Consider the following 144,179-nt stretch of genomic DNA (forward strand, 5'->3'; position numbering starts at 1 on the left):
GGTTTGTGAGGCACAACCTTCCCTTCACAAAACCGTGCTGACTGTCCCTAATCAATTTATTCTTTTCTAGATGATTATAAATCATATCCCTTATAACCTTTTCCAACACTTTACCAACAACTAAGGTAAGGCTCACTGGTCTATAATTACCAGGGCTGTCACTACTCCCCTTCTTGAACAGGGGAACCACATTTGCTATCCTCCAGTCATCTGGCACTATTCCTGTAGACAATGACGAGTTAAAGATCAATGCCAAAGGCTCGGCAATCTCCTTCCTGGCTTCCCAGAGGATCCTAGGATAAATCCCATCCGGCCCAGGGGACTTATCTATCTTCACCTTCTGAAGGATTACTAATACCTCTCCCGTGTGAACCTTAATCCCACCTAGTCTAGTAGCCTGTATCTCAGTATTCTCCTCGACAATATTGTCGTTTTCTAGAGTGAATACTGTTGGAAAATATTCATTTAGCGCTTCCCCTATCTCATCTGACTCCACACACAACTTACCACTACTATCCTTGATTGGCCCTAATCTTACTTTCGTCATTCTTTTATTCCTTAAATACCTATAGAAAGCCTTAGGGCTTACCCTGATCCTATCCGCCAACAACTTCTCATGTCTCCTCCTGGCTCTTCTGAGCTCTCTCTTTAGGTCTTTCCTGGCTACCTCGTAGCCCTCAAGTGCCCTAACTGAGCCTTCACATCTCATCCTAACATAAGCCGCCTTCTTCCTCTTGACCAGAGATTCCACCTCCTTCGTAAACCACGGCTCCCGCACTCTACAGCTTCCTCCCTGCCTGACAGCTACATATTTATCTAGGACACACAGAAGCTTTTCCTTGAATAAGCTCCACATTTCTAATGTGCCCATCCCCTGCAGTTTCCTTCCCCATCTTATGCTCCCTAAATCTTGCCTAATCTCATTGTAATTGCCTTTTCCCCAGCTATAACTCTTGCCCAGTGGTATACACCTATCCCTTTCCATCACTAAAGTAAACATAACAGAATTGTGATCGCTATCACCAAAGTGCTCACCTACTTCCAATTCTAACACCTGGCCAGGCTCATTACCCAGTACCAAATCTAATGTGGCTTCGCACCTTGTTGGCCTATCTACATTCTCCAGCATCTGCAGTTCCCATTATTTCTGATACCATTCAGGAGTCTCATTTTTGACCACAGAACCACCTATCTACTCCCCTTACAATTAAGTCCCCTATGATATAGCCCTTCCACTCTTTTTCCTGCATTTCTGTACAGCTGAGCCAGGTGCGGTGCCATGAACCTGGCTACTGCTGCCTTCCCCTGGTGAGCAATCTCCCCCAACAGCATCCAAAATGGTATGTCTGTTTTGGAGGGAGATGACCGCAGGGGACACCTGCACTGCCTTCCTGCTCTTTCTCTGCCTTTTGGTCACCCATTTCCTATCTCCCTCAGCAATCCTAATCTGTGATGTGACCAATTTGCTGAACGTGCTATCCGTGACTTTCTCAGCATCGCAGATGCTCCAAAGTGAGTCCATCCGCAGCTCCAGAGCCGTCATGCGGTCTAACAAGAGCTGCAGCTGGACACACTTCCTGCACGTGTAGGAGTCAGGAACATCAGCCGTGTCCCTGAGCTCCCACATCGAGCAAGAGGAGCATAACACGGGTCTCTGATGAAGGGTCTAGGCCCGAACCATCAGCTTTTGTGCTCCTGAGATGCTGCTTGGCCTGCTGTGTTCATCCAGCTCCACACTTTGTTATCTTGGATTCTCTAGCATTTGCAGTTCCCATTATCTCTGGGATCTCCTGCCATTTTTACGCAAGCTTAGTTTAATCCTACTATAATATCAAATACTAGATTAATAAAATGAAAAAAAAAGTTTATACCAACTCACTACTTACCAGCATGCAATAAAAACAGAAAAAGGAAAACACAGGCAGTGATGGTGAAGCGGGGGGGTGAAGCAGTGACGGTGAGGGGCGACAGTGCGGCAGTGACGGTGAAAGTGGGGTCAGTGAGGCAGTGATGGTGAAAGTGGGGCAGGTGAGGCAGTGACAGTGAAAGGAGAGATGGTGAGGCAGTGGCCGTGGTGGGGACGGGGGGGAGGTGAGGCAGTGAGAGTGCGATAATGGGGAGTTGAGACAGTGACAGTGAGTGTGGGGGACAGTGGAACAGTGATGGTGAGACGGGGGGACGGTGGGACAGTGATGGTGACAGCAGGGCTGGTGAGGCAGTGACAGTGAGAGGGGGGAGGTGAGACAGTGACGGTGAGGGTGGAGGTGAGACAGTGACAGTGAGGGTGGAGGTAAGACAGTGACGGTGAGGGTGGAGGTGAGACAGTGTTGGTGAGGGGGGGGACAGTGTGACAGTGACGGTGAGGGGGCCGGTGAGGCGACAATGATCCCCTGGACGTCCCAGCAATTGGAGTGGAGCCTGCGCCTTTGGAACTCTGGGAAATGTATCTTTCTATTTCCGTTGCTGACCTATTGGCTCTTAAAATCTTTTAATTCTGGTTTTTGACACCGTCATTGTCTCACCTCCCCCCCTCACCATCACTGCCTCACTGTCCCGCCCCCACCGTCACTGCCTCTCCGAACCCCTCTCACCGTCCGTCACTGCCTCACCGACACCCCCCTCACCGGCACTGCCTCACTGTCCCCCCCTCACCGTCACTGCCTCACCGCCTCACCCCCCGCCACCGTCACTGCCTCACCGACCCACTCTCACCGTCACTGCCTCACTGACCCACTCTCACCATCACTGCCTCACCGTCCACCCCTCACCATCACTGCCTCACTGTCACCCCCTCGCCAACACTGCCTCACTGACCCACTCTCACCGTCCCCCCCGCTCACCGTCACTGCCTCACCGAGCCAGTCTCACCATCACTGTCTCATCAACCCACTCTCATCGTCACTGCCTCACTGGCCCCGCTCTCACCGTCACTGCCTCACCGACCCACTCTCACCGTCACTGCCTTACTGGCCCCGCTCTCACCATCACTGCCTCACTGTCCACCCCCACAGCATCACTGCCTCAGCGTCCACCCCTCACCAACACTGCCTCACCGACCGCATCTCACCGTCACTGCCTCACCGACCCCCTCTCACCATCACTGCCTCAACGTCCCCCCCTCACCAATACTGCCTCACCGACCCACTCTCACCAACACTGCCTCACCATCCCCCCTCTCACCATCACTGCCTCACTGACCCACTCTCACCATCACTGCCTCACCATATCCCCTCTCACCGTCACTGCCTCACCGTCCCCACTCTCACTGTCACTGCCTCACAGACCCACTCTCACCATCACTGCCTCACCATATCCCCTCTCACCATCACTGCCTCACTGACCCACTCTCAACATCACTGCCTCACCATATCCCCTCTCACCATCACTGCCTCACCGTCCCCACTCTCACCGTCACTGCCTCACTGACCCACTCTCACCGTCACTGCCTCACCGTCCCCCCTCTCACCGTCACTGCCTCACTGACCCACTCTCACCATCACTGCCTCACCAACCCACTCTCACCATCACTGCCTCACCGACCCCCCCTCACCAACACTGCCTCACTGACCCCCTCGCACCGTCACTGTCTCACCGACCACCTCTCACCATCACTGCCTCACCATCCCCACCTCACCAACACTGCAACACCATCCCCACCTCACCAACACTGCCTCACTGACCCCCTCTCACCATCACTGCCTCACCGACCCCCTCACACCAGCACTGCCTCACCGTCCCCCCCTCACCAACACTGCCTCACCGACCCACTCTCACCATCACTGTCTCACCATCCCTCCCTCACCAACACTGCCTCACTGACCCACTCTCACCAACACTGCCTCAACATCCAACCCTCACCATCACTGCCTCACCGTCCTCACCTCACCATCACTGCCTCACCGTCCCCAACCTCACCAACAGTGCTTCACCGTACCCCCTTCTCACCGTCACGGCCTCACTGGCCCCGCTCTCACCATCACTGCCTCACCATATCCCCTCTCACCATCACTGCCTCACCATCCCCCCCCTCACCAACACTGCCTCACTGTCCACCCCCTCACCATCACTGCCTCACCGTCCCCCCACTCACCAACACTGCCTCGCCATCCCCCCCTCACCGTCACTGTCTCACTGACCCACTCTCACCATCACTGCCTCACCGTCCCCCCTCTCACCATCACTGCCTCACTGACCCACTCTCACCATCACTGCCTCACCGTCCACCCCTCACCAACACTGCTTCGCCATCCCCCCTCACCGTCACTGTCTCACTGACCCACTCTCACCGTCGCTGCCTCACTGTCCCCCCCTCAACAACACTGCCTCACTGACCCACTCGTACCAACACTGCCTCACCGACCCCCTCTCACCAACACTGCATCACCGACCCACTCTCACCATCACTGCCTCATCGTCCCCCTCTCATCGTCACTGCCTCACCGACCCACTCTCACCGTCACTGCCTCACCGACCCCCTCTCACCATCACTGCCTCACCGACCCACTCTCACCATCACTGCCTCACCAACCCACTCTCACCATCACTGCCTCACCATCCGACCCTCACCATATTTAATTGGGGAAGAGGAAACTATGATGCGATTAGACATGAGTTAGGAAGCATGGACTGGGAGCAGTTGTTCCATGGTAAGGGAACTATAGACATGTGGAGTCGGTTTAAGGAACAGTTGTTGGGAGTGATGAGTAAATATGTCCCTCTGAGACAGGCAAGAAGGGGTAAGATTAAGGAACCTTGGATGACGAGAGCGGTGGAGCTTCTAGTGAAAAGGAAGAAGGTAGCTTACATAAGGTGGAGGAAGCTAGGGTCAAGTTCAGCTAGAGAGGATTACATGCAGGCAAGGAAGGAGCTCAAAAATGGTCTGAGGAGAGCCAGGAGGGGGCACGAGAAAGGCTTGGCAGAAGGAATCCGGGAAAACACAAAGGCATTTTACACTTACGTGAGGAATAAGAGAATGGTCAAAGAAAGAGTAGGGCCGATCAGGGATAGCATAGGGAACTTGTGTGTGGAGCCTGAGGAGGTAGGGGAAGCCCTAAATGAGTTTTTTGCTTCTGTCTTTACGAAAGAAACGAACTTTGTAGTGAATGAAACCTTTGAAGAGCAGGTGTGCATGCTGGAATGGATAGAGATAGACGAAGCTGATGTGCTGAAAATTTTGTCAAACATTAAGATTGACAAGTCGCCAGGCCCGGATCAGATTTGTCCTCGGCTGCTTTGGGAAGCGAGAAATGCAATTGATTCGCCACTTGCGAAGATCTTTGCATCCTCGCTCTCCACTGGAGTCGTACCTGAGGACTGGAGAGAGGCAAATGTAATTCCTCTCTTCAAGAAAGGAAATAGGGAAATCCCCGGCAATTATAGACCGGTAAGTCTCACGTCTGTCGTCTGCAAGGTGTTAGAAAGGATTCTGAGGGATAAGATTTATGACCATCTGGAAGAGCATGGCTTGATCAAATACAGTCAACACGGCTTTGTGAGGGGTAGGTCATGCCTTACAAACCTTATCGAGTTTTTTGAGGATGTGACTAGAAAGGTTGATGAGGGTCGAGCTGTGGATGTGGTGTATATGGACTTCAGTAAGGCATTTGATAAGGTTCCCCATGGTAGGCTCATTCAGAAGGTCAGGAGGAATGGGATACAGTGGAACTTAGCTGCTTGGATACAGAATTGGCTGGCCAACAGAAGACAGCGAGTGGTAGTAGAAGGAAAATATTCTGCCTGGAAGTCAGTGGTGAGTGGAGTTCCACAGGGCTCTGTCCTTGGGCCTCTACTGTTTGTAATTTTTATTAATGACTTGGACGAGGGGATTGAAGGATGGGTCAGCAAGTTTGCAGACGACACAAAGGTCGGAGGTGTCGTTGACAGTGTAGAGGGCTGTTGTAGGCTGCAGCGGGACATTGACAGGATGCAGAGATGGGCTGAGAGGTGGCAGATGGAGTTCAACCTGGATAAATGCGAGGTGATGCATTTTGGAAGGTCGAATTTGAAAGCTGAGTACAGGATTAAGGATAGGATTCTTGGCAGCGTGGAGGAACAGAGGGATCTTGGTGTGCAGATACATAGATCCCTTCAAATGGCCACCCAAGTGGACAGGGTTGTTAAGAAAGCATATGGTGTTTTGGCTTTCATTAACAGAGGGATTGAGTTTAAGAGTCGTGAGATCTTGTTGCAGCTCTATAAAACTTTGGTTAGACCGCACTTGGAATACTGCGTCCAGTTCTGGGCGCCCTATTATAGGAAAGATGTGGATGCTTTGGAGAGGGTTCAGAGGAGGTTTACCAGGATGCTGCCTGGACTGGAGGGCTTATCTTATGAAGAGAGGTTGACTGAGCTCGGTCTCTTTTCATTGGAGAAAAGGAGGAGGAGAGGGGACCTAATTGAGGTATACAAGATAATGAGAGGCATAGATAGAGTTGATAGCCAGAGACAATTTCCCAGGGCAGAAATGGCTAGCACGAGGGGTCATAGTTTTAAGCTGGTTGGTGGAAAGTATCGAGGGGATGTCAGAGGCAGGTTCTTTACGCAGAGAGTTGTGAGAGCATGGAATGCGTTGCCAGCAGCAGTTGTGGAAGCAAGGTCATTGGGGTCATTTAAGAGACTGCTGGACATGTATATGGTCACAGAAATTTGAGGGTGCATACATGAGGATCAATGGTCGGCACAACATTGTGGGCTGAAGGGCCTGTTCTGTGCTGTACTGTTCTCTGTTCTTTGTTCTATGTTCTATGTTCTATCACTGCCTCACCGTCCTCCACTCACCATCACTGCCTCACCGTCCCACCTCACCAACAGTGCCTCACCGTACCCCCTTCTCACCGTCACGGCCTCACTGGCCCCGCTCTCACCATCACTGCCTCGCCATACCCCCTCTCACCATCACTGCCTCACCGTCCCCTGCGTCACCAACACTGCCACACTGACCCATTCTCACCATCACTGCCTCACTGTCCACCCCCTCACCATCACTGCCTCACCATCCCCCCACTCACCAACACTGCCTCGCCATACCCCCTCACCGTCACTGTCTCACTGACCCATTCTCACCATCACTGCCTCACTGTCCACCCCCTCACCATCACTGCCTCACCATCCCCCCACTCACCAACACTGCCTCGCCATACCCCCTCACCGTCACTGTCTCACCGACCCACTCTCACCAACACCGCCTCACCGACCCACTCCCAACACTGCCTCACCGACCCACTCTCACCATCACTGCCTCACTGACCAACTGTCACCATCACTGCCTCACCATCCACCCCTCACCAACACTGCCTCGCCACCCCCCTCACCGTCACTGCCTCACCGACCCACTCTCACTGTCACTGCCTCACCATACCCCCCACCACCGACCCACTCTCACCATCACTGCCTCACCGACCCCCTCTCACCATCACTGCCTCGCTGTCCCCCCTCACCAACACTGCCTCACCGACCCACTCGCACCGTCACTGCTTCACCGACACCCCCCCCTCACCAACACTGCCTCACTGACGCCCTCACACCGTCACTGCCTCACGGACCCCCTCACACCGTCACTGCCTCACTGACCCCCTCGCACCATCACTGCCTCACCGGCCCACTCCCACCAACACTGCATCACCGTCCCCCCCTCACCAACACTGCCGCACCAACCCACTCTCACCAACACTGCGTCACCGACCCACTCTCACCGTCACTGCCTCACTGACCCACTCTCACCGTCACTGCCTCACTGACCCACTCTCACCGTCACTGCCTCACCGTCCCCCCTCTCACCGTCACTGCCTCACCGTCCCCCCTCTCACCGTCACTGCCTCACCGACCCACTCGCACCGTCACTGCCTCACCGACCCACTCTCACCGTCACTGCCTCACCGACCCCGTCTCACCGTCACTGCCTCACTGACCCCCTCTCACCGTCACTGCCTCACCGTCCCCCCTCTCACCGTCACTGCCTCACCGACCCCCTCTCACCGTCACTGCTTCACTGACCCCCTCTCACCATCACTGCCTCACCGTCCCCCCCTCACCAACACTGCCTCACCGACCTACTCTCACCAACACTGCCTCACCGTCCACCCCTGACCATCACTGCCTCACCGACCACCCTCACCATGACTGCCTCACCGTCCCCCCTCACCAACCGTGCCTCACCGTACCCCCTTCCCACCGTCACTGCCTCACCATCCCCCCCTCACCATGACTGCCTCACCTTCCCCCCTCACCAACCGTGCCTCACCGTACTCCCTTCCCACCGTCACTGCCTCACCATCCCCCCGTCACCATGACTGCCTCACCGTCCCCCCCCTCACCAACAGTGCCTCACCGTACCCACTTCTCACCGTCACTGCCTCACCGACACCCCCCTCACCAACACTGCCTCACCGAACACCCCTCACCCTCACTGCCTCACCGAGCCATTCTCACCGTCACTGCCTCACCGAACACCCCTCACCCTCACTGCCTCACCGACCCATTCTCACCGTCACTGCCTCACCGTCCTCCCCTCACTGTGGGCCCCAGTGAATAGTAATTTTGTGCACTTTTCACTGTACTTATAAATTCCTATAATTAGCACATGTGACAAATAAATAAATGTACATCAGAGGTTTCTTGGCAAAATAGAATGCATTGTAATTACAGGAACAATGGCAGCTTGTGTACAAATACAGTTTAGAGATAGAAAGCAAAGATTTGTGGTTTTCAGGCTAAAGCGACATACGGAGATGGATTTCTCAGGAGTCAGTAATTGGATCACTCTCTTTTAATGCCTATTAATGACCTAAAATCTGACACCAGGCCTGATTTCAAAGTTTTCTGATGTCACAAAACTCAATAAGTGCCACAAACTAAAATCTACAACTTTGAAAGGGATGCAGCAACAGAAAGAGTAGGGTCTCAACATAAAATCTCTGAAGGAAGGAGGAAAAGTTGGAGCGTGCTGCCTGAAAGGACAGTGGAAACAGATCCAATTGAACTCTCAAAGAAGAAATAGAAAAGAAAATTTGAAAAGGACGATTTACATAACTGTGAGGTAAAGAATAGCAGAGTCTGGCTAACTGGAGAGGTTTTTACAAACCAAGCAGAGATATTTTAGGTTCCTGAGTAGATTTGTAGTTCCTTTTTGCGGATGCTGTGACTGGTTTGCTCACCGAGCTGGTTTGTTAGTTTGCAGATGTTTCACTACCCCTGCTGGGTAACATCAGCGCAACCTCTGATAAAGCGCTGCTGTGTTCTCCCGCTTGTTGTTTAAACTCTGGGGTCTTTGGAGTCAGTTGCCTCATTTCCAGCTTTACTTTGCAGTGGCGTGTATATAACACAAAAATCTACGTCAATTCTATGCTAACTGCTAACAAGAACCAAAGACCGCTTACACACAATGGACAGAACAAATGTAATATACAAGATTCCATGCAAGGACTGTGACAAACATTTCATTAGACAGACAGGAAAAAAGCTGGCTATGAGGATACATGAACACCAACTAACAACAAAAAGACATGACCAATATCCACTCATCTCCAAACACACAGACAGGGAGAACCACCAGAAACAAGCACAGGAATTTCTTGTGGCCTGGTCAGGCCATCAATAAACACATAAAGTTAGACATAATATTTACATCACTGCAAAGAAAATCTGGAAATGATGTAATCAACTCCAACAGACCCCAGAGTTTAACTAACAGGCAGGCAAATACAACAACACTTCTTCTGAGGCTGCACTGATAACGTTACCCAGTCTGTGAACTAATGAACCAAACAAAGCAGGTACAGGCATCTTGCATCAAATGGTCCCTTTCTGAGCTGCATCATGCTTTGATTCTGAATGTTTGAAACAAGATCCATTTGAGACACAAAACATGAAACATTAAAGTTAACTGGAAAAGGGGTATTTCTTTATTTCCATCCAAGTATAACAGTACAGTTTCATGCTCAACAACACATGAACAGGACATTAAGGTGTAATGTCATTGGTTATTGCCAGAGACACAGAGCACAGAACATTACAACACATAAAAAGGGCACAGAAACGTGACCTATCAAACTTAGCCACATTACAGTCCCCACTGATGAAATATTAAAACATTAAGAACATTCTAGAAATACACAGCAGATCAATCAGCATCGAAAAGACAGGCTACTGTTTCAGCTTAGACTGTAGTTTTTAGTTATTCTCTATGTTCTAACAAACCGTCTATCTCCACCATTTTCTGCATTTATCTCAGATTTACTGCATTTACAACTTTTCTCGTTCTTACTTGAATCCTAGTTTCGCTGTGAACAGGAGGTTGACTTACTTCGTTGCTAAGAAACTTGGAACACACAAAATATTGTTTACTTCAAGAACTTTTGAAATGTTAGCTCTGTTGCTTAGTTACATCTCAAACTAAAATACAACAGTCTACATAATGAATTACTTACGGAAGTAAAATTCACACATCTTCCCTCTAATACAATATTAGACAGTAGTAGACAAATATAAAATGTGCAACATATGATGATAAAATAAAGATCATTTATCTATTGCTGGAATTTCAAAGATATTTGCTCATTATGATCTATACATTAATAAATTCAACAGTATGTATCTAGAAACTTCTTTATATATATAATAAATATACTTACTTTTTTTCTTAATACATATCTTACAGAACCACCATGCAGTCATGCTTTTACAAGATTATGTAGATATATTACAACCAGTTTGATAGTTATGAGTGTTCAATGGTTCTCAGCTTATGATCTTCACCCAGATTGGTGTGATCTGGAACTTGCTGTTTCACTCAAGGATAGCACTTTGGATAAAATAAGGAGGTTCTCCCTTTCCTCTCTGCTATTTACCATTAAGAAAGGGTGATCATTTCTGCTTGAGTGTAGTTAACTGTGTGGACATCTTTACAATTCTCTGTATCAAAAATAAAACAGCACAAAATACAACAAAAATATAGCAGAGAGAAATTCCCAGCTAATATTAGCATTGCGCATCGCTGAACATGACAAGAGATTATAATAAATTTGAAGTGAAACTGTGTGAGTGACTGTGTAATTGAAAGCAAGTGTTTGAGGATATTTGAGACTGAATGGGAAATTGTGTGTGAGAAAGCAGATGTGAGTGAGAGTATTTGTTAGTGAGAGTCTGTGAGTCAAAATGAGAGTGAGTGAATATGTGAAAATGTCTCAGAGTAACTGAATGTGTGTATCCACGTGAGAGTGTGTATGTGAGTAAATATGTACAAAAATAAATTTGAGTGTTAGAGTGCGTGTCAGACTGTGTGGAACTCTGTGTATGTGAGTGGACTAGTGAGTGTGCATGAGAATGTGTGTACAAGTGTGTGTCTACATGAGTATGAGTGAGTATGATTGCTGTCTGATGAGTGTTTGTGAGAGTATGTGAGTGAGTATGACAGATTGAGTGTCTGTGAGATACTTAATGAAACCAATGGGAGTCTCAACAGAGGTAATGTTTCTATTCTAATAAGGGTCACTGGGCATAAAATGTTAAGAACAAAGAACAAAGAAAATTATAGCACAGGAACAGGCCCTCCACCTTCCAAGCCTGCGCCGATTCAGATCTTCTATCTAAACCTGTTGCCTATTTTCCAAGGGTCTGTAACCCTCTGCTATCTGCCCATTCATGTATCTGTCCAGATACATCTTAAATGACGCTATTGTGCCCGCCTCTACCACCTCTGCTGGCAATGCGTTCCAGGCACCAGTGTAAAGAACTTTCCACACATATCTCCCCTGAATATTCCTCCTCTCACCTTGAAATCGTGACCCCAATAATTGAGTCCCCCACTCTGGGAAAAATCTTCTTGCTATCCACCCTGTATTTACCTCTCATGATTTTGTAGACCTCAGTCAGGTCCCCCCTCAATCTCCGTCTTTCAAATGTAAATAATCCTAATGTACTCAACTTCTCCTCATAGCTAGTGCCCTCCATGCCAGGCAACATCATTGTGAATCTCCTCTGTACCCTTTGCAAATCATCCACATCCTTTTGGTAATGTGGCGACCATAACTGTGTGCAGTACTCCAAATGTGGTCAAACCAAAGTCCTATATAACTGCAATATGACCTGCCAAATCTCGAACTCAATACCCCATCTGATGAATGAAAGCATGCCATACGCCTTCTTGACCACTCTATCTACCTGTATTGCCTCCTTCAGGGTACAATGGACCTGAACATCCAGATATCTCTGTGCATCAATTTTCCACAGGGCTTTTCCATTTACTGTATAGTTTGCTCTTGAATCAAATCTTCCAAAATGCATTACCTCGCATTTGCCTGGATTGAACTCCATCTGACATTTCTCCGCACAACTCTCCAATCTATCTATATTCTGCTGCATTCTTCAATAGTCCCCTTCACTATCTGTTACTCCACCAACCTTAGTGTCATTTGCAAACTTGCTAATCAGACCATCTACACCTTCCTTCAGATCATTTATGTACATCGCAAACAACAGTGGTCCCAACACGGATCCCTGTGGAACACCACTGGTCACAGTTCTCCAATTTGAGAAACTTCCTTCTACTACTACCCTCTGTCTCCTGTTGCCCAGCCAGTTCTCTATCCATCTAGCTAGTAAACCCTGGACTCCATGCAACTTCATTTTCTCCATCATCCTACATGATGGGGAACCTTATCAAACACCTTTCTGAAGGCCATGGATATAACATCTACAGCCCTTCCCTCATCTACCAACTTTGTCACTTCTTCAAAGAATTCTATCAAGTTGATCAGACATGACCTTCCCTGCACAAAACCATGCTGCCTATCACTAATAAGCCCATTTTCTTCCAAATGTAAATAGATCCTATCCCTCAGTATCTTCTCCAGCAGCTTCTCTACCACTGACTTCAGGCTCACCAGTCTATAAATATCTGAATTATCCCTGCTACCCTTCTTAAACAAGGGGACAGCATTAGCAATTCTCCAGTCCTCCGGGACCTCGTCCTTGCTCAAGGATGCTGCAAAGATATTTGTTAAGGCCCCAGCTATTTCCTCTCTCACTTCCTTGTACATAGAACATAGAACATAGAACAATACAGTGCAGAACAGGCCCTTCGGCCCTCAATGTTGCGCCGACCTGTGAACTAATCTAAGCCCCTCCCCCTACACTATCCCATCATTATCCATATGCTTATGCAAGGACTGTTTAAATGCCCCTAATGTTGCTGAGTTAACTACATTGGCAGGCAGAGCGTTCCACGCCCTTACCACTCTCTCAGTAAAGAACCTGCCTCTGACATCTGTCTTAAATCTATCACCCCTCAATTTGTAGCTATGCTCCCTTGTACAAGCTGAAGTCATCATCCTCGGAAAAAGGCTCTCACTGTCCACCCTATCTAATCCTCTGATCATCTTGTATGTCTCTATTAAATCCCCTCTTAGCCTCCTTCTCTCCAATGAGAACAGACCCAAGGCCCTCAGCCTTTCTTCATAGGGCCTGCACTCCAGACCAGGCAACATCCTGGTAAATCTGCTCTGCATCTTTTCCAATGCTTCCACATCCTTCCTGTAATGGGGTGACCAGAACTGCACGCAATATTCCAAATGAGGCCGCACTAGCATTTTGTACGATTGCATCATGACATCGCGGCTTCAGAACTCAATCCCTCTACCAATAAAACCTAACACACCGTAAGCCTTCTTACAGCACTATCAACCTGGGTGGCAACTTTCAGGGATCTATGTACATGGACACCAAGATCCCTCTGCACACCCACACTACCAAGAATCTTTCCATTGACCCGGTATTCTGCCTTCCTATTATTCGTTCCAAAGTGAATCACCTCACATTTATCCGTATTAAACTTCATTTGCCACCTCTCAGCCCGATTCTGCAGTTTATCCAAGTCTGCCTGCGACCTGCAACATTCTTCCACACTGTCCACCACCCCACCGACTTTAGTGCCATCTGCAAACTTACTAACCCATCCACCTATGCCTGCATCCAAGTCATTTATAAAAATGACAAACAGCATTGGTCCCAAAACAGATCTTTGAGGCACACCACTAGTAACCGGACTCCAGGCTGAATTTTTTCCATCAACCACCACTTGTGGCCTTCTTACAGAAAGCTGGTTTCTAATCCAAACTGCTAAATCTCCCTCAATCCCGTGCCTCTGTATTTTCTCCAATAGCCTACCATGTGGAACCTTATCAAAGGCTTTACTGAAGTCCATGTACACCACGTCAACTGCCCGACACTCATCCACATGCTTGGTCACCTTCTCAAAAAACTCAATGAGGTTAGTGAGACATGACCTGCCCTTGATGAATCCATGCTGACTATCTCCAATCAAATTGTTGCTTGCTAGATGATTATAAATTTTATCTCTTATAATCCTTTCCAAATTTTTTCCTACAACAGCCGTAAGGCTCACAGATCTATAATTACCCGGGTCATCCTTATTGCCCTTCTTGAACAAGGGGACAACATTTGCAATCCTCCAGTCCTCTAGTACTAAACCTGTAGACAATGATGACTCAAAGATCAAGGCCAAAGGCTCCGCCACCTCCTCCCTAGCTTCCTAGACAATCCTCAGAAAAATCCCATCTGCCCCAGGGGATTTATCTACCTTCACACCTTCTAGAATTGATATCACCTCCTTCTTACTAACCTTAATCCTTTCAATTCCAGTAGCCAGTAACTCAGTCATCTCTCTACAATATTCTCCTGTTCCTGAGTGAAAACAGATGAGAAATAATCATTTAGCACCTCTCCAATCTCCACAGGGTCCACACACAACTTCCCACTTCTGTCTTTGACTGGCCCTATTCCTACCCTAGTCACCCTCTTATTCCTCACATACCTATAGAAAGCTTTAGGGTTCTCCTTTATTTACCTGCCAATGTCTGCTCATATCCCCTCCTTGCTCTTCTTAACTCTCTCTTTAAATCCTTCCTTGCTAATCAGTAACTCTCCATCGCCTCATCTGAACCATCTTGTCTCATCATCACATAATCCTCCCTCTTCCGCTTAACAAGAGATGCAATTTCTTTAGTAAACCACAGTTCCCTTACCTTATCGCTTCCTCCCTGCCTGACAGGGACATACCTGGATGTGAGTTTGCTCGCTGAGCTGGAAGGGGACATACCTACCTAGGACACGCAATATCTGTTCCGTAAACCAGCTCCACATTTCGATTGTTCCCATCCCCTGCATTTTGCTAACCTATTCTCTGCCTCCTAAGTCTTGCCTAATCACATTATAATTGCCCTTCCCCCATCTATAACTCTTGCCCTGTGGCATGTTCCAATCCCTTCCATTGCTAAAGTAAACATAACCGAGTTATGGTCACTCTCTCCAAAGTGGTCACCTACCACTGAATCAAACACCTGGCCTGGTTCATTACCAAGTACCAGATCCAGTGTGGCCTCCCCTCTTGTCAGCCCTTTGACATACCGAGTCAGCAAACCCTCCTGCACACATCGGACAAAAACTGATCCATCTGACGTACTAGAGTTATCGCATTTCCAGTCAATGTTAGGGAAGTTAAAGTCTCCCATAATGACCACCCTGTTCTTTTCACTCCTGCCCAGAATAGTTTTGTCGATCCTCTCCTCCACATCCCTGGAACTTTTCAGGGGCCTATAAAAAAACTCTCAGCAGTGTTACCTCTCCTCTCCTGTTTCTGACTTCAGCCCATACCACCTCAGTAGATGAGTCCTCATCAAAAGTTCTTTCAGTCACCGTTATACTGTCCTTGGCTAACAAAGCCACACCTCCCCCTCTTTTATCACCTTTCCTAACCTTAATAAAAGATATTAACCCTGGAACCTGCTTCCCTCAGTAAACTGGGAGAGTTCCCATCTGGACCTGGGAACTTGTCCACCCTAATGCCTTTTAGAATACCTAACACTTGCCCCTCCTTATGCTGACTTGACCTAGAGTAATCAAACATCTATCCCTAACCTCAACATCCGTCATGTCCCTCTCCTCAGTGAACACCGACGCAAAATACTCATTAAGAATCTCACTCATTTTCTCTGACTCCTCACATAACTTCCCCCTGCTCTCTCTGCACAGTTGTTGCTGGACTTGCTGAGTTTCTCCAGCAATTTCTGATTTTTGTCTCTGATTTCTAGGATCTGCAGTCCTCTTTTTTGATGGAAGTGTTGCCCGTTTGCTGCAGAACTGCTGGAGGTCTGCTGGGAGTCCCATGTTGCCTCTGTCAAAGGGGCTTATTACATTAAATGCCAATCTAGCACTCAGCTTGCCAGCAGCCAGACTTCTAGTACAGGAAATTCCCAGTCCCCCACTCCACCAGAAAACCCTGGCTAATCAAAATCCTGAGGCTAAGTATGGTTCAGCAGCACCAGTGAGTGTGGCGGCTGTTACTGGTAATGTACCTACCTGAAGCCCAGGGGAACTGAGGGCCATGGAGCACAGGTGAGTAGTGGCAAGAGAGATTTGGGTCCTTTGATTGGGACTCAGTGCCTTTTAGTTAGGCAACGGCTCAGAATCCTTGAAGCAAGCTCAACAGGGTTTGTATTTATGGTTCCTATACAGTGAGCTCCCTGACAACCAGTGGTGAATACTGGCTGCTTGTTGGAAACAAGAACAGAAATTACTGGAGAAACTCAGCAGGTCTGGCAGCATCTGTGGAGAGAAAGAAGAGTTAACATTTCATGTCTAACGACCCTTCTTCAGAACAATTCAGAACAGAAATGTTATCTCTGCTAAGACTCCCATCAGCACCACTCAGAGAGTGGTGGGCCTGTGGAATTCATTGCCACAGAGATGTGGAGTGACAGGACGTTAAATGTCTTCAAGGCAGAGGTTGATAATTTCTTGATCTCGCAAGGAGTTAAGGGCTATGGGGAGAGTGCGGGTAAGTGGAGTTGAAATGCCCATCAGCCATGATTAAATGGCAGAGTGGGCTTGATGGGCCAGATGGCCTTACTTCCACTCCTTTGTCTTATGGTCTTTGTTAAACACCTCACACTCACACAAACACTAAGTCTGTCTTAGTCACTCACATGCTGTCAAAGACACACACATATTAACACTCACACACAACCATGTGCTCATTCATGCTTGTGGTCAATAATTGCCCATGTTAAGGCTTCAATTGGGAGTGGACTGCAAACGCTGCCCATAGGCCTCCTAACCATAAAATTAATCAAGCCAAAAGTGTGAAGAATCTAACTAAGTACCCATTACCCCACCATCTAACTAACCTCCAAGAAAGGCATTAAATTCCACTGAGAGTGGGACCCACATTTTACACGTGTAGGCGAAGAGAACAATGAGCTGCCACGCTTTCCTCTGGCTGTTAACTCACCTGCTGTCTGTAAGAAACAGACTGTCCCTTTCTTGTTTTTGTCCCTCATACTGGAGCCTCTGAACACCTGGCTCTCATTGGCTGTCAACGGTTGGTTCAGTGTAGCACCTTCCTCATCAGATAGGGCCATATTTGCTTCACCATTTTGTTTTGAATCTTGGAACAGAGAGAATTTCTGCTCAGTATCTCATAAACGTCACTGCAACATCATTTTATCTTTGCCCCAGACAAAAAAAAAGTTCAGAGAGAAAAGGTAATGAAATGAGGAGACAAGAGACAGCCAGGACATACAAGCATTGCCACACGTGTATCATGATACATGCATTATGAAGTCAGAAAATGAACAAGGGCCAATTCAACAGGTTTCAGACAGTGCTTCATTACAATGTTTTCAGCTTAGAATCCTAGTGGCATAGAATTCCCCAGCACACCAGGAGACTGCTGTGATCACTACCTTTGTTCCATTATTTGAAAGCATTCTCCAATTATTTCCACTCTCTCTTTCCCATTGTCTTGAAATTTTTTCCCTTCTCAATATTTATCCAACTTGCCTTGAAATGTTATTCTGGAATCTGCTTCTGCTGTCTTTTCAGGCAGCTGTTTGCAGAGCATAGCACTGCCCTAATACTATAAATATTTTCCTCATGTTTGTTACGCCTTTTGTTAATCACTTTAAAACTGTATCCCACTAGTTAATAACTCTACAGCCTGGATAACAATTTCTTCTTATTTATTCCCATACAACTCTTTGCAATCATCACACCTCTTTCAAATCTCTCCATAACTTTGTTTGCTGTAATGAGAACAATCCAACTTCTGTAAATTCCCTACATAAATTGAAATTCTTCAGCCCGCAAACCATTCTGACAACTTTTTTTCTGTTGGTTCCATTGAATTTATTTCTTATTTTCCTACTTTCACCGTTTCCAATTTTTCTGTTAATCCACTCTGTTCCTTCTCTTTATTGCTTCTTTCTGTCTCTAGCTCTCCTGATATCCTGCTCTGGTGTTCTCTGTTTCCTTCTGCATGCTTTCCTTTTACTTCTTGTTCTTTTTTATCAATGAGAAGCATCAGTTTCAGATATTGTCCTTGCTATGCTGTTATCAGCTTTTATTTCCAGCATTCTGCAACATTAGATCAATAGAGTGATGTCAAAAGACTCCAGCAATTTGTGGGCCAGCAGGAAGCTGTGCACACAGTATTGAATCCTCACAACACCTCAACTGGAGAGAGTAAAGCTCCCAATGGAAGGACACAGTGATAGGCACCACAGAGATGGTGCTCACACACAAGCTCTGAAATACAACAGGATTAAACTCCTACCTGAGTTCTTTCTCTCTCGTATCTCTTCAGCAGCAATTTGATTGCTGTCACTCTGTGTGCTGTTGCATGAAGAGTTCAGGTCTGAACTGTAAAGGCCCGTAGTCTTGGCATGTGTTCCACAGGGGAAGTGCTTCCTGCGTTTCTTGGGGAGTTTTTGCTTGGCCATTGCCAGGGAGTAATACATTCCAAAGTTATTGACGATGACTGGCACTGGCATCGCAATGGTAAGCACACCAGCCAGGGCACATAATGCTCCCACCAGCATACCCGACCATGTCTGGGGGTACATGTCACCATAGCCAAGAGTAGTCATGGTGACTACAGCCCACCAGAAGCCAATGGGGATATTTTTGAAGTGAGTGGAATTCACAGTGTTAGAGTTTTCACCAAGTCTCTCTGCATAGTAGATCATTGTGGCGAAGATGAGGATTCCCAAGGCGAGAAAGATGATGAGCAAGAGGAACTCATTGGTGCTGGCTCTCAAGGTGTGTCCCAACACCCTCAATCCCACAAAATGCCGGGTAAGCTTGAAGATCCGTAGAATCCGTACAAACCTGACGACTCGGAGGAAGCCCAGAACATCCCTTGCTGCCTTCGAGGTCAACCCACGAAGTGCTAGCTCCAGATAGAAGGGCAGGATGGCCACAAAATCAATGAGGTTCAGCATATTCTTAACAAACAGCAGCTTATTGGGGCAGAAGGAAATGCGGACCATAAACTCCAAAGTGAACCACACGACACATACTCCTTCTACATACATGAGGGCAGGCTCTGTCTCTATCTCATACACATTCACTGTCTGAGTGCTGTTCCCCACAACTGTATGCTCTGTCAAGTTAATGATCTTGTTGAAAGCCTCATGTGTCTCGAGGCAAAAGGCGGTGATTGACAAGAGGATGAAAAAGAGGGACACAAAAGCGACAAACTGCAAGAGAAAAAGAATGTAGTTCATAGATCAGTGTTAGAATTAGAGCTTCACAACTACAAAAAATGAATAGAAAACAATAGAAATGCAGGAGGGAGTTACAGGCTGCCAACTAGGGGACTTCAATGTAAAGAACAGAACCCTGTGATGGGGGAAGGTCTCTAAGGGCTCTGGGAGCTGTGGGGTTTAATAACTTCAAGTCTTTCCTCAAACCCCTATCTTGTAATTGTTTGATGCTGAACATATAAGTTACAAAAACAAATTGCATTAGAACCCATTTGAACATTGATCAGCCAATAAAGCTCGTTCAGGTTCATATCAGGGGTTTTCTCCCCTTCTGGGAGTAAAGGGGTAAATAGCAATGATTGAGCAGTTCAGTCCACTCACGTCATTGCTTTTCTCAATTGCTCTTGTAATTTAGCAATTAGAAACCTTCTTGAGGACAAAGATTGTTTAGCTGAGATTTTTCAATCTGCAGTTGTTTAAAATCTCTGGGTATTGGCTAGAAACTCACCATATAAATACAATGGTGACAAGAGCAGGTAAGAAGGCTAAGAATACCATTGTGAGTGACCCACTTCCTGATTCCCCAAAACCTATTCCATTATCTACAAGGAGTGTGATGGAATACTCCCACTTGCCTGGATGAATGCAGTTCCAGTAACACTCAATAAGGTTGACACCATCCAGGAGAAAGCAGCCCCCTTGAATGGCACCACATCCACAAGCATCCACTCCCTCTACCACCAATGCTCAGTAGCAGCAGTGAGTACGAACTACAAGATGCACTGCAGAAATTCACCAATGGTCCTTAGATAGCTCCTTCCAAACCCACAACGATTTCAATCTGGAAGGACAAAGGCAGCGGATACATGGGAACATCACCGCCTTAGAGTTCATCTCTGAGAACTCTCCACCCTGATTTGGAAATATTTCACTGTTCTTTCATTTTTGCTGAGTCAAAATCCTGAAATTCCCTCCCTGAGGGTATTTTGTGTCCACCTACAGCAAATGGACTGCAATGGTTCAAGAAGGCAGCTCACTGCCACCTTCTCAAGGGCAGCGAGGGACGGGCAGTAAATGCTATTCTATTCAATGATACCCACATCCAACAACAAAATAAAAAAAATTATTCTGGTTACAGGAGAATAAGAACGTCTCCAGAATCCAAGCATCATGCACCATTGACGAGCAGTGAATACCAAATGGGGCTGTACTGTGGTGGCAATGCCACTTGGTCAGTCATCCAGACGCTTTTACAGACATGGGCTCATGGAATTTAATGCATACACAGTGGAGCTTCATTTCAAGCAATAATCTGAATGAAATATTAGCCTAATGGTGACAGTATAACCATTATTATTTACCATAAAAACCCATTGCATTCATTTGCGTCCTACAGGGAAGGCAATCTCCTATCCTTATCCAGCCTGGCTTATATGATTAATTGTGAAATGATCAAGGAAGTCACTCAATTGTATCTAACTGCTACAAAATCTAAAAAACACAAATAAAACCAGATGGACCATTTGTTAACCATAGCTGGATGCTTGCCTTGCTGGGTTTTTGTGCAATAATGGAATACAATTTTGTAGTAAATTAGATTAGGCTTTTTTATATTTAAGTCACTGTCTGCCTATCATCATATATTTTAATGTAGCTTGTCAATCTACAGGCAATTTTCTTCTCATATCTTCATGGGTTCCTTTGTTTCTGATTGATGACCCTAGTTTCTGACTGAACTACATCATTTTCAAGCTTAAAGTAAAATACTATCATTTGATCATTCTTTCCTAAATTATTGATTAACTCTTTCTCATTATAGACCAGTGAGCCTTACCTCAATTGTTGGTAAAGTGTTGAAAAAGGTTATAAGGGATAGGATTTATAATCATCTAGAAAAGAACAAATTGATTAGGGATAGTCAGCACAGTTTTGTGAAGGGAAGGTTGTGCCTCACAAACCTTATTGTGTTCTTTGAGAAGGTGACCAAACAGGTAGATGAGAGTAAACCGTTTGATGTGGTGTATATGGATTTCAGCAAGGCGTTCGATAAGGTTCCCCACAACAGGCTATTGTGCAAAATGCGGAGGAATGGAATTGTGGGAGATATAGCAGTTTGGATCGGAAATTGGCTTGCTGAAAGAAGACAGAGGGTGGTAGTTGATGGGAAATGTTCATCCTGGAGACCAGTTACTAGTGGTGTACCACAAGGGTCGGTGTTGGGTCCAGTGCTGTTTGTCATTTTTATAAATGACCTGGATGAGGGCATAGAAGGATGGGTTAGTAAATTTGCAGACAACACTAAGGTCGGTGGAGTTGTGGATAGTGACGAAGAATGGTGTAGGTTGCAGAGAGACATAGATAAGCTGCAGAGCTGGGCTGAGAGGTGGCAAATGGAGTTTAATGCAGACAAGTGTGAGGTGATGCATTTTGGTAGGACTAACCAGAAGGCAAAGTACAGAGCTAATGGTAAGATTCTTAGTAGTGTAGATGAGCAGAGAGATCTCAGTGTCCATGTACACAGATCCTTGAAAGTTGCCACCCAGGTTGACAGGGTTGTTAAGAAGGCATACAGTGTTTTAGCTTTTATTAATAGAGGGATCGAGTTCCGGAACCAAGAGGTTGTGGTGAAGCTGTACAAAACTCTGGTGTGGCCGCACTTGGTGTATTGCGTACAGTTCTGGTCACCGCATTATAAGAAGGATGTGGAAGCTTTGGAAAGGGTGCAGAGGAGATTTACTAGGATGTTGCTGGTATGGAGGGAAGGTCTTATGAGGAAAGGCTGAGGGACTTGAGGCTGTTTTCATTAGAGAGAAGAAGGTTGAGAGGTGACTTAATTGAGACATATAAAATAATCAGAGGGTTAGATAGGGTGGATAAGGAGAGCCTTTTTCCTAGGATGGTGATGGCGAGCACGAGGGGGCATAGCTTTAAATTGAGGGGAGAAAGATATAGGGCAGATGTCAGAGGTAGTTTCTTTACTCAGAGAGTAGTAAGGGAATGGAACGCTTTGCCTGCAACGGTAGTAGATTCGCCAACTTTAGGTACATTTAAGTCATTATTGGACAAGCCTATGGACGTACATGGAATAGTGTAGGTTAGATGGGCTTCAGATCGGTATGACAGGTCGGCACAACATTGAGGGCCGAAGGGCCTGTACTGTGCTGTAATGTTTTTTGTTCTATGTTCTATTGCAGAACTCAGTCTATAAGCATCTATTCCTTACTTGATTCCTCAATATACTGATCCGGGAAACCATCACATTCATTTGAGGAATTAGTATTTCACAAAATCGGACAAATTGGGTTTACCCAGTTTCTATTGAAATCCCCTATGTTTACTGCATTATCCTCACTATGTATACCTCTAACTTCCTGATTTATACTGTCATTTATTTTATATCTACTATTTGGTGGCCTATAGTCAACTCCCATCAATGTTCCCAACCCTTTCCCTTTCTTACTTCCATCCATACTGATTCTACATCTTGAACCTCAGAACTGAAGTGATCTCATACTACATTCCTTTGCAAGGAATTTATTACTCAGTGATTGTTCTGTTTTTCTGGAACTGAGTCAGTTGTGTACTCTATTGTTCACAGATCTAAAGCTTTTGTCTTTCTTTTGCAGCTTTCTTCTCCCTTAGCCCTCCGCAGCTGTCCTTCCCATTCCCACCCTGAATCACTCCCTGTCCCTGCCCACAACCTGCAGTTCTAATCCTGTCCTCTACAGTCTTCTTCTCTCCTGGCCTGTTCAGCTTTCCTGTCTTGATGATTTTTCTTCCCCATCAAATGTACGGCCTCTCCTTCTCCACCCATTACCATTTTAGCATTTTTGTTTTAAACCACCTTGCAGGCCTTCCAGATTTTCTGATGGAATTTAACAAAATGTCTTGTTGAAGGTGACAGTAAAAAATAAGAGGCCATGCTGTAGAAGGCAATATCTTATTATGGAGAGATGATTGGTTAGTTCACAGTAAACAGAGAGTTGCCTTAAATGTGTCTTTTTCAGGTTTGCAAGGTGCAACAAGTTGATTATCTTATAACTACTGTGATATAAGGTGCATGATTAATACATATTTTAAGTTATTTTATTTTATTTTATTTTAGAGTTTAGATTTTGAACTAGCGGCATTTGAGGACAAAAACAGAAGTTGCTGGAAAAGCTCATCAGGTCTGGCAGCATCTGTGAGGAAGAAAATCAGAGTCAGTGTTTAAGGTCCGGTGACCCTTCCTTAGAACTGATGGTAGCTAGGAATATATTGGTTTATATTTTTTCTTTGTTTTCCATTTTCCTTCGGGAAAAACACCCACGTGACCAAGGAACTAGGAGCAAGCAGACCCCCATGGAGACAATGCTTATGTGAACAAAAAGGTAAAAGAAGAGGGTAGGGATCAAATAAAAATAGAATTGGGGGTGTCAAATAAAACACTCCACACCCTGCAGTGCCCACCTCTTCCAAAAGATATCAAGAGTATTGGTGGACACAGCATGCTCCTTCTCTAGGGACACCCGGGCAGGAATGTAGCCATGGAGGAGGAGCAGGTAGTCAGCTATAAGTGACTCACTTTGTGGCCCACTGGCTGGACCTGTTAATGATAAACTTGGCCAGGCCCAGGAGCAGACACACCAGGAGATTCCCCAACCTGCTCGACTCCCCCCTCCGCACTAGGTTCCCAAAGATCAGGAGGGTGGGGCTGAAGTGTAGCCAAAAACACAAAAGAAAGCTCTGAAGATAACTGAAAAGGGAGTGTAAACATCCAGACCCAGTATCTACATGGTCCACAGACTCCACAGTGCTGCAAAACAAACAATCGGGCTGGGAGTCGGCCAACCACGTCAATCTGTAGTTACACAGGGCTGCTGCGTGCAACAACACCATACAACGCCCCTCCATATCTCCAAGGGAAAGAGGGAGGAATCCTGCATAGAGGGCCCTCCACCAACTTGTAAATGGGCATGCCCAGGCATGTCCAGTGGTGAATGAACGGAAGAGGTGGATGGTATGCAGCAGCAGTCAAGATAGAGTCTGCGATTTCACATCTTTAAAATTCCGGCGGCAGCTCAGGTTGGGGGACACAGGCTCCTGGGAGAGGTATGGGATCCTGGGGCCGATGTGAAATTCCATCCAGGTAGGGGTACGCACAGATGGGATCCCACTGCATGACTGAACATCCTCCAGCTGATGCACAATGTCAGGTCAGAGCACTGCCATTTTCAGGTGTTGGATGGCAGTGACCATGACCCAGATGTCTATTGCCACCCCGTGTGCCAATTCCTGAAGCAGCATCCAACCCAGGCCCCACCAACCAGCACGTCCTAGATCCTGGTCACCCCATAGCCACAGCCCTCCCCTCCCCCCAGCCACTCGAAACTGCAATTCTGGAGGTGCTGGTACTTCAGCAATGGCTCTCTGATGATAACGTCAGTTTATATGCAGAAGATAGGGAGGGGGGGTGAGGTAGGGAGTAAACAATATGATAAAGGATAGAGCCCAAAGAGAGAGTGGAACAGTTGAATAGACAAAGGAGTTGATAACGATCTGGCTAGGAGGGTGAATAGCTGTTAGCAGTTAGTGACTAAGAACAGGGGGGTGTGTAGTGGCAGGCTATGTGGTACAAGGCCTGGTGTGTAGGATAGGGGACTGGGACATGGGAGGGTTTAGGCCCTAAAATTATTGAACTCAGTATTGAGTCCAGACAGCTGCAGGGTCCCCAGGCAGATAATTAGGTGTCGTTCCTCCAGCTTGCGATGGGCTTCACTGGAAAATTGCAGCAAGCCAGAGACAGAGATATTGGCCAAGAATGAAACGTCTAGGCCCGAAACGTCAGCTTTTGTGCTCCTAAGATGCTGCTTGGCCTGCTGTGTTCATCCAGCTCCACACCTTGTTATCCCTGGCACACTAAAGTGGCAGGAAACGGGTAGTTCAGGTCTTTTTGCGAGCAGAACGTAGATGTTCTACAAAGTGGTCACCCAGTCTATGCTTCGTTTCCCCAATGTAGAGGAGACCACACTGTGAGCAGCGAATGCAGTGGACTAGATTGTGGGGAAGTGTTGCTTCACCTGGAAGGTATGTTTAGGCCCTTGGATACTGGGGAGAGAGGAGGTAAATGGGCAGGTGTTATACCTGGGCCAGTTGCAGGGGAAGGTGCCGTAGGACTATGGGAGTGTGTTGGGGATGAAGGAAGAATGGAGCAGGCTGCCTCCTCTTTACCACAGACCTACAATCCCTTTACGCAATCCCGTTCCCACAGCCATACCACATTCCTCAGTGACTGCCTTTGGCTCAGACTCACCCCACACGGATTCCAACTGAAGTTTAATCCCATCAAACCCGCAGACAAGGGCAGCGCAGTGGTAGTATGGTGCACTGACCTCTACATTGCCGAGGCCAGACGCCAACTCTCCGACACCACCTCCTACCGCCCCCTCGATCATGACCCCACACCCAAGCACCAAACCATCATCTCCAACACCATTCACGACCTCATCACCTCAGAGGACCTCCCACCCACAGCCTCCAACCTCATTGTTCCCCAACCCCGCACGGCCCGTTTCTATCTCCTTCCCAAAATCCAAAAACCTGCCTGCCCTGGTCAACCCATCGTCTCAGCCTGCTCCTGCCCCACCGAACTCATCTCCACCTATCTGGACTCCATTTTCTCCCCTTTGGTCCAGGAACTCCCCACCTACGTCCGTGACACCACCCACGCCCTCCACCTCCTCCAGGACTTCCAATTCCCTGGCCCCCAACACCTCATATTCACCATGGACGTCCAGTCCCTATACACCTGCATTCCGCATGCAGATGGCCTCAAGGCCCTCCGCTTCTTCCTGTCCCGCAGGCCCGAACAGTCCCCCTCCACCGACACTCTCATTCACCCAGCTGAACTCGTCCTCACCCTCAACAACTTCTCTTTTGACACCTCCCACTTCCTACAGACTAAGGGGGTGGCCATGGGCGCCCGCAAGGGCCCCAGCTATGCCTGCCTCTTTGTAGGTTACGTGGAGCAGTCCCTCTTCCGCACCTACACAGGCCCCAAACCCCACCTCTTCCTCCGGTACATTGCTGAATGTATCGGCGCCGCCTCTTGCTCCCCAGATGAGCTCGAACAGTTCATCCACTTCACCAACACCTTCCACCCCAACCTTCAGTTCACCTGGGCCATCTCCAGCACATCCCTCACCTTCCTGGACCTCTCAGTCTCCATCTCAGGCAACCAGCTTGTAACTGATGTCCATTTCAAGCCCACCGACTCACACAGCTACCTAGAATACACCTCCTCCCACCCACCCTCCTGCAAAAATTCCATCCCCTATTCCCAATTCCTCCGCCTCCGCCGCATCTGCTCCCACGATAAGACATTCCACTCCCGCACATCCCAGATGTCCAAGTTCTTTAAGGACCGCAACTTTCCCCCCACAGTGATCGAGCACGCCCTTGACCGCGTCTCCCGTATTTCCCGCAACACATCCCTCACACCCCGCCCCCGCCACAATCGCCCAAAAGAGGATCCCCCTCATTCTCACAGACCACCCTACCAACCTCCGGATACAACGCATCATCCTCCGACACTTCCGCCATTTACAATCCGACCCCACCACCCAAGACATTTTTCCATCCCCACCCTTGTCTGCTTTCCGGAGAGACCACTCGCTCCGTGACTCCTTTGTTGGCTCCACACTGCCCTCCAACCCCACCACACCCGGCACCTTCCCCTGCAACCGCAGGAAATGCTACACTTGCCCCCACACCTCCTCCCTCACCCCTATCCCAGGCCCCAAGATGACATTCCACATTAAGCAGAGGTTCACCTGCACATCTGCCAATGTGGTATACTGCATCCATTGTACCCGGTGTGGCTTCCTCTACATTGGGGAAACCAAGCGGAGGCTTGGAGACCGCTTTGCAGAACACCTCCGCTCAGTTCGCAACAAACAACTGCACCTCCCAGTCGCAAACCATTTCCACTCCCCCTCCCATTCTCTAGATGACATGTCCATCATGGGCCTCCTGTACTGCCACAATGATGCCACCCGAAGGTTGCAGGAACAGCAACTCATATTCCGCCTGGGAACCCTGCAGCCTAATGGTATCAATGTGGACTTCACCAGTTTCAAAATCTCCCCTTCCCCTACTGCATCCCCAAACCAGCCCAGTTCGTCCCCTCCCCCCACTGCACCACACAATCAGCCCAGCTCTTCCCCTCCACCCACTGCATCCCAAAACCAGTCCAACCTGTCTCTGCCTCCCTAACCTGTTCTTCCTCTCACCCATTCCTTCCTCCCACCCCAAGCCGCACCCCCAGCTACCTACTAACCTCATCCCACCTCCTTGACCTTTCCGTCTTCCCTGGACTGACCTATCCCCTCCCTACCTCCCCACCTATACTCTCTCCACCTATCTTCTTTACTCCCCATCTTCGGTCCGCCTCCCCCTCTCTCCCTATTTATTCCAGTTCCCTCTCCCCATCCCCCTCTCTGATGAAGGGTCCAGGCCCGAAACGTCAGCTTTTGTGCTCCTGAGATGCTGCTTGGCCTGCTGTGTTCATCCAGCCTCACATTTTATTATCTTGGAATTCTCCAGCATCTGCAGTTCCCATTATCTCTGAAGTTTAATCCCTCATGTTTTGAATCTTCCCAGGATCACAGACACCTCTGCGACATTCAACATTCAACAGCTGCTCTCACCACATCCTGAGATCCACGCTCTGTGCCATGCAGTGTCACATGCACATTTTCGACCTTTCTCTCCAACAGCACTGCAACACATTGGCTCAGGGCTGCGCCACTTCTCAGTTCCACTTCATCCTCTGGCTGATTCGTCATGCTAACAAGCAACATTTTCTTTTCCTTTCAGGAACCAAGGCCTGGTGCAATAACTCAGAGATACCCATGACCTTCTGGAACCTTCCTCCCCTCCCCTTTGCCCTGACTCCATCCTCTCCCCCAACCTAACCTCCTGTCAGGTATTCACCATCCCCCCTAATCTTCTTCTCTCTGATGCTAAACATTCTATACTTAGCAAATTTCTCAGTTTCATCCCTCTGCATCCCCACCTTAACGAATTTCAAGCAGACATGGCATCAAACTCTACTCCCATTGTCTTCACCTCCATGCCCATTTCTTTGTACAAGAGTCCTCTCCCTGTCCTACAGAGCCTATTGCCCAGTTCTAACACCTCCCTCTGCCCGGACCCCTCTCTCTGGTCTTTTACCTGCACTCCATCTGTTCATTGAGTACTGTCAATGTGATATTGTTCACCTCAAATTCTCTGCCTACCCCCCACCTCACCAAATCTAACCTATCTCCCTCCGAACTAACCACACTCTGGACGCTCAGATCTAACCCTGACATCATTATTAAGCCTGCCGATAATGGTGGTGCTGTTGTAGCCTGGCATACTGACCTCTACATTGCAGAGGCTGAGCGCCAGCTCTCAGCCACCGCCTCCTATCTTCCCCTGGACCATGACCTCAACGACACATCTAGCCATTATATCTACTACGGTAATTGATCTCATTTCGTCTGGTGATCTCATCTGCAACCCCACACCCCACTGCATCTAAGCTTAAAGTCCCCCACCCATGTACAGGTCACTTTCACCTCCTTTTAAATTTCCACAAACAAGGCGGTCCAGGCAGACCCATTATTTCAGAGATAATGGGAACTGCAGATGCTGGAGAATTCCAAGATAATAAAATGAGAGGCTGGATGAACACAGCAGGCCAAGCAGCATCTCAGGAGCACAAAAGCTGACGTTTCGGGCCTAGACCCTTCATCAGAGAGGGGGATGGGGAGAGGGAACTGGAATAAATAGGGAGAGAGGGGGAGGCGGACCGAAGATGGAGAGTAAAGAAGATAGGTGGAGAGAGTATAGGTGGGGAGGTAGGGAGGGGATAGGTCAGTCCAGGGAAGACGGACAGGTCAAGGAGGTGGGATGAGGTTAGTAGGTAGGAGATGGAGGTGCGGCTTGGTGTGGGAGGAAGGGATGGGTGAGAGGAAGAACCGGTTAGGGAGGCAGAGACAGGTTGGACTGGTTTTGGGATGCAGTGGGTGGGGGGGAAGAGCTGGGCTGGTTGTGTGGTGCAGTGGGGGGAGGGGACGAACTAGGCTGGTTTAGGGATGCAGTAGGGGAAGGGGAGATTTTGAAACTGGTGAAGTCCACATTGATACCATATGGCTGCAGGGTTCCCAGGCGGAATATGAGTTGCTGTTCCTGCAACCTTCGGGTGGCATCATTGTGGCAGTGCAGGAGGCCCATGATGGACATGTCATCTAGAGAATGGGAGGGGGAGTGGAAATGGTTTGCGACTGGGAGGTGCAGTTGTTTGTTGCGAACTGAGCGGAGGTGTTCTGCAAAGTGGTCTCCAAGCCTCCGCTTGGTTTCCCCAATGTAGAGGAAGCCACACCGGGTACAATGGATGCAGTATACCACATTGGCAGATGTGCAGGTGAACCTCTGCTTAATGTGGAAAGTCATCTTGTGGCCTGCGATAGGGGTGAGGGAGGAGGTGTGGGGACAAGTGTAGCATTTCCTGCGGTTGCAGGGGAAGGTGCCGGGTGTGGTGGGGTTGGAGGGCAGTGTGGAGCGAACAAGGGAGTCACGGAGAGAGTGGTCTCTCCGGAAAGCAGACAGGGGAGGGGATGGAAAAATGTCTTGGGTGGTGGGGTCGGATTGTAAATGGCGGAAGTGTCGGAGGATGATGCGTTGTATCCGGAGGTTGGTAGGGTGGTGTGTGAGAACGAGGGGGATCCTCTTAGGGCGGTTGTGGCGGGGGCGGGGTGTGAGGGATGTGTTGCGGGAAATACGGGAGACGCGGTCAAGGGCGTTCTCGATCACTGTGGGGGGAAAGTTGCGGTCCTTAAAGAACTTGGACATCTGGGATGTGCGGGAGTGGAATGTCTTATCGTGGGAGCAGATGCGGCGGAGGCGGAGGAATTGGGAATAGGGGATGGAATTTTTGCAGGAGGGTGGGTGGGAGGAGGTGTATTCTAGGTAGCTGTGTGAGTCGGTGGGCTCTTGCCCACCAAGAGTTGGCGCCGCCTCGTGCTCCCCAGAGGAGCTCGAACAGTTCATCCACTTCACCAACACCTTCCACCCCAACCTTCAGTTCACCTGGGCCATCTCCAGCACATCCCTCACCTTCCTGGACCTCTCAGTCTCCATCTCAGGCAACCAGCGTGTAACTGATGTCCATTTCAAGCCCACCGACTCACACAGCTACCTAGAATACACCTCCTCCCACCCACCCTCCTGCAAAAATTCCATCCCATATTCCCAATTCCTCCGCCTCCGCCGCATCTGCTACCACGATAAGACATTCCACTCCCGCACATCCCAGATGTCCAAGTTCTTTAAGGACCGCAACTTTCCCCCCACAGTGATCGAGAACGCCCTTGACCGCGTCTCCCGTATTTCCCGCAACACATCCCTCACACCCTGCCCCCGCCACAACCGCCCTAAGAGGATCCCCCTCGTTCTCACACACCACCCTACCAATCTCCGGATACAACGCATCATCCTCCGACACTTCCGCCATCTACAATCCGACCCCACCACCCAAGACATTTTTCCATCCCCTCCCCTGTCTGCTTTCCGGAGAGACCACTCTCTCCGTGACTCCCTTGTTCGCTCCACACTGCCCTCCAACCCCACCACACCCGGCACCTTCCCCTGCAACCGCAGGAAATGCTACACTTGTCCCCACACCTCCTCCCTCACCCCTATCCCAGGCCCCAAGATGACATTCCACATTAAGCAGAGGTTCACCTGCACATCTGCCAACGTGGTATACTGCATCCATTGTACCCGGTGTGGCTTCCTCTACATTGGGGAAACCAAGCGGAGGCTTGGAGACCGCTTTGCAGAACACCTCTGCTCAGTTCGCAACAAACAACTGCACCTCCCAGTCGCAAACCATTTCCACTCCCCCTCCCATTCTCTAGGTGACATGTCCATCATGGGCCTCCTGCACTGCCACAATGATGCCACCCGAAGGTTGCAGGAACAGCAACTCATATTCCGCCTGGGAACCCTGCAGCCTAATGGTATCAATGTGGACTTCACCAGTTTCAAAATCTCCCCTTCCCCTACTGCATCCCTAAACCAGCCTAGTTCGTCCCCTCCCCCCACTGCACCACACAACCAGCCCAGCTCTTCCCCCCCACCCACTGCATCCCAAAACCAGTCCAACCTGTCTCTGCCTCCCTAACCGGTTCTTCCTCTCACCCATCCCTTCCTCCCACACCAAGCCGCACCCCCAGCTACCTACTAACCTCATCCCACCTCCTTGACCTGTCCGTCTTCCCTGGACTGACCTATGCCCTCCCTACCTCCCCACCTATACTCTCTCCACCTATCTTCTTTACTCTCCATCTTCGGTCCGCCTCCCCCTCTCTCCCTATTTATTCCAGCTCCCTCTCCCCATCCCCCTCTCTGATGAAGGGTCTAGGCCCGAAATGTCAGCTTTTGTGCTCCTGAGATGCTGCTTGGCGTGCTGTGTTCATCCAGCCTCTCATTTTATTATCTTGGAAGACCCATTATTTCAGCCTGTTCCTGCCCCATAGAACTCATCTCTTCTTACCTTGACTCAGTCTTCTCTCCCCGGGTCCAATTCCTGTCCAAGTACATCCATGATTCCACTCACACTTTACTCCAGTTTCGGAATTTCCAGTTTACCGGCTCCAGCCACCACCTCTTTACCATGGATGTGCAAACGCTTTTCACATCCACCCCACAAACCAAACCCACCCCCCCAACCTCACCCTGGGGGTCTCAGGGCTCTCCCCTTTTTCCCCAACCATCCCCACCCCCACCACCACTCTCCTTTGCTTGGCCGAGGTCATTCTCACCCTCAACAACTTCTATTTTAACTCCTCTCAATTTCTCCAAGTCATAGGGGTAGCCATGGGTACCTGCATGAGCCCTAGTTATGTCTGTCTCTTCTTGGGTATGTGGAACTCTCCCTGCTCCTGAAGAAGGGTCTCTACATGAAGCGTTAGCTTTTCTGCTCCTCTGATACTGCTTGGCCTTCTTCCGGCTCTACACCTTGTTATCTCAGATTCTCCAGCATCGGCAGTTCCTACTATCTCTGGCCCAAATATTCCTCCCAGAATCTAGTCTACTGCATTTGCTGCTCACAATGTGTTTCCTCTATGTTGGAGAAGCAAAGTCTAGACTGGGTGACCACTTCACAGAACATCTACATTCTGCCCACAAAAAATACTCTGAGCTTCCAGTTGCCTGCCATTAAACACACCACCTTGCTCCCTGGCCAACATCTCTGTCTCTGGCTTGCTGCAGTTTTACAGTAAAGCTCAAAGCAACCTGGAAGAACAAGACCTCAATTTCCGATTGGGGACCTACCGCCCTCTGGATCAATATTGAGTTTAATAAGTTTAGAGCCTAAATTCTCCCATGTCCTAGCCCCCTACTCCACACACCAGGCCTTGTTATCACATAATGTGTATTGGCAGGCTATCCATTGTTAGTCACTAACAGTGCTCATTAGCAGTCCATTCACCCTCCGAGCCAGATTATAATCAATCTTTACTTAGGCCAATCATTTTAGTACAAATCAGCAATTGACTTTCCAAATTGCTTAATACCATAGTATCAGATACAATGAGTTACACATCACTTTAACTGAAGAAGTCACGGACTAACTGATCCCAGAATTTCATGTTGATATTGTAAAGTATCATAATTCTGAATGTTTTGCCTGAATAATTGTGAACAGTATTCTACAGGAATAGTCAGCGATTGAGTAGTTGAATATTTTACTGAAGTGACAATGAAGGTTGATGAAGGCAATATCAATAGATGTTGTTGAAATTGATTTTTGGAAATACTTGAAGATACTACAAGATAATAAGCTGATTAACAAAATTGAGGATATTGGGAGAGCAGGTGTCTAAAATTATTTTATTTTTAAATCAATTTCCCATATTCACCTTTCTTTCTCTGAACAAGTGAAAAAAGCGATCAGGCACCCTCCCAAAATTGACTGTTTTTGTTTAATAAATTATAATTTGATTCGAGATGTGAGCACCTGTTAAAGGAACACATTTATATCTGAATTATGACACCTAAAAAAAAGGCTTAAAATCACTCAAATATATTATGATTGAAATATAAATGCTTAACCAAACAATTAGATCAAAAAGATCACACAAAAAATAAATAAAAAGCCTTTGTGGGTGTTTACCTGTCCTGGCCTATCCCACACAGTTCCTTTACTGTCCCGGCCTGTCCTGAGCATCTGACCATCTATTCCTTGAATTTTCATATAACTGAGCTTAGAATTTTCCATCGTCAAATAGGGCCTTCAAGGTTTTAACTGAACACTTCTGACCCACAACCTTCAAATTAACTCCTTAAACTGAGATGATTATTTCTTAACTGTTCTAAACTATCTCCCTTCTTTAGAAGCAACTATTTTAGCATATAATTTCAACCTGAAACCAAAGGGCTTTTTCCAAGCTATGGGCGTTTTTCCTAAGCAAGAAAAGTGCCTGCTCAGAACTTTCAAGCTGACTCCTGACATACAACTGCTCCCTCTGTTCATTCTAAGACTTACCCAAAGAAAACAAAACCCCAGTACTCACTAATAAGTTTCTGCCTCCTGCTGCATTTTAAAGAAATTAACATGGCTAAAAATATATTTAAAAGTTGATCATTAATCCCCTTCATAGACATGGCCCAAACCCACTGAGCCTCCTAATGAGATTCCAGCTCAAATACATAGTTGGAGGTTGGGGAATGATCTAGTTGAGTCAGGTTGGGACTAATTGGGCGTATTTGGGTCAAAATGGGGCAGTCGGGTCGGGGGGCGCTGGTGGTATGGCGGCTGGATTGTGTGGTGGGGAATGGATTCATAGAACATACAACATAGAACAGTACAGGCCTTTCGGCCCACAATGTGCTGACCTAGTGAGATCAATCTACCCTGCATACCCTACTTTTTACTATCCTCCATGTGCCTATCCAAGAGTCACTTAAAAAGTCTCTAAAGTATCTGACTCCACTACCACTGCCGGAAGCACATTCCACACGCCCACCTCTCTCTGAGTGAAGTGCCCACCTCTGACATCTCCCCATACCTTCCTCCGATCAACTTAAAATTATGTCCCCTCATAATTGTTATTTTCACCCTGGGAAAAAGTCTCTGACTATCTACTCTATCTATGCCTTTCATCATCCTGTAAACCTCTATCAAATCACCTCTCATCCTTCATCGCTCCAACGAAAAAAGCCCTCGCTCCCTCAACTTTCCTCATAAGACCTGCCCTCCAGTCCAGCCAGCATCTTGGTAAATCTCCTTTACACCCTCTCTAAAGCTTCCACATCTTTCCTGTAATGTGGTGACTAGAACTGAACACAATATTCCAAGTCTGGTCTAGACAGAGTTTTACAGAGCTGCAGCATAACCTCACGGCTCTTAAACTCAATCCTCCCTGCCAATGAAAGCCAACACACTGTACGCCTTCTTTCCAAACTTATCAACTTGGGTTTCAACTTTGAGGGATCTATGGACATGGACCTCAAGATCCCTCTACTCCTCCACATTGCCTAGAATCCTGCCATTAACCCTGTATTCTGCATTCAGATTCGACCTTCCAAAATGAATCACTTCACACATTTCTGGGTTGAATTCCATCTGCCACTTCTTTGCCCAGCTCTGCGTCCTGTCAATGTCCCGTTGCAACCTACAACAGCCCTCCATGCTGTCCACAACTCCACCAACCTTCATGTCATCGGCAAACTTACTAACCCATCCCTTCACTTCCTCATCTGAGCCATTTGTAAAGATCACAAAAAGCAGAGGTCCCAGATTCAGCTGGGTTGAGCATGTTGCAGGAGAGACATTAGGTTGGACTGGGGTAGTTGGTTCTGTTGGATAAATGGATTTGGAATTCATTAGATTGGAGGAGGAGAGGAGTGGCTAGGTCAGGTCAGAAATAGTGAGGTTGGGTTGGCGTCCATTGGTCATGGGGTAACTTAGCTAGCTTGAGGGAGTAGATTGGTTGGGAACTGTTAGGTCACCCTGGGGGCAGTAGGATTGAATGAGAGGTGTGGTCAAGTTGGGGAAGTTTGAGCTGGGAAGGAGTGTTGACTGGTGGCTGCTCAGTTCGGTGACCCTGATCCCTCAGTTAGACCAAGCATTGACCAGTGTAACGCTTTCAGAGTAAATATCTGAGTCAGTTGTGCATATGTAACCCAAATCTCTGCCTTTGAGCTCAGTGTCAGGGACTTCATGGAGAGTTTCAGGAATCACATATTAGTCCAACAGAAGTTTAAGCCTCCAGTTACAGTGAATGTGTTTGTGTGAGTACTTGCAGAATCCCAACGTTCAACATGGACCCAAATCCAGGCATTGACACTCTGGAATTCTGTACATTGGAAAATTTGAGCCAAAAGGATATAAAGCATGGGGAATATGTAGGCTTTATGATATCTGAAAGACAGGGAGCTCTGTTATTGGAGAGCTCAGGGGGTGGTCATTCCGCTGCTTTGAGAATCTCCCCAGACTCAGGCAAGGAAACAAGCCCAAGGCCAAAAGCAGGACCAGTTAAAAACAGGAACATGGCTTAGCCAGGAGTTGATGTAGATCATTGATGATGTGTTTATAGGGCAACAGAATTAGTGCAGGTCAGGACACAAAGTCTGAGGTGACCTCAGGGTTATCAGCAGCAGAATATAGGAGGTGAGAATGAATGAGAATTTCAGTCAGAGATTAACTGAATTGAGTTGAGTCTGGCAGTATGCAAAGTACTGGGCTAATGGTAAGATTCTTGGTAGTGTAGATGAACAGAGAGATCTCGGTGTCCATGTACACAGATCCTTGAAAGTCGCCACCCAGGTTGACAGGGCTGTTAAGAAGGCATACAGTGTTTTAGCTTTTATTAATAGAGGGATCGAGTTCCGGAACCAAGAGGTTGTGGTGAAGCTGTACAAAACTCTGGTGCAGCCGCACTTGGAGTATTGTGTACAGTTCTGGTCACCGCATTATAAGAAGGATGTGGAAGCTTTGGAAAGGGTGCAGAGGAGATTTACTTGGATGTTGCCTGGTATGGAGGGAAGGTCTTACGAGGAAAGGCTGAAGGACTTGAGGCTGTTTTCATTAGAGAGAAGAAGGTTGAGAGGTGACTTAATTGAGACATATAAAATAATCAGAGGGTTAGATAGGGTGGATAGGGAGAGCCTTTCTCCTAGGGTGGTGACAGCGAGCATGAGGGGGCATAGCTTTAAATTGAGGGGTGAAAGATATAGGACAGATGTCAGAGGTAGTTTCTTTACTCAGAGAGTAGTAGGGGAATGGAACGCTTTGCCTGCAACGGTAGTAGATTCGCCAACTTTAAGTACATTTAAGTCGTCATTGGCCAAGCATATAGATGTACACGGAATAGTGTAGGTTAGATGGGCTTCAGATTGGTATGACAGGTCGGCACAACATCGAGGGCCGAAGGGTCTGTACTGTGCTGTAATGTTCTATGTTCTATGTTCTATTATAGTAGATAGAAAGAGAAGGACTTTGATAGAGAGTCAAGATTCAGATTCTGTCCAAAGAATTAATTAACACAATCCCCAAACTTCTATAACCTCTGTCAGTTATTTCATAATACTATTTCAAAGCGAAATACTGCTGTCGATCTGAAATAAAAACAGGAAGTAGTGGAGAAACTCAACAAGTCTGGCAGCATCTATAGACAGTCAAATAGAGATAATGTTTTGAGGCTAGTATGACTCTTTTTACAAAGAAAGATTATTGGACACTTAACATTAACACAGGTACTGCTTGACCTGTGGAGTTTCTCCAGAACTTTGTTTTTATTTCATATGTCCATTTGATGACCATAGGCCATGACATCCCTCTGATAAACTGCAAATAACTGGTAATTGGAGTGCCCAGGGACCAATGTAATCTTCTCCCACAGAGAAACATGTACTGGGGCCAGTTTCCGACAATGCTGTATTATAGGGGTATCTGTAAGAAAGGATAGGGGAAAACATCCTCAGATACTGCTCTGCATTGCTGGCTGCTCGTGTCTGTATGTTACCAATGCTTCAAATCATTTTCTTTTGGAATTCTCACCTGCTTTTCCAACTCCTCTTCAAAGTCACAATCCTTCAAACCCAACCTTGCATTTTTCCAACAACTATTTCTTATCCACCATAACTTTTTTTCTTTCTCACTGTGGCAGTGGACTACAGGGTGAATGTTGACATTTTTTAAGAGAATCATAGAGTCCTGCAGCATGGAGACAGGTCCTTCAGCCCAAATGGGTCTGTGCCAACCAAAATGTCCATCTGTACAAACTCAATTTCACTGGACTTGGCTCATACCCTTCTAAACCTTTCCTATCCATATGTTCATTCCAATGTCTTTTTTAAATATTGTTAATGTACCCACCTTAACCATATCTGCTGGCAGTCCATTTCATATGCATACTGCCCTCAGTGTAAAAACATTGCCCCTCAGGTTCTCATTTATGTTTGCTCCTATTACCTCAAACTGGTACCCTCTTGTCCTCCATTTCCCAGCCCTGGGAAAAAGGCTGAGTTCATTCACTCTATCCATGCCTGTCATGATCTTATTCACATCCATAAGATCTCCTCTCACTCTCCTGTGCTCTAAAGAAAACAGTCCTAGTTTGTCCAACTGCTCCCTGTAACTCAGTAATTCGAGTCCAGGCAACATCCTTGTAAACCTCCTCTGCACTCTTTCCAGTTTAATAACATCCTTCCTATAGCAAGGTGGCCAAAACTGAACATAATACTCCAAGTGCGGCCTCACCAATGTCCTGTACAAGTGCAACATAACTTCCCAACTTCCGTACTCAATGCCCTGACCGATGAAGGCCAGTGTGCTAAAAGCTTTCTTCACTGCCCTGTCTACCTGTGACTCCACTTTCAGAGTGCCGTGCACCTGAACTCCAAGGTCCCTCAGTTCCACTGCACTCCTTAAGGCCCTACCATTCACCATGAAACTCCTACCTTGATTTGACTTTCTAAAATGCAACACCTCATACTTATCTATATTAAACTCCATTTGCCAGTTCTTAGCCCACTTCCCCAGCTGATCAGGATCCTGCTGCCACTTCTGATAACCTTCTTCATTGTCCTCAGTATATAGCTGTCACACTTTTAAAGGCCTCCCACTTGCCAAAGGTCTCTTTACCTGCAAACAAACTATTCCAATCAACCCCTGCAAGCTCTTGTCTAATTCCATTAAAATTCACCTTGCCCCAGTTTAGAACTTGAACCTGTGGATCAGTTTTGTCCTTTTCCATAACTATTTTAGAATTAATAGAACTATGGTCACAGATCCCAAAGTACCACCACCCTCCCCCCTGCCCCCGGCCACCACTGTCACCAGTCACCTGTCCTGCTCTATTTCCCAAGAGTAGAGTAGGACCCTCTATGTACTGTTTGAAGAGACTTTCCTGAACACATTTTACAAATTCCACCCCATGTAAGCCCTTAACACTATGGCAGCCCCAGTCTCTTTTAGGAAAATTTAAATTTTGAGTGTAAAAGTCATTAAACATAATTGGCTCAGTAAGGTCTAGGTCGTTTTACTCAGTGAGTAACATTCCTGTCTTTCTGTCTGAGCTTGTGTGTTCAAGGATGACAAGTAGAGCTTGAGATGAGGAAACATGAGAGGAAGCTTGAGTGGAGCATCAGACGCAGCACAGACTTCATCCTGGATACTCCAATGCAAATCCTACACCATGCTCAGCTCTCTATCAAAGGCCAGCATCTGAAGTCATTCTGCATAATCAGAAATCTGATACTTACATTGACTTGTTGAAAAAAGGACCTATTTACTTTCTTGAGAGGACAATGAAGATCTGTAGAAACGTAGAAAATGGAAGCAGATATAAGCCATTTGGCCCTGTGAGGCTGCTCTCCCATTCAATATGATCATGGCTGATCAACCATTCCTGATTTCTCCCTATACCCTTTGATCCTTTCACAACTATATCTTGGGATGGCAGGACTCATGCATGATGAGAGATTCGATTGGTTAAAACAATACTCACTGCAGTTTAGAAGAATGAGCAGGGATCTTATAGAAACCTATAAAATTTTAACAGGATTAAACAAGATAGATGCAGGAAGGATGTTCTCCATGATGGAGGAGCCTAAGAATATTCAATATGTTGGATCTCAACTGCTTTCTGTGGCAGAGAATACCACAGGCTCACTACTCTCTGGGAGAAAGGTTTTCTTCTCATTTCAGTTCTAAATGGCCTATCCGATATCCTTAAACTGTGACCCCTGGTCTTGGGCTCCCCCATCATGGAGAACATCCTTCCTGCATCTATCTTGTTTAATCCTGTTAAAATTTTATAGGTTTCTATAAGTTCCCTGCTCATTCTTCTAAACTGCAGTGAGTATTGTTTTAACCAATCGAATCTCTCATCATGCATGAGTCCTGCCATCCCAAGAATGATTCATTGCATTCTCTCCTTAGTCAAAACATCCTTCTTCAGATAAGGAGATCAAAACTGTACACAATACTCAGACATGTTCTAACCCAGGCTCATACATTGAAGTAAGATACCCCTGCTCCTGTATTGAAATCTTTTTGCTATGAAGGCCAATATCCCATTTGGTTCTTCACCTCCTGTTGCACCTGCCTGTTTACTTCCAGTGACAGGTACATGATGATTCGTGCACCTCTCCCTTTCCCAATCTATCACCATTCGGATAATAATATGCCTTCCTGTTTTTGTTACCAGATTGGATAAGCTCATACTTCTCTACATTATACTTTGACTGCCATGTATTTACCCACTCACTCAACTTGTCCAAATCACACTGAAGCATCTCTGCATTCTCCTCACAGATCACCCTCCCACCCAACTTTGTGTCATCTACAAATTTGGAGAAATTACGTTTTATTCCCTCATCTAAATCATTAACACATATAATGTGAGTAGCTAGGCTGTAATTACTGATCCTGGTGGCACCCCACTAGTCACGTCCTGCCATTCAGTAAAAGACCCATTTAGTCCTACTCTTTGTTTCCTGTCTGCCAACCAGTTTTCTCTCCATTTCAATACACTACCCCAATCCCATGTACTTTAATTTTAATTATTCATCTCTTATGTGGAACCTCATTGAAGGCCTTCTGAAAGTCCAAGTAAACCACATCCACTGATTCCCCGTCATCAACTCTGCTAGCTACTCTACCCTCATAAAATTCCAGTAGATTCGTCGAGCATGATTTCTTCTTATAAGCTGATGCTGACTCTGTCTGATTCTGCCACTGTTTTCCAAGAGCTTTTCTATTTAATCCATTATAATGGAATTTAGCATTTCCCTATGACTGACCTCAGGTTAATTTGGTGCTATTTGAAGAACAGGCTTTCCTGACCACTATTCATTCCACAACAAACAGCACTTGAGAACTGGCAATTAAGGTCAAATAATTTATCTTCTGAATGGCTCTGGGCACTAGACAGTACATGTTTTAACTTGATCATCAGTACCAGTTCTGGGTCTGAGTCAGGACAGCTCTATATGTTTATATAAGACTGGTCGCTATCAATGCCATGAGCAATGTGGTTCATAGAGTAATCTATTTATTATGTTTTGCAATTCTGAGATCAATAATTGAATTAAACCACTGTTGACTGTTTGCTTGAAAATACAAACTTGGAAATGAACAAACCATTCAGTGCATTCAATGTTGAAGAGTTGAACAAAACGTTGATTCTTTTGTGCAGCTGTGATAGGGTTATGGTTAGGATCAAGGCTAGGGTTCTCTGTGTGTTAAATGAATATAGACAGGTGAGAGACAATGGAGCAGCTTCTTGCTTGGTCTTGCTTTAGTTTCCAGGAATTGGCAGATGTCTCCCAGGAGTTGCCACGCTGGCTTGAAGATATTCCAGATTTTGTACCTTCACATTCACTGCAATTTCAAATAGTCTTCAGAACATCCCAGAACAGCTTATAGACAATGAAATACATTCAAATTGCTGTAATGTAGGAAACCTGAAATTATACTGTGCACAGCAAGATCCCACAGCATGATATGGCCAGTGATGTTCGCTGAGGAATAAACATAAGGGAGAACAGTGGGAAGACCTCTCTGTTCTCCTTTGAAAATGAATGGAGAATTGAAGGTAGGGTTTGAGAGATGGGAAGCTTAAGGGATGGGCAATAAGGAAAATGGTAGCAAGAAAGCGAACAGAGAGAGTATGGGAATTCACAAATTAACAGGTGATGGGACATGGAAGAGGCATTGAACGTCATACAAACATCTCTGTTGAGAAGGTGTCACAGGCTGTTTACCACTGATTGTTTTAGATGGTCTCATTTCCCCTCAGATCATCTCTCCAACATTGTACGGATCCTGATCTGCGGTACCGTCATTTCCTCCAAAGTCTGACAATTGGATAAAGCTCCACAGTTATCCAAATAAAACTAATGACCAGTAGGTGCAGATCATCTTCCAGCTAAAACTTCACATGCTTTGAATCTCCTTGAAATGGCAGAAGTTTGTGCTCCCAGACAACGCCAAAGGCTGTCTCTAGTTTCTGCTCTTTGTTATCCTGTAAGTGAAAGGGATTGGCAAAGTGTGAAGCTGGATGAACACAGCAGGCCAAGCAGCATCTCAGGAGCACAAAAGCTGACGTTTTGGGCCTAGACCCTCACCTCTCTGACGAAGGGTCGAGGCCTGATATATCATCTTTTGTCCTCCTGAGATGCTGCTTGGCCTGCTGTGTTCATCCAGGTTCACACTTTGTTATCTTGGATTCTCCAGCATCCGCAGTTCGCATTATCCCTTTCACTTACAGGATTCTTTTAGAGCTGTAAACTTGTGTTTCCAGGAGCTATGCATTAGGCAGGAGACACTGACTGTTTACTTGCCTTTGCAATGTCTTTCATCACCAATTAACAACACATTTCCTTCCTTTTCTGTTCATAATGAACTAAGAGATACTGACTGACATTAAGATATATTGGATGCTGGAAATCTGAAGCAACAACAGAAACTGTTGGATCTGAGCAGCTCAGACAGCAATCAACACTCAGTCCTCAGAAGATCTGTGCACATCGCCTTCCCAGACACTTTTTTATCTACTGTTAATCTCACCTCCATCCTTCCACACTCATATTCTTTCAAAGGTTTTAGCAAATTTGGTGTTTCTGTAGAGAATTGGACAATGCAAAAGCACATAAACACTCTACAGGGCAGACATGTTTTCTGTCACTCTTCCAAATGCTAATATTGCCCATGAACTAATTATTCTCATTCTGTTCAAGGTCGTAAGGTCACAAGATCTAGGTGCATAAGTAAGCCATTCAGCCCATCATCTCTGCTCCACTATTTATTGAGGTTAAGGCTAATCTGACAATCCTTAACTCTACTATCCTGTCTTTTCTCCATAATCTTTGATTCTCTTCCTGATCAAAAATCCGTCTCTTTCAGTCTTGAGTACAGTTAACAACACAGTCTTAACAGGCTTTCTGGGTAAAGAATTCCACAGATTCACAAGCAACAAATTCCTCTTCAGCTCTGTCTTAAATAGGCAATTCATTATGCCCTCTGGTCTTGGGCTGCTACACAGGGGAAACAACCTCTCTGCATCTACCCTGGCAAGTCCCCCAAGAATCTTACATTTTTCAATAGTATGCATTTCATTCTACATAGTCCAATGAGTAAACAGACAAAACAAGGCACCAAGTGATCGTGATTCAAGAATTCACAATGGGCTCACTGGTCAGATACACAGGTAAAAACAGCTATATCGATTGCTTTATAATGTTTCCGGTCTGTCCGGTTCCTGTTTATATTGCCTCAATGTGCCCACTTGGCCTTGTTTTGACCTTTCACCTTACGCTCCTTAATCAGTCATCTCTGAGACAGACTAAAAGTTTTGATTTTCTTGGAGTAACTGTGTTTTGTAATTCTGTGCTCTAAACGCAATGCCTCAGCAGCTAGCCACTCTCCCCAGCACCAATGATTAGCCAGTGGTCAAATCAGAGGATCTTGCTAAAGACTATTCTCAGTGCATCAGGTTTTTACCCACAAATTTCAGTTCATAAAACAAACTATAGGAAATTAAAAATCTATCTACTGTGCAAACTATCCTTCTAAAATGAACTGTTGTGCTTTATTTTATCCATATTTAGATATTCCTAAGAAGTAAAATATGAGGGCAAACGAAGACAAAAATAAGAGCTGGCATACGCCATTCAGCTCAACATATCTGCTCCATTTTTTAATAAGATCACATCTGATACACGGCTCTAGTCCTGCTGTTGTGTATGATTCCACAATCCCTGACTCCCCCAGAGGCTATGTGTCTCATTTAGAATCTGTCCAACTGTTTAGGATGTTGCCTTGGGAGGGCACCAGTAGATGGGAGTCACAGAACGATAGGATACCATAAGGAGTATGTCATCAGTGACGCCCTGATGATGTCGGCACATTAAGGTCTCAGAGAAGCTGCAGAAGATTCAGTGCTATTTGTGACCCCTCAGGTATGTCTAAATGTAACAAAACCTGGACAATCAGAGAGAGCAAGAACTGCAGATGCTGGAGTCAGAGATAGCACAGCGTGAAGCTTGATGACACAGCAAGCCAGACAGCATCAAAGGAGCAGGAGAGTTGACATTTTGGTTGGGACCCTTGTTCAGAAATGGGGAAGGGGAAGGGAACTCAGAAATAAATAGAAAAAGGAGAGGTGGGGCTAGGGAAGGTGAGGCCGGGGAGGCAATGGCCTAGTGGTGTTTCACTGGACTATTAATCCAGAGACCCAGGTAGTGTTCCGGGAACCTGGGTTTGAATCCCGCTACGACAGATGGTAGAATTTGAATTCAATAAAATATCTGGAATTAAGAATCTAACAATGACTGTGAATCTATTGTCGATTGTTGGAAAAACCCATCTGGCTCATTAATGTCCTTTAGGGAAGGAAGCTGCCATTCTTACCTGGTCTGGCCTACATGTGACTCCAGATCCACAGCAATGTGGTTGACTCTTAACTGCCCTCTGGGTAATTAGAGATGGGTAATAAATGCTGCCTAGCTAGTGATGCTCTCATCCCGTGAATCAATAAAGAAGAAAAAAGGTAGGTGAGATGATGACAAGTGAGTGCAGGCAAGCAGGGATGGGGATTGGTCAGTGGGATGGATGGGGCTGATAGGTAGGAGAGAAGACGGACTGGTTGTGTCAGGTCAAGGACGTGGTGTGAGGAGGAGTGTTGAGCATGGGATGAGACTGGGGGTGGGGAGATTTTAAAACGGGTGAATTCCATGTTTAGGCCATTGGGCTGTAGGCTCCCGAGGTGGGATATGAGGCGCTGCTCCTCCAGTTTCTGTGTGGCGTAGAAGAGGCCCAGAATGGACATGTCATCCAGGGAGTGGGAGGGGGAGTTAAAAAAGTTCAAAACAGCAAGGTGATGCTGTTTGTTGAGTACAGAGTGCAGATGCTCTCCGAAACTTCTGCCTTCACATGCCCTCCCCCAAACAAAAATAAAGACAGAATCCCCTTGTCCTCACATATCATCCCACCAACTCCACATCCAATGTATCATTCTCCACCACTTCCGCCACCTACAATCCAACCCCATGACCAAAGAGATATTGCCCCCCCCACCCCGTCTGCCTTTTGTATGGACCACTCTCTCCACGACTCCCTTGTCCTCTCCACACTCCCCACTAACCCCAGCCCCCCGGCACCTTTCCCTGCAACCGTAGGAGTTGCTACACCTGCCCCTACACCTCCCCCCTCACTTCCATTCAAGGCACAAAGCAAACCTTCCACATGCTCACCTGCGCATCCGTCAAGTGGTCTATTGTATCCACTGCTCCCGATGTGGCCTCCTCTACATCGGTGAGACCAAGTGGAGGCTCAGAGGCCATTTTGTGGACCATCTGCACTACGTGACAAACTACAACACCTTCCAGTCGCGTACCATTTCGACTTCTCCTCCCACTCCCTGGGTGACATGTCCATCCTGGGCCTCCTACAGTGTCACAATGACACCACCCGCAAACTGGAGGAGCAGCACCTCATATTCCAACTCGGGAGTCTACAGCCTGATGGCCTAAACATAGAATTCACCAGTTTTAAAATCATCCCATCCCCGGCCTCATCCCATGGCCAAACTTCTCTCTCATCCCCGCCTCCTTGACCTGACACAACCTGTCTATCTTCCCTCCCACCTATCTGCTCCTCTCATCTCACTGACCAAGCCCCTCCACTCCCTACCTGCACACACCTGTCACCATCCCACCTACCTTCCCCAGCCTCACCCCTCCTCTCTATTTATTTCTGAGCTCCCTTCCCCCTCCCCATTTCCAAAGAAGCGTCACAACCTGAAACATCAACTTTCCTGCTCCCCTGATGTTGCCTGGCCTGCTGTGTTCTTCCAGCTCCACATTTTGATAAAGATGTGGACAATATCCAGGTTTGGGCTGCTAAGTGGAAATAACCATCTCTTTGAGGCAGTCAGTGCCATTATTATTGCCAATTCCCCCATTATCAACATCTTGGTGTTACTGTTACAACAGGAAATAAACAAAACCCTCTGACAATTAAACCAAAACACCAGCCCCAATCTGTTACAACAGGAGTACAGGTTCCCCTATAATAATTATCCCCTAAACATCCAGAGAAGCTTATCTTGCCCTTCATAATCTATTTAAAAAGTGGTTAAAAGAAAGGAAATCCATGATCTCGACTTCAGAAGTGACAGGAAACAATTTAATTTATTTAACCCAGCAATGAACACATTAACAAAATTAATAACAAACCAACAAATCCCCCTTGGACTACTAACTGCTCCCTAACTGGTCTAAATTATTATGGAATGCTGTTTAAATTAAAAAAAACAAGTCCCACTAATACAAGCCCAATTAATAAGAAGGAATAAATTATAACTTAATCTCTCTAAATTCACATAGACTGTCTTCTGTCATCTCCAGTCTCTTCACAAACACCTTTCTTCCATTAATTCTGGTGTCAGGGATGTTTTATCTCTATAGTTTCTTCAATGAGTGCTTTGAGCTAAAATACCATGGTACCTATAATTAATAAGATGGGCTTTCTCTGAGAGCTGAATAGTGCCAACTTCAACAGGTGGCAGTTGGCTCTCTCCAATTTTCCAAATGCCCTCATCTTATATAGCTGTAACGACATAATCAAATTCTTGTAATGTGATCGGGTTCAGGTTGTCAACACCATCAGATTTAAATTTAATTGGTTTTCTGCTTACCTGATCTTATTACAGGAATGAGGAAATCACACAAAAAGTTAACAGACTAGATAAGGATTCATGGAATTTGGGTGATAAAAAGCATGGATAGAGGATTGATCAACAGACAGTATGGAAGCAAATAGTAGGTAATAATTGCAGTTTTTCAGGTTGGTGACTCTTGACTAGGGCAAAAGGATCAGTGTTGAAATCTCAGCCGTTTACAATCTTTATAAATGACTCAAGGCAAGGCCCAGGGTCATGAAGCTATGCTCATTGATGATGTAAAAACTGGGTGGACAGGTAATCTGTGGAGAGGATACAGAGAGGCTGGAAAGCGACACTGCGTGAGCAATAAGGTGTCTCAGGAAATATAAATACAAGAGTCAATACATTCTATTGTTTGTTTACTTTTCTCTGAGTTCACACTGAGACTTATCCAATCAAATACAGAATACGGATCAGTTATCAGATGTACACAATGAAACACAGAACTGTTGATGGCTACAGGAAGGTTATTCACTTTGGTTAAAAGAGAAGCAGAATGTTTCTTTAAAACCGTGAAACTTGTAAATGTGGATGTTTGAAGGTACTGGATATGTCCGTAGGAGGAGCAGAAACAGTTATCATGCAGGTACAGCAGTTAGGAAGGTTGGTCTTGATGATAAGGAGATTAGATACAGGAAAGAAGTCTAGATACAGTGTACAGGATTCTGGAGAGAGCACGTTTGTAATTCCCTCCCTAATTACATTGTGGGTCAACCTACAGCACATGGGCTGCAGCAGTGCAAGAAGGCAGCTCACCTCCACCTTCTCAAAGGCAACTACGGACAGGAAATAAATGTTGAACAGCCAGTGACACCCATGACGCACAAATGAGTATAAAGAAAATAGTGTGATGTTTTGCTTTCTGTGTTTAAGAAAGGATGTATTGGCATTGGAAGTGGAAAGCAAAGGTTCACTAGATTGATCTCGAGATGGCTGTATTGTCCAATGGTGCGAGGCTGAGTTAAATGTGCATGAAATGTCTGGAGTTTAGAAGAATATGCAGAGATGTCATTCAGACAAAAAAAACTCTGAAGGAGCTTGAGAAGGTAGATACTGAAATGTTTTTCTGGGCAGTGGAAGCTAAAACATAGTGCTACAGTCTTAGGATAAGGGGCTGATCATTTCAGGCTGAAATGAGGATAAATTTCCTGACTAAAGAGCTGTGACTGTTTGAAATTCTCTACTCCCGAGGATTGTGGTCATGCTGTCATTGGATATATTTAAGACTGGAAGAGGCAGGTTTTTAGTCTCTCAGGGAATCAAGGAAAATGTGGAATGAGTGGGAAAGTGGTGTTGAAGCTGGAAAGCATCCCTGATAGTTCTGAATAGTGGAGCAGGTTCAATGGGGTAAATGGTCCAGTCCTGCTCCTGTTTCTGATATACGTTTGTCACTATCAAGTCTGTCTGCTCAGGTGTGCAGCACTTCAGCTGACTGCGACTGCTGGAGATTACAGCAGGTACACAGTAGGATCAATAACACATAAACATCCCTGTGTCTCTCTCCAAGAAGCTCACAAGTCCAAAGCTGCCATCTTCATTTCCTGCATCAGTTCCAGATATTTTTGATCAACCTGTTCAGAAATGTTATGACACATCTCTGGAGTAGGTGGAACTTGAACCCAAGACTTCTGATTGAGGCATAGAGACACTACCACTCTGCAAAAAGAGGGCCCATACATCACTTGTAGTTACAGTGAATGACAACATCACCTGAAGCCAGCACCTAATGTCCCTACTGTCTTTCTGTAAATGGTGAGTGTTAGGTTAGACTGTGTTGGACATTAATGTTAAAAAACTATACAGACAGTCAGCCACCCCTGAGAGTCTAGTGCCTGAAGTCCTATCCTTCACCTCTGATCCACCAGGAATTGGTATGTTGCCTCCCAGGTGCACGGGTCAAGGATGTCTCCGATCGGCTGCAGAACATTCTGAAGGGGGAGGGTGAACAGCCAGTTGTCATGGTGCATATAGGCACCAATGATATAGGCAGGAAACGGGATGAGGTCCTACAAGCAGAATTTAGGGAGTTAGGAGCCAAGTTAAAAAGTAGGACCTCAAAGGTAGTAATCTCAGGATTGCTACCAGTGCCACGTGCTAGTCAGAGCAGAAATGAAAGAATACCCAGGATGAATGCGTAGCTTGAGAGATGGTGTAGGAGGGAGGGGTTCAGATTTTTGGGACATTGGAACCGGTTCTGGGGAAGTTGGGACTATTACAAATTGGACGGTCTACACCTGAGCCGGAGTGGAATCAATATCCTTGGGGGTGCTTTTGCTAATGCTGTGGGGGAGGGTTTAAATTAATGTGGCAGGGGGATGGGAACCAAATATTGGACAGAAAAGAGGTAGTAACGAAAGCCTGGAGGGAACTAGATAATGGAGTCAGTGTGACGAAAGGGAATAGTAGTCGGGGAGCAGATGATGAACACAAAGGGACAGGTGGTCTGAGGTGCATTTGTTTTAATACGAGAAGTGTAGTAGATACAGCAGATGAGCTTAGGGCTTGGATCAGTACCTGGAAGCATGATGTTATTGCTATTACTGAGACTTGGTTGAGGGAAGGGCATGATTGGCAACTAGTTGTCCCAGGATATCGCTGCTTCAGGCAGGATAGAGAGGGAGATAAAAGGGGTGGAGGAGTTGCAGTACTGGTCAAAGACGATATCACAGCCGTACTGAAGGAGGGCCCCATGGAGGGTTCAAGCAGTGAGGCAATATGGGTAGAACTCAGAAATAGGAAGGATGCAGTAACAATGTTGGGGCTGTACTACAGGCCTCCCAACAGCAAGCGTGAGATAGAGGTACAAATATATAAACAGATAATGGAAAGCTGTAGGAGAAGCAGGGTGGTGGTGATGGGAGATTTTAATTTTCCCAACATTGACTGGGATTCACTCAGTGTTAGGGGTCAAGATTTGTAAGGTGTGTCCAGGAGGGTTTTCTAGAGCAGTATGTATGTGGTCCAACTCGGGAAGGGGCCATATTGGACCTTGTGTTGGGGAATGAACCCGGCCAGGTGGTTGAAATTACAGTAGGGGACTACTTTGGAAATAGCGACCACAATTCTGTAAGTTTTACAATACTCATAGACAAGGATGGGAGTGGTCCTAAAGGAAGAGTTCTAAACTGGGGGAAGGCTGACTATACCAAGATTCGACAGGATGTGGGGAATGTAGGTTGGGAGAAACTGTTTGAAGGTAAATCCACATTTGATATGTGGGAAGCTTTTAAAGAGAGTTTGATTAGCATTCAGGAGAGACATGTTCCTGTGAAAATGAGGAATAGAAAGGGCAAGATTAGGGAACCTGGATGACAGGTGAAATTGTGAGACTAGCCAAAAGGAAGAAGGAAGCATACATGAGGTCTAGGCGACTGAAGACAGATGACGCTTTGGAAGAATATGGGGAATGTAGAGCGAATCTGAAACGAGGGATAAAGAGGGCTAAGAGAGGACATGAGATATTGCTGGCAAACATGGTTAAGGAGAATCCAAAGCCTTTTATTCATATATAAAAAGCAAGAGGGTAACCAGAGAACGGATTGGCCCACTTAAGGACAAAGAAGGAAAGTTATGCACTGAGTCAGAGAAAATGGGTGACATTCTTAACGAGTACTTTGCATCGGCATTCACCAAGGAGAGGGACATGACAGATGTTGAGGTTAGGGATAGATGTTTGCTTACTCTAGATCAAGTTGACATAAGGAAGGAGGAAGTGTTGGGTATCCTAAAAGACATTAAGGTGGGCAAGTCCCCTGGTCTGGATGGGATCTATCCCAGGTTATTGAGGGAAGTGAGAGAGGAAATAGCTGGGACCTTAACAGATATCTTTGAAGCATCCTTAGACACAGGTGAGGTCCCGGAGGGCCAGAGACTTGCTAATGTTGTCCCCTTGTTTAAGAAGGGTAGAAAGGATAATCCAGGTAATTATCGACCGATGAGCCTGACGTCAGTGGTAGGGAAGCTACTGGAGAAGATACTGAGGGATAGGATATATTCCCATTTGGAAGAAAATGGGCTTATCAGTGATAGGCAACATGGTTTTGTGCAGGGAAGGTCATGTCTTAACAACTTAATAGAATTCTTGGAGGACGTGGCAAAGTTGATTGATGAGGGCAAGGCTGTAGATGTCATATATATGGACTTCAATAAGGCAATTGATAAGGTTCCCCATGGCAGGCTGATGGAGAAAGTAAAGTCACATGGGGTCCAGGGTGTGCTAGCTACATGGATAAAACACTGGCGAGGCAACAGGAGACAGAGAGTAGTAGTAGAAGGGAGTTTCTCAAATTGGAGACCTGTGACCAGTGGTGTTCCACAGGGATCTATGCTGGGACCACTGTTGTTTGTGAATGATTTGGAGGAAGGTGTAGGTGGTCTGATCAGCAAGTTTGCAGATGACAGAAAGATTGGTGGAGTAGCAGATAGTGAAGGGGACTGTCAGAGATTACAGCAGAATATAGATAGACTGGAGAGTTGGGCAGATAAATGGAAGATGGAGTTCAATCCGGGCAAATGCGAGGTGATGCATTTTGGAAGATTTAATTAAAGGGCGAACTATACAGTAAATGGAAAAGTCCTCGGGAAAATTGATGAACAGAGAGATCTGGGTGTTCAAGTCCATTGTTCCCTGAAGGTGACAACGTAGGCCAGTAGGGTGGTCAAGAAGGCATACGGCATGCTTTCCTTCATTGGGCAGGTCATATTACAGTTGTATAGAACTTTGGTTCGGCCACATTTGGAGTACTGTGTACAGTTCTGGTCGCCACATTACCAAAAGGGTGTGGATGCTTTGGAGAGGGTGCAGAGGAGGTTCACCAGGATGTTGCCTGGTATAGAGGGTGCTAGCTATGAAGAGAGGTTGAGTAGATTAGGATTATTTTCCTTAGAAAGATGGAGATTGAGGGGGGACCTGATTGAGGTCTACAAAATCATGAGGGGTATAGACAGGGTGGATAGCAAGAAGCTTTTTCCCCAGAGTGGGGGACTCAATTACGAGGGGTCATGAGTTCAAAGTGAGAGGAGGAAAGTTTAAGGGAGATATGCGTGGAAAGTTCTTTACACAGAGGGTGGTGGGTGCCTGGAACGCGTTGCCAGCGGAGGTAGGACAGGTTATCGTCTTTTAAGATATATTTGGACAGGTACATGGATGGGCAGGGAGCAAATGGACACAGACCGTTAGAAAATAGATGCCTGGTTAGACAGAGGATCTTGATCGGTGCAGGCTTGGAGGGCCGAAGGGCCTGTTCCTGTGCTGTAATTTCCTTTGTTCTTTGAATCAGTGATTTCACCCTGAGCAGTGAGAGAGAGGTCTTAATTCTAATTATTGACCCAAATCTAAAATGAGAAGGGTAACAAGGAAATGTATACCAACTTCAATTTATTTTAAGACTAAATTTTGAACAAATTAGTTGTTCATCTACATTAGAATAGCGGGTGCACTTGATAACTAAATGACCAAGAATGGCTAATGTGGTTAAGAAATGTTGAATTTTTGAGAAGAGCATTATGTAATCTGACTTCATTTTTGAACCTGCTGAGTAGAACCTGTTAGTACCTGAAGGAGAAAGCTGGATGCAGTCACTGTGGATGCAATGACTGATGGGATTATGATTTCCACTGCAGTATTTCTATGCTGGGATTTGTTGCTGTTGCTTGTTCACAGATGAGGTGCAGCAACAGACCATTGAAACCACAGCACAGGCTCATCTGGTATGACCTGTTTATTCAGTGATTACTGGTTCATTACTGCAGACATCGAACAGAACACTTCTTGTCACCCCAGGCTGGGGTTCAAGGTGACATTGTCTCTAAAATGCATATGTATGTCACTATCTAGGGATGAACAAACCACACACACAGAAGGAAACTTAAAAGGAGGTTAGGAAAAGATAGAAAGGTGAAGTAAAGTGAAAGAGACAGAGAGACAAAGCGTGAGGCAGTGAGATAAAGAAAATCTCTTTGATCCCTCTTTCCTAGTCAAAATAAATCATTTAAAGCTAATGTTCATTCCCGAATAGCAGCAGAAAGTAGGTTAAATCCCTCCTGAAAATTATAAAGTACTTTCTAGAATAGGCTGGACATCATTTTTAACAACCTGTTCACAGCTTGCAGCATCTTATAGACATAGAAAGACTTACATTTATATAGCACCTGTGCTAATATCTATTTAGCAACAAAAGAATTGTCAATGGAAATGAAAGAAGAGCAGTAAAAGCCGGGTAAAAGTGAAATGCAATACATGATAAAGATTATAAATAAGCCAAAAGTGCTGGAGTAACTGAGTAAGTTTGGCAGCTTCTGTGGAGGGAGAAACAGAGTTAACATTTCAAGTTAAATATGGCTCTTCTTAGGAATGCTTCCTTTACTTTGTTTACTCACCAGCTGTAACTCTATGTGGAATGACTGAAGTATCATAATTTTGCACCTGAGATACTCTTTATTTCAGAGAGTTGTGAGAGCATGGAATGCATTGCCAGCAGCAGTTGTGGAAGCAAGATCATTGGGGACATTCAAGAGACTGCTGGACATGCATATGGTCACAGAAATTTGAGGGTGCATACATGAGGATCAATGGTCGGCACAACATTGTGGGCTGAAGGGCCTGTTCTGTGCTGTACTGTTCTATGTTCTATAATGGGAACTGCAGATGCTGGAGAATCCAAGACAACAAAGTGTGAAACTGGATGAACACAGCAGGCCAAGCAGCATCTCAGGAGCACAAAAACTGACGTTTCTCAGCGTTTGTGCTCCTGGGATGCCGCTTGGCCTGCTGTGTTCGTCCAGCTTCACACTTTGTTATCATCATTTTGCACCAGATCGTTTTTAGTTATCATTTCTTCCTTTCTAGTTTGCCAGTATTGCTCAAATCTTTCATCTGTTACATCCACCACCATGTTTGTGTTTTCTTTCACCTCTTCTGTTTTCTGCTATCACTCCTTCAATATCATCTCTTCCACATTCCGTCCTCGATAATGTTGACATCAGCAGTAATGTAATGGTTTAAAAAAGTGCTAGGTCAGGGCTTGGTGTTTGCTTTCAGTTTTCATTTGGTGAGGTTTCACACCGAGCCAACTCCATTCTCAGGTCTTTGCTGATGTGACTATTAAAGAATGGCATCAGCCCATTGGTCAGATTGTACATGCTTTATTGTGAAATTCTCACTTACTCCTGATGATTGAGAGCACTCATTAAAAATGTTACATTTCCAGCTCATGGTAATACTGGGCAGATCAAATCTGAATGAAACCTGTTTTAATAGGTTATAACACATAATGCTCTATGTTCTATTATAACACAATGTGGAGCTGGAGGAACACAGCCGACCAGGCAGGTCAGAAGGGTCTCGACCCGAAACGTCAGCCTTCCTGCTCCTCTGATGCTGCCCGGCCTGTTGTGTTCCTCCAGCTCCACACTGTTATCTCTGACTCCAACGTCGGCAGTTCTTATTATCCCTTGATAGGTCATGAGTTAATTTTTGTGGTGTGGATACAATAGTCATTAGTCTTTGAGCATGTTCATATGAGGTTTCCACTATCCTTTTACAAATAACACAATTTTGAAACAAAGTCATAATTCAATTTAGAAAGATCTTTACATAAACAGAAAAAAAATTGACCCTTTTCTCAGCAGTATTATTTATAGTCACTCAATCTCAGTGAAATATCACTTCAATCTTAACTCTTTAATCTCATAACTAAATTACTCTTTCCAGTCCTTCTTGGATTGCTGAAGCAGCTAAGGCTTTTCTCTGATTCCCAGACACTTTCCAATTCTGACAGCCTGACATTTTCCAACAATTTTCACATTCTGTAGAATTCTACAAACTTAAAAAAAATCCCTTCTACTAGAATAGCTTCTCTTCTGAACTCTTCATCCCCCTAACTACCTGTTTCTGCATCATAAAACCTTAACATTGTAAACAGTCAACAAATAACTCTCAGTTAGTTTATTAAGCCATTTAACTGAAGTCACATGCTTTCTTGGGAAATTTGTCTCTAGTTGACAGTTCAAAATTACTTTTCAACTTTTGTTAAGACGTCACCTTCACAGAACTGAAAACAAAATCTATTTTTTCTCAACTTTCAAATCCAAGTTTCCCAAATAATAACACTATACTACAAATCTACACCCCAATTCCAAACCAAAACACTAAACGTAGGAGAATGATTAAAACAAATTCGGTCAATGAAAGGATATATCATCAGTCACATCTGCTGATACATATTTGTAACTAGGTCTGAGTCTATATGGTTCCAGGTATCTGCCTGTCTTCCACATTCTGTACAGCGTGTACAGAGCTTCCTTATTTACTGAAATGAAGACTAACTCACTTCTCTCAATTTGGCCTCACAACACTAATCCAACTAAATAGTGTGTGGCAATAATTCACACCAGCCATAGTTCCCCTGAGACTTCATTAGCAATGATAGACAGCAATGATTGTTTGGGGAAAAGGTGATCACCAGCAGAATTGATTGCAATGGGCATGGAGCTTGAAGAGTGCACTGGTATGGACTGATGTAGTGGAGGGATTCAGTCACTGCTGGGATTGGCTTTTATAACCCTCTTGAGGCTCAGCATTGATAATCCCAGGAATCCAATGACAGCTTGGTGGTCAGTAATTGTGGAGAGATAACAGATTAACTCAAAGAGATCAGGCAAGGGGATGGCAAAACAGGGGAAGGGAAACCTGGTCAACCAGAAACAACCAGAACAATCAAGTCATGGACATACTGGATCTCAGAAGTACATTGGCCAACCAATCTTCAGCTTTCCAAAGTCACTACCACTTCCATCTAGAAGGTCAAGGGTAGCCAATATATGGGAACACCACCCCTTGCAAGCCCCACTCCAAGCTGCTCACCATCCTGACTTGAAGATATATTGCTGTTCCTTCAGCATTGCCGATTCAAAATCCTGGAATTCCCTCCCGACGGGCATCGTGGGTTTACCTTCAGCACATGGACTGCTGTGGTTCAAGAAGGCAGCTCACCCCCACCTTCTCAAGGGCAACTAAGGAAGGGTAATAAATGCTGACCCACCCAGTGATACCCACTTAGGGTCATAGGGTCATACAGCATGAAGCAGACCCTTTGGTCCAACTTGTCCCAATGTGACCTAAGCCCATTTGCCAGCATTTGGCATTTATCTGGTTAGGTTTCCTTGGGTTGGTGATGTCATTTGGAAATAGATAAATAGAAAGCGGGACATAACACCAGCGCTTTGTCGGAGGCTCACTGATGATGTTACCTAGAATGGTGACGAAACGTCTGAAAACTAACCTTCCAGCTCAGCGAGCAAACTCACGTCCAGAACCTCAACCTGAGCTGCAAATCTCCTCAAAACTCAGTATCAACAAGGTTGTCTATACATGGAGCCACAGGAGATGGGAGAGATAATGTACAAATATTTTATGTCACTATTAACTGTGGTGAAAGACTTGGAAGCTAGGAAATATGGAGAAATAAATATTTATGTCTTGATAACAATCCACATTATAAAAGAGGAGGTGCTGGAGGTCTTTACAAAACATAAAGATGGATAAATCTCTCGGACCTGAACAAGTGTATCCCAGGTCATTGTGGGAAATCAAGAAAGAAATCACAGGACCGCTAGCTGAGATATTTGTTTTATGTACAGTCACAGGTAAGGCACTGGAAGACTGAAGGTAGTTAATGTGGTGCCTTTGTTTAAAAATGACTGTAAGGAGAAGCCTGGGAACTATAGACACTTGAGTCTGACATCAGGGGTGGGTAAGCTATCGGAGGCGATTCTGAGGGATGCAATTTACATGCATCTGGAAAAGCAAGGACTGAATAGGGAAAGACACCATGGCTTTGTGTGTGGGAAATCGTGTCTCACAAACTTGATTCAGTTTTTTGTGGCTGTGACCAAGAAGGTAGATGAGGGCATCACAGTTGATGTTGGCTACATCGACTTTAGTAAAGCTTTTGACAACGCTCCGCATGATAAATTGGTTTGCAAAGTTAGATCAAGCAGCATTCAAGGACAGCTAGCCAACTGAATACAAAGTTGGCTTAATGGTAGGCAGTAGAAAGTTTTCACACTGGAGGCCTGTGACCAGCCTGTGCTCTGCAGGGTCAAGGTCCACTTTTGTTTGTCATTTTTACAAATAGCATGGATTAGAATTTAGGAGCCATGCTTAGTAAGTTTGCAGATGACACCCAAATTGATGGTGCAGTGGACAGTGAGGAAGGTTATCTAAGATTACAAAGAGATCTTGATCAATTGGGCCAATGGGCTGAGGAATAGCAGTTGGATTTTAATCTGGATAAAGGTGGGGTATTGCATTTTGTAAAATGAACAAGGACGGGACTTATCCAATTGATGATAGGGCCCTGGGTCATGTTGTACAAGAGAGACCTAGGGTTCAAGTAGATAATTCTTCAAAGGTTGTGTCACAGATAAACAGTGTGTTTAAAAAGGCATTTAGATGCTTGCCATCACTTGACTTGAAATGTTAACTCTGGTTTCTCTTCACAGAAGCTGCCTGAGCTTTTTCAGCAATTTATTTTTGCTTCTGATTTACAACATGTACAATTCTTTCAGTTTTCAATCAGTATAGGAGTTGGGACGTCATGTTGAGGTTGTACAGGATGTGGGTGAGGCTACTTTTGGGTACTCTGTGCGTTTCGGGTGGCCTTGTTACAGGAAGAATATCGTTAAACTGGATAGGGCTCAGAACAGATTAACCAGGTTGTTGCCGGGACTGGGGGGTTTGAGTTATTGGGAGAGGCTGGATAGGCAGGGACTTTTCCACTGCAGTGTAGGAGGTTGAGAGGTGACCTTATAGAGGTTCATAAAATCTTGAGGGGCATAGAAAAGGTGAATAGCAAAGGTTTTTTCCCTAGGGTGGGGGAGTTCAAAGCTAGAGGGTATATTTTGAAGGTGAGAAGAGGAAGATTTTAAAAGGGACCTGAGGGGCAAATTTTTTCACACAGAGGGTCGTTTGTACGTGGAATGAACTACCAGAGGAAGTGGTAGATACAGATACAGTTGCAACATTTAAAAGACATTTGGAAAAGCAATTGAATAGGAAAGGTTTAGAGAAATATGAGCCAAATGCAGGCAAGTGGGGCTAGTTTAGTTTGGGAAACTTGGTCGGTATGGACGAGTTGGACTGAAGGGTCTGTTTCTGTGCTGTACAACTGTAAACACAGGCACATGTACACGTGCAATGAGGCGAAAGCAACTGCCCTTGACATCAGGGCTGCATTTGAACTGAGTGTGGTATCAAGGAGTCCTAACAAAACTGGAATCAATGGGAATCGAGGGCAAACTCTCCACTGGTTGGAATCTTACCTGGCAAATAGGACGATTTTTTGTGGTTGTTGGACACATCTCAGCTCCAGAACATCTCTGCAGGAGTTCCTCAGGGCCCAAACATCTTCAGCAATGACATTCCCTCCATCATAAAGTTAGCAGTGGGGATGTTTGCCAATGATTTCACAATATTCAGCACCATTCATAACACCTCAGATACCCAAACAGTCTGTGTCCAAATGCAATGAGACATGGACAATATCCAGGCTTTGTCTGACAAATAGCAAGTTACATTCACGCCTTACAAGTGCCAGGCTATGACCATCTCTAACAAGAAGGCCTCTAAACATCACCCTTAGACAATCAATAGCATTATCATCACTGAATCCCCCACTATCAATTTCCTAGGGGTTACCATTGACCATGGACTTTAGCAAGGCTCTTGATAAGGTCCTCAATGGCACACTGGTCAAGAAAATAAGAGCCCATAGGATCCAAGGCAAAGTGATATATTGGATCCAAAACTGGATGACAGGCAGGAATTAGAGGCTGATTATCGAGGGATGTTTCTACAAGTCTATGTCTAGTGGGATTCCTAGAGCTCCATGCCTTGCAATACAAGGTGTACAATAAAGTTTAGTACTTAAATGTAAGGGGTATGATTGAGAAGGTTGTGGATAACATAAATTGGTCATATGATCAGTAATGGAGGTAGGCCATAAACTGTAGCTGGATAACAAAGGACTGACCAGGTGGGAAAAGCTGTGGCAAATGAAATTAAAATCAGAAAACTGTGTGACATTGCTCTCAGAAAGGATTGACAAGGCAAGGTACTATGCTATGAATAGAAGGGCAGTAAAGTTACTGAAGATTAGCAGGACCTCGGTGTGCATATCCACACATCCCTGAAGGTAGTTCTGAGGAAGGGTCATTGGACCTGAAACATTAAGTGTGATTTTTGCTTCACAGATGCTGCCAGACCTGCTGATCATTTCCAGCAACTTTGTTTTGGTTCCTGAAGGTAGCAAGGCAGGCGGACCATGTGGCTAAGAAGGCATGTGGAATTCCTGCCTTTATTAGCTGAGCATAGACTTTAAGAACAAGGAAATATGCTGGAACTGACATTATGCTGTAGTTATTCAAAACCCTAGTTAGATCCTGCTTGGAGCATTGTGAGCAGATCTGGGCACCACACCTTAGGAAAGTTTTGGCTCTTGGGGGATGATACCTGATTTCAGAGGTTAAATGATGATGGGAGATTAGACAAATTAGGCCATTATTCTCTAGAATTCAGAACGTTAAAAGGTGATCTAAATGACGTCTTCGGGATATTATCAGGGAAAGGCAAGATAGATAAACTGAACAATTTCCACTGGCTGATGTTTCTAGAACTGGGTGCATAGTCTATGAATTAGGGCTAGATTGTTCAGACGAGATGTTAGAAAGCACTTTTACAGCAAAGAGTAGTGGAGTTTTAGAACTCCCTTCCTCAAATAATGGTTGATGCTAATTTGATTGTTGAGTTTAAATCTGAGATAGATAATTTTATTTATTAATCCAGGGTATCAAGGGATATGAGCCCAAGACAGGCATATGGAGTCAGGCCACAGATCAATCATGAACTCATTGAATAATGGAGCAGGTTTGAGGGCTGAATGGCCTGCTCCTGCTACACTGGCTAGGCCATAACTGGAGTACAGTATGCAATTATGGCCATAACATCATAGAAAGGGTGTGATTCCACTAGAAAGGATGCAGGGGAGATTTACATAAAGCATCGGAAGAATTGCAGATGTAATTGGGAAGGTACTGGACAATGGGAGGAAGAGATTGAGTTGAAGTGGGAAGTGAGCAGCTGGGATCAATGGAGCTGGAATCAGTGAATGCAGGGTCATTGGAGTTGGGATCACTGGAGGTGGGATCAGAGGCACTGGTGTCACTGGAGCTGGAATCACAGGAACTGGGATCTGAGCAGCTGGGATCACTGGAGCTAGAATCAGAGCTGGCCTTTTGTTATTTCTCTGTTGAAGCTGCAGTCTCAGCTGTGCTGCCTATTTAATGTTAAATCCAGAATAATTCACCTGTCTCCTGTAAATCAGGCTGTTGAACCTTTGTCTACATATTCTCTGTCCAGTCGCTTTAAATTGTTACTTGTTCATTTCCCTGTTTCTAAACTAAACAGAAGTGTTCTCTCCGTTATAATAAAATGTGAGGCTGGATGAACACAGCAGGCCAAGCAGCATCTCAGGAGCACAAAAGCTGACGTTTCGGGCCTGGACCCTTCATCAGAGAGCTGCGAGCCCTCTCTGATGAAGGGTCCAGGCCCGAAACGTCAGCTTTTGTGCTCCTGAGATGCTGCTTGGCCTGCTGTGTTCATCCAGCCTCACATTTTATTATCTTGGAATCTCCAGCATCTGCAGTTCCCATTATCTCTGTTCTCTCCGTTAGTCATGTGAACAGTCATTTCTATTTATTTACGTCACAAAGCTCATTAATTAAACATATGCATCATCCTCCGACACTTCCGCCATCTACAATCCGACCCCACCACCCAAGACATTTTTCCATCCCCACCCCTGTCTGCTTTCCAGAGAGACCACTCTCTCCGTGACTCCTTTGTTGGCTCCACACTGCCCTCCAACCCCACCACACCCGGCATCTTCCCCTGCAACCGCAGGAAATGCTACACTTGCCCCCACACCTCCTCTCTCACCCCTATCCCAGGCCCCAAGATGACTTTCCATATTAAGCAGAGGTTCACCTGCACATCTGCCAATGTGGTATACTGTATCCACTGTACCCGGTGTGGCTTCCTCTACATTGGGGAAACCAAGCGGAGGCTTGGGGACCGCTATGCAGAAGACCTCCGCTCGGTTCGCAATAAACAACTGCACCTCCCAGTCGCAAACCATTTCCATTCCCCTTCCCATTCTTTAGATGACATGCCCATCATGGGCCTCCAGCAGTGCCACAATGACGCCACCCGAACGTTGCAGGAACAGCAACTCATATTCCGCTTGGGAATCCTGCAGCCCAATGGTATCAATGTGGACTTCACCCCTTCCCCCACCGCATCGCAAAACCAGCCCAGTTCGTCCCCTTCCCCCACTGCACCACACAACCAGCCCAGCTCTTCCCCTCCACCCATTGCATCCCAAAACCAGTCCAGCCTGTTTCTGCCTCCCTAACCTGTTCTTCCTCTCACCCATCTCTTCCTCCCACCCCAAGCCGCACCTCCATCTCCTACCTACTAACCTCATCCCACCTCCTTGACCTGTCCGTCTTCCCTGGACTGACCTATCCCCTCCCTACCTCCCCACCTATACTCTCCTCCCCACCTATCTTCTTTTCTCTCCATCTTCGGTCCGCCTCCCCCTCTCTCCCTATTTATTCCAGAACCCTCACCCCATCCCACTCTCTGATGAAGGGTCTAGGCCCGAAACATCAGCTTTTGTGCTCCTGAGATGCTGCTGGGCCTGCTGTGTTCATCCAGCCTCACATTTTATTATTATGCTCACACTGTTTCCCATTTCCACTGCCAACCTAACTAACCCGGACAGAAAAGAAACCTCAAGCTGCCTCTTTAATCTGACACAAGGACATTGCTGCTCAGACCAGGCTCTCTTCCCCTCTAGTCACAACATGGACAATCATTTAGGAATCAGGTGCTGATAATTTGCTGCTGTCCCTCCTTTGTCTTTTGTAGGGCCCTGAGCTGAGCTGGGGTGTAGGGTGACCTTGCACGGAGCAGTGAGGCTCACACTGGACACAAGGGGACTGGCATGGAGTGGGCTGGTAGGTTATGTGTGCTGACACCGAGTACATGGAAGGGCTGGCACTCAGTGGGGAGGAGTTGGCACTGGGCCAGAGTCCTGAATGTTTCTTAATTGCTGTGCTATTTGCTGTCAGTTCTAAACGTGCACAGAACCAGTTTCACTGGGCACCAGGTGATTCTTAGTTTGCTTTCGGGCAATGCGTTCATTAAATAAACAATTGAGACTATATAATTGCTTAGTGAGCCCAGGAAAACCAAAGAAATCCTCCTTTCATCATAATATGTATTTGGAAAATCTTTGAAGTTTGCTCATTATTGTGTATCAGTATTGTCTAGAATAAATTCAAAAGTGAAATTTGCACATTAAATTTCAAAATCAAATCTGATGATAATGTAGTGATTGTAACGATGTCAGCCAGGTTGACCTCATTGAACTTGAGTTCCCTGATTGGGGCTATTAACCTTGGCTGACAGATATAAACAGTGTCAGAGATTCTGTTCACTCTGAGAGATGGCTCTGAGGGAGCTGGATCTGTTTCATGGACTCTCCATGTATAAATAAAGGGTCATTTAGTGATGGGATACCCTCGTCTGTGGAGTTACTTCAGTGATGATGAGAGAAAAGGACCTTCCTGAAGAAATTTGCTTGTAAAAATCATCTTTGAATTGATTAAGCATTTCTAGCCCATCTAGTTAAGCCCATAAGACATAGGAGCAGAAATTAGGCCATTTGGCCCATCAAGTCTGCTCTGCCATTCAATCATGGCTGAAAAGTTCCTCAAACCTATTCTCCTGCTTTCTCCCCATAACCCTGATCCCCTTGATAATCAAGAACCTATCTATCTCAGTCTTAAATGTACTCAGGGACCTGGGCTCCACAGCCTTCTGTGGCAGTAAATTCCATAGATTCACCACTCTCTGGCTGAAGACGTTTCTTCTCATATCCGTTCTAAACGGTCTTCCCTTTACTCTAAGGCTGTGCCCTCAGGTCCTAGACTCTCCTAACAATGGGAAGCATCTTCCCAACATCTACTATCCATTGTTTGGGAAGTTTGACTTTTTGATCCTGCCATTGAAGACTGAGCCCAGTGTGTGGAAATAATGTCAGAGATAATGGGAACTGCAGATGCTGGAGAATTCCAAGATGATAAAATGTGAGGCTGGATGAACACAGCAGGCCAAGCAGCATAGATGACCCTCTGATGAAGGGTCTAGGCCCGAAACGTCAGCTTTTGTGCTCCTGAGATGCTGCTTGGCCTGCTGTGTTCATCCAGCCTCACATTTTAACATCATTGTGGAAATAATGTGTTATTTTCCAGGCAAATGACAGTGGAGCAGATGAAAAACAGAAAGCAATTCTCCTGACAGCATGTGGGTTCACAGCATTTTCGGTTATTAAGAGCTTCACTTTCCCTGAGGCACCAGATGCTAAAATCTTTCAAGAGTTGATGGAGTTAGTTAAGGAATATTATGATCCCAAGTCACCTCTAATTTCGGGATGCTATTAGTTTTACTCAGATATTCAAGAACCTATACCCGGGGGCCCCTACAGATTAAGGGTACAAGTTTGGTTCCAGCTTCTTATGAGAAGCAGCTGGTTCAGTTAGCACTGATTGTAGTAAAGGGCTGGAACACAAGCTTGACGGGGCAGAATTGATTGAAAAAGATTCACCTTGATTGGCTCAACATTTTTCGATTAGGAAATGGTTACTTGAGTGAAGCCCTAATTAAACACCCAGAGGTTTTCAGGATGGTCTAGGGACTATCAAAGGAAACAAGGCTACCTTGAATATTGACCAGGAAGCAATTCCATGATTCTACAAGGTCCAACCAGTGCCATTTTCCTCACGGGCAAAACTAGAGACAGAAACCAGAAGGCTGGAAAGTGAAGGAATCATCAAACCAGTCTGCGTTATCAACACGCATCATATTGATCGTGAAGCTTGATGGGTTGGTTTGTTTTTATGGTGATTTTTTTTAAAAATGGTAAACCGCTTCTCGCAGCTGGATAAATAACCAATCCCTCACATAGGGGCTTAATATGCAGAGCTGGTGTGGGGGGTGGGCGGGGGGGTGTCTTGTCCTTCACAAAGCTAGACCTGAGCCTTGCATACTTGCAATTGCAATTAGATGAGGATTCCCAGAAGTATGCTGCAATTAATACTGATATGGGTATTTACAGATATGCAAGACTGCCATTTAGTTTATCGTCAGCCTGTGCAATTTTTCAACAGACATTGGAGAACATTTTACAAGATCTAATAAAGAGCACTTAGAGAACTTGGGCATAGTCCTTAGATATTTTACCTCTGCAGGCGTATGGCTTACAAGGGAAAAATATGTGTTCCATGCACTTCAGGTGACCTATTTAGGTTACAGAGTTGACAAAACTGGGTTGCACTCGTTGGAAGATAAAGTGAGGGTGATCAAAGGTGTCCCCACTCCCCATCTGTACCACAGCTTAGGTCTTTCCTTGGGGTGGTGAACTGTTATAGAAAATTACAACCTGTCCTCCATCTTGACGCCTTTGTATCAACTCTCAAAGAGGCCAGCCTTGGAAATAGTCACATAGCCAAGCATAGCTTTCAGGGAACTGAAGAAACAGCTGTCATCCTCTAAAGTGTTGTCACACAATGATTCCAAGTGAGATCTGGTATTGTCATGTGATGCCTCCCTGTATGGCATCAGGGTAGTATTAGCTCATAGGTGGCCCAATGGAGAGGAAAACCCAACAGCATATCCTTCCAGGACTTTGGCTAATGCAGAGCATAAGTATGCTGAGATGGAAATGGAAGATTTTGTGATCATATTTGGAGTCAGGAAGTTCCACCAATACCTTTACGTAAATTTATGATAATTATGAACTATAAATCCCCGCCAGGTCTACTTAGAGAGGCCACAACAGTGCCACCCACAACTTCAGGCTGAATTCAGCTGTGGGCTCTCACACTAAGTGCATATAATTACAAATTGGAACACTATCTGGGAGGCCGAGTAACAAATACAGGTGGATTGAGCTGCTTCCCGCTGGCAGACACACCGCCTGTGGTACCACCACCACAAGAGTCTATAATGACTTACGTTTTCTCGACACACTCCCAGTCACAACTGACAGTATCAGGCTCTGGGCACAGAAAGGCCCGGGCCTGACCAAACTGAAATAGCTGGTGGTGATGGGGGAAACCAAAGGGTCCTAAACAACCAATATTGTGGCCTTTTTGGACCCAGAGAGACCAGGTCACAGTAAAGGATAGGGTATTATTATGGGGAGCAAGAGTACTTGTCCCGAGCAAAGGTCGCTGCCAGATACTGGCCGAACTCCACAGATATAAACAGGAGGGTCAAAGGATCTGTTCACTCTGAGAGCTGGCTGTGAGGGAGCTGAATCAGTGTACAGGACTGTCCACGTTTAAACAAAGGATGGCTTGATGATGTGATACCAGCTTCAGTGGAGTTACTTCAGATATGATGAGCTATGTGAGCAATTGTGAAATGTCCCTGCAGCCCTTGCTTATATAAACAGGTTATGAGACACACTTTATTGAATAGAACATCTTGCCTGTCATCCAGGGCTCTTTGACTGGAAAAGGTTAATAGCCTCATTTAGAGAACTTACTCTATGTGGTTCTGGCTGACCCCATTGTAATTACTACATATCTCCCATTCTGAGTCTGAGCACAGAGGCTAGTTCTCTCTTTTGTAGCTCCTGCTGGGATACTTTTGCACCCTGTGTCAGGTTCCTCTGACTCTGCCCCTGACACGATGGCAGGTTAGGCATAGTATGTTACTTTTTCTGCCAAGAGTGTCTCATTCTCCTCTTCAGGCAGTAAAGCATTGATGAGACACATTTTTCAATACAATCTACAGGCTGTTCAGCAAATCACACAGCCCCCAGAATCATTGTTATTTATAGACATCCTACAGAAAAAGAGGCTGCACTGGAATTTTGTCATCCCTATCTCAATTATATATCTTTCACAGACATCTGCACCCAGACATATCCACACTCTGATAGAGATAGTAGATACAAACATATAAATGAGGAGCAGAGATAATGGGAACTGCAGATGCTGGAGGAACCGAGATAACAAAGTGGATAGGTCAGTCCAGGGAAAATGGACAGGTCAAGGAGGTAGGATGAGGTTAGTAGGTAGGAAATGGAGGGGCGACTTGAGGTGGGAGGAAGAACAGGTTAGGGAGGCAGGGACGAGCTGGGCTGGTTTTGGGATGCAGTGGAGGGAGGGGAGATTTTGAAGCTGGTGAAGTCCACATTGATACCATTGGGCTGCAGGGTTCCCAAGCGGAATATGAGTTGCTGTTCCTACAACCTTCGGGTGGCATCATTGTGGCACTGCAGGAGGCCCAGGATGGACATGTCATCTAGAGAATGGGAGGAGGAGTGGAAATGGTTTGCGACTGGGAGGTGCAGTAGTTTATTGTGAACCGAGTGAGGTGTTCTGCAAAGCGGTCCCCAAGCCTCCGCTTGGTTTCCCCAATGTAGAGGAAGCCACACCGGGTACAATGGATGCAGTATACCACATTGGCAGATGTGCAGGTGAACATCTGCTTGATATGGAAAGTCTTCTTGGTGCCTGGGGTTTGGGTGAGGGAGGAGGTGTGGGGGCAAGTGTAGCATTTCCTGCGATTGCAGGGGAAGGTGTTGGGTGTGGTGGGGTTGGAGGGCAGTGTGGAGCGAACAAGGGAGTCACGGAGAGAGTGGTCTCTCCGGAAGGCAGACAGGGGTGGGGTTGGAAAAATGTCTTTGGTGGTGGGGTTGGATTGTAGATGGAGGAAGTGTCGGAGGATGATGTGTTGTATCCGGAGATTGGTGGGGTGGTATGTGAGGATGAGAGGGATTCTCTTTGGGTGGTTGTTGCGGTGGTGGGGTGTGAGGGATGTGTTGCGGAAAATGTGGGAGACACTGTCGAGGGCATTCTCGACCACTGTGGAGAGAAGTTAGGGTTAGGGTTATTCCCAATGCCTTCGCCTCCACTGCATCTGCTCTCAGGATGAAGCATTCCACTCCCGTACATCTCAGATGTCCTCGTTCTTCAAGGACCACAACTTCCCCCCGGGGTGGCCGATAACACCTTTGACCGCATCTCCCGCATTTCCGCACCTCATCCTTCACACTCCGCCCCCGCAATAACCGCCAAAAGAGAATCCCCCTAGTCCTCACATACCAGCCCACCAACCTCTGGATACAACGCATCATCCTCCGACACTTCCGCCATCTACAATCCGGCCCCACCACTAAAGACATTTTTCCAACCCCACCCTTGTCTGCTTTCCGGAGAGACCACTCTCGCCGTGACTCCCTTGTCCGCTCTACACTCCCCTTCAACCCCACCACACCCGACACTTTCCCTGCAACCGCAGGAAGTGCTACACCTGCCCCCACACCTCCTCCCTCACCCACATCCCAGGCCCCACGATGACTTTCCACATCAAGCAGAGGTTCACCTGCACATCTGCCAATGTGGTATACTGCATCCACTGTACCCGGTGTGGCTTCCTCTACATTGGGGAAACCAAGCGGAGGCTTGGGGACCGGTTGCAGAACACCTACGCTCGGTTCGCAATAAACAACTGCACCTCCCAGTTGCAAACCATTTCAACCCCCACTCCCATTCCTTAGATGATATGTCCATCCTGGGTCTCCCGCAGCTTCATAATGATGCCACCCGAAGGTTGCAGGAACAGCAACTCATATTCTGCTTGGGAACCCTGCAGCCCAATGGCATCAATGTGGATTTCACCAGCTTCAAAATCTCCCCTCCCCCCATTGCATCCCAAAACCAGCCCAGCTCGTCCCCGCCTCCCGAACCTGTTCTTCCTCTCACCTATCCCCTCCTCCCACCTCAAGCCGCCCCTCCATTTCCTACCTACTAACCTCATTCCGCCCCCCTGATCTGTCCGTCCTCCCCGGATTGACCTATCCCCTCCCTACCTCCCCACCCACCCTCTTGTCTCCACCTATCTTCTCCTCTATCCATCTTCAGTCTACCTCTCCCTCTCTCCCTCTTTTTTTCAGAATCCTCTCCCCATCCCCCTTTTCTGTGTCTAGTCCTGAAGTGTCAGCTTTTGTGCTCCTAAGATTCTGCTTGGCCTGCTGTGTTCATCCAGACCCACACTTTGTTAAATGAGGAGCAGGAATAGGTCACTCAATCCCTCAAGAACGCTCCACCATTCAGTACGGTGATGGTTGATCTGGTTACACTACATTCATACCCCCGCTTACCCCCCCCGATAACCGTTTACTCCCTTCCTACTAAAAATCTGAGTCAATCTGCCTTAAAAACATCCAAAGACTCTGATTACCCCTCCTTTTCAGAAAGTGAGCTCTAAAGAAGCAGGACCGTCTGACAGGGAAGAAAAAACACCATTATCCCATTATTTGAAAACAGTGATCCCTTGAACGCTTTCCAAGTATTAGTCTAGTGCACAGAACTCAAGAGCAAGAAAGAAGTTCACTACCACCCTCTCAAGGGCAGTTAGGGATGGGCAATTAATGCTGTCCCAGTCAGCGATGCCTGTATCACATAGGGAATTTAAGTGACCTCCAGAAGAAATCTCACTAATAACCTGTAAAACTGAAGCATAATCTCCTTACCTTTGAATTCAATTCTCTTCACAATAAATTATATCATTCTATCAATTTTACTAATTACCTGCTGTACCAGCACACTAACCCTATATAATTCACAAGGGGGATGCGGGGTCACATGGATACCTTTGCTTCTCAGATCTCTGTAATCTCTCACAGTTAGGACCTGTGCTTTTTTTTTCTATTCTTCCTGCCAAAAAGGATGATTTGATATTTTCATACTTTTAGCCCATTTTCCACATATTTGCTCACTCACTTAATGCTTTACGGTGTCCTCTTCACAAGTTATTTTCCTAACTACAGTCATCAGCAAATTTTACAAAGATACCTTCAATCTCTTTATCCAAATAATTTCTATAAATAATAAAATTTGTGACCCCAACACCAATCCCTGTGGCATGCCGTGCTTTGCATAGAGTCATACAGCATGGATAAAAACTCTTTGTCCAACCAGTCCATGCTGAACATAATTCCAAGTGCAAAAGTTAACTGTTTGTACTCTGTTAGTCAGCCGATTTTGTATTCATGTCAATGCATTACCTCTTATACTGTTATGCCTCATTAGGGTAGCTCACTAGAAATCAAGGCCGACTACGTGCTGAATTAAAGGTTTTTCTTAAAGTATACAGAATAAATTTTCTGTCTTTCAAACCCAGGTTAACGGAAAGCCTAGATCCGGTTTCTGTACTTAACATGAATTATTATTTATTACAAATAAGTAGATTTTAAATACAGGTAAACAATTATGAACAATTGGCACTTCTGCTAACAGAGTGCTTGTAGCACAGTGGTAGTGCCCCTACCTCTGAGCCAGGGAGCCTGGGTTAAAGTCCAACCTACTCCAGAGGTGTATAATAGCATTTCTGAAGATTGATTAGGCACAAAAAGAAATCAATAATTCAAATAGTTAAAACTCTAAACCACTTATAAACTCCACTCTACACCCATACTGAGACAAGCACAGAAACATAGTGCTATGACTGGAGGCAAAGACTGGGGAGGCAGTTCAGTGATCCCTGTCAAATGGATTTGCTAAGATGATTCTTGAGTTGCTCAGAACACTGCTTCATAACCTTCCTTCTTCAAAATTCAGGAGAGGCCCTGACATATTGATAAAAGAACATAGAACATAGAAAAATACAGCACCTTCGGCCCACAATGTTGTGCTGTGGGTTAATGCTAATCCCAAAAATAAAATAACCTAACCTACATTCCCCTCAATTCACTGCTGTCCATGTGCATGTCCAGCAGTGCTTAAATGTCACTAATGACTCTGCTTCCACGACTACCACTGGCAGACTATTCCATGCGCTCACAGCTCTCTGGGTGAAGAACCTCCCTCTGACGTCTCCTCTATACCTTCCTCCTAACACTTTACAACTATGACCCCTCGTGGCAGTCAATCCTGCCCTGGGGAAAAGTCTCTGGCTATCAACTCTATCCATGCCTCCCATTACCTTGTACACCTCGATCAGGTCACATCTCTTCCTCCTTCTCTCCAGAGAGAAAAGTCCGAGCTCAGTCAACCTCTCCTCGTAAGACAAACCCTCCAGTCCAGGCAGCATTCTGGTAAACCTCCTTTGCACGCTCTCCAAAGCCTCCACACCTTTCCTATAATAGGGTGACCAGAACTGGATACAATATTCCAAGTTAATAAAATGTGAGGCTGGATGAACACAGCAGGCCCAGCAGCATCTCAGGAGCACAAAAGCTGACATTTCGGGCCTAGACTCTTCATCACAGAGGGGAATGGGGTGAGGGTTCTGGAATAAATAGGGAGAGAGGGGGAGGTGGACTGAAGATGGAGAGAAAAGAAGATAGGTGGAGAGGAGAGTATAGGCGGGGAGGTAGGGAGGGGATAGGTCAGTCCAGGGAAGACGGACAGGTCAAGGAGGTGGGATGAGGTTAGTAGGTAGGACATGGAGGTGCGGCTTGGGGTGGGAGGAAGGGATGGGTGAGAGGAAGAACACGTTAAGGAGGCAGAGACAGGTTGGACTGGTTTTGGGATGCAGTGGGTGGAGGGGAAGAGCTGGGCTGGTTGTGTGGTGCAGTGGGGGGAGGGGACGACCTGGGCTGGTTTTGGGATGCAGTGGGGGAAGGGGAGATTTTGAAGCTGGTGAAACCCACATTGAGAGATAATGGGAACTGCAGATGCTGGAGAATTCCAAGATAATAAAATGTGAGGCTGGATGAACACAGCAGGCCAAGCAGCATCTCAGGAGCACAAAAGCTGACGTTTCGGGCCTAGACCCTTCATCACAGAGGGGGATGGGGAGAGGGAACTGGAATAAATAGGGAGAGAGGGGGAGGCGGACCGAAGATGGAGAGTAAAGAAGATAGGTGGAGAGAGTATAGGTGGGGAGGTAGGGAGGGGATAGGTCAGTCCAGGGAAGACGGACAGGTCAAGGAGGTGGGATGAGGTTAGTAGGTAGATGGGGGTGTGGCTTGGGGTGGGAGGAAGGGATGGGTGAGAGGAAGAACCGGTTAGGGAGGCAGAGACAGGTTGGACTGGTTTTGGGATGCAATGGGTGGAGGGGAAGAGCTGGGCTGGTTGTGTGGTGCAGTGGGGGGAGGGGACGAACTGGGCTGGTTTAGGGATGCAGTAGGGGAGGGGGAGATTTTGAAACTGGTGAAGTCCACATTGATACCATATGGCTGCAGGGTTCCCAGGCGGAATATGAGTTGCTGTTCCTGCAACCTTCGGGTGGCATCATTGTGGCAGTGCAGGAGGCCCATGATGGACATGTCATCTAGAGAATGGGAGGGGGAGTGGAAATGGTTTGCGACTGGGAGGTGCAGTTGTTTATTGCGAACCAAGCGTAGGTGTTCTGCAAAGCGGTCCCCAAGCCTCCGCTTGGTTTCCCCAATGTAGCGGAAGCCGCTCCGGGTACAGTGGATGCAGTATACCACGTTGGCAGATGTGCAGGTGAACCTCTGCTTAATGTGGAAAGTCATCTTGGGGCCTGGGATAGGGGTGAGGGAGGAGGTGTGGGGGCAAGTGTAGCATTTCCTGCGGTTGCAGGGGAAGGTGCCGGGTGTGGTGGGGTTGGAGGGCAGTGTGGAGCGAACAAGGGAGTCACGGAGAGAGTGGTCTCTCCGGAAAGCAGACAGGGGTGGGGATGGAAAAATGTCTTGGGTGGTGGGGTCGGATTGTAAATGGCGGAAGTGTCGGACGATGATGCGTTGTATCCGGAGGTTGGTAGGGTGGTGTGTGAGAACGAGGGGGATCCTCTTAGGGCGGTTGTGGTGGGGGCGGGGTGTGAGGGATGTGTTGCAGGAAATACGGGAGACGCGGTCAAGAGCGTTCTCGATCACTGTGGGGGGAAAGTTGCGGTCCTTAAAGAACTTGGACGTCTGGGATGTGCGGGAGTGGAATGTCTTATCGTGGGAGCAGATGCGGCGGAGGCGGAGGAATTGGGAATAGGGGATGGAATTTTTGCAGGAGGGTGGGTGGGAGGAGGTGTATTCTAGGTAGCTGTGGGAGTCGGTGGGCTTGAAATGGACATCAGTTACAAGCTGGTTGCCTGAGATGGAGACTGAGAGGTCCCGGAAGGTGAGGGATGTGCTGGAGATGGCCCAGGTGAACTGAAGGTTGGGGTGGAAGGTGTTGGTGAAGTGGATGAACTGTTCGAGCTCCTCTGGGGAGCAAGAGGCGGCGCCGATACAGTCATCAATGTACCAGAGGAAGAGGTGGGGTTTGGGGCCTGCGTAGGTGCGGAAGAGGGACTGTTCCACGTAACCTCTCCCCCTCCCATTCTCTAGATGACATGTCCATCATGGGCCTTCTGCACTGCCACAATGATGCCACCCGAAGGTTGCAGGAACAGCAACTCATATTCCGCATGGGAACCCTGCAGCCTAATGGTATCAATGTGGACTTCACCAGTTTCAAAATCTCCCCTTCCCCTACTGCATCCCTAAACCAGCCCAGTTCGTCCCCTCCCCCCACTGCACCACACAACCATCCCAGCTCTTCCCCCGAACCCACTGCCTCCCAAAACCAGTCCAACCTGTCTCTGCCTCCCTAACCGGTTCTTCCTCTCACCCATCCCTTCCTCCCACCCCAAGCCGCACCCCCATCTACCTACTAACCTCATCCCACCTCCTTGACCTGTCCGTCTTCCCTGGACTGACCTATCCCCTCCCTACCTCCCCACCTATACTCTCTCCACCTATCTTCTTTACTCTCCATCTTCGGTCCCCCTCTCACCCTATTTATTCCAGTTCCCTCTCCCCATCCCCCTCTCTGATGAAGGGTCTAGGCCCGAAACGTCAGCTTTTGTGCTCCTGAGATGCTGCTTGGCCTGCTGTGTTCATCCAGCCTCACATTTTATTATCTTGAAGCCCACATTGATACCATTGGGCTGCAGGGTTCCCAGGCGGAATATGAGTTGCTGTTCCTGCAGCCTTCGGGTGGCATCATTGTGGCACTGCAGGAGGCCCATGATGGACATGTCATCTAAAGAATGGGAGGGGGAGTGGAAATGGTTTGCGACTGGGAGGTGCAGTTGTTTATTGTGAACCGAGCGGAGGTGTTCTGCAAAGCGGTCCCCAAGCCTCCGCTTGGTTTCCCCAATGTAGAGGAAGCCACACTGGGCACAGTGGTTGCAGTATACCACATTGGCAGATGTGCAGGTGAACCTCTGCTTATTCCAAATGTGGTCTCACCGGGGTTTTGTAGAGCTGCAGCAAAACCTCGCGGCTCTTAAACTCGATCCCCCTGTTAATGAAAGCCAAAACACCATATGCTTTCTTAACAACCTTATCCACTTGGGTGGCAACTTTGAGGGAGCTATGCACGTGAACACCAAGATCCCACTGTTCCTCCACACTGCCGAGAATCCTGCCTTTAATCCTATATTCAGCATTTAAGTTCGACCTTCCAAAATGCATCACTTCACATTTATCCAGTTTGAATTCCATCTGCCATTTCTCAGCCCAGCTCTGCATACTGTCAATCATTGTAAGATAATGTTTTTGGGCTAATAACTCAGAGCCCCAAATTAACATCCTCGTGACAGCAGTGTCAATTCTAAGAAGATAGATAGTGAAATTTTAATTGTATAAAAGTTTAGAATTAAAAATGTTAGTCTAATAGCAACCAAGTAACCAGTGTTGATTGCATTAAAAAAATTCTGGTTCAGCAATATCATTCAAAGAAGGAAATCTCCCATCCTAACCTAGTCTGGCCTACATGTGACTCCAGGCCCAAATCAATAAGATCATAAGACATAGGAATGGAAGCAAGGCCATTCGGCCCATCAGGTCCGCTCCGCCATTTAAGTCATGGCTGATGGGCATTTCAACACCACTTCCCTGCACTCTCCCTGTAGCCCTTGATTCCTTCTGATATCAAGAATTTGTTGATCTCTGCCTTGAAGGCATCCATGTCCTGGCCTCCACTGCACTCCGTGGCAATGAATTCCACAAGCCCACCACTCTCTGGCTGAAGAAATGTCATCTCATTTCAGTTTTAAATTTACCCCCTCTAATTTTAAGGCTGTGCCCACGGGTCCTAGTCTCCCCGCCTAACGGAAACAACTTCCTAGCGTCCACCCCTTCTAAACCATACATTATCTTGTAAGTTTCTATTAGATCTCCCCTCAACCTTCTAAACTCTAATGAGTACAATCCCAGGATCCTTAGCCACTCATCATATGTTAAACCTACCATTCTAGGGATCATCCGTGTGAATCTCCGCTGGACACGCTCCAGGGCTAGTATGTACTTCCTGAGGTGTGGGGCCCAAAATTGGACACAGTATTCTAAATGGGGCCTAACTAGAGCTTTATAAAGCCTCTGGTAAACCAGTACTTGGCAAAAAAAAAATGCTAACCTGGCCATCAATGTCCATATCCCATGAACATTTTTATTAAAAAAAGATACTTTCATTTGTTTGCTGTAGGCACAACTTGACTTGTTCCCACATATAAAAGTCTAACTTATTCATTAAAAGTCACATCATACAAATTTGGAAAGGGGAAATAAACTGCTCTCTCAGACTTACAACACTTTTTACTGCAGAGCAAAAACAACTCTTTCGCTTCCAGGTGCAATAGTTTCTGCCAAAACATTCACAGCTCCAAGCTGTTCAGTGACCTGGGAGCCAGCCATATAGCTGTTGGCAGGCAAAAAGCCTTTGACATCAATAACTGGTCACTTGTCCACAGACCAATCAGCTAGTTGTTGTCTTGACAGCTGAATCTTGACTTGCACACAACATTTGGTTCCTGTTCACCTGATGGGGAGTCGATGGCCGAGTGGTATTATTGCTGGACTATTAATCCAGAGACCCAGATAAAGTTCTGGGGACCCAGGTTTGAGTCATGTCAGACAGTGGGATTTGAATCAAATAAATATCTGGAATTAAGAATCTAATGATGACCGTGAATCCATTGTCGATTGTTGGTAAAACCCATCTGGTTCACTAATGTCCTTTAGGGAAGGAAACTGCCATCCTTACCTGATCTGGCCTATATGTCTAGACCCACAGCATCGTGGTTGACTCTTAACTGCCCTCTGGGCAATTAGGGATGGGTAATAAATGCTGCCTAGCCAGTAATGCCCTTATCCCGTGAATAAATAAAAAAACTTAAACAAGCAGCTGTGTAAACTGCATTTACACTGTATAGTCAGGTTACTTTACACATGAACATAAGAATTAGGAGCAGGAGTAGGCCATTCAGCCCTTTGAACCTGCTCCGCTAATTGATATGATCATGGCTGATCTCATTTTGTCCTCAACTCCAAATTCCTGCACACTCTTCAACTCATTACTAAGTAAAAATCTGTCTAGCTCCTCCACTCACAATGTCCTGGCATCCACTGCACTCTGGGCAGTGAATTCCATTGATTCACGCCTTTGAAAGAAGTAATATCTTGTCAGCGCTGCTTTAAACCTGCCACCCCTCGACTTAAAACTGTGACCTCTCACTCTGGACTGCCCCATATGAGGAAATATCTGCTCTTTGCCTACTGTTTCAATCCCCTTTAGCATGTTATATGCCTCAATTAGATCACCTCTCATTCTTTTCAACTTCAGAAAGTATAGATTTAAACTACTGAATATCACTGCATAAGATAAATCCCTCATCTCTGAAATCAATTTAGTGAGTCTCCTCTGAACTGCCTCTAATATAGCTACATCCCTTCTCAAATATCAGACCAAAACTATACCAAATACTCCAGGTTTGGTCTCACTAAAGCCTTGTGCAGTTATAACAGCCTTTCCTATCTTATACTCTATTCCTTTAGCAATAAATTCCAAAATTCCACTTGTCTTCCTTAATGCAAAATAGGTTTACAAGAGGGGCTTGTCATAAGAAAGATTATACAAAGTATGCCTGTTTTCTCCAGAATTAAGAAGGTTAGGGGATGATAATGACCAAAGTCCACAAGATATTAACAGAAAAGGGCAGGGTGGGCAAAGATTTCAACTGGTTGGGGATTTAGAACTAGGGGGCATTGTCGAGGGGGCTTTAGGCCCAGGCTGTTCAGGAGAGATGTTAGGAAGCACTTCGACGCACAAAGAGTGATAGAGGTTTGGAACTCTCTTCCACAAATGGCAGTGGACGCTGGATCAGTTGTTAACTTTAAGTCTGAGAGTGAGAATTTTTCGTTAAGCAGAGGTATTAAGGGACATGGACCATAGTCAGGTGTGTAGAATTAGGCCACAGAACAGCCATGATCTCATTGAATTGCACAGCACACTCGATGGGCTGAATGGCCTCCTCCCAATCGCATTACCTACTGCACCTACATACTAGTTCTATGATTCATGCACCAAAGCACTCCGGTTTCTTTTCCTAATTTAAATAATAAATTGTTTTCTTTTATTTCTGCACTTCTGACCAAACAGTTCTTTACCTATTTCAGCTTACAGACAAAAATACAAAAAAAATCTTTATAACATCATGTGGTTCCTTATCAAATGATCTAACTTAGAGCTCTTCAGTGTTTGCCATATCCCAGACTGTACATTTCTCACCTCTGCCTGACCTGACAGAGCCTTCCATTACTGACTCTGACATTGGGTTTAAACCATTCTCCATTTGTTATTACTCCAGTTTTTTGACAGTCCCTTCTCCAAACCCCACTCCCATCCAAACACATTACCTTTCTCCATCACTCTTTTAAGGGGCTTGCCTTATTTTTTCTCAATGAGGGGACACTATTGGTTACTGCAGCGTACCTCACACACAACAAAGTTTATCCTTATATTTACAAACTCAGAACCTGTATCCATAAAATGCCGGAGGTAACAAGGTGTAGAGCTGGATGAACACAGCAGGCCAAGCAGCAGATTTTCTGAAGAATGGTCTAGGCCTGAAACCTCAGCCTTGCTGCTCCTATGAAGCTGCTGGGACTGCTGAGTCCATCCAGCTCTACACCTTGTTATCTCAGATTCTCCAGCGTCTGCAGTTCCTACTACCCCATAAAATACCAGCTGTCTTTCCCTTACCCTAATGCCAAGCATTGAACAAAACAAGCTGTCAGTGAACCATACGGGTCAGAAACCATCCAAATAAAAACCCAAACAACTGCAGATACTGGAAATCAGAAACAAAAACAGAAATTTAGTGGAAAAGCTCAGCAGGTCTGGCAGTATCTGTGCAGAGAAGCCAGAGTTAACGTTTCAGGTCCGGTGACCCTTCCCCAGATATGATTTGTTTTTTGTTTCAGATATCATCCATCCTGGTCCCAGTGATGTCAATTTATGCTAATCACAAGCGACAAAAACACATTCGAAATACGAGCCAGATTATAGCAAAAATCAACCGGTTCGTTTTCTTCCGGGAAACCTTCAGATGTGTGTTGAACTGAATAGATTCAAATTAAGTCTGACTTGAAGCAGACACTTGGGTGCTCTGTTCCGGAATTATTGTGGACAGATTTCCATTCTTGCACCTGTTGTATTCCCTAGTTACTAACAATTCGCTGAGTTCGGTGCCATTTTATTCTCCAACCGACTCAATAATATGAGGCTGTGGTCACCAGGTGAGAGAGATAGAAAAAGCCTGTGTCTGGCTTCGAGGACCCAGCGACTCTACTGCTGAAAAGGATCTGCACAGGATCCAGCCATTCCCCTGTTACTGCCCACAGCCTGACCTCTGTCTGGCCTGTCAATGTCGGCGTGTTTATGTCTGAGCCTTTGTCCATGTCTCATGTCTGGATGTATCTGAGTGTATGTGTCTGCCTGCCTGGGTCTCTGTCTCAGTGTGTGCCTGGCAGTGTGAGGATCCTGCTCCATCTCTCCCTCAGGCAGTAGATGCCTCACAAAGTGCGATCGTACTTTAAGAAGTGAATGTTTATTGGGAACTGATGGCCAGAACTGCGTGCTGCCTCCTGGCAGGTTATTTGTTTGGGGTTGGGGCTGAATACTGAGCTCTCTAACTGCACCTCCCGGACCCCAACTAACGGCTGCCACTTTGCAGCATTTTAGAAAAAACCGACGATATGTTTCAGATGGTCTTTGATTTGACTCTAACAGGTTTCCCGGGCCGCGATGTTTTTGAACCGGCTTTTGTTCAGTTCTGTTAAGTGGGAAAATGAAGGTACTTTTAGGATAAAACTCCCGTTTAACCGAAACCGCGGGACGGGGTGGGGGGGGGGGGGTGGTAGGGGGCGAGTGTAACCCGTTCCTTACCCGTGCTGCTCGGGACGAGTAGGGGTCTTCGAATAAAGCCCAGAGCTGGGGTCGCCACCGCCTCCAGCAGGTGAGAGGGGCCGAGCGGTTGCAGCTGGATTCCCCGGGCCCCCGGGCCTGGCTCGGTCCCGGTTCAGGCTCCCCCCCGGGCTCGGGCTCGGGCTCCTCCTCTCCGGGGCCGGCTTCAAGCGGCTGGAAGATGTCGAGCGCTTCCTCCGCCTCCCGGTGCTGGCGGTACGCCATCCAGCAACAGGGCTCCACATCGGTCTCGTCCAGCCCCCAGAAAGCTAACTCTTCCTCAAAGAGCGGACCGCACACATCCGCCGGGCAGTGCAGCTTCCCGGTCCGGTAATAGTTCAGCACCGACGCGAAGATGCCGGGGTGCCGGTCAAAGAAGAACTGGCCGCCGCCGGCCCCGGGCTGGGTGAGCCGTGCCAGCCGGGTCCCGGGCAGGGTCTGCAGGGTGCTCCTGTAGGTCTCATGCCGTGTCCCCCCCACATTGATGGTGATCCTCTCGCTGCCCTCCCCGATGCCCATCTCCTCCTCCTCCTCCTCCTCCTCCTCCGGGCATACTTTCGGGGGGGCTTTCTTGGCGGACTTTCGCCCTCGGTAAGATGACACACACACCGAGCTGATCATACGGACCCTCTGTGCCAGGTCCGTGCCCCCCAGGGGACAGTCTGCTCCTCCCCCACCACACCAACACCCCCCCCCCCCCCCAACTCCTCAGCTCCCGCTAACTCCTTCACCGAGCGCTGCCCGTCTCCCGGGGAGGGTGGGTTGGATGGAGGGGAGGGCGGTGGTTATCAGCTGGTGCCTGTGCCAGCTCCGAGTGTCTCAGGGCGAACCTGCTGCCAAGCTCGGCCCCTCCCCTCCTCTCCACCCCTCACCACCTCCCCATTCCTCACCCTCTATCCCCTCCACCTGTCCCCGCCCTCAGCACCGACTCCTGCCCGGGCACTGAACAGCCGGGGGTACCTGGCGGTGGTGAAGCCGCACGGTGCGGGCAGACAGACAGAGAGAGACCCCCCACCCCTCCCCGCTGGGGCACCGTGCTGCCGACCTCGGGCTCGCTTCCACAGGACCCATCCTGTACCACCCTCTCTGCTGGGAATCGGCCTCTGCTCGGGGTCACTCTCTGCTGGGTCTCGCTTGCTGCTGGGACCTCTGTCTGCCTGGAGTGCGGAATCTCTCTCCCATCACCCTCCCACAAGCTCCGCACTAGAATCACATTTTAATCTGAAAAGCAAAATCGCAGACTCCGGAAGATCGGAACATTCCAGGTGATTGCAGCTCATTGTAAACACTGTCTCAGCTCAAGCTTCGTTCCGCTAAGGGTCTGAAACATTCCTATAGGCTCATCCTCACCGGAGAGAGTGAAAGAAATGTTTCATCCCAAACAGTTACTGCCCAAGAAATTCCAATCGTTTTTCCTCTTTTTTTGCACAACGTTAAACAACATAAATGTCGTTTCTCAAAGAAATTCTTTTTTTTAGAGAGAATCGACTTGAAGAAATGGTTCTGTTCTTCTTCCAGTGAACACATTCTCCGTGAATGGAAAATGCAGAAAGGTGCAAGTCTCCATCCCCTGCCCCTCCCGCCAATAACGTTTCACACTCAATTGTCGGCCGTCACATGGTCACTTCAAATTACATTCTTCCAGAGAACATTCTGGCTGGGAGGAGAGTGTGTGAGCTCCGCGCTGTGTGAGAGAGTGACCCGTGGCCGGAAAGTGACAGTGTGACTGAGAGTGATCTCTGGGCAGAGAGCGAGAGTGAGAGTGACCTCTGGACAGAGAGTAAGAGTAAGAGTGAGAGTGAGAGTGATCTCTGGGCAGAGAGTGAGAGTGATCTCTGGACAGAGAGTGAGAGTGTGTCCCGGAAAGATTGCGAGAAGGAGCATGAGCTCCGGATACTCTGTGACAGTGAATTCCTGGCACAAACCCCGATCCTATCGCCGTCCGGAACTTCAGCAGCCTCGCGTTAAATTAGAAAGCCACATTCCTCCCACACATCCGTTTCTATTACTGAGGCAGAATATGTCATTTGCAATTCAGAATCCTAACTGCAAGATAAGTTCACCCTTCAAATGCCCAGTAATTGTTTGATAAAGTCAGATTTGTCAGGCTGCCTGTCAGTCCCTATTATCATGGTGCAAGACATTGATCCTCTAAGTTGGCGATATTGTCAGTTTCAGCTCTGCACATGAGTGGATGCTGGAAGTGAATAACTGAAGCAAAAGACCGGCCTCAATCAGAGATCACCGCCTGTCCTTCCTCTAAAACCATGAACAACAAGTCTTGAGAAGTCATATTGAACACCAATCGATAACTGTTTCTCTCTCCAGGCCCTGTAAAACCCACTGAGTTTCTCTATAAATTTTTTGTTTTATCTTCCTCATTGGGAAAATCAACTCCCCTTATTAAATCTGAAAGAAAGCTCAGGGTAAATGTTGGCAACAGAGTTAACAGTTTAAGTCAATGACCCTTCCTCAGAACAGAAACACCTCTCTCTCTGCAAATGCTGCCTAACTTATCTTGTTTATATTTCATACTCTCAGCAACTGCAGAATAATGTTTGTTTCAGTACAGATGTTCCTTCATTTTCAAAAGAAGTCCAATCTTCACAATCACACTGTTCTAACTGCCCAGTGCTGCTGTCTTTCTCCACCCTTAATTTTAACACTGGTTCACTGATCAGATGTAAATTCATTTTATGATAACAGCAAGTGATAGACAGAGCTCAGTGATCCTACAACCAATGGATCAGATCTAAGCTCTGCAGTCCTGCCGCATCCTGTCATGAATGGTGGTGAACAATTGAACACTGGAGGAGGAGGCTCCACAAATATCCCCATCCTCAATGATGGAAGAACCCAGCAAATCAGCAAAAAGTAAGGCTGAAGCTCTCGTAGCAATCTTCAGCCAGAATTGCCAAGTAGATTATCCATCTCTGCCTCCTCCAGTGGTTCCCAGCGTTATACATATCAGTCTCCAGCCAATTCAATTTACTCCACATGATGTCAAGAAATGGTTGGAGACATTGGATGGTGCAAAGGCTATAGGGCCTGACAACACTCTGGCAATAGTACTGAAGCCTAATGCCCCAGAACTTGCCATTCCCCGAGCCAAGCTGTTCCAGTACAGTTGCTACACTGGTATCTACCCGACAATGTGGAAAATTGCCCAAGTATGTCCTGTACACAAAAAGCAGGACAAATCCAACCTGACTAGTTCCATCAGTTTCCTCTCAATCATCAGTAAAGTGATGGGAGGTGTCAGTAACAGTGCTATCAAGCAGCACCTGCTCAGCAATAACCTGCTCAGTGACCATTTTGGATTCCGCCAGGACCACTCAGCTCCTGACCTCGTTCCAGCCTTGGTTCAAACATGGACAAAAGAGTTGAATTCCAGAGGCGAGATGAGAGTGACATCCTTTGATATCAAGGCTGCATTCGACAGAGTGTGACATCAAGGAGCCCAAGCACAATTGGAATAAATAGGTATCAGGGGCAAATTCTCCAGTGGTTGAAGTCATATCTGACAAATAGGAAAATGGTCATTCATTGTGGGTCATCCTACAGCAGGAGGACTGCAGCAGTTCAAGAAGGCAGCTCACCACCACCTTCTCAAGGGTAACTATGGATGGGCAAGAAATGCTGACCCAGTCATCAACATCCACATTCCACAAATGATAGAAAAAAAACTATTCTGTCCTATGATGCTACTTTCATGAAAAAAAAACTATTTATCAACAGGAAAGACCTGATGTGAAATTGAGCAGCTATATCTTTCTGTATATGTAGCCAGAGCTCCTGTCAATTCCATTGACCTAAATGCCTCTGTGTATCCAACAACAATTATAACACCCCATTTGAAAAGGATGCAATTAACCTGAAGAACAAAATAACTGAAATCAAAATAAAGTTCCACGTGTTGATAATTATCTGCACCCACCATCAACCACCCCTCAAAATCCCAAAAGACACATGTCATTTAGACTAAAACATATAGGAGCAGAATGAGGCCATTTAGCCCACCAAGTCTGCTCTGCCATTTGATCATGCCTTATGTGTTTCTCAACTCCATTCTCCTGCCTTCTCTCCAAAACATTTGATGCCCTTACCTATCAAGAACCTATCTTTCGCTGCCTTAAATATACTCAATGATTTGACCTCCACAGCCCTCTGCAGCAATGAGTTCCACAGATTCACTACCCTCTGGATGAAGAAGTAATTCTTCATCTCATTTCACTCTGAGGCTGTGTCCTCAGGTTTTAGTCTTTTTTACTAGTGGAAACATCTTCACCACATCCACTCTCTCCAGGCCTCTCAATATTCTATAAGTTTCAATCAAGCGTCCCTCATCCTTCTAACTTCTACTGAGCATAGACCCAGAATCCTCAACTGCTCATCATATGACAAACCTTTCATTTCTGAGAATTCTTGTGAATTTCCTCTGGATCCTCTCCAACACCAACACATCCTTCCTTAGATACAGTACCCAAAATTGCTCACAATATTCCAAATGCAGTCTGATCAGAGCCCTTTACATCCTCAGCAGTACATCTCTACCCTTGCATTCTAGCCATCTCAAAATGAATGCAAACGTTGCATTTACATTCCAAACTGGCAGTTGAACCTATATGTTAACCTTAAGAGAATCCTGAACTAGGACTCTCATGTCCCCTTGTGTTTCTGATTTCAAATCCTTTCCCCATTTAGACAACAGTCTACTCCTCAATTATTCCTACCAAAGTGCATAATCACACATTTTTCCACATTGTATTCCACTTCTTTGCCTACTCACCTAGCCTGTCCAAGTCTATCTGCAGCCTTGCCATTTTATTAACACTACCTGTCCCTCTACCTGTCTTCATATCATCTGCAAACTTAGCAACAATGCCCCCAGTTTCTTTGCCCAGGTCATTAATATATGATTTGAATAGTTGTGGTCCCAACTCTGACCCCTGTAGAACTCCACTAGCTATTAGCTGCCATCATGAAGAAGACCCCTTTTTCCCTACTCTCTACTTTCTGCCAGTCAGTCAATTCTCTGTCCATGCCAGTACCTTGCCCCAACACCACAGATTCTTACCTTACCCAGCAGCCTTCTGTATGACACTTTGTGAAAGACCTTCTGGGAATCCAAATAGATCATTTCCACTGGCTCTCCTTTGTCTAATTTGCTTGTTACATCCTCAAAAAATTGTGACAGATTTGTCATGTATAAAATTCCCTTGACTAAGCCCTGCTGACTCAACCTTTACCATGCGTTTCCAAGTACAATGCAATCTGTGATTCCTGCAAGATTACCACCAATGCCTTTACAATCTCCTGAGCTATCTCCTTCAGTATCCTGGGGCGTAGTCCACCATGGCCTGGTGATTTATCCGCCGTCAGACCTTTCAGCTTCTCCAGCATCTTCTACTTAGTGATGACCACCAGATTCACCTCTGCTCCCTGATTTTCTTGAAGTTCCGATATGTTGCTGATGGTCTTCCACCAAGAAGATTGTTGCAAAATACCTGTTCAGTTTCTCTGCCAATTGTTTGTTCCCTATTAGTCCTTCTCTTGTCTCATTTCCCAGCAGTCCAATGTCCACCCTTGCCTCTCTCTCACCTTTTATATTTCTAAAATCACTTTTGCAATCTCTTCTTTTCTATTATTAGCTATCTTACCCTCATATTTCATCTGCTTCCCCCTTAATGCTTTTTTTTGTAGAAGACTGTGAGTGTTCAAGTGCACACACGTGTTGCCTCTCCAAGAACGTGCAGGCAGGGAGTGAGACAAAACAAGTTCCTCATCCCCTCACTGCCTGGATTTGTTCATTATGTTCAAGGAGACAAAGGGGAATCAGTTCCTCTCTTTTAATCTCCTCTTGCTACAATTTTTAAAAATGCTTTTTGCACATTGGATATTACACTTCATTTAAAATGTACCTTGGAAGAAAATGAATGGGTGAATTACCAATGTTAACACTGAGAAAAATAAAAATGTGATATCAAACACATGGCCCAGAACAGATCATCACTTTAAAAGTGAGAACATCTAATAATGACAAGTAGAATCTCTTTTTGTAACTTTAAGTTGTTTGGAGCGTAAAAGACCCAAGAAAATTTCTACCATAAATCCCTAATAGCACTTCCTCAAAAGCTTTGTGAAAGTTTGAAAAGAAGGATCCAAACTTTATGAGTATGATGGTTGATCTTTACAGAATCATAAATTAATCCAAGGCATCAAATCTGCACTGGCTCTCTTCATGAATGCCATTCTCCTCCCTCTCCATATTATCCTGCATGGCCTTCCTTTTCAGATCATAGTCTAGTTCCTTTCGAATGCTTTAATTGAACCTGCCTCCAGCACATATTCAGACAGTGTAATACAAACCATAACCACTAGCTGTGTATAAATGTTTCCTTTAGATCACTTATGCTCCATCTTTTTGTACATTTATGCCTTTTGAATGATGAAGTTTTGGTATCTCACATATCAGAATATAAGAGAAGGTGGAGTTGAAGAAAATAATCAGGTGTAATCACTTAATGGCAAAGTGATTTCAGGAAACATGATTTACTTAAGCTCATAGTACATTTTGAGTATGATGGCTGATCTTCACAGAGGGTGTGAATATGGAACTTGCCCTTGTGGAAGCAGAAACACATCACATTGAAACAATACTTGGATATGCATGTCAATGCTGTAACCTGCAAGGTTACAGACCAAAGAATGTGCAAACAGATTAGGTAGTTCTTTTCTTAGTGCAGACACAACAGGCAAGGGTGAAGTTCCTCTTCCATCTGGGTGCCTGTCAGCACAACCCTGTCTCCTTCAGAGTAAGAACTCCTGAGGTGAACCGACGCCCCTTGTCCCTGTTGCTTTGCCATTCATGCTGATCACCAAAGGCTAAAGCGAAGGAATGAAAGTCTGTGTGCAACTCTGACAGCCATTGAGCGTTCTCCTGGACCTGGCTCTTCATTGAAATCAGGATCTCATACAGTATATAGTTAGGTGTGGAGTCGGATGAACACAGCAGGCCAAGCAGCATCTTAGGAGCACAAAAGCTGGCGTTTTGGGCCTAGACTCTTCATCAGAAAAGGGGGAGGGGGAGGCAAATCAAAGATGGATAGAGGAGACGATAGGTAGAGAGGAGACAGACAAGTTAAAGGGGCGGGGATGGAGCCAGTAGAGGTGAGTGTATTTGGGGAGGTAGGGAGGGGATAGGTCAGTCTGGGGAGGACAGACAGGTCAAGAGGGCGAGAAGACATTAGTAGGTAGGAAATGGAGGTGCGGCCTGAGGTGGGAGGAAGGGATGGGTGAGAGGAAGAACAGCTTATGCAAGCGGGGACGAGCTGGGCTGGTTTTGGGATGCTGTGGGGGGAGGGGCCTTGTCTACCTCCCGGAGAGACCACTCTCTCCATGATTCCCTTGTCTGCTCCACGCTCCCCTCCAGCCCCACCACACCCGGCACCTTCCCCTGCAACCACAGGAAGTGCTACACTTGCCCTCACACCTCCTCCCTCACCCCCCATCCCAGGCCCCAAGATGACTTTCCACATCAAGCAGATGTTCACCTGCACATCTGCCAATGTGGTATACTGCATCTGCTGTACACGGTGTGGCTTCGTCTACATTGGGGAAACCAAGCAACGGCTTGGGGGCAGCTCTGCAGGACACCTACGCTCAGTTCGCAGTAAACAACTGCACCTCCCAGTCGCGAACCATTTCAACTCCCCATCCCATTCCTTAGACGACATGTCCATCCTGGGCCTTCTGCAGTGCCATAATGATGCCACCCGAAGGTTACAGGGACAGCAACTCATATTCTGCTTGGGAACCCTGCAGCCCAATGGTTATGACTGTGGATTTTACAAGCTTCAAAATCTCCCCTCCTCCCACTGCATCCCAAAACCAGCCCAGCTTGTCCCCGCCTCCCTAACCTGTTCTTCCTCTCACCCATCCCGTCCTCCCACCTCAAGCCGCACCTCCATTTCTTTCCTACTAACCTCATCCCACCCCCTTGACGTGTCCATCCTCCCTGGACTGACCTATCCCCTTCCTACCTCCCCACCTACACTCACCTCTACTGGCTCCATCCCAGCCTCTTTGACTTGTCTGTCTCCTCTCCACCTATCTTTTCCTTTATCCATCTTTGCTCTATATCCCCCTCTCTTCCTATTTATTTCAGAACCCTCTCCTCTCCCCCTTTTCTGATGAAGGGTCTAGGCCCGAAACGTCAGCTTTCCTGCTCCTAAGATGCTGCTTGGCCTGCTGTGTTCATCCAGCTCCCCACTTTGTTATCTCGGATTTTCCAGCATCTGCAGTTCCAATTATCTCTCATACACCCGTACAAACACAGTATTGATAACATTGTTGGAGTCTCCAAACTTTGATCCAGTTTACCCCATGTCTAGCGAAAACCTACACTGATCCAGCTGTCTATCCAGTTCCACACTCGCAATGCCTGGTGTATTGGCCTCCTTTTGCAGTCCAAAGGAAGGAAGATGGCTCTGCTGTCTACCCCTATAGGACCCCCAGGTCTTCATCCATGAATTGTGGCACCAACTCATCTTTTTCTGCCACTTACTGGTATGGTAAGAACTTTCAAAAATTGATTGGAGTTGACTAACAAATACAATTGAGATTAATGTAACTACTTCTTTCACAGTTCACTACACCGCTAGCAGGTGCATTGCATTACAAAAACCAATCCAATATTCTCCTAAAAGTGCAAAAAGTTCACATTCCTCTGCAACACTAGGGTGAAATATGTTGCATCTTTCAAAGTTGATTCACTCAGCTTGAATCTTTCTGATCTGACTTCCACCAGTCAGGCCTACCTCAGTGACTCCTTGTTCCTTAAATCCCCCTATGTCCCACCTGTTCTATTCCCTATAGTTTGAAGAGAACACAAATTTTTACAAACATCTAATTCATTCACAGTGGTAGCTAATTTCTCTCTCTTTCTCTCTCTCTCAATCTTTATTGTCTTTTACAATGAGTCACTGCCATAGCAATCAGACATAGATATCTCCCTGAACTAAGGTGATGGTGGGATTCCCAATTTTACCTTAAGTTGAATAGGTTATTTTAACATAACGTACACTGCTATTGTAAAGTCCAGCATTTGAAACATATGAAATAAGTGAGGTCCTCATTTCAGAATAGCGTGCTAATTTATTCAAATAGTTTTGAGTAGATCTCCTCTTTGAATTAACCGAGTTAACTGTGCTCTCTGGTAGCAGGAACATTACATTCTGAAATACAATCTGATTAGTTGACATTTTCTAGAATAGTGACCTCATTTCAAAAGAAACTTATTGCCTATAATACACATTGAGATTGCAGGATTGTTTAGATTGTGGGGTTTCCCTGCCATAATGCCCACAAAGTAAAGATAGTGTCAATTTAAGGGGAAAGCACACAGTTGTGTGTACATGAGAAGCAGATCAGAAGATCACATAAGATATTTTAAGAAGTGGACAGAATAATGAAAAGAATAATAAAGAGGGAAAAATAAGAGTACAACAGAATTCTGGCTATAGTATGAAAACAGATTGTAAGAGATTCTGTAGATATGAGGTTGTTGACTTGTTCACTGAGCTGGGCTTGTTTTCATTCGGACGTTTCATCACCATGCTAGGTGACATCATCAGTGAAGCTACCGATGAAGTGATGTTGTTCTACTCTGCTTGGGATTTATACGTTATGGTGAGTACTGTCATTTCTGGTTTTCACCTGTATTGGTTTATATATTGGGTTCAATTCTATATGTTTGTTGATTGAAGAATGGGTTGAGAATCATGCCTCTAGGAATTTGCATGCTTGTCTATGTTTGCCTTGGGCTGCTGAGTTACCTTGTCCCAGTTAAGCCAATAGCCTTCATCGTTTCAGTGTAATGATATTACGGAAAGTTTGTCATGTTGAACTTAATGTCATTATACTCAGACAATGAATGCCATCAGATTAAGTGGGACAAGGTAACTCAGTAACCCAAGCCAAACATAGACATGCACAGAAATTTCTAGAGGCATAGTTCTCAACCCATAACACAATCAACAAACATAGAATTGAACCCCATATACGCATACAGATCAAAACCAGAAATGACACTACTCACCATTACAGACCGGACAGTATAAATTCCAAGTGGAATAGAATAACACACCTTCGTCAGAAGCTCCACTGATGATGTCACCTAGCATGGTGACAAAACATCTGAACAAAAACAAGCCAGCTCGGTGAGCAAGTCATCAACCTCACCCACAACCTGAGTTACAGATCTTTTGCTAAAACTTTATTCTGTAGATATTTCAAAAAAGTAATAAAAAACTGAACAAAGTGAATGCTGGCCCTATAGAAAGTCAATCTGGGACATTAACAGTGCAAATGAATAAGGATTTAACATCAGGGTTCACTATAGAAGATTTGCGTAACACCTCAGAAATAGCTGGAAACTGAGAACTGGATGAGAGAGAGGCACTCAAGAAAATTATGTTAACCATGGAAGTAGTACGGAGCAAATTCTGCATCTACAACCATGAATGGTCTTGCAGCTAAAACTCTCTTTTTGAATTAACATGTTAAATTGACAGTTTTCCAATTTACTTTCCCACGCAGGCTCATGCCCCTAATTTCTTATTTATATGCAATAGATTACATACAAAAATAACTGGGATCAAGTTGTCACTATTGATTGGATTAGCATTTCCCAACTACAGATTACCTTACTCAATAATATTCCTTATCCTTTTGCAGGAATATAAACACCTTCAATTAAAGCTACAGGCCATGCATGATTTAAAAGGTTCTACAGCTCATGCTTCAGCTTTGTTCCCTGACTGCTAGGAAATGTTTGTTTTAAGAGAGAGAATGCGAATGAACCATCTCCAAGAGGTTCACAACTCTAAATCAGGGGACCTTACAGCCATTAAAAACTCGTGTTTCTTACCCCAACTGATAGACCATCATAGAATCCCTACAACATGGGAGCAGGCCATTCGGCCCATTGAGTCCACACTGACCCTCTGAAGAGCATCCGCCCCAGACCCCCCTATCCCTGTAATCCTGCGTTTCCCATGGCTAATCCACCTAGTCTGCACATCCCTGGATACTATGGGCAATTTAGCGTGGTCAGTCTGCCTAGCCTGCCCATCTTTGGCCTGTGGGGGCCAATCTGAACACCCTGAGAAAACCCACACAGACATGGGGGTGCAGTGTAAACTCCATTCAGACGGTTGTCAGAGGTCAAAATTGAACCTGGGTCTCTGGTGCCGTGAGGCAGCAGTGCTAACCACTGAGCCACCGTGCTGCTCCAACTTCGTGGATACAACTAAAGCAGAAACCAATGGGTTAGTTCTCTGTCCTCCCTTCTCTATTTAAAAAGAAGACAGATCCTTAGGAGCTCTGTTCCAGGGATAGAGATAATCAAAAATAATAGCCAGGGAGAATGAAGCTGAGGACACTAGGGAAGAGGGGGAAAGTTTAAAGGAGATGTGTGAGACAAGTGTTTTATAGAGAAAATAGTAGATGCTTAGAAAAAGCTACCAGGAGAGGTGGTACCAGTAGATATGATAGTGTAGGAAAGTAGATCGAAAGAAAATAAAAAGGCATAAAGGGGCCTTGACAGGCTAAGTGAATAAATCAAATGCAATTTAATGCCGGAAAATCTGTACTTGTCTATTTTGGCAGTATGAATAAGAATTTAAAAAATTGCCTCAAAGATGAGCATTTGTAGGGCTCTGGGATACAGTGACATCTGGATGTCCTCGTGGATGAATGACAAAAAGTTAGTATGCAGGTATGGCAAGTAATGAAGAAAGTTCACAACTTTCAAGAAATCTTGTAGGAACATCTATAATTGTTTAAAAATATCGATTCCTCTTCCAGTTTATTAAGATATTGATAAATGGCTCTTCAAAAGCTTTTTGTGGAATTTAAGACACAGGTTTAATTGAGAGTTGGGTTTTCCCACTTCCTGACATGCATGTTATGTCTAACATATCTGATGAAATCCTGGTCAACAAAAATGTTTTCCTAAGACTTGCATGACCTGGTATTGGAATTTCATGAGCCACTTGTAAAGTTTTATTACAATATTCAGATGGCACTATCACGTAATAAACCACTACCCATTCTTCATTGGCCAGTATTTGAGGTGGTTCTCATTTCCTGATTCATTCGATACTCAGGTATTTATTCTGGGTCAGGTCTTGATTAGATACAACTCTTTTAATTCCAACAGATTTTTTGCATTTCTATTGAAGAAGATCTGGTAAACAATGTTTTTCCCTTCAGACCTTTCAGTCAACTTATTGAAAGTTATATCTGACAGCTGGATTTCTAAATTATCTCCCCGTTTCATAGATTTCTTTTCTTTTTGTCTAATTCTATGGGCCCAAGATCTAGTCCAAATACAATGAGGAAACAAGGTAACAAAATGTGGGGCTGGATGAACACAGCAGGCCAAGCAGCGTCTTAGGAGCAAGAAAGCTGACATTTCAGGCCTAGACCCTTCATTAGAAAAGGGAGAGGGAAGAGGGTTCTGAAATAAATAGGAAGAGAGAGGGAGGTAGAGCAAAGATGGATAAAGGAGAAGATAGGTGGCGAGGAGAGTATGGGTGGGGAGGTAGGGAGGGGATAGGTCAGTCCAGGGAAGATGGACAGGTCAAGCGGGGGGGATGAGGTTAGTAGGTAGGAAATAGAGGTGCGGCTTGAGGTGGGAGGAGGGGATAGGTGAGAGGAAGAACAGGTTAGGGAGGCGGAGACGAGCTGGACTGGTTTTGGGATACAGTGGGGGGAGGGGAGATTTTGAAGTTGATGAAATCCACGTTGATACCATTGGGCTGCAGGGTTCCAAAGCACAATATGAGTTGCTGTTCCTGCAACCTCTATCCTCTATCCATCTTCAGTCCACCTCCCTCTCTCTCCCTATTTATTCCAGTTCCCTCTCCCCATCCCCCTTTTCTGATGAAGGATCTAGGTCCGAAACATCAGCTTTTGTGCTCCTAAGATGTTGCTTGGCCTGCTGTGTTCATCCAACCCCACACTTTGTGGTCTCGGATTCTCCAGCATCTGCAGTTCCCATTATCTCTGATCACAATCAGGAAACAATCCAGGATATCCCTCCAGTAACATTTCAGTTTCTTTTACCTCCACTGTTTGTTCCACCACCCTCAATGAGGCCAGTATTTTTGAACCAACCATTCATTTCTTCAACAATTTCTTCATTCATTGTTTAATTCAACCCTCATGATGAGATTGGTTTGTAGACTCTGTATGTACAGTTAATATTTCCACCTTCATTCGCTCCTCCAGAAAACAGAGAGTGTCATCAGCTGGCAGCAGGAACAGATTTGTTCTAGCGCCTTTCAGTATGTTTATTGGTTTACCTACCTGAATTGAAGCATAAAGAAATAACATCCATTTTGGGATAAAAGATTCAGAAACTCCACCGGTCTGATTCACCCAGACAATCTTAAAAAAAATTCTTCACGGCTGTCCTCAGCCCTCTCTCCTGCAGTGAACATTTCATAAGACCATAAGACATAGGAGTGGAAGTAAGGCCACTCAGCCCATCGAGTCCACTCCGCCATTTAAATCATGGCTGATGGGCATTTCAACTCCACTTCCCTGCACTCTCCCCGTAGCCCTTGATTCCGTTTGAGATCAAAAATTTATCAATCTCTGCCTTGAAGGCATTTAGCGTCCCGGCCTCCACTGCAGTCCGTGGCAATGAATTCCACAGGCCCACCACTCTCTGGCTGAAGAACTGTCTCCTTATTTCCGTTTTAAATTTACCCCCTCTAATTCTAAGGCTGTACCCACGGGCCCTAGTCTCCCCGCCTAACGGAAACAACTTCCCAGCTTCCAACCTTTCTAAGTCATACATTATCTTATAATTTTCTATTAGATCTCCCCTCAACTTTCTAAACTCTAATAGTACAATCCCAGGATCCTCAGCCGTTCATCATATGTTAGGCCTACCATTCCAGGGATCATCTAAGTGAATCTCCGCTGGACATGCTCCAGGGCCAGTGTGTCCTTCCTGAGGTGTGGGGCCCAAAATTGGACACAGTATTCTAAATTGGGCCTAACTAGAGCTTTATAAAGTCCAGGAAGCACATCACTGCTTTTATATTCCAACCTTCTTCAGATAAATGACAACATTACATTTGCTTTCTTAATCACGGACTCTACCTGCAAGTTAACCTTTAGAGAATCCTGGACCAACACTTCCAGATCCCTTTGCACTTCTGCTTTACGAAATTTCTCACCATTTTGAAAATACTCCATGCCTGTATTCTTTTTTCCAAAGTGCAAAACCTCACATTTGCTCACATTGAATTTCATCAGCCATTTCCTGGACCACTCTCCTAAACTGTCTAAATCTTTCTGCCGCCTCTCCATCTCCTCAGTGCTACTTGCCTGTCCACCTAACTTTGTATCATCTGCAAACCTTGACAGAATGCCCCCAGTCCCTACATCCAGATTATTTACGTATAAAGTGAACAGCTGCAGCCCCAACACTGAACCCTGCGGGACACCAATCGTCACTGGTTGCCATTCTGAATAAGAGCCTATAATCCCAACTCTCTGCCTTCTGTCAGACAGCCAATCCTCAATCCAAGCCAGTAGCTCACCTCGAACACCATGGGCCCTCACGTTGCTCAGCAGCCTCCTGTGAGGCACCTTATCAAAGACCTTTTGGAAGTCTACATAGATAACATCCACAGGGTTTCCTTGGTCTAACCTACTTGTTACTCTTCAAAGAATTCTAACAGGTTTGTCAGGCACAACCTCCCCTTACTAAATCCATGCTGACTTGTTCTAATCTGACCCTGCACTTCCAAGAATTTAGAAATCTCATCCTTAACAATGGATTCTAGAATTTTACCAACAACCGAGGTTAGGCTAATTGGCCTATAATTTTCCATCTTTTGCCTTGATCCTTTCTTAAACAAGGGGGTTACAACAGCAATTTTCCAATCTTCTGGGACTTTACCAGGCTCCGGGGACTTTTGAAAGATCACAACCAAAGCCACCGCTATTTCATCAGCCACCTCCCTCAGAGCTCTAGGATGTAGCCCATCGGGGCCAGGAGATTTATCAAATTTTAGACATTTTAGCTTTTCTAGCACTTTCTATTTTGTAATGCCTACTATACTCCACTCTGCCCCCGACTCTCCTTAATTGTTGGCATACTACTACTATTCCAAGGAAACATATTTTCTTTGCTACAGCTTAAATACCTATTCCCTTTCCTGATGTTCCTTTTCAAAAGATTCCTTAGACATTCCTCCTCTTGCAATTGATCTTCCATTTAACTTCCAGCAACTCGCTTTGATATGTCCAGTCTTATTACAATGGGAGCACTTTTTTTCGCTCCAATCTATCTCCTTCATTATTTTGGCATTATTCTGCCTGTACTCTAAAACTTACATTTTCCATTCAAAGATTTTCTATTTTTCAAACTACATTGTGGATTTCCATATGATCATTTCCCAACCTATAACTATCTGAGTTAAATATCATGGGTATCTGAGAGAGATGCTGCTTCTGTGATCTTTAAAATTTGAAGCTCATCAAAATAAGACTTTTAAGTTTGCAGGAATGCTATTTCTGAATTTTCATTGGTCCTAATTTCCATTACATTCTAAAATATTTTCTCCAGCTTTATTGATCTAAACCACAGATCCCTGAACATTTTTTTCCTCTGAAAATTCTACAAATATCTGATTTGATTTCTTTATTGTAATCATACATTTTAATTGACCATTCTCAGGCACAAGGTCAGGAGTATAATCTGTACATTGTTCCTCTGACACATTGGCATACTGGGCCTGTCGAAATATTCTGTAATGTAAGAGCCAAACATATAACATTGAACAACACAGCTCAGTCCAGGCCCTTCGGCCCATGATCAATCTACCCTGCATACCCTACATTTTACTATCCTCCATTTGCCTATCCAAGAGTCACTTTACCACTGCCGGCAGCGCATTCCACGCACCCACCACTCTCTGTGTGAAGAATCTACCTCTGACATCTTCCCTGTACCTTCCACCAATCAACTTAAAATTACACCCCCTTGTAATTGTTATTTCTGCCCTGGGGAAAAGGTCTATGCCTCTCATCATCCTGTAAACCTCTATCAAGTCACCTCTTCATCCTTCTGTGCTCCAGTGAAAAAATCCCTCATTCCCTCAACTTTCCTCATCAGACCTGCCCTCCAGTCCAGGCAGCATCTTGGTAAATCTCCTCTGCACCCTCTCTCTAAAACTTCGACATCTTTCCTCTAATGAGGTGACCAGAACTGAACACAATATTCCAAATGTGGTCTAACCAGAGTTTTATAGAGCTGCAGCATAACCTCACAGCTCTTAAATTAAATTCCCCTGCTAATGAAAGCCAACACACCATACACCTTCCTTACAACCCTATCAACTTGGGGAGCAACCTTGAGGGATCTATGGACATGAACCTCAAGATCCCTCTAGTCCTCCACATTGCTGAGAATCCTACATTAACCATGTATTCTGCATTGAAATTTGACCTTCCAAAATGAATCACTTTGCACTTTTCTGGGTTGAATTCCACTTGCCACTTCTTTGCCCACATCTGCATCCTGTCAATGTCCCATTGCAACCTAAATTTCTAGCACATCCTCCTTTCTAATATCAACCAGTTTGAGCATCTCTGCCTGTTTCATACTGTCCTCATAAATGTCAACATCCCTCTCACTGGTGAATACTGGAGCAAAATATTCATTAAGGGCCTCCCCTAACTCCTCTGACTCCTCGCACATGTTCCCTCCACCATCCCTGATTGGCCCTACCCTCAGTCTCACCATCCTCTTGTTCCTCATATAAGCATAGAACGCCTTGGGGTTAACCTTGATCCTACCCACCAAGGTTTTCTCATTCCCCTTCTAGCTTTCCTAAGTCCACTCTTCAGTTCCTTCGTGGCTATCTTGTAGATCTCTAGAGCCCTGTCCAATCCTTACTTCCTCAACCTTAAGTGAGCCTCCTTTTCCCTCTTGACTAGATAGTCAACATATTTTGTCATCCAAGGTTCCTTCACCTTATCATCCCTTCCTTGCCTGAGTGGGACAAAACTATCCAGTACCTAGCAACTGTTCCCTAAATAACCTCCACGTCTATCATGCATTTCCCTGAGAACATCTGATCCCAGTTGGTGCTCCATAGTTCCTGCTTAATAGCATTGTAATTCCCCCTCCAGCAATTAAATACTTTTACATACTGTCTGTTACTATCCCTCTCCATGACTGTAGTAAAGGTCAGGGAGTTGTTATCACTATCACCAAAATGTTCCCCCACCGAGAGATCTGACACCTGGCCTGATTCGTCACCAAGCACCAAATCCAATGTGGCCTCCCCTCTAGTCGGCCTATCTACATATTGAGTCAGAAATCCTTCCTGGACTCACCTGACAAAATCTGCTCCATCCAAACTATGTGCACTTAGGATGTTCCAGTCAATATTAGGGAATTTGAAGTCACCCATGACAACAACCCTATCACTTCTGCACCTTTCTAAAATCTGCCTCCCAATCTGTTCCTCAGCACCTCTGTTGCTACTGGGGGTCTATAGAGAACTCCAAATAACGTGACTGCTCCTTTCCTGTTTCTGACTTCCACCCATACTGACTCAGTGGGAAAACCCTCCTCCATGACCTTCTTTTCCGCAGCTGTGACACTAGCAAAGCCACCCCACCTACCTCTTTTACTTCCCTCGCTATTTCTTTTGAAACTTCTATACCTTGGAACATCAAACAACCGTTCCTGCCCCTGTGTTATCCAAGTCTCCATAATGGCCACAACATTGTAGTTCCAAGTCCCGATCCATGCTCTAAGTTCATCACCCTCATTCCTGACACTTCTTGCATTGAAGTAGACATTCCTCAACCCATCGCACTGACTGCCATTTTTCCCTATCAACTGCTTATCCTTCCTCACAGATTCTCTGCTTGCTCTATCTGCCTATGCACTGGCTACCCATTCCCCTGATCTGTAAGTCTGGTTACCATCCCCCTGCCAAACTAGTTTAAACCCTCCCAAAGAGCTCTAGCATACCTCCCCCCAGGATATTGCCCCTCCAGTTCAGGTGCAATCCATCCTTCCTGTACAGGTCCCCCTTCCCCAGTAGGTATCCCAATGATCCACATATCTGAAACCCTCCCTCCTACACCAGCTATGTAGCCACATGTTCAGCTGTGCACTCTCTCTCTGTTTCTAGCCTCACTAGCCCGTAGCACTGGTAGTAATCATGAGATTACTCTTCTACTCCTCCTGGCTGTCAGCTTCCATCCTAATTCCTTATAATCGCTTTTCGGGTCCTCATCCCATTTCCTAACAATGTCATTAGTATTGATGCATACCACGACTTCTGTTTGGTCTCCCTCCCCCTTAAGAATCTTGAAGACTCGATTCAAGACATCCCTGACCCTGGCACTCGGGAGGCAACATACCATCCAGGAGTTTCACAAAATCTCCTGTCTGTTCCCCAAACAAGTGAATCTCCTTTCACAATTGCTCTCCTATTCTCCTCCTTCCATTCTGAGCCACAGAACATCTTTAGACTACATCATTTGTCTCACTCAAATTAGTTAAAATATCTTTCAATTCCCACTTCCATAAATTTAGGCACTAAGAATAGGTTCATAGTTAAATATAATCCTTCACTTGAATCGAATCTGCCATCAAGCTATTGCCTCTTATATTGTACTTGCATCTATCCTCTTAACTCCTTTAACTATTTTGTATGTGTCAATGAGATCATCTCTCATCCTACAAAACTCGAGAAAACACAGGCCTATTTTGCTCGATCTATCCCTATAGGATAGTTCTGCCATTGCCAGAATAAGTCTGGTGAATCTTTGTTGTACTCCCTCTATGGCAATAATGTGTTTCCTGAGATAAAGAGGCCTAAATTACATATCTTACTTCTGGTGCACTCTAACTAAACTCCTATACAATGGAAGCAAGATTTCACTACTCCTGTACTGAAATGCTCTTGCAATAACGGCTAACATTCTGTTAGCCTTCTAATAGCTTGCTTCACCTGTGTGGTAGTGTGCAGTGATCTATTTACAAGGAGGCACTCAAGTGCTTTTGTACATTTACACTTTACAATTTCTTATTATTTAAGAAATATTCTGCACATCTGTGCTTCCTATCTGCCTATGCACTGGCTACCCATTCCCCTGATCTGTCAGTCTGGTTACCATCCCCCTGCCAAACTAGTTTAAACCCTCCCAAAGAGCTCTAGCATACCTCCCCCCAAGATATGGCCCCTCCAGTTCAGGCGCAACCCATCCTTCCCAAATGGGAAGTATCCCATTTTCCTACATTATATTCCATCTGCCATCTTCTTGCCCAATTACTAAGCCTCTCCAAATCCCTCTGAACTTTTTTTTAACTTCTTCACAACACACTTTCCTGTGTGGCTTTTCATTATTTGCAAAATTGGACATTTAGGTTAGGTTCCCATTTCCAAATCATTAATATATCTATATTGTACAGGAAGCCAATGCAGATCTCGGTGTGCTGACACCAATTGCCATGTGCGGAACTTTACAATGATTGCATGTGTATACAACAATGCGGCTTAGTGAAAACATTGCTGGTTGTAGCCCACTAATCACAGTCTGCTTACACGTAAATTACCCTTTTATTTCTACTCTGTGTTTTCTGTCTGATTGACAATCTTTAACTATGCCAATATATTGCCTCCATTCCCATGTGCTTTCATTTTGCTAACAAGCCTTATCAAAAGCCTTCTGAAACTTCAAATATTCGACTCCCCATGAACAATTTTGTTCATAACATTCTGCAAAAACTCCGAGGTGTTTGCCGTTCATGATTACCTCTTTGCAAATCCATGCTAACTATGTCCAATCAGGTTATTTTTATCCAAGTGTCCATTTGTCACATCTTTTAAGAAAGATTTCAACACTTTTCCTATTCTCTTGCCAGCTTCTTAAATAGTGCACTGACATTTTTAAGTTTCTAACATGCAGGTACTATTCCAAAATAGAGTTATGGAGATGAACAGCTCAGAAACAGACCCTTCAGTCCAACTTGCCCACGTCGACCAGATATCCTAAATAAAGCTAGTCCCATTTGTCAGCATTTGGCCCATATTCCCCTATACCCTCTCTATTCATGGACCCATTCAGATGCTTTTTAAATGTTATAATTGCACCAGCCTCCACCACTTCCTCTGGCAGCTTATTCCATACATGCACCACCATCTGCCTGAAAAGGTTGTCTCTTAGGTCCCTTTTAATTCTAACCCCTCCCACCTTAAATCTATGACCTTTAGTTTTGGATTCCCCCACCTTGAGGAAAAGACTTTGTCTATTTATTCTATCCACACCCCTCATGATTTTATAAACCTCTATAAGGTCACACCTCAGTCTCTGACAATCCAAGGAAAATAGCCTCAGCCTATTCAACCTCTCCCTATAGCTCAAAGCCTCTAACATCGACAACATGCTTTTAATATTTTCTGAACTCTTTCACAATTTACAACATACTTCCTATAGCAGGGAGACCAGAATTACACATTGTATTCCAAAACTTGCCCAACAATATCTGAATGGCCTCAACATGACCTCCCAACTCCTATACTCAATGCACTCAACAATAAAGATAAGTGTATCGAACATCTTCTTCACTATCCTGTCTACCTGTGACTCCACTTTCAGGAACTATGAGCCTGCACTCCAAGGTCTCTTTGTTCAGCAACACTCCCCAAGTGCGTTGAATTTTGGAAGATGATTACCATTGCATCATATACATCTTCAGTGTAGGGCATAAGAAATAAGGTGGATGAGCTTGAGGCTCAGTTGGAAATTGGCAAGTACGATGTTGTGGGGATAATTGATATGTGGCTTCAAGTAGACAGGGCCTGGGAAATGAATATTCAAGGCTATAGGTGCTATCGAAAGGACAGACTGATGGGCAGAGGGCATGGGGTGGCCCTGTTGGCAAGGAATGATATTCAGTCCCTTGCTCGGGGGCAAAGAATCAGGAGATGGAGAGCTGAGGAATTCTAAGGGTAGAAAGGCCCTAATGGAAGTTATCTACAGACCCCAAAACAGTAGTCAGGATGTAGGGTGTAAGTTGAATCAAGAGTTGAAATTGACCTGTCACAAAGGTATCACTACAGTTGTTATGGGAGATTTCAACATGCAGGTAGACTGGGAGAATCAGGATGGTACTGGAGCCCAAGAAAGGGAGTTTGTGGAGTGCCTCCGAGACGGATCTTAGAACAGCTTGAAATGGACCCTACCAGGGAGGAGGCAATTCCGGATCTGGTCTGGTGCAACGAACCGGTTTTGATCAGGGACCTCAAAGTAAAGGAGCCATTAGGAGGTAGTGACCATAATATGATAAGTTTTAATCTGCAGTTTGAGAGGGAGAAGGGAGAATCGGAAGTGTCAGTATTGTAGTTGAATCAAGGGAACTATGGAGCTATGAGGGAGGAGCTGGCCATAGTTCAATGGTTCAATACCCTCGCAGGGATGGCAGTGGAACAACAATGGCAGGTATTTCTGGATATAATGCAGAAGGTGCAGGATCAGTTCATTCCAAGGAGGAAGAAAGATCCTAAGGGGAGGCAGGAGAAGCTGTGGCTGACGAGGGACGTTAAGGACTGTATAAAGATAAAAGAGATGAAGTATAACATAGCAAAGATGAGCGGGAAGCCAGAGGACTGGGAAGCTTTTAAAGAACAACAGCGGATAACTAAAAAGGCAATACACAGAGGAAAAATGAGCTATGAAGGAAAACTGGCCAAAAATATAAAGGAGGATAGTAAAAGCTTTTTTAGGTGTGTGAAAAGAAAAAAAAAGGTTACGACTAAAATTGGGCCCTTGAAGTCAGAAACGGGTGAATTTATTATGGGGAACAAGGAAATGGCAGAAGAGTTGAATAGGTACTTTGGATCTGTCTTCACTAGGGAAGACACAAGCAATCTCCCAGATGCAATAGTGGCTGAAGGACCTTGCATAACGGACAAACTGAAGGGTATTTATATTAGGCAGGAAATGGTGTTGGATAGACTGTTAAGCCTGAAGGCTGATAAGTCCACGGGACCTGATGGTCTGCATCCCAGGGTACTTAAGGAGGTGGCTCCAGAAATCATGGACTCATTGGTAATTATTTTCCAATGTTCTATAGATTCAGGATCAATTCCTACAGATTGGAGGGTGGCTAATGATGTCCCACTTTTCAAGAAAGGAGGGAGAGAGAAATCAGGAAATTATAGACCGATTAGCCTGACGTCAGTGATGGTAAAGATGCTGGAGTCAACTATAAAAGATGAACTACGACTCATTTGGTTCGCAGTAACAGGATAGCTCAGAGCCAGCATGGATTTACGTAGGGGAAATCGTGCTTGACTAATCTTCTGGAATTTTTGGAGCATGTATCTATGAAGATAGACAAGGGAGAACCAGTGGATGTAGTGTACCTGGACTTTCAGAAAGCCTTTGATAAAGTCCCGCATAGGAGATTGGTGAACAAAATTAAGGCACATGGTATTGGGGATAAAATACTGGCTTGGATTGAAAATTGGCTGGTTGACAGGAAGCAAAGAGTAGTGATAAATGGGTCCCTTTTGGAATGGCAGGCAGTGACCAGTGGGGTACCACAAGGTTCTGTGCTAGGACCGCAGCTGTTTATAATATACATTAATTATATAGACAAACACATTAAAAGTAATATTAGCAAATTTGCTGATTACACAAAGCTGGGTGGCAGTGTGAAATGTGAGGAGGATGTTATGAGAACACAGGGTGACTTGGACAGGCTGGGTGAGTGGACGGATGCATGGCAGATGCAGTTTAATGTGGATAAATGTGCGGTTATCCACTTTGGTGGCAAGAACAGGAAGGCAGATTACTATCTCAATGGAGTCAAGTTAGGTAAAGGGGAAGCACAACGAGATCTAGGTGTTCTTGTACATCAGTCAATGAAAGCAAGAATGCAGGTACAGCAGGCAGTGAAGAAAGCTAATAGCATGCTGGCCTTCATCACAAGAGGAATTGAGTATAGGAGCAAAGAGGTCCTTCTGCACCTGTACAGGGCCCTGGTGAGACCGCACCTGGAGTATTGTGTACAGTTTTGTTCTCCAAATTTGAGAAAGGACATTTTTGCTATTGAGGTAGTGCAGCGTAGGTTCACGAGGTCAATTCCCGGAATGGCGGGACATTCTATGTTGAAAGATTGGAGCGACTGGGCTTGTATACACTTGAGTTTAGAAGGATGAGAGGGGATCTGATTCAGGCGTATAAGATTATTAAGGGTTTGGACACTCTGGAGGCAGGAAGCATGTTTCCGCTGATGGGTGAGTCCAGAACCAGAGGACACAGTTTAAAAATAAGGGGTAGACCATTTAGAACAGAGTTGAGGAGAAACTTCTTTACCCAGAGAGTGGTGGATATATGGAATGGTCTGCCCCAGAAGGCAGTGGAGGCCAACTCTCTGGATACTTTTCAAGAAAGAGATGAATAGAGCTCTTAAAGATAGTGGAATCAAGGGTTATGGGGATAAGGCAGGAGCAGGATACTGATTGTGGATGATCAGCCATGATCATAATGAATGGTGGTGCTGGCTCAAAGGGCCGAATGGCCTACTCCAGCACCTGTTGTCTATTGTCTATTGTCTATTGTCCCCGTGGAAGGCTGATGGAGAAAGTGAAGTTGCATGGGGTCCAGGGTGTACTACCTAGATGGATAGGGAACTGGGTGGGCAACAGGAGGCAGAGAGTTGGAGTGGGAGGGAGTTTCTCAAAATGGAGAACTTTGACCAGTGGTGTTCCACAGGGATTCGTGTTGGGATCACTGTTGATTGTGATATACATAAATGATCTGGAGGAAGGTGTAGATGGTCTGATTAGCAAGTTTGCAGAAGACACTAAGATTGGTGGAGTAGCAGATAGTGTAGGGGACTGTCAGAGATTACAGCAGAATATAGATAGACTGGAGAGTTGGGCAGATAAATGCCAGATGGAGGTCAATCCAGGCAAATGCGAGGTGATGCATTTTGGAAGATCCAACTCAAGAGCAAACTGTACGGTAAATGGAAAACTCCTGGGGAAAATGGATGTACAGAGAGATCTGGGTGTTCAGGTCCATTGTACCCTGAAGGTGGCAACACAGGTCAATAGGATGGTCAAGAAGGCATATGGCATGCTTTCCTTCATTGGATGGGGTATTGAGTACAAGAGTTGGCAGGTCATGTTGCAGTTGAATAAGACTTTGGTTTGACCACATTTAGAGTACTGCATACAGTTCTGGTCACCACATTACCAAAAGGATGTGGATGCTTTGGAGAGGAGGTTCACCAGGATGTTGCCTCTATGGAGGGCACTAACTATGAAGAGAGGTTGAATACATTAGGATTATTTACATGAGAAAAATGGAGGTTGAGAGGGGACCTGATTGAAGCCTACAAAATCATGAGAGGTATAGACAAGATGGACAGCAAGAAGCTATTTCCCAGAGTGGCGGACTCAATTACTCAGGGTCATGAGTTCAAAGTGAGACGAGGAAAGTTTAAGGGAGATATGCTTGGAAAGTTCTTTAAGCAGAGGGTGGTGGGTGCCTGGAACATATTGCCAGTGGAGGTTGGAGAGGCGGGCATGATAGCGTCATTTAAGATGTATCTAGACAGATACATGAAGGGGTAGGGAGCGGAGAGATACAGATCCTTGGAAAATAGGCAACAGGTTTTGATAGAGCATCTGGATTGGCGCAGGCTTGGAGGGCCAAAGTGTCTGTTCCTGTGGTGTAATTTTCTTTCTTCTTGTTCCATCGCCACCTCCTTTAATACTCCAGAATGTAAACTGTTAGGACCCAGGGACTTATCAATTTTCAGTTGTCTGAACTTAAAACATAAAAAAACACAGAGAAGAATGCAGCATAACAATAGGCCCATTGGCTTACCGTGTCTGTGCTGAACATGTTGTCATTCTAAACTAATCCCATCTGTCTTAAATGCTGGAATGCTCCATATCCCTCCATTAAGAGGTGTGGCCGCACATCGGCTATGGATAGTTTTTAAAGAACTATAATGCGGCTTACATTATGTTCAAATAAAAAATCAAAAAAAAGGCCAATCAACTGTGGCTGACAGAGGAAGTCATATTAAAAGAAAAAGTTAAGAGAATGGCCAAAATAGCAATAAATTGGAGGATTAGGAGGTTTAAGAAAACTAAGGAAAATAAAAAAAAATAAACTTCAACAGTGGGAACCGCTACAAGTATCCAGAGAGTTGGCCTCCACTGCCTTCTGGGGCAGACCATTCCATATATCCACCACTCTCTGGGTAAAGAAGTTTATCCTCAACTCTGTTCTAAATGGCCTACCCCTTATTTTTAAACGTTGTCCTCTGGTTCTGGACTCACCCATCAGCGGAAACATGCTTCCTGCCTCCAGAGTGTCCAATCCCTTAATAATCTTATACACCTCAATCGGATCCCCTCTCATCCTTAAATCTCCTGTTCAGTTGTATGTCCAAATGCCTCCTAAACATTGAATATCTGTTTCTACCAGCAACCCCAACTCCCAAACCTTCCCCTCATGCTCAGCCAGCAGCAGTACCAAGTTCTTGCTAATTCTAATTGTCTTCAACTCCTCATCCTATCTATTCACTTGGATCTCTAATTCTGGGAGATATCTTGCTTTTTCCTTATTAAAAACAAATGCAAAATAGTGATTTTTTTTGCCTTTTCTCTGCTCCCCATTCTATATTCTCCTGCTTCTACGCTTAATGCAGCCATATTTGCCTTAGCTAAGCATTTACTTGTTACATACTTGTAGAAGCTCCCACTGTTGATTTTTATGTTTTTTTTATTTTCCTTAGTTGTTTTCTTAAACCTCCTAATCCTCCAATTTATTGCTATTTTGGCCAGTCTCTTAACTTTTTCTTTTAATATGACTTTCTCTGTCAGCCACAGTTGATTGGCCTTTTTTTGATTTTTTATTTGAGCCTAATGTAAGCCGCGTAATAGTTCTTTAAAAACTATCCATAGCCGATGTGCGGCCACACCCCTTAATGGATACTCCTGACCCAACTAGCCAATTTGTGCCTCATGTTTTCATTATGTCCTTATTCAGATTTAATGCCCTTACTTCAGACTGAACTATCTTACTTTCAAAAGTAAGGTCAGGTTCCACATTATTGTGGTCACTAATTGCAATCTTAATTTTATCTTATACAAAGATTGTTAGTTAGTTCTTTTTCATTATGGTGTGCTTGATCTAAAATATAACACCCACAAATTGGTTCCACAACAGACTGTTCTAGAAAACTCACGAAAACAAACCAAACCCTAACACACTCCAGAAACACACTCTCCACAGTTTTATTGCTCAATTAGTTTACCCAGCCTATATATAGATTGAAGTCACCCATGATTACAAATTTCTCTCATTTTTTAAATATTTGTTCACAAGATGAGGGCATCTCTGGCTAGGCCATTATTATTTGCCCATTCCTGTTTGCTGAGAGGGCAGTTAAGAGTCAATTTTATTGCTGTGGTTTTGGAGTCACATGTGGGCCAGATTAAGTGAAGATGTTGGATTTCCTTCCCTAAAAGGCATTAGTGAGCCAGATGGGTCAATAGACAATTGACAATGATTACATTATTGATATTAGGAGAGTCTTTTATTCTAGATTTTTTTAAAAATTGAATTCTAATTTCACCTTCTGCCACGGGTAGGATTTAGAACTTATGTTCCCAGAACATTAGTCTTGTGTTCTAGATTATTATTCTAATAACAATACCACAACACCACCACCTCCCTTCAATCTCTTGATTTAGACCATTCCTCCTCCCACTCCCACTGATGTTTGGGAGCCGAGAAGTAACTCCAATCATTGCTGCCCTTTTCTTCATGTGGAGTTGCTGGTGTTGGATTGGGCCGGACAAGGTTAAAAATCACTTGACACCAGGTTTTAGTCCAACAGATTTATTTGAAGACATTACATAGAACATAGAACATAGAACATTACAGCACAGTACAGGCCCTTCGGCCCTCGATGTTGTGCCGACCTGTCATACCAATCTGAAGCCCATCTAACCTATACTATTCCATGTACGTCCATATGCTTATCCAATGAAGACTTAAATGTACCTAAAGTTGGTGAATCTACTACCGCTGCAGGCAAAGCGTTCCATTCCCTTACTACTCTCTGAGCAAAGAAACTACCTCTGACATCTGTCCTATATCTTTCACCTCTCAATTTAAAGCTATGCCCCCTCGTGCTCGCCGTCACCATCCTAGGCAAAAGGCTCTCCCTATCCACCCTATCTAACCCTCTGATTATTTTATATGTTTCAATTAAGTCACCTCTCAACCTTCTTCTCTCTAACGAAAACAGCCTCAAGTCCCTCAGCCTTTCCTTGTAAGACTGTCCGTCCATACCAGGCAACATCCTAGTAAATCTCCTCTGCACCCTTTCCAAAGCTTCCACATCCTTTCGGAGTCAGGACAGGACACAAGCTTTCAGAGTCATCCCTTACCAGTATACTTATCCCATCTTGCATTATCTTTTCCTTGATTATCCTTCCCAAATATTGAATAATCAGTTCTCTGTCATGGTCGCCATGCAGCCAGGTTTTGTAATGACAAATAGATCATACTCAAGTATATCTATTTGTGCCTTTAGATAATTTCCCTTATTGCAAATGCGACATGCATTGAGATTGAATACTCCCAACTTTTTCTTTGTGATTTCACTTTTCATTTGAAACATACTCAATGTTTAGCACTTCTCCTGTTCTCTAGTCTACCTAGCAGTTTATCCAATTCCTGTTACTGACTTTATTTCTTATGAATTTGAGTTATCACTCAGGTTCCTAGTCCTTTGAGAAGCTAGTTTAAATTTAGCCGAACAGAACAGGTAAACCTCCCCACAAGAATATCAGTTGTAGTCCCATTGTCTGGCTTGTACAGATCTTATCTACCCCAGAACATGCCCCAATTCTTCAGAAATCTGATGCCTAATATGTGTTATCCACTATTCTCTGCATCTCCATGGTATGTCCATGACTTCATGCATTCCACAGGACATACTTCACCTGTAATTCTGAAAACTATTTGTTACCTCTAGAATAAACATAAGCTTAAGGGTAAAAATATACCATAATTTCACCCTCTTCTCTTTCTTCATTTCCGTCAGCTGAGGCTCAACAGGTGGTTTATGGAGATTCAGGAGTAGCCTCTATTAATAAATTGAAGGATACTGTCAACTTTTATGACAGCTTTGTCAATATGTTTGCTACTTTTCAACCCAAGGGTCTTTCCGTACCGAGTTAAATTCATTCATCTTGTTTATATTGCTTTTCCTCATGCTTCCCACCAAAATGTATCACCTAACTTACATTTCTGTTTGTGTTAATTTTCATCTGTCATATACCTACCTCTTTTATTTATTGGTTTTTGTCCTTTTTAATTCAGCTATTATTCTGTTCTGCATTACATGTCATCTGCAAACTTTGAAATCCATGTGGTACCCAAGAACAGATAATTAATAATAGTAAAAGGTGGTCCAATTACTGATCACTGGGAAATCCCACTCTGTGCCTAGCTCTTGTCCGAAAACCAACTGCACACCAATATCGTATTCATCATTGATTATCAAATATGCCCAGGCGCAGCCTGGAGAAATAAGGATTGATGGCAGTGATGAGGATATCCTCTATTATTTTCTGACTCAAAAGCTAGAGTGATATCAATTAAAACACAGCTGACACTTAAACATTCAACACAGCAACCCAAACAGAGACCTAACTACAAATAGCGTATGGATGGAATCTAAACTTTCCAGTCCAAGAGGTTTTTACTCAGGACAGGGAAACAGGGAAAGCAGGACATATATTACTCAAGGAAAATATTGGCAGGAGAAAGAAACAATGAGAAAGAGAGGGTAAGGCAATAGAAACACTTCAATCTGAAAATAAATATTATCTATAGCATTGCTGCCTCACAGAGCCAGGGACTCATGTTTAATTCCAGCCTTGTGTGGAGTTTGCACATCCTCCCCGTGTCTGCGTGGCTTTCCTCTGGGTGTTCCATCTTGCTCCCACAGTCCAAAGATGTGCAGATTAAGTGGATCGGCCGTGCTAAATTTCCCCATAGTGTCCATGGATGTGCAGGGTAGGGATGTTACAGGGATAGGGTAGGGGGTTGAGTCTGGATGGGATGTTCTTCAGAGAATCAGTGTAGTCCTGTTGGGCCGAGTGGTCTGTTTCCATACTGTAGAAATTCTATTCTATTCTATCCAATTCTATCATAAATTAACATGGATACACTCGTTCAACAGGCATTCTACTAAGGTTAACGTAAATGAACGTTGGGAGTGGAGGGATTAAAATGATTGATTATCTGACCATGTTCAGTTTCACTATTCGTTAGACTGAGATACAGCCTAATTTACCAGCTATTGTGGCCGTTCTGGTACATGCCAGGCACTTTTCACATCATTATTCAGTAGTTACAAAACTGAAAACTAAATCAACACAGGTATAAGAGATTATAGTAGGAGAGAGATCTGCAAATGATGGGCTTCTGGATCAAAATAAGTTCATGCTGGAACAGCAAGACAATGAAATTTCAGTTGGCTTTGCCACTCATAGTAGAATGAACTTGATACTGGATCTGAATAATTGTCAATCCCAGGATTCCTGCTCCATCCCAGTGTATTCATGGGTATTAGAGATAATAGGAACTACAGATGCTGGAGGGTCCGACATAACGAAGTGTAGATATTCACTGCCACCTTGTGGAGAGACAGCGTCTTTCTCAATTTGAATGAAGTTATTGTTGAGACTCATTCGGGAGTTTAGAGAAACTGGAGTAAGTGCTATTGGTGAAAAGTTGTTTAAGTGGAGCTGTGGCAGAGATGATCCCAAATGTCTGTAGGAATTAATATTCCTGATAATTTTTGGAAGGAGTGCAAGTAATGCAGGGAAGAATTTCAGAAGGAGGGCATAGAAGTATGGGCCCCTTGGGATTAACAGCGGGAAAATATCTGAAACATTTCTCCAGTTTTCCAAGAGTCAGACTGAGTGACCAGTAGAGAGACTGACAGGTTGATTGATAAACTGACTGCTCGAAAAGTAAGAATGCTCACAGCTTGAGGGCACAACTGATGAGTAGAGGACAAATAAGGTACAGGGTAACATTGGAACAAGAGTAGGTCATTCAGACCGCTGAGCCTGCCCCACCATTGTGGATTGTGACTTTTCATCTCCTCAATGCCACTTTCCTGAACTATCTCTGTATCGCTTGATGCCATTAGTTTTCAGAAACCTGTTGATTTCTATTTTGAATTTGTTCAATGATTGAGCTCTCACAGTCTCCTGGGGAGACAATTCCAAAGATTCACTTCCCTCTGAGTGAAGAAATTATTCTTCATCTCAATCTTCAATAGCTTACCCCTTATCCTGACACTGTTTCCCAATGATTCTATAGGCATTTGCCATCAGGAAAGATGACAGAGAGTGACAATAAAGAGGTCTTTTTCAGAATGGCAACCGGTAATAAGCGGAATTCTGCAGGGGTCAGTGTTAGAACCACATGAAAGATTTGAGAAGCAGGTCCAAACATTGAGATAGATTGGAAATCATGGGATTCGGACATCAGTCTAGAGCCTTAGGATGTGAAGAGAAACTGTGGTCAGCAATCACGGACCTGAAAGCAGGTTAGCTTTACCAGGTTAGGGAATGTGGTCATGTGATGTTGGTAATGTCACATGATGAGTACTATTTAGATCCAGGCTGATACTGAGGGGGAAAGGTTCAAATCCCATCAGGGTAGTAGACACAATATTAATTCTACGAATAAATCTACGGTTAGACTGAGTGTTGGTGCCGTAGAACTACCATTAAGTGTTGCAAAAACTCATCAAGCTCACTGATGCACTTTAGGGGAAGAACTCTGTGATTCTTACCTTGTCTGACATATTTGTGACTCCAGACCCACAACAATCTGGTTGAGTCTTAAGGGCCCTCTAAAAGCCATGAATTTCCATAGGTATTAGGAATGGGCAACACATGCCTGTCTGTGTCCCCATATACCCTGAAAGGATCAAGGTAGTCCAGACTCTAAACATTTTTTATAGAATAAGTATTTGGAATTGTAAAATGTGCAAATGCATGGGACCATGGAAAAGGCCAACAGAATTGTTTTCACAGAGAATTAGCATAGATTTAATGGACTGTATAGTCTACTCTAAAGTTCTTTAATTCTATTTACAAAATGCTTGAAAAGATCAGAATTTTGCAAATTTAAAAAGAAACAAATGAATTCTGGAACAAAAACAAGTTGCTGGAAAAGCTCAGCAGGTCTGGCAGCATCTATGAAGGAAAAAAACAGAGTTAACGTTTCGAGTCCAGTGACACTTCCTCAGAAATGATTTCTGGGTTTGATTTTACCCTGAGTGGGAATTGCGGCTGTTGAGGTTTCAGGATCCAAAATAAGAGACCAACTCCTCAGCTTCCCAGTTTTCACACTCAATTCCACCTGCATCTCCCACTGGCAAAATATCCAGTGCCAGTGTGTGGAAGCAAAGCTGATAGGAGTCGTCACTTCCGAAGATCCAGAGAAACCGTTGTTGCGAGCTAAGTATGATTTTGGGGGAGTGTGAGACTCAATTCTGATTACAGCAGGGGTCTTGGGTTAGGTGAGTTGGGGCTGGAAAATGGGTTAGAATCCATATTTCCTCACTGGCTTGTCAAAAACATTCCCGTGTGAGTGCCTACTAGATCTCTTACTTTCTGATGAAAGTCCAAGCCTGGTGGTGGATTCAGGTATTTTTGTACGACTTCATTACAGCTTCAGATTTTCTTTTCGGTAAGGCACACACAAACATCAGATTGTACACAGTTAAAATTGAGAGTGAACATGAACCATCCCCCCCACCTCCCCCCATCCCCAGCTCTGATATTATTGGTTGGTGGCATCAGGTTATCCCTGTGTGAACATAGAACATAGAACATTACAGCACAGTACAGGCCCTTCGGCCCTCGATGTTGTGCCGATCTGTCATACTGATCTGAAGCCCATCTAACCTACACTGTTCCATGTACGTCCATATGCTTATCCAATGATGACTTAAATGTACCTAAAGTTGGTGAATCTACTACCGCTGCAGGCAAAGCGTTCCATTCCCTTACTACTCTCTGAGTAAAGAAACTACCTCTGACATCTGTCCTATATCTTTCACCCCTCAATTTAAAGCTATGCCCCCTCATGCTCGCCATCACCATCCTAGGGAAAAGGCTCTCCCTATCCACCCTATCTAACCCTCTGATTATTTTATATGGTTCGATTAAGTCACCTCTCAACCTTCTTCTCTCTAATGAAAACAGCCTCAAGTTCCTCAGCCTTTCCTCATAAGACCTTCCCTCCATACCAGGCAACATCCTAGTAAATCTCCTCTGCATCCTTTCCAAAGCTTCCACATCCTTTTTATAATGCGGTGACCAGAACTGTACACAATACTCCAAGTGCGGCTGCACCAGAGTTTTGTACAGCTTCACCATAACCTCTTGGTTCCGGAATGCGATCCCTCTATTAATAAAAGCTAAAACACTGTATGCCTTCTTAACAGCCCTGTCAACCTGGGTGGCAACTTTCAAGGATCTGTATACATGGACACCGAGATCTCTCTGCTCATCTACACTACTAATTGGCTGTCTGGCACAACACCTGAAAGAGATGGGCAATCTGGTGGCCCAGCCGCAGCCATGATATTTTCACAGACTTTAATTATAAGAGGGTACCACTCCTATTGCCTGAAACTGGCTTGAATCTTTCCTTTTGGTGTGTTTTTGTATATATGTGGATCCATAATGACCTTGGAATCTATGTCTATGATTATCCGAAGGATCTGTGCTAAAGCCTACTCTTAACGTTGTAACAGATTGATTGAATAATTCAAGAGAAACAACTATTTAGTGTAAAATGTTCTTATCTATGTAAACAATTCAGCTGCACATTCTATCTCAGCCAGTAACCTTGTTTCTTACAGAGATGTTATTGTCCCACTTGCTGAGTTACATTATCCAAATATTTTCTTACATGCTCTAACTGCAGTAGTCATGCTCTGTAGAGCTTGTCATGGCCAGTTATTGGCCATCTTGTGCCACGCAGTCATGGGCAGCTCTAACAATCCCACCCTTGATTCTCCCATAAGCAAATCACAAGTATATAGCTAGGCAAACACTCAAAATGCACACAGTTAGTATTACAATCAATCTCCCCATCTTGGGTCAAATGTGACCATTCTTAATACTTTAACTTGAGCCGTTGTGAGTTTTGTTTTAACGTGTGATGCGTGGATTAAGTTTTCTTCCCTTGGACTTTTATTACTGCTGGAGTGGTCAGCATAACACAGTGTGGTTCTTCCCACTTAGCTCCTAGCAGTTCCTTATGGGTTTTCTTTACATAGACCCACATTGCCACGGCAATATTGTGCCCTCATTTGGGAGGATCACCCCAAGTGGGTGATACCTGTTGGGAAGCAGACCTGGCAGCATTGGTTAGGTCCTGCATCACTAATTACATGGCAGTTGGCTTTCCGTAAATCAATTGTTCCTGGCAGTGATTTTAAAAAGGCTGAGTGTTGTTGTCCAATTGGGAGTCACCCACATGCTGCATAATACTATTGACAGGGTTTGTAGCCAGTGACTTCTTCTTGGTGTTGCTTAGCGACCTTTTGTTTAATGATCCAATTGGTTCATTCCACTTGCCCTGATGACTGGGAGTGATGAAGATCAGTGGAGGCCTGATTCAATGTTTAGCAACCTACAAACTTCCTGGCAGACTGCACCTGTGAAATATGTCCCTTGGTCAGAGCCTATGCTAGTTGGTACTCCCAATGAAGAATGCAATCCTGACACAAAACTTTAGTGTATGATTGTCTGTGCTTCGTCAGGTTGGAAAGGCTTCAGTTTAACCCCGACATGAGGTGACAGATATATAATTGATTTATAGGTGTTGAAATAATCCTGCAGGGGTGGGGGGCATAGCTGTCATGGGTTGTTCTTCTGGCAGGTCACACAATGGCCTGCTACCACCTGGGTAGCAGATGAAGGGTATAAACCTGAAACATTAGCTTTCCTGCCCCTCTGATGCTGCCTGACCTGCTGTGTTCCTCCGGCTCCACACTGTATTGACTCTGACCACAGCAACTGCAGTTCTTGCTAGCTCTTGCTACCACCTAGTCATTCTTTTTCAAATCCCAACCTCACCAGCTCTTCTGGAATTGTGCCATCATTTGTTGTGGAACCAAATGTCCCCATGAGTGGATCTGTTGCGCCCAAAAGGGGTATTAATGCCTGCTGGGTGATGGGTTTCTCTGTCTCTCTTTGTCTCCAAATATCATCGTTTAATACCTGCCTCAATCCAGGGCCATTTCCCTTCTTGGGAGCATTGACTCTGCATTTCCTCTAGGTCTTGTCTCAAAGCCCCAAGCATCTTTAGCTTACACATTAAGGAGTGTTCCATCTGAGGGTCTTCTTGCCAGGAGGTTTCTCTGGCCACTTGGTCAGTGAAAGCATTTCCTTGGTCTTCTGTGGTGTTTTCCATTGTATGGGCCTTACATTTCAAGATGGAGATTTCTTGGGGTAATTATATGGCTTCCAGTAAATTTTGGACTTGGTTCTCTTTTTGGGTATGGTGCCTGCAGCTGTAAGGAATCCCCTCTTCTGCTATACCAGCCCCAAATTGTAGGCTGCTCCTAATTTGTAGAAGGGACCCATGTATATATTAGCCCCCTATCGCTCTGTTATCTTACATGCTTCCGATGCAGCTTGGCCTGTTGGGCTGATGTTCCAGCAGGTAAACTACCTTTTGCCACAACTTCATGTAGACCAGTGGCTGCCCACCACACTTTTCTGATCCTGTTTTCAACAAAAGAGGATCTGTCTGTAAAAAGAACAAGGTCTGGGTTCTGCAGAGGCTCCTCTGCTGCTAGAATTGCATCAGCTATTTGTTTTAAAATTTACACACGGTCATGTTCTTCTTCATACCTGCCTCCTCTCTCTTCTTGCTCTCTGGGCCTTGGGAGCATAGTTGCAGGGTTAACTGAGCTGGCTCTGACAATGTAGAGATTGCGGTGGGCATTACAACCTGACATGTGGCTTCCATCACCCTCAAGCAGCTTCTCCATCCTGGGGCTACTGCTTCCAGTTCTGCTGTGCAACATCCAATATGTCTTTGTAAGTCCCCATGCTCTTGCATCAGTACAGCTGTCATGTATCCTTCCTTTTCATTTACAAAAAGGGTCATTGGCTTTGCACTGTCAGGAATTCTGAAAACAGGTGCTGAGCATAAGACCTTTTTTAGATTCCTAAAAGCCTCTTGTTGCCCTTGCACGAAGGTGATAACCTCCACTGATGTTCTCTTGCCCTTTAAGATGTTGTTTAATGGTCGTGCTAGTTGTGTGTAGGAGTTAATCCAGTTCCTGTTAAAATTACACAGTCCTAAAAAGGATCTGAGTTCATGGACAGTATTGGGCTTCTGGGCCTTCCAAATTGCTGCAGTTCTGTCCTAGATACGTCCTCTCTTTCCCTCTGAAATCTTTTGCTTCAAATACACAACCTCTTCCTACAACAGTTGAGTGTTGTTAAAAGATGTTTTGTGTCCTCAGGAGTGCAAGTGATTAGCGGGCCTTGCAGACGGTTGGGGGGAGTTCTTTGGACCATTTATCCACTGTCTTTGGTGACCTGGGGTCACTTCAGCACCAGCTGGTCCATTCATATTGGTATTCACTCCTTCACCTTCTTCAGTTTTTAGTTGGGAGCAGGTTTTGCGTTGCTTGGCCTGTAAGGGGACTAAACAGTGCCCCTGATTGTGGCTGGAGTTTATGGAGGATTCTGCTCTCTCTCCCACTTCTGCTCTCTCTCTTTTGTGCTTTACCTTCCAATTGGCTTAGCAAGGGGTAGAGTGGTCTTCTTCTGGGCTCTGGGATAGTAGAGTTAGGAGGAGTTGGTTGGGGATCATAATTCTTTTGTGGGAAGGTTTCATCCTGTTCTTTCTGGCTCTTTAAAGTGCATTTCAATTCCTCACAGACAGCCTTTAATTAGTTTTTCAGCTCTGTTTCTTCCCTGCTATGACTTGATTTCTGTATTACCTCCTTCCATTGTCAGATCTGTCCCAGTAAAATGAGGGACACCTTACTTCTTCTTTCTCTTTCATATGTGTGGTCTTTCCCCAGACTCTTTTAATGTCATTTAGGGGCCAATATCCCGTGCAGGTATTGTAGTTTTGCTTAATTTCCATGGAGGCTTTAGGCCGGTCAAATTGTTGTCCCTACAAGTTCTGTAAAATTTCATCTTCCAGTATATCAGGTGGGGCTTGCCCACCCTCAGCTATTGTGGGGATTTCTTGTTTCTTTTCCCCTACCATTATTCCTTATGATTATCAGTTTCAATGGGCCTCAAGTCTTAGGCTAGTAGTGTAACCAGGGGGTGAGGGCAGACTAGAGAGCCAGAGGTATTATCTTCTTTGCCAAGTTAGACTTGGGCATATACCACTCAGAAAATTTCAAAATTGCGGGGAGGGTGGACTGAATTTAGACAAATGTTGCAGAACTTTTAAAAGGAGGAATTCTTACCCCAGGGGCCAACATTGGTCTGTTGTCTGAGATTTAGTCCTTTATTCCTCCAGCGACCCTGCTCGCAGTGCCAAATTGTTAGATCTCATATTTTCCAATGAGAGTCTGAATCCAGTGGTAGGTTCAGGTACAACTTTATTTTGGTACAACTTCATTACAGCTCCAGATTTTCTTTTCAGTAAGGCACTCAAAAACTTCAGATTGTGTATACAGTTAAAACTTATTGTGCAGATGTTAACCCCCTCCCCACCCCCATACTATTGGTCGGTGGTGCCGGATTATTCCTCTGTGATTGGCTGTCTGGCACAGCACCTTAAAGAGATGGGCAATCTGGTGGTCCAGCCCCGGTCACGATGTTTACACAGACTTTAATGGCATGGGGCAGGGTGTGGGGAGTACTTCTATTGCCTGAAACTCGTTTGAGTCTTTTTTGGGGTAACTTTTTTATATGTATGTGAATCTATGACTACATCAGAATCTATATCTATGGTTATCTGAGGGATATGAACTAAAGCCTACACTTAACATTGTAATAGATTGATTAAATAATTCAAGAGAAACAACTATTTAGTGTAAAGTGTTCTTATCTATGTAAGCAATTGCAGCTGCACATTCTATCTCAGCCAGTAACCTTGATTTTTACAGAGCTGCTTTTGTCCTACTTGCTGAGGCTACATTCAGCAAATATTTTCCCACATGCTCCAACTACTATAGCCCTAACATGTTTTGCAGAGCTGTTCAGGGCACTTGGTCATTTTAAGCCACCCAGTAATGAACAGACCTAACAGTGCCCATTATACTGTGAAAAACAACAGGTGTTTCATTTTAAAAAGGCTTTGTCTGTGAATCCAAATTTCTTACAGCTAGGGACTATGCTGGTCATATAAAGTGAGGTCAGAATGACCTTTCAGGAAATTAACTATTAGTGGTGAATTACAAGAATCTTGCTATCCGGGATCAGAAACTAGAATATTTTCATTTCTCGGTGTTTACATTGCAGGTTAAAGAAATGAATGAAGTTATTGGCATTGTCTGTCCCTTGAATTTGAGGATGATGTTTATTCTAGGTAAGACTTTCTGCCCTGCATCATTATATGGCTGAACAGGTCATTTCTTGACCCAGAGATATCTGGGTACATAGGGTGGGATGTCCCATGAGACAGCGGGATCTGGAGAGCAGGATTTTCTTTATTCTGTTTTCTTCTCTGTCACCACTTGGCCTCATTGTGATGCAGTGTGGACTTAAAGTGTCATGGAGCTTGATAGGCAGTTTCTCAACATTCTGAACAATTAATTCCAAACTCTTGACTGCCATTGAAGAATGTACCCAACATTGCCTTCATCCTGATTGTCATCTTTGTGTGTGGGTGTACCTAGCTGTGCATAGGCCCTCGATATGCAAACACCAAGTGCTACTACGTACTGAGGTTCTACCTGTCCTTGAAGTTGCAAAGGACGGGACTGGTCTCCATGCCGTGGAATACTCCAAGTAGTTGGGTCATTCTGTACTGCCTGCCCTTCATGCAGAAATTTGCAAAGGAAAACACCTTTGACCACAAGTCCATCAGGAACTGAGCAACATGTAGCATTTTTGTTACAGTTTATCCCGAGTCGCTCCATGATGCAGGGCTCTGTGTATGGTCTGTTCCTCAGGACACACACCAAGACAAACACTAACTGCACCTAGAGGACCATTAACTTATTGAAAGATATCCTTTAGTCTGCCCAAACCTTGTTGGCCTTCCAGAATAAGGAATGGCCTCGACCGAGTATTGCAGACTGATATGTTCCAATGTCCAGGACTATGTGCTGAGGAACATACTAGAGGAACACAAACTTGTAGTAGAGTGGTAATGCTTATACCTGTGGACCAGGAGACTTGAGTTCAAGTCCCACCTGCATTAGAGTCATGTCAAAACATCTCTGAGATAACAAGGTATACAGCTGGATGAACACAGCAGGCCAAGCAGCATCAGAGGAGCAGGAAAGCTGATATTTCGGGCCTAGACCCTTCTTCAGAAACATCAGCCTTCCTGCTCCTCTGACGCTGCTTGGCCTGCTGTGTTCATACAGATCTACACCTTGTTATCTCGGATTCTCCAGCATCTGCAGTTCCTACTACCACAAAACAGCTCTGAACAGGTTGGGTGAAAATATCTTAAACCATTGAGGTGATCAATTGCCTGAGTGACTCCTATTCAGGACTAAGTCACTCGCACCAGGTTTCATCTTTAACAGAGCAATAACTCTATTATAATCAACCTTACTCTTTAACAAATAGCAGAGAATGGATTACCATGTGGTGATCCAGCTAAATGTCGATTCAGATGCATCTACTTTGAACCCCACTCACTCCTATTGGAAGCTTCATTTCACCAGGAAGTCCCTGATGAGACTGCCATCAGATGCAAACCAGGTTTCTGACCACCCTCACTGCAGGATTGGCACTGCCAATCAATCTGAAGATGACCACAGACTAAACATTTGGCTCATTTGTAGCTATTTCATTGTGCATTAGCAACGGCTGTCTGAATAAGTGGACTGATGGTATGAAGCAATTCACCAACACATTGTTTGTAAACACATTATTTTGCTTCAATTAAAGCATAGAAACTTTTCCACATTACAACCTCATCATAAAACCACCATGGCCTATGTAGAGTGTTGATTGAACAAGTGTGTAAACCAGACTTTGTGGTAAGGTGTAATACCACAATAACCTCGGTAATCATATGTTAAAGTTCTTTTGGGGGGTTGGATGCAGGACAGCTCACAGCATACTGTTCTGTGGCCTTACCATCATGTACTGGGCATTCAGAATTGTTGTTTAACAGTAATTTAGGAGTCTGACCTGAGCATGTGTAAAAATCCAAACAACCCACATTAAAACATATGAGCATACAAATAGGACCAGATGTAGACCATTTAGCTCTTCAAGTCTGCTCCCCCATTCATTAAAATCATGGTTAATCTGTTTGTGAACTGAATTCCATATGCCTATCATCTTCAATAATCCACGACTTTCCTGCCCAACAAGAATCTACCTTCCTCCAAATTAAGAATATTCATGTGATCCTGTTGCCCAATCCAATCAGGTTCATGAAGTAAGTCATTGACGGCTGTGCCTTCAGCTGCCTGAGCCCTAGACTCTGGAATTTCCTCATTAAAACCTCTCCTATCTTTCTTCTCCTTTAAGATGCTCTTTAAAACCTCCTGCTTTGACTAAGCTTTTGTTTTAGTATCCCTGATGTTGCTCGGACTCAAGTTATTTGTTTGATAATGCTCCTGTGACACACTTTGAGACATTGACTGTATTAAAATTGCTATGTAGATACAAACTGTCGCTGTCCTCTCTGGCAATGTGCTGTTGGTCAGTGGTGAGCTGCCTGTTTGAATCACTGCAATTCATTTGCTGTGGGTAGACCCACAATGCCCTTAGAGAGGGTCTTTCAGGATTTTGACCCAGTGACAGCAAAGAAACAGCGGTATATTTACAAGTCAGGATGGTCAGTGACTTGGAGTGGAACTTGTAATTGTTGTGTTCCCATAGATCTGCTGCTCTTGACCTTCAAGATGTAAAGGTTGCGGGTTTGGAATGTGCTGTTGAAGGAGCTTTGGTGAATTTCTGTAGTGCACCTTGTAACATAGAAATATAGAAAAGAGAAGCAGGAGAAGGCCACTAGGTCTTTTGAGCCTGCTCCACCACTCATTGTGATCATAGCTGATCATCCAACTCAGTATTCTGCTCTCACTTCTCCCCCAAATCCTTTGATCACATTGACTGCAAATGCTATATCCAACACTTCCTTGAAATCATACAGTGTTTTGGCCATGATTGCTTTCTGTTGTAGCAAATTCCACAGGATCACCATTCTCTGGGTGAAGCAATTTCTTCTCATTTCAGTTCTAAATGGTTTATCCTGTTAGAATTTCATAGGCTTCTGTGAGATCCTCCCTCATTTAACTGAACTCCAGCATATATAGTCCCAAACGATTTGAACTCTTTTCATATGTGAGTACCATTAGCCCAGGAATCAGTCTGGCAAACCCTCACTGCACTACCTCTACAGCAAGAACATGCTTCCTCAGATAAGGAGACAAAAATTGCATACAATATTCCAGCTGTGGTCTCACCAAGGCTCTGCATAAATACAGCATATCCCTGCTCCTGTACTCAATCTTCTTGCTATGACATACATTTGCAATCTTCATCACCTGCTGCACCTGCATGCTTATCCTCACTGACTGGTGTGCAAGGACACCAAGGTCTTGTTGCATATTCCCCTCTCTAAATTTATTGCCATTTAGATAAAAATCTGTCTTCCTGTTTTTGTCAGAAATGTGGATACTCTCACATTTATCCACAATATACTTCATCTGCTACGATTTTAGCCACTGACTCAGCTTGTCCAAATCACACTGAAATATCTCTACATCCTCCTCCCAGCTAAGCCCCCCCATTTAGCTTTATGTCATCTGCAAATTTGGAGACATTACATTTAAGTTTCTCATCTAAATCATTATAATATATTGTAAATAGCTGGAGTCTTAACACTGATTTCTGCAGTACCCCACTAGTCACAGCTTACCAATCAGAAAATGACCCGTTTATTCCGACTCTTTCTTTTCTATTTGTTAACCAGTTTTCTATCCATTTCAATACACTACCTCCAATCCCTTTGTGGTTTAATTTAATATGCTAATCTCTTACATGGGACTTTGTTGGAAGTCATCTGAAAGTCCAGTAAACCATGTCCACTGGCTCTTGCACATCAACTCTACTGGTTACACCTCAAAGGATTCCAGTAGATTTGTCAAATGTGATTTCCCATTTGTAAATCTATGGTAACATTGTCTAGCCGTGCCACTGTTTCCTAAGTGCAGATGGTGCACGCTGCTGCTATTACACATTGGTGATGGAGGGAAATGATGTTTATTCATGTGGTACCAATCAAACAGGCTGCTTAGTCCTGGATAATATCAATTCTTTTGAGTGTTGTTGGAACAGTACTCATCCAGGCAAGTGTGGAGACTAATCCCTGACAGATGATTCCTTCATTATAAAAAAATCCCCTCTCTGAACGTAGATAGTTGGAGATATCCTTGAAATTAGCGAATAGTGTTCAACCTTGGTTAATTACAGAGGTTTGACAGCTACAAATTTCAGCTCTGTAACCACGTAAGTTCCACACCATCATTATCATTGAGAATACTGTCACTAACATGGAGCAGGACTTCACGGACCTGATTGTTGTGGCATTGATTCAGAACTTAACTCTGGAGCCAAATGAACATTGAGACCCATGACAGATCAAATTTAACATAGATAAGTTTGACAATGTACATTTTGGAAGGAAGACCGCAATAAGGGAATGCAAATTAATAGGGACAATTGTAAAGAGATGTAGGATCAGAGAAACTTGAAGGCATACGTACTTAAATCTTTTACATTGGTAAAGCTGTTAAAAAAAATGCAACCATTGATTGATTGATTTATTGTTAAATGTACCCAAGTACAGTGAAAAGCTTTGTTTACAAGCAGTACAGGCAGATCATAGTCAGCAAGGATGTACAGATCATAGGGTGGAGAAAGCTAGACAGAAACATACAAGTTATTTCGCACAGGGTGTGCACTAGGCAAAATCAACATTAGCAAGTTCAGCAATATTTGAAGTTAGAGAGTCCATTCATCAGTCTAAGAATGGCAGGGAAGAAGCTGTTCTTGAATATGCTCATGCATGTGTTGAAGCTTCTCTATCTTCTGTCTGATGGAAGAGTTTGTAGGAGATCATTCTGGGGTGTGATGTGTCTTTGATGACATTGACAGCCTTTCTACGGTAACGGACCAACAGTAAACCGACTCCATGGATGGAAGGTTGGCTTCCGTGATGGTCTGGGCTATGCCACCGCCTTCTGTAGTTCCTACAGTCCTGGGCAGAGCAGCTGTCATGTCAGGCCATTATGCACCCAGACAGTATGCTTTCAATGGTGCATCTGTCGATGTTGATGAAGGACCCAGTGGACATGCCAAATTTACTGAACCACTTGAGGAAGAAGAGGCATTGTTGTGCCTTCTTGACCGTCACATCTACGTGGGAAGAGCAAAACTGGTTGACGGTTATCGTCACTCTTAGGAACTTCACACACTCCACCCACTCAACCTCAGCACCATTGATGTAAATGGGGGCATGTTGACATCCTGTTCTGAAGTCGATGATCAGTTCTTTAGTTTCGCTGACGTTGAGAGAGAGGTTGTTCTCATTGCACCATGTTACCAAGCCCTCTATCTCCTTTCTGATTCGTCATTGTTTTATATCCAAGGTGGTGTCATCAGCAAACTTGTGGATGGCGTTTGTTTAGATTTTGGCAATGCTGTTGTACAGGGAGTACTGTAGGGTGTTGAGCATGTATTCTTGGGGGGGGGGGGGCGTAGTGATGACTGTTCTCATGGAGGCTGTGCAATTGGCAAATCTTCAGTGATTGTGGTTTGTTGGTCAGGAAGCTGAAGATTCAGTCACAGAGGGCAGAGCCTTTGTAAACAGAAGCCTGGAAAGTGCAAAAGCTAGAAAATTTTGCTAAAATTTTATAAAACTTTTATGAGGCATCAGCTAATATTTTGTGTCCAATTCTAGACAACTCACCATAAGAGATGAGGCTGAGGAAATTTATCAGTGAAACTACTAATGGAAGACTCAGTTAGTGAATATTCAAGGGAAGCTGTGATTGTTCTCCTTATAGAAGAGGAACTTAAGTGAACATTTGATGCAACTGTCGTTGATGTCGAAGAGCTTCATGATGTCTGGAGAAGGATCCTTAAACAGAGGGCATGGATTTATAACAACTAACAAAGGATCCAGAGGCAAAATTAGGAAAGATATCCCATCAGCACTGCCAAAAAGGATGTTGAAAACACCTCAGTTGTAACATTCCAAAAGAAAATAGAACATGTAGCATAGAACAGTACAGCACAGTACAGGCCCTTCAGCCCACGATGTTGTGCCGACCTATTATCCTAAGAACAATCTACGCAGCACACCCTATATTTTACTATCCTCCATGTGTTTATTCAGGAGTCACTTAAAAGTCTCTAACTAAAAGTATCTGACTCCACCACCACTGCCGGAAGCACATTCCACACGCCCGCCACTCTCTGTGTGAAGAACCTGCCTCTGACATCTCCCCTATACGTTCCTCCGATCAACTTAAAATTATGCTCTCTCGTAATAGTCATTTCCACCCTGGGAAAAAGTCTCTGACTATCCACTCTATCTATGCCTCTCATCATCTTGCAAACCTCTAACAAGTCACCTCTCATCCTTCGTCACGCCAATGAACATAGACCTAGCTTCCTCAACCTTTCCTCATAAGACCAGCCCTCCAGTCCAGGCTGCATCCTGGTAAAGCTGGATGAACACAGCAGGCCAAGCAGCATCTTAGGAGCACAAGAGCCTAGACCCTTCATCAGAGGTTGGTCCAGAGGGAGGAGGGTAACTTCTTCAGGTTAGGCATCCCTGGAAGAGGCTTTGCAGTGAGGTCTGATGAAGGGTCCAGGCCCGAAACATCAGCTTTTGTGCCCCTAAGATGCTACTTGGCCTGCTGTGTTCATCTAGCTTCACACTTTGTTATCTTGGATTCTCCAGCATCTGCAGTTTCCATTATCTCCGATCTAGCATCCTGGTAAATCTCCTTTACACCCTCTCTAAAGCTTCTACATCTTTCCTGTAATGTGGTGACCAGAACTGAACACAATATTCCTAGTGTGGTCTAAACAGAGTTTTATAGAGCTGCAGCATAACCTCATGGCTCTTAAACTCAATTCCCCTGCCAATGAAGCCAACACACTGTACGCCTTCTTTACAAACCTATCAACTTGGGTAACAACTTTGAGGGACACATGGATGTGGACCTTAAACCCCTCTACTCCTCCACATTGCTGAGACTCCTGCCATTAGCCCTGTATTCTGCATTCAGATTTGACCTTCCAAAATGAATCACTTCACACTTTTCTGGGTTGAATTCCATCTGCCACTTCATTGCCCAGCTCTGCATCCTGTCAACGTCCCATTACAACCTACAACAGCCCTCCATGCTGTCCACAACTCCTCCAGCCTTCATGTCATCAGCACACTTACTGACTCACCCTTCCACTTTCTCATCTAAACCATTTATAAAGATAATCAGCCCCAGAACAGATCCCTGCAGCACATCACAAGACACCAAACTCCAGGCTGAATATTTTCCAACTACTCCCACCCTCTGTCTTCTATCGGACAGCCAGTTTTGTTTTCAGACAGCGAGAGAGTTTGGATAAATAATGGAAGATGGTCTACAAGGGAAATAGTAGGGAACAAGAATGGTGTTAGAGAGAATTTCAGAAGCACAACAGCACAATCACAATGCTGTAAATCACTTAATAAGAACATAACAAACTGCAAATGCTGTAAATCAGACACAAAAACAGAAGTTGCTGGGAAAGTTCAGCATGTCTGGCACCAGCCAGGGACAGAAATCAGAGTTAATGGGAACTGCAGATGCTGGAGAATTCCAAGATAATAAAATGAGAGGCTGGATGAACACAGCAGGTCAAGCAGCATCTCAGGAGCAGGAAAGCTGACGTTTCGGGCCTGGACCCTTCATCTCTGATGAAGCTGAAACGTCAGCTTTTGTGCTCCTGAGATGCTGCTGGGCCTGCTGTGTTCATCCAGCCTCACATTTTATTATCACAGAAATCAGAGTTACTGTTTTAGGTTTGATGGACCTTTGTCTGAACTAAATGGGGTGAATGGCTTGGAGACAATAAGGTCTGCAGATGCTGGAAGCCAGAGTCTGTAGGTGTGAGGCTACAGCAGGTCAGAGAAGAGGGAAAGTCAACATGTCAAGCCCACACGCTTGGTCAGGCAAATGGCTTACCGTGTGTATGTGAGATCACAAGATGTGGAGCTGGATGAACACAGCAGGTTAAGCAGCATCTCAGGAGCAGGAAAAGGGTCCAGACCCAAATGTCAGCTTTCCTACTCCTCTGATGTTGCCTGGCCTGCTGTGTTCCTCCAGCCCTGCACCGATTACCACACTCCACCAGGACCAGCTCCTCCTTCCCCATCTGTGCGAGAGATCATATATAATGTGTATTGGGGAGGGGGAGGGGAAAAGGGCGGAGCTACTCTGCCAGAAGGATGTGGGAAGCAGCCAATGGGAGGGCGTGGTGCTACGGCGTCGCGTCCAATGGATGCGGGGGGATAGGGGCGGACGTTAGAATTCGAACGGAATTTCTGGTCTGATCTTTTTATTCGTGTTTCCAATTTCCATCGCCCAACGGCCATGATTTTCCTCAAGGTTCCGCTCAGCAAGTCTTCGTTAGAAGTTTGCCAGGCGATTGGCCAAGCAATAGCCTGCCTGGGCCCAATCAAAGTAAAGTGCTACTGAATAGACTGTAAAATTCTCCAGGATTTATTCAGGTGGCGCTTAATAAATTCGTTAGATTGTTTAATAAATTCAGGGATATCCGGCCCTCCATTCGACTTTAGAACAGGGTTTATGAGACATTGCCGAGTGCGTTACCAGGGCGTTACTGAGTGACACAGCACCGGCCAGTGACATGGGGAGGCCCAGTGATCTCGACCAATCACAGAGCGAGGCCTAGTGGTCCCGGCCAATCATAGTGCGGGACACAAAGGTTCTGGCCATTCAGCGTGGGCGTTGGGGGCGGGATCAGGTACAAAATGGCGGCGATGGCCCGAGTGGATTTTCGGTGTTGGTGAAAATCTGTGGAAAAAAATATCGGGAAGAAATAATCGATTTAAAACCATCAAAAAAGGGATTCAGTCGGTAGATTAATGAATTATCTGAGGTAAACTGTCGATTTAAAAGCGTCGATTGTTTCTATTCCTTCCCAAGGGGAAAGGGAAATAATGAAGGAGTACCAGTGAAGGAACGGCGGCGAGGAGATAGTGCAATCCGCCCGTTTTTATATCAGTCTGTATTTTTAGTGGAAGATTGATTTTTGTCTTTTCCTGCAACCTGGATTGCTAATTCCTGTCGTTAAGGAATATGAAGGAGAAAGACGTGTCGCCTAAAACTGGCGGAAAACGCGGTGAGGAAAGGCGAAGCGGCCATCACCAACAGCCGAGGAAAATTGGGAATACCCACAACAGCATCAACAGGAACAACAAAAACCACGGCAATGCCAAGAGGGCTCGCAACATTAGCGGCAAAAGGACCAACAACAGAGATTATGATGTTTACCCTCCCAACCGGACTACTAATAACTTGAGTCTTTCTTCCGCTTCCTCAAGGGCAAGTAGGACTGAGAGACAGCCTGCTGAATACAAAACCCTCAAGATCAGCAATCTGGGTTCCCAGTTGAGTGATGGTGCCATTGAGGATGGCCTCTTCCACGAGTTTAAGAAGTTTGGGGATGTCAGTGTGAAGATTTCCAGGGATGGTGATGAAAGAGTGGCCCTGGTGAATTTCAGACATTCTGAGGATGCTAAGGCTGCTAGGCACGCCAAGGGCAGATTGGTACTGCATGATCGCCCTCTAAAAATTGAAACAGTTTATCCTCCTCCAAAAGGAAGAAGTTACTCCCCTGAAATGGATGGGTATTCTGCACCAAGTGTCCAAGGCAACCGACACAGGCAAAGATCTCTGTCCCCTGCTGGACTTGGTTACAGAGAGCATAGAACTCAGCAACGCAGTTCTTTGGGGCGTCAGTTACCACCCCCACCACCTCCCCCTCCTCCACCTCAGAGAGATTTGGAAAGAGAGCGGGATTATGCCTTTTATGAAGGCAGGGCACGTGCTGCTTACACACTTGATAGAACCACATTTAGGGAGGATGAAATCTTGCCAGAAGATGACAAAAGAGCTAACAGGACGTTGTTTATTGGTAACTTGGACCCTTCAGTGTCACAAAATGACCTTCTGCTTGCGTTTGAAAGGTTTGGCGTTATCTTGGAGGTGGATATCAAGAGGCCACCACGTGGGCAAGGAAATTCTTATGGTTTCCTGAAATTTGAAAACTTGGACATGGCCCATCGAGCTAAGATGGCAATGTCAGGAAAAGTAATTGGACGAAATCCCATCAAAATTGGATATGGGAAAGCAACGCCTACCACTCGATTGTGGGTTGGAGGATTGGGTGCCTGGGTTCCTGTAGCAGGTCTTGCAAGGGAATTTGATCGATTTGGGACCATAAGATCAATTGACTACAGAAAGGGAGACAATTGGGCTTATATTCAGTATGAAAGCTTGGATGCTGCACAAGCTGCATGTACTCAGATGCGTGGCTTTCCCTTGGGTGGACCAGATCGACGTCTAAGAGTTGACTTTGCGGATACAGAACATCGTTATCCTCAACAGTATCTGCAGGCCTTGCCTCTACCTCCTTTTGATTTGATTGGAGATGGCCTTCTTCCTCGAGGTGCAGAGTGTCTGAGGGGTAGGGAAAGAAATTCTCCTCCAATGCATTACAGAGAAAGAGAGCTTTTCCCAGGCAATGACTGGCATGTCCTTTCAGTCCGGGAAAGAAACAGAAATAGCCATGAACAGTTCGATCATCTGGATCGTGAAGTCAGGGATAGCTGGTCTCTTGAACGTGGGCGTGACCATATTTTGCAAAATTGGGACCAAAGAAGGAAAAGGAGAGGCCCTCCAGATACACGCCCAGCTGATTGTTCTCCTAGCAATGACCGCTCCAGAAAACGACGATGCATTTCCCCGGATCGCAGCCCGGGTAATAGCAGTCGTGATGGTGGACGCCACAGTGATTCAGACCGTGATGTTAAGAATGAGCGGTATTCGCCCAGTAGGGATCGTTGTAACAGCACAGAAAAAGTGCCCTGTGGTAAACATGAGACCAAAACTGTCAATGTGAATGAAAAGGATAAAGACCGCAAACATAGAACTACAGAATGTGCAAGTCCCACAAGGAGCAAGACTAAATCTGACTCCAGCAATGCCAAAGCATCGGATGGCTTCCGGGAATACGAACGCAAATTAAATGTAGCCTGGCATGGAATGCTGGTACTGAAGAATAGTTCTTTTTCCACAAACATGCACTTCCTTGAGGGTGATCTTGGCGTTGCGGCCAACTTATTAATGGATGTCTCAACTGGTGGAAAAGTCGCACAGTTAAAAATCACTCAGCGCTTACGACTAGATCAGCCTAAATTGGATGAGGTAACAAGACGCATCAAGGCATCAGGCACTAATGGCTATTGTGTCCTATTGGCTGTACCAGCATTGAACAGCATGGAAAATGTAGAAGGAATGTCAGCTTCTGTAGAGCAAGTCACTTCACCACAGAGACCACTGAGGAACTTGGTGTCCTATCTAAAACAAAAGCAGGCAGCTGGTGTCATTAGCCTGCCTGTGGGAGGAAGCAAGGAGAAAGACCACACTGGTGTACTTCATGCTTTCCCACCTTGTGATTTTTCTCAACAGTATCTGCAAACCTCTGCTCGAACCCTAGCCAAATCTGAAGAAGACTGTCTAGTTATAATAATTGTACGTGGTACAGCTTAGAATTGAAATTGTACTGTTTGCTGTACTACTGCTGAGTATTGTGATGTAAACGGGATACAAAGAGGGCAAAGATCACCAAACTGTCAGATACTTTGTTCACATTGTGTGTTCTGGAGCCCTATTTTTCTATTTACAAACTCTCTCACTCTCCCACTCCCACACCCACACCAATACCCCCAACTGAACTAAGCTGGCAGCCTTGCCTCTAGTAAAAATAGATCTTCTACTGATTGACAGTGAAGTAATATTGTTGTCTTTTAAAATATCCTACCCTCCCAACTCGTGCCATGCTTAACACCAAATTCAGTCACAATTATTACTAAATTAGCTGTGTGTTTGTAATAACTTCTGGCCACCATTTTTTTTGTTTATAAAAAATGTTCTTGCTCTCGCTTTATCCTTGTTTCCATGTCCTCAACGTAAAAAGGAAGTCTTGTGTCCATAACATGTAGTGGTTTCTTTTTGAAGAAAAAAAAGTGTTCCATGCAACATTTCAATACCCAAGCACTTTCACTTAAGCTTAAACCATCAATTGTACAGAGCTTGAGTGCTCCCTGCATTGTTTAAGGTAATGGCTACCTGTCGGTGCTAGAGGCCAGTAACTGTTTATTTGTCCAAGCAGGATTCATTATTGGAAACTGAGGGTCTTACTCCTTTAATGTTATTGAAGGGCAAAACAACTTAAATTGAGTTGTTTTCTAGTTTTTGTAAATATAACTGATACAGGAGAACAAAGACCTTGAAAACTGTTTTATGTTATAAGCTTTAAGAGTTGTAGGCAGTTTTGTTTTGCACTTGATATCTTTTGGACACCAGTAATCCCTCAAACTAACTCAAAAAGTTGGAATGAAGTAAAGTAATTCTTGTCTTTCATGCCTGATGGTTCAAAAAACATTTTTAGTTACTTGGCGTTCAGTCCAAAATCTACAAAGTTGATGTTAACATCTACAATTAGATTGGCTGAAGTTTTTTGAACCAGTGATCTTGGGCAGTAAAGTCAGTTGCCATGCCACACAAACTCACAACAAATGGATTATATATGTCAAGAATCTTGGTTTGAAATGAGTTGTAAAATATTTTTAAGAAGGTGCCTATGTACTTGTTCTTTTGAGGGCTAACTTGTCAGTTGTGGGAAGAAATCAAAGATTATCTAGATCCCCTGCTCAGTCCTGGAAAATGCAGAGACTGGGCCAATCTTGGCTGTTCGGAGTTCTGGTCAATTGTCGGCCCATTAAACCAATCCTGAAAGCATCAGAACTTTCAGGAAGCAGGGTGGATAGAAAATTATCAAAATTTAAAAAAAAGATGTAGAATAATCCTGTGCTCTTTGCAGTACTTAGAGGAGCTGCGCAGCCATGGTGCAAATGTTTTGCAAAATTTTTTCCAGCCAAGCAGGAACCCTTTTATGTACTTGTGAAATAAGGTGGCCAGGGTTTCTTTGGGACAGTACATTTTTAGTTGGCTGAAACCTTTTGCAAAGAGGAGAGAAGAACAAACTGAAGTTAGCCCTCTGAGTCTATAAACACTGCTGGCTTCCATTTGGGCAGAGTTTCAAGTAAAATCTGCACAAATAATTCAGATTTCCTGTTTTTGATACTACACTGTTGAAATGTATGCTTTTACGTTGTTATTTCTATCTAATGTAACAAATTGCTCTAAATGTGTGGGCCTACTCATACAGATGGCAGTATTTAAAAATAATGCAAGATGGGAAACTACTAGATTTACATAGGTCTTGTACTAATGCAAGATATATTTTGAACAAGTACACAGGCATAGTAATTATGGTACAAAGAGAAGTTCTTTTAAATGAGAAAATGCAAGTGCACACTGACTGTTTCTGTAGTACAAACATATAATCTGAACAAAATCAGAAAAACCTAAACGTGAAGCTAGTCAATTTGTCTGTGAAGAAAAATGCTAACTGTTTTGACCAGCCACAGGAACTGACCTGATGTATTTCAGCTTTTTCTGTTTATGCTGTTCTGTTGAATGAAAGTACTTCTCCCACCTCCAGCTCCTCCGAATTGTATCTGGGACATTAGGTCACTGATCGGTGCCAGCAAGCAAATGTTATGTAATTTTTAACAAAAGACTTAAGTTGTGGCCTACAGTATTTTGTTTGAGGTGTTCGCAGTGTTGAAGGTCACAGGACACTTGCTGGTAAGCAGTTTTTTTTTGAAAAGAGATAAAACTGATCTGCTTGGCGTGATTTTTTTTTTAAAAAGCGTATCCTGTTCCTCCCAATGATATGTGAATGCCTGTTGTAAGGCATCTTTTGACTTAACTCTTGAATTGAAATGCCAGTTAGGACATGACAACTGACCTTTGTGCATGTACTGGAGGAGCTCGGACAATAAAATTTAGTGATCCCTTTGAATACAAGTCAACTCTTGTGGGCATCACTAAAGAGGAAATTTATTGCTTACCCCTTGTGTTCAAGAAGTTGGTGTACTGCCTGCGTGAACAGCTGGACCCCATTCTGTGAAAGTATTAAAACTGCAGTGTGGATATCCAAGAAGATTGGCTGATCTCTGAGCCCTGTGTCCCCAATGACAGATAGGAATTGTAGTCACTTTCTCGAGCTGGCAAGGTGAAAGGGAAGGGAGAGTTGGGGTTGAGGGGCTTGGGGTGTCTCTAGCACCTATTGAACTGTGTACGATGAGAATTCAGGTGAGGGGAGAAAATTAGGGGCAGGATGTTCAAAAGAAAGACCTAACTATAATTTTTTTTAAAATGCAAATGCATATTAATGTGTTTATGGAGACTTTGAAGGGCATCCTGCCCCTTGGAATGCAGCATTGTTATAATTGGGATGCACTGATCCACCAAATCATTTTACTTGCATTCCACTACCACTAGTCTTTGCTAACTGTGAAAACAACACAGTAAGTGACTTTAAACAAATCTTGATATTAACATAGCAGGAGCATGTTTTGATATGAGTTCTTCTAAAATTAGGTGTATGCATTTGCACAAGCTGTACATGTGCATACTAATACCAAATTGAATACTTGCACTTTCTGTATGGGGAATTTTGAGCCAAATGAGAGATGCGTGAAGTTAAGGTGGCTGCAGCTGAATTGTATTAGCCCAGATAAATTGATACAACAATGTTTTAAACTGTTAAAGGGATACAAATTTGTTTCGAGCAAGTCCGTGTGCACTGTTCTGAACAATTTTTACATTGTGGAATTCAAGCTTAAACTGAATAGTGTCTTTGGTTTAATCTCAATCTCTTGTTTTGATGATCTGGGATGGAGTACAAAATGTATAGAGCATCAATCAGGAGTGCATGTCTAAACAGTTGGCATGTTGTCCTAAGGACCAGGTGTACAAAAGCTGCAGTTCTCCTACTGTTTAGATTATCTCCAATATTCTGAAAGAAGTGATAACCTAAATGTCTTTGGATAGATAAGAGTGTAGATGCAAAAGAGGTTTTGAGTATTGGCTTTCTCATCACGTACTAAAGCAGCAGTCTTAATTTAACCGTAGAGTTTCTATTTTCAGTATTTGGATTCTGTATTTTGTTTGGAAGTTAAAGGTGATCTTTTAGGAGCACTTACACAGTTGAAAGCTGTGGAAAAATAAATCAAAATCCAGATGTTGTTTTGATTTTGAAGTTTGGTAGTCTTCCTAAGCCCTTCGCCTAGTCTAGTTGGAACTGTGCTCCTGTCTTCACCAGACCATGCCTCTGAAAACTAGCAGGCCATTCAATCATAGGAACTGGCTGCAGTCACTAGTTGAATGGAGGCTCAAAAATGGTCATTGGTAACTAGTGTTGTCTTTTTATATACTTTTTTTTTGCCCCTCTTCTGCTGTGATTGGGAACACTAGGCGATTCTGCAAGGTACAGCAGTGCATCTAGTTATTGTTGACATTAGGATGCTGGGAGGGTAGTGTTGAAGCACAGACCTTTGACCTATCAGAGGCACTCTTTCCCATTTTATTTTCCTAGTCTTTGTTGCTGCCCTCTTGGGTTGGAGTTCTCTTCTACTATACGTGCATTATTTTTGAATGACTTGTAGATCTCCACATGCTCACCACTTAAGAGGGCAGGTCCTGGACACCTTTGTTAATGTAAAATACTTTAATGTTTCTAATGTCCTATGTTCTGTGGTGTTCTCTTCCTATCCCTGGCAGCCAAGGCACAATTATTTTGGTATAGGTAACCCATTCCAAAAGAAGAAATGGTCTTAATTTTTTTTCAAACTACAAACAATCCAGTGTTAGAAATTCACTATAAATGAGGATTAAGAGCAGTAAAGGATCTTAATCTTAAGGCAAGCCTTCAGTTTTGCATTGGATAGCCTTGCTTAGGGACTATTTAACATAGGACTTTTATCTTGAAGAAAAGTATCAGCTTTTACAGTGTCCGAGAGCTCTACATCGAAAATTTGTTTTAGAAACCTAGGGCCTTGGTGCCTTAGTAAGAAGCAGTTGTTCAGTAGCATGCCAACTGAATTTCCTTAGTTTTTTTGTTTTGAGGCTATGTGTAAAAAATTACTGTATTCTTGTTAGTTATATAGACAAAACTGGTGTTGCATGTATTTTTTGTGTCTAATTTGATATTTCTTTCCTGCAAAAACCAAGTGACAGAATATTTGAATGGCAAAGCTGAGGAGGAGACTTCCTGCTGGAATTTAGTACAAGCCGAAGACAATGTTTGTTTGAAGTAGAATGGCCTTTTGCAGGGGGAAAGGATTTCTGTTATTTTGTTTTTAAAGAGCTGGAATGACAGCTTGAGAAAATATATATAAAAAGTTCCTGTATCTTCTAATGTGAAACCAGGTCCTGTGTTTTGAGGGGAAAGATGATCTGCCGCTGTGTGCTGTTTATAGCTGATTTCTGGGGGAGAAAGGAAAAGCTATTCGGGCTCAACCATCTGAATACGGGCTTTCACAGACACACGTGCGTTGAGCTGATTATGTTGTCAACCAAAATCAATAAAATGTGTTTTCTTTTGAGGAAAAAAACTGCGTTGGAGTAAGTTTGAATGAAGCAAAAACATGACCCCTCCCCGTGCACACTTGAGGCTTTTTGTTTCGGAAGGCCCGTTTATTTGAGGAGGAAACGTCAGCGTCACCGTTAAGTTAACAGTGGCCTGCAAGAAACGAAATTGGGGAGACATACCCCACTCTGAAATGTTGAGAATTGACCGCTGGCTGATCATCTTGATGCTGTTCTAATCGAAGATCCAGAATTGCTTGAAAGAGTTTATATAAAAAAAAGTTTTGATTTATTTTTGACCAGAGAAATCTCAAGTGTGTGAAGAATGTGAATCCTTGAAAATAAGTCTCGATCTTGCTAACCATGACCAAACCAAAAATGTCAAGGCATTCTGTGCTTCCCCAAAGCTTATATTTTAAAAAAAAATCAGCTTTTCTGCAGCGTTGCCTAGAATTATAAGGCAGTGCCCCATATCCTGGAGCTTGTAAAGTGTGCCATTTGAGTGCTTAATTTCGAGAGGAAGAAAAGGTACTATACACCTGATATTTCATCAGGGCTAGCAGTTGGTTTAAATACACTTACTTTACTATGTTACTGGTGCCTTATTTGATGGATCCGTTGTGGCTTGTAACAGTTTCACACCCCATGGATGTGCATGTCCGTAGGTACCCAAACTCACTCATACCTGTATTGCCTGTCAACTCATCAGTGAGCTTTCGACTCCAGTGTTTTGACCTAGGAGGCGTCCTTTTTATATATTTAAAAAAACGAATAGAATTGCCCAGTAACTAGCTGATAAGCTCGCACTGCTAACTAACAGAAGACGTCTGGCCTGAGTTTCCCTCGTGGTTGCCTTGCCAAACACTTTGTAAAGGATGGGGAGAAAACACTCCTGCACTTCACCGTTTGAAAGACAACTTCTGTCGTTGGATGCTATGGATTTTCTGTCTACAAAGGTGTTAACACTGTTGATTTAATATTAGTGTTTGCACCAAGGTAAGGTTTTTAAAGTAGGATTAATATATTCAATGGTAATCTTGTAGAGTGGAGATGCTAATCTTTTCAATCATGTTAAATTGACCTGGTATAAACTGTCTCTTGGAAGATGACAGACATTTATTGGGTTTTGTTTTGCAGACATTGGCTTCCATGTATCTGATTAAACATGTTCCTATGGTAATACCAGCCAGACTACTTTGTTTTAGAGTAATGCATATACTTTGAAGTTCTTTTTAAATTGCATAATCTGTGTTTTATTGTCTAATGTAGTCCAACTAACTTATGATTATCCTGTTTTCTGTATCACAAGGGTGTGGAAGTGAAGTCACTTATATGTTTAAGAAAGAAATACCTTTTAGTTTCAAGAGGTAATGGGAGAGAACAAGCATATGGCATTGAGATAAAGAATCCAACACTATCATGTTGAATGATGGAGTGGAATTGATAAGCTCAGTGGCCTACTCCTGTTGTTTCATTTTCAAGTTCATCATATAAGGTGAGGATCACTTAAAGGAACAGTGATGGAGCTGGGAAAGGTGCATGTTTTTGTTTTGAAAATTCGCAAACAGTCTTGATTCTCAAACTGCTGTTGCCCACAATGCCCAATTCCATCACCATTTCATCTCCTTTGGAACTCTACAGATTTATTTGTAGCAGCCCCAACACAGGTGATTTGTAATCGTAATGTTAAGGTTTTTATGAGGATGCTAACAATCTGCAGATTGAGAAGCTAGTATCGCTCATATTGATGGAATAAAATGTAACTTCTTCTGTATAATAAAATGCCCTCTTTCCAGCAGTTTCTAACAGTCTCATCAGAAATATTAACTTTCTTTTCATTCAGATATTGGTCACACTGTCGTATTTTCAGCATGTTAGCATTTGTGTGTTTATGTAACAAAAGAAATGTAGCTGGCATCTCCCAATTTTGTATCAACACCTTGAGTTCATTGAAGTTGACAGTAGATTCCTTCCTGTTTTCAGAATTTTGGGGATGACTGTCCATCAGATTTTATAAAGATGACTGTGCTTGCAAGTTCCAAATCCAATGATAAAATCATCACGATGACGTTGAGAGCACTTTGCAGAAGAGGCTTTGAAGGAATTATTGTAGAATCTTTTGTGTAAATGCTTAAACTTTGCATTTGACTGTGCTTTGAAATGTTTCTCATGTCCTTTTACCTGTTCACTGGATTTGTTAAGAACTGCAGCCCAGAGCTGTTAGCACCCTCATAACACCTTCCCTAACCAATCCAGCAAGTTTTCCTTGATGCCCAGATATCTGGCTGTATTTATAATTTTTGGTTTAGCATATCCTAATCATGTTTTTTTCTTATTCGCCCATGGGACATGGGTGTCACTGGCTAGCCGACCAGCATTTATTACCTGTCCCTAATTGCCCTTCAACTGAGTGGCTTGCTAGGCCATTTGAGAGTCAATCAGATTGCTGTGGGTCTGGAGTTACATATAGACCAGACCAAGTGGGTGTGGCAGATTTCCATCTTTAAAAGACATTAGGGAGCCATATGGCTTTCTCCTGACAATTGGCGATGGTTTTATGGCTGTGAGATTTGGAAAGAGCTTTTATTTGGATTGTGGTTTCCTGTGTGAATAAATCCAAAATCTGATGACAGTTGGTATAGCATCTTCTGATAAAGCTTACATGGTTTGCATGCCTCTATAGTATGTTTTCATGTGACTACAAAAGCAACCACCCATATTAATATTGGTATCTTATCATTAGTAACTTCCTTATTTTTAAGGACAAGTTTGGAAATTCTTCTATATTTTTCTACTTTTGTCTAGTATCTTGTTTTTCACTTAAGTATTGAGTACGAATGACGTTTAGCTGGTTTGGAGCAGTACCCCACCCTGATTATTTAATGTGCATTTTTGAAATGGTGTAATTGCAGAAACCCCTGAATCTCAATATTTATTCTATTCCCTTGTATCATGAAGCTTTTTGATGCTCCGAAGGCAGTTTTCCATGATGGATTTTGTATCTAATACTTAATTTTAATGAATTCAGTTTTATGACAAACACATGCATTCCTGTTTTTGTGTTAGAAGCTGTAAAAGAAAAAAGTACAAATTCCTTTGGGGGCCACTGAGAGAGGGCCACCATAAATTGCCAGTCTCACTGAAAATATTGAATGTGGGAATGGAGTTTGTATTTGCAAACTAATGTTTTTGAGGTTCAGGTTGAATAGCATTGTTTTGAGCACTGCTAAACAATTTATTTTGCAAGATCAGTCTAGTCAAAAGCAATAGGCTTGATCCTGGGGAAAAATGTCAGTGGTTAAAATATATTCTGACCAATAAAATGATTGGGGGTCAGGTCGGGAGGTGGTGGTGAGGGGGCTAAGAGGCCAGTGGGAGATTTGTACTGATCTTCAATATGTTACTGTCTTTAATGATTATTGCAACCACATCCTGTGAACAAATAAGTAAATGGAACTGATTTCATGATTTTGAACTCCTCTCGGTCTGACCTTTCGTCACCCTGGCAGAAATTCAGAATGTACTATTAGCTGGAAAGCTGAAAAGCCTGAAAATGGGCATCAGGTCATACTGCATCTGAAAGAGAAAAGGGTCAGCATTTCCGATCCAATCTCATGTTTTGATTAAAGCTTGTATACAATGTTTTCCAGCTTTCTCTTGTGAGGTGCTAATTCGTATCTTTTAGTATTTTCTGTCTTGCTTGGTTTAGCTTTCCTTCGTTTTGAATAATTTGTGTGTCTTTCATTCTGTTTTCTCTTCTTGCTATTTTTAGGCATATTCTATTCTGACCTGGAAAGTGTAGCATCTATACATGGAATAGTGTTCAGAACTGGTCTACGGGTGGCACGGTGGTTCAAGGGTTAGCACTGATGCCTCACAGCGCTAGGGACCCAGGTTTGATTCAAGCCTTGGGCAACTGTCTATATGGAGTTTGCACGTTCTCCCCATGTTTGTGTGGCTTTCTCTGGGTGTTGTGTTTTCCTCCCATTGCCCAAAGATGTGCACCTTAGATGGATTGGCTATGCTAAATTGCCCATAGTGTCCAGGGATGTGTAGGCTAGGTGGATTAGCAGTGGGAAAAATACAGGGTTACATGGGTAGGGTAGGGGATCTGGTGGGATGCTCTTTGGAGGCGTGGCATGTACTGGATGGGCCAAGTGGTCTGCTTTCGCACTGTTGGGGTTCTATGAAGTCCGAACAGAGTCAGCAAGCAATGTTATTAATGACTTCGGTGCCCTGGGAATTTGCTGGGGGTCAATGTTGGTGATACGTTAGTTAGTCTGATAATTTTGTGGGAGTAAATAAAATTGTTTTTTTGAATAAGTTGAATGCTGATCTGATTGTCATGAAACTGTCCTGAAGCACATAGCGAAAGGGGAATTGATGTTTTCCAAGTTGGTCATGAGCCTGGGCAGTTTGGATAAGGATTTAATTTCAGTTTTCTTTCATTGCACTGAGCGCAGCAGCTCTTCCCTATTATTGTAACCACTCATTGCAAGCTTGTATTTTTGATTAAAATTTTTTAATTGGCCAAAAGTGTGTTCTCATGAAACCTTAGTCTAAATGGTTGCCTGAATAGTTTCAGTGTCCCATGTTAAGGCTCATGTGGAGTCAAGTGTACAGTTTTTTTAAAAAAAGCAAAGTACTGTGTATGCTGGGAAACTGGATTTCTGCAGAAGAGTAATACCAGACTTGGAATATTAATTCTGTTTCTCTCTCCACAGATGCTGCCAGACTTGATGAGTTTCTCCAGCATTCTATCTGTTTTGTATATGCAACAACTCTTTTACATTAGGATATATAGTGTGAAATCTAAGAAACAAAGTCAGAAATTGCTTGGAAAAAGCTCAGCAGGTTAGCCAGCATCTGTGTAGAGGAAACAGAGATAAAGTTTTGAGTTGTGACCTTTTTACTGTTCTGAAGAAGGGTCATTGGACTGAAATATTAAGGCTGCTTTCTGTCCACAAATGCTTCCTGATCTGTGCTTTTCCAGCAGTTTCTGATTTCCAGCTTCGGCAGTGCTTGGTGAATTCCAAGTGTTAGCTTTGCTGCTGAAATTTGTATATTAGGATATCCTGTGACTGCCAGATTGATGAAAAGTGAATTTGATGAAGTGAGCCTGCGATGAGATGTTGTGGCGCAGTGGTAGCATCTCTACCTCTGGGCCAGAAGTTCCAGATTTAACTCGGACATCAGGACTTGATGGCCATAAAAAGATGCAATATGCTGGGATCCATCAAGTTGAGGTTGTTAACCTGTAAATGCTTTTGAAATGTCTGTGGCAGGTGGTGAGAGCACAGTAGTTTCCTGCTCAGCCAAAACAATACAGTCACTGCAGTTCAACAGCTTCCCCATGCTATAGCCTCCGTGTGCGGAATCTTGCCATAGATCAGTGTTATAAAGCAGTAAATGGTGTCACATGTTGTGGTTAAATGTGTGTAAAAGTTGAAACAGCTGTGTATTATTTGTTTCCTTGAAACCTTAAAATGAAAGTAATTGAAGGAAAGATAGCACAGAGATCAGTCTGCGGGGTTAGGACTCCAGGTCTACTTTTCTCAATGTTCTGACTTCCTGTTAAAGACCACTATCAATTGGATGATACTTACTAAACAAATATTTTGCTAAACCTTGCAAAAACCTCTGTATTAATATTTGGAGTGTCTTGTACATGCAAGTGTATCATACAGCAAGCCTGACTGACAGTCCTAAATTTCTTGTCAGCATAACTTTTATACATTCAAGATTATTCAGTGAATGTCATTAGATTGTGGAATCACTTCCTCTGTGGGATGCTGTTCAGTTTTGCAACCGTGAGCTGGATGGGTGTGATCAGCGGTTACTTGTTGGGAACAGCATACCTGCCATCACTCTCTCACTGAAATTCATATACCACATTAGTCATTTATGTGTGATATGTAAAGTGGCTTTTCGGTTTTGGCGATTGCTACTTGTGTTGCTACTCTGTAGGATGAAGAGTTGACCACATTAGGGCCTTGCATGGAGGATTACGAGTAATTAGTGATTCTTAATATATGGGCCCTGTTCTTTCCACACAGAACTGTAGATGCACTGTGCCTCTTTCAATTTAAGAAGATAGTGACAACCATTCCCTGCTTTATTTCCCAAGGAAATGTCTTAACTATGCAGAAGATGTGCCTGCTTTTAAAGTCTAAACAAGAACTGACAGTTAACTGTAATCATTAACTGGTGCATTCTCCATGTAAACACGTTTTAACCATCAAAATCCACCTGCCGGTGAATTAACGCTGTCCAGTCATGCGGCATATATTTTGGCTTTCACCTCAAATTGGCATTCTTTAAGATTTCCCTAATTAGTGAAAGATGGCAAATCTTCATTTTTTTTTAAAGTTCTGTGGTGCTAAATAACTAGTTTGATATACAGACAAATTGTTTCCTCTGGGAAATTAAAAACATGAGAATATAGCTTAAAATTAGAGTAAAGAAATCACGAAGCACTGTTTCTTACAAAGCATAGTCAGAAATCTCATCTCATCTCTAACTTTCATTTCTCCACTGATTTATGGATAACGGGAGAATTCTGAGATAGACATTTGGTTGAATTGCATAGACCACAGTGGGGACGATGGAGTTGAGGTGCAGATCACTCATAGACAAACTGAAAAGCGGACCATGCTCAAGGGATTGAATAGCCGCCTTGTTCGTTTGATTTTTTTTTTGTACTTTTGTTCCCTTGCAGCTTCCAAACTGTTACAATTAACAATGGAATACATATAAGACCATAAGACATAGGAGTGAAAGTAAGGCCATTTGGCCCATCAACTCCACTCCGCCATTTAATCATGGCTGATGGGCATTTCAGCTCCACTTCCCTGCACTCTCCCTGTAGCCCTTGATTCCATGTGAGATCAAGAATTTATCAATCTCTGCCTTGAAGACATTTAACATCCTGGTCTCCACTGCGCTCCATGGCAATGAATTCCACAGGCCAACCACTGTCTGGCTGAAGAAATGTCACCGCATTTCTGTTTTAAGTTTGCCCCCTCTAATTCGAAGCCTGTGCCCGCGAGTCCTAGTCTCCCCGCATATGCCCATGGAAACTATGGTATAAAAATTAAATGTTTTAAAACTGGAGTGTTGGCCTTTATCTTATGTGAGGGTTGAATTCAGAATAAGGAAGTCGATTCTTCTAACGCTCTGATTGCATCGGAGTTCCTGTGTTCACTTTTCACCACTGATCTTGTGAATGTTTTTTGATCCTCAGCAAAGTATGCAGCATAGTTTCACCAGAGTGAAGCCAATACCTCAGGGGTTAGATATTTTCTAATTAATCTACTCATGTTATTATAGACCTTTGGAGCAGTTGGAACTTCCACCTGGGTCTCCTTGGCTCGGGTTTAGGGACGCCGCCATTGTGCTACAGGAACCCTAAACCCTGAGGATTGGAAAATATCTACTCAACCTGTTCAAAGTTGTTAATTGCGCACCTCCAGAGTAGATGGGACTTGAACCCTGGCCTCCTGGTCTGGAGTTAGGGACACTACAACATTGCCAAAAGGGACCCCAACCTTCAAGGCCTTTTTTGGAAAAATATTTTTTTTAATCAGTCTGTTCAGAGATGATGTTATACCCACCTGGTTACACAGGTGGGACTTGAACTCGCGGATTCTGGTCCAAGGTTGGAACACTGCTCTATCCCACAAGAGACCTTTACTGAGGGTTAAGCTGAGGACACAAAATAAACCTGATTTTTATTTACTTGTGTTCAGGCAACTTGAATTGCTTAATTGACATGTGTACAAAGATAATAGGATTTGATGCGGATTAATAATTCACTTAGAGAGAATCCAGAGCCAAGGGCCACAAATATTAACATTAGAGCTAGACTTTCTTAGGAACTAAATCAGGCAGCATGTTTTTTTTTTGGAAGCACAAGATTTGGGAATTGACCATTTGCCCCATTTGAGCCTACTCCACTGTCCAAGAAAGTCATGGCTGATGTGGTTGTGGCCTGAGTTCCACTTTCCTGTTGTGACCTCATAATCTCCGCACTTGGAGTATTGTGTACAGTTCTGGTCACCGCATTATAAGAAGGATGTGGAAGCTTTGGAAAGGGTGCAGAGGAGATTTACTAGGATGTTGCCTGGTGTGGAGGGAATGTCTTACGAGGAAAGGCTGAAGGACTTGAGGCTGTTTTCATTAGAGAGAAGAAGGTTGAGAGGTGACTTAATTGAAACATATAAAATAATCAGAGGGTTAGATAGGGTGGATAGGGAGAGCCTTTTTCCTAGGATGGTGACGGCGAGCACAAGGGGGCATAGCTTTAAATTGAGGGGTGAAAGATATAGGACAGATGTCAGAGGTAGTTTCTTTACTCAGAGTAGTAAGGGAATGGAACGCTTTGCCTGCAACGGTAGTAGATTCGCCAACTTTAGGTACATTTAAGTCGTCATTGGATAAGCATATGGACGTACGTGGAGTATTGTAGGTTAGATGGGCTTGAGATCGGTATGACAGGTCGGCACAACATCGAGGGCCGAAGGGCCTGTACTGTGCTGTTATGTTCTATGTAATCGATGTGTCGCTTGTCCATCTGACACTCTGTTGTCAAATAAGTTTTTAAAGATCCACCATCCCCTGCTTTCTTATCAGACTGGACAGAGTTTCTTCTCAGAGATAAGTGTGGAGCTGGAGGAGTATAACAGGCCAGGCGGCATCAGAGGAACAGGAAAGTTGATGTTTCAGGTCGGGACCATTTCGAAAGCAGGGTCCTAACCAAAAACGTCCACTTTCCTGCTCCTCTGCTGCCTGGCCTGCTGTGTTTCTCCAGCTCCACATTGTGTTATCTCTGACTCCAGCAACTGTAGTTCTTACTATCTCAGTTTCTTCTCAACTATCTTAAAATTGAGCATTCCTTATCTTGAATCTCCCCAGTTTTAATCTCACCTCTGAAAAGAAAGTATTCTCTGATTATCGATGTTCAGACTCTTTATATATCTCAATAAAATCCCCGTAGTTCTTCCCTAGTTTTATATTCCATTCCCTTTGCAATGAATTTTATTCGTCTTCCTGATCACTTGATTTACGTATCTAATGAAGAAAAATCCCTTTCAAAAGAAAAATAGCGTTAGTAGTGGGGTCGAAATAATTCTTATTCTCGTGGACTCCTATTAATATTTTCTGGGATTTTTTGTGCTTACTGGCTCCTTTATTGGATGAGGAAATTAGGTGTTGGAGCATTTCCTGCTTATTTCTGATAATGCTTGGGAGGTATTTGAATTCAAACAAGCAGAATTAAAAGACTTTCATCAATTTCCTCAATAAACACTGTTTCATTAAAGTTAAAGCCACAATACACAAGGATAAGTGTTAGTTTCTGACGTGTTAATTTGGCACAGGACAACAGGCATAGTTCAGAAAAGTCTTTTCTTTTAACAAAAAATTGCATACATCAGTACACAAGCAGTCAACATGAACAGATTTTAAGTTGACTGGTGAACTAATGGCTAATTTGTTACGTGTTTGTCTCTAACACAACCACTTTACCTTGAGCAATTTGTGATATGTAAGTTTTTGAGATGTGATAGCATAAATACAAATTTTTTAATGAAACAAAACATCTGTAATACACCAACCGGTTAAAAGTTAATTATGATAGCATCTTCCTTTTTGTTCAAAAGGTTTAAAACTGCTCTTCTCTCTTTGCATTTCCTCTCACAGCCTCCCCTCAGGCCCTCTGTCATCCTGTTTGCATCCTAGGTCAAAACCCAATCTCGATAACCCATGTGATCCCTTTCTGAATAATGAAATTGTCAACAAGCACAAGAGAGAATCATTGTGATTGTAGGAGCAGCTTCTCAGATTTTTTGTGATTGTTTTGCTTATGGTAGCTGTCATTTTGCTGACATTTGCATTTCTTCAAATTGTTTTGGACGGTGAATTCACCTGCGCATGCAATTTCAGTGTACATTGGTATCCAAAGAGCAGCCAGTTTTCAAGACACCTGGAGACCAAAGCAAGAATCTTAAAATTGTTTAATGTATTTGCTCAACTGGCAACTTGTGACACTTAGGTACTTGTTTAACAGACATCTATGTTAAAATCTAATTATATTTAGAGTCAACAAGTAAGCTTCTTTGTGGCATTCAATACCAATGTATTCCAAGATGGGTGAATAAATCAATTTTGTCTTTTTAAAGAAATACACTGGTGGGGAGGGGGAGGTAAACTGCATCCACTTTTCTTCAATGATGCAGTTAAATGGACTAAAGCAGATATATCTGACATTGTATTATAATGTAGTTGTGAGTAAAATATTGAGTGACACGTAGCTGCTTCTTCAGTTGGATAGCCTAGGGAGGAGTAAAGGCAAATTGTCGATACCTCATTTAAGGTGGACGGTTTCTTTGTGCCTCATGTCAAAGTTTGAATACTTGTATGGAAAGCATCTTCAAAATGCAGAGATCGAAGTTTGACCTCACATCTCTGGCAGAGATTTCCTGAGACATTCTCCAAAATAATCCCACACTTGCAATCAGTCCCTTAGCATGTGGAATTATAGCTTTCTGCCCTTGAACCTCTAATCAGGCAGCACCACGTTTTAAAGAAATTAGCAGCCTTCATTCTGTTTTCTTGGACCTGCAGTACAGTTGGCTCCACCTGGGTCAGCATCCTAGTATGTGCCTAACCATTTAAAGTTTTCATCATGAACAGCTTAGGAGGAGGCCATTCAGTTCAATGAGTCCATACAGGTCCTCCACAGAACGGTTCCACTCCTGCTTGATCCTTCAAACGTATGTCCAGTTTCCCTTTGAAATCCTTGATTGATAAGGGAGGTGAAAGCAGCACCATTCATCCAGCCCAAAAAGTTGTTTTTCAATATATGATAAAGCAAAGCCATAATGTGAGGTTTTGCATGATGTTTGAATGAGGAAAAAATTTGTGCAGTTAGGAGTTAGTATGTTGGATGTTAACACTACAGCAAGGGATATTTAACAGAGTAGCCCATATGGTTTTAAAGAAGAAGGAAATGTTAAATAAGACTTGTTGCAGGCAGAAGATATAGCAGCTTAAACACATGCAATAGGTTCAAAAAGAGCTTCTTCCCTGCTGTTTGCTTCAGGACTTTGTTATCTTGGATTCTCCAGCATCTGCAGTTCCCATTATCTCCTCTTCCCTGCTGTAATTAGATTGCTGAATGGACTTCTGCAATTTCGAATCTAATGTTGGTCTTGCTTTCTTGCACATCCTGTGTAACCACAACCTTGTATGCATTGCTCTGTCTAAATATCCTATGATAATACAATGTGAGGCTGGATGAACACAGCAGGCCGAGCAGCATCTCAGGAGCACAAAAGCTGACGTTTCGGGCCTAGACCCTTTTGAAGGGTCTAGGCCCGAAACGTCAGCTTTTGTGCTCCTGAGATGCTGCTTGGCCTGCTGTGTTCATCCAGCCTCACATTGTATTTTCTTGGAATTCTCCAGCATCTGCAGTTCCCATTATCTCTAAATATCCTATGATCTATATGTCCTTTGTATGTTATGATCTGCTTGTTCTCCTCACAAAATAAAACTTTTCACTGTACTTCGGTACATGTGACCACAAGAAAATAAAACAAATCAAATCAGCTTAAAAATTTGGGACAGGATTTTTTTGTTTAAAAAGGGCAACAGCGTTGAATTGGTATGGTTATTGACAATGGACTGGTGATCTTTAAAAATCTTTGGGCTGTTCCTTAGCCTTTATCAGAATAGGAAAGCATAGCTAACAATCTCCTGCCTTGATAGTAGGAGTAGAAATAATTCCTCTGCTGAAGAGGAGGAACCGCTTGACAGAAGTAGAAAAGAGGGTGAAATCTAAAAATGCGTTTCCTGTTTGTCTTGTAAACACAGATGGGCAGTGGCTCACATACAGCTTCCTTAATGACTTGGTACAGCAGC

General features: G+C 44.5%; 2 protein-coding genes across 3 annotated transcripts; one reads left to right on the forward strand and one right to left on the reverse strand.

Moving 5' to 3' along the window:
• Positions 1–9,894: 9,894 nt before the first annotated feature.
• Positions 9,895–78,807, reverse strand: LOC125462841 (potassium voltage-gated channel subfamily C member 4-like). Of its 2 annotated transcripts, XM_059653288.1 has the most exons (5): positions 78,134–78,807; positions 18,626–19,550; positions 17,303–17,458; positions 16,372–16,617; positions 9,895–10,908 (listed from the first exon to the last, which is right to left on the reverse strand). In XM_059653288.1, the coding sequence occupies exons 1-4, from the start codon at positions 78,770–78,772 to the stop codon at positions 16,586–16,588; spliced, it is 1,752 nt and encodes a 583-aa protein (XP_059509271.1). In that variant the 5' UTR covers positions 78,773–78,807; the 3' UTR covers positions 9,895–10,908; positions 16,372–16,585. The 2 variants fall into 2 exon arrangements, with proteins under 2 accessions (XP_059509271.1, XP_048409229.1); XM_048553272.1 differs by lacking the exon at positions 16,372–16,617.
• A 45,250-nt stretch (positions 78,808–124,057) lies between these two features.
• rbm15 (RNA binding motif protein 15) lies at positions 124,058–132,286 on the forward strand. Its single transcript, XM_048553196.2, has one exon. It carries the CDS (start codon positions 124,836–124,838, stop codon positions 127,308–127,310), a length of 2,475 nt encoding a protein of 824 aa, XP_048409153.1. The 5' UTR covers positions 124,058–124,835; the 3' UTR covers positions 127,311–132,286.
• Positions 132,287–144,179: the final 11,893 nt, after the last annotated feature.

The sequence above is a fragment of the Stegostoma tigrinum genome, chromosome 21, assembly GCF_030684315.1.
Source record: "Stegostoma tigrinum isolate sSteTig4 chromosome 21, sSteTig4.hap1, whole genome shotgun sequence".
In the NCBI taxonomy this organism is placed as follows: Eukaryota; Metazoa; Chordata; class Chondrichthyes; order Orectolobiformes; family Stegostomatidae; genus Stegostoma; species Stegostoma tigrinum.

Coding starts and splice junctions, on each gene's coding strand:
- LOC125462841 (XM_048553272.1), bottom strand. CDS start 78,772: ATGATCAGCTCGGTGTGTGTGTCATCTTACCGAGGGCGAAAGTCCGCC. Junction 17,459..18,625: donor ACGAGAGAGAAAGAACTCAG/GTAGGAGTTTAA, acceptor CTCTGTTCCAAG/ATTCAAAACAAAATGGTGAA. Junction 10,909..17,302: donor CTGTTTCTTACAGACAGCAG/GTGAGTTAACAG, acceptor TTTTTGATACAG/AGAATTGTAAAGATGTCCAC.
- rbm15 (XM_048553196.2), top strand. CDS start 124,836: ATGAAGGAGAAAGACGTGTCGCCTAAAACTGGCGGAAAACGCGGTGAG.